The sequence below is a fragment of the Rattus norvegicus genome, chromosome 12 (genome assembly GCF_021556685.1).
Source record: "Rattus norvegicus strain SHRSP/BbbUtx chromosome 12, alternate assembly SHRSP_T2T, whole genome shotgun sequence".
Lineage (NCBI taxonomy): Eukaryota > Metazoa > Chordata > Mammalia > Rodentia > Muridae > Rattus > Rattus norvegicus.
In genome coordinates this window covers 42,683,920-42,823,060 of record NC_141545.1, presented here as the reverse complement: position 1 = coordinate 42,823,060, position 139,141 = coordinate 42,683,920, and the positions used below count along the sequence as shown (strand labels likewise).

At 49.2% G+C, this 139,141-nt stretch overlaps 7 protein-coding genes and 1 long non-coding RNA gene across 20 annotated transcripts; 5 read left to right on the top strand and 3 right to left on the bottom strand.

The window, feature by feature from the left end:
- The first annotated feature begins 7,062 nt into the window (after positions 1-7,062).
- Positions 7,063-16,307, top strand: Oas1k (2 ' -5 ' oligoadenylate synthetase 1K). 3 transcript variants are annotated; one of them, NM_001009489.1, is given in 7 exon segments: positions 7,063-7,306; positions 8,261-8,549; positions 11,173-11,357; positions 13,697-13,929; positions 14,561-14,714; positions 15,821-15,847; positions 15,995-16,304. In NM_001009489.1, coding segments are annotated over 6 exon segments (1,062 nt in total). In that variant the 5' UTR covers positions 7,063-7,129; the 3' UTR covers positions 15,845-15,847; positions 15,995-16,304.
- Positions 16,308-19,563: 3,256 nt separating this feature from the next.
- Positions 19,564-44,225, bottom strand: Oas1e (2'-5' oligoadenylate synthetase 1E). The gene is given in 7 exon segments (NM_001009492.3): positions 19,564-20,173; positions 21,265-21,418; positions 22,062-22,294; positions 25,127-25,323; positions 27,386-27,674; positions 28,569-29,032; positions 44,147-44,225. Coding segments are annotated over 6 exon segments (1,086 nt in total). The 5' UTR covers positions 28,752-29,032; positions 44,147-44,225; the 3' UTR covers positions 19,564-20,143.
- A 151-nt stretch (positions 44,226-44,376) lies between these two features.
- Positions 44,377-55,090, top strand: Oas1b (2-5 oligoadenylate synthetase 1B). Of its 4 annotated transcripts, XM_087577686.1 has the most exons (7): positions 44,377-44,593; positions 46,326-46,614; positions 46,879-46,981; positions 48,501-48,685; positions 51,930-52,162; positions 52,795-52,948; positions 54,306-55,090. In XM_087577686.1, the coding sequence occupies exons 3-7, from the start codon at positions 46,912-46,914 to the stop codon at positions 54,402-54,404; spliced, it is 741 nt and encodes a 246-aa protein (XP_087433812.1). In that variant the 5' UTR covers positions 44,377-44,593; positions 46,326-46,614; positions 46,879-46,911; the 3' UTR covers positions 54,405-55,090.
- Positions 55,091-73,408: 18,318 nt separating this feature from the next.
- On the top strand, positions 73,409-82,850 carry Oas1f (2 ' -5 ' oligoadenylate synthetase 1F). 3 transcript variants are annotated; one of them, NM_001009490.2, is given in 6 exon segments: positions 73,686-73,897; positions 74,507-74,783; positions 77,539-77,735; positions 80,332-80,564; positions 81,214-81,367; positions 82,371-82,850. In NM_001009490.2, coding segments are annotated over 6 exon segments (1,080 nt in total). In that variant the 5' UTR covers positions 73,686-73,717; the 3' UTR covers positions 82,410-82,850.
- A 3,641-nt stretch (positions 82,851-86,491) lies between these two features.
- Positions 86,492-96,147, top strand: Oas1h (2 ' -5 ' oligoadenylate synthetase 1H). 2 transcript variants are annotated; one of them, NM_001009491.2, is given in 6 exon segments: positions 86,496-86,706; positions 87,639-87,927; positions 90,407-90,603; positions 93,437-93,672; positions 94,338-94,491; positions 95,530-96,147. In NM_001009491.2, coding segments are annotated over 6 exon segments (1,089 nt in total). In that variant the 5' UTR covers positions 86,496-86,523; the 3' UTR covers positions 95,560-96,147.
- Positions 96,148-99,365: 3,218 nt separating this feature from the next.
- Oas1a (2'-5' oligoadenylate synthetase 1A) lies at positions 99,366-110,016 on the bottom strand. Of its 2 annotated transcripts, NM_001436428.1 has the most exon segments (7): positions 99,366-99,674; positions 99,829-99,855; positions 100,962-101,115; positions 101,742-101,974; positions 105,297-105,481; positions 108,120-108,408; positions 109,766-110,016. In NM_001436428.1, coding segments are annotated over 7 exon segments (1,104 nt in total). In that variant the 5' UTR covers positions 109,949-110,016; the 3' UTR covers positions 99,366-99,641.
- Oas1d (2'-5' oligoadenylate synthetase 1D) lies at positions 109,708-131,409 on the top strand. Of its 4 annotated transcripts, none has more exons than XM_087578482.1 (6): positions 109,708-110,104; positions 123,198-123,486; positions 125,827-126,023; positions 129,066-129,301; positions 129,968-130,121; positions 130,951-131,409. In XM_087578482.1, exons 1-6 carry the CDS (start codon positions 110,054-110,056, stop codon positions 130,978-130,980), a joined length of 957 nt encoding a protein of 318 aa, XP_087434608.1. In that variant the 5' UTR covers positions 109,708-110,053; the 3' UTR covers positions 130,981-131,409.
- Positions 111,441-117,196, bottom strand: LOC134481189 (uncharacterized). Its single transcript, XR_015634789.1, has 3 exons — positions 116,987-117,196; positions 116,714-116,855; positions 111,441-112,862 (listed from the first exon to the last, which is right to left on the bottom strand). It is a non-coding gene; the product is annotated as an uncharacterized LOC134481189 (long non-coding RNA).
- Positions 131,410-139,141: the final 7,732 nt, after the last annotated feature.

Here is a 139,141-nt window from a genome sequence, read left to right as displayed (position 1 = left end):
AGTCGGCCCCGAGAGGCTGAGAAAAAGAGTATTGAAAGGCAGAGGCTGTGAGCACCAGGGGATGGGGGATGTCAAAGGGGAATGTATCACAAGTTACAAGATTGTTTTATGGCTCCAGGAGATAAGGGGACTCCAGAAGGTTTTATGGCCCCCTGGTTCCTGGAACAGAGCTACTAAATCAGGAGAAGGGTAGGGTCTTCAGGTCAAAATTGATGGAGCATTTGTATTTGAAGCACCTCTGGTTAGGCTTGGGCTGCCCGGTTTCTTGGAGTGCTCTCTGCAGGACACAATGGCTGAAAAGCACAGTAGGGGCTTATCAGGGTCTGGAGGACATCTGGTTAAAATATGACCCTGAGTAAGCTGGGGGGATGTCTTTGGATGGTTTATGGCTCAGTCCTCAATAGCCTGAGCTGGTTTTTGTATTCTTTTTCTTTATCTTTATGGCCTGCCATTCCTGGCAGCAGGGCTTAGCCCTGAGTTTGTGGCTTCTGGGGCTTACTCTTTTAATTTTATATTTCTAAACCTAGAATTCGTATAATTCTCCTTTCACTGGTGTGATTTCTGACCCTTTAGGCAGCCTGGGAACACTGGGGACCAGGCTCACAGGTTCCCTAAGTCTGCTGAGGCTTCCTGACCTCCTATTTGGGGACCCAAGACAGGCTGCCACAGAGTACCTCAGAGCCAGGCCTGAGTTAGCAGAGCCTCTCATTTATTGCCAGCTCTCATTTCTTGTTCTGCGGTGCTGCCTTGTGTTAACCTCTCTGGGCCTCAGTTTTTCCATCTGTAAAATGGGGCTATATTTATCAGCCATCATTAAATGCCTGGTGACAGTCTAAACATAAACGTCCACTCACTCAATTCTCTGAAAAGCTTACAAGGTAGGGTGGGATACAGCTGTCTTCATTGTAGAGACAGGGCGGCAGAAGGATGAAGAGGTTGAATAAGTCACCTAGCACCACACAGCACGACTCAGAGTTAGAATTTGAACCCAGGTCTTCTAGTCCCAGGCACCCTGACTTTTTGCTCCTTGCTTTGCTGAGGCACAAGGTTGCTCCAAGAGGAGACACTGGATTGATGAGTGTGAGGTCCTTGGCCAGGGCTGTACACAGGTAAGAGATGGAAACTGCTGTGCTTAGCATCCTGTTTGTGGGAGGAGATGCTAAAGGCAGAAGCAAGGGCAAATCCAAACTTTCTGTGTGTGTGTGTGTGTGTGTGTGTGTGTGTGTGTGTGTGTGGTGTGTTTGCCAGCCAAAAGTATAAGTGTGGGACAGAGTCATCTTGGTCTGATATTGGGCTCCTGTTTGTGTGTGTTGAGAACCCAGTGTCTTCAAGTACTAATCACAGCTGACAGAAGGTGTGTGTGTGTGTGTGTGTGTGTGTGTGTGTGTGTGTGTGTGTTGAGAGAGAGAGAGAGAGAGAGAGAGAGAGAAAGAGAAAAAGAGAGAGAGAACCCAGATAGCACAGATAGTCTGGGTTTCACCAAGCTGTGCTTGACCCACATTCTGTTTGGGGGGTACAATTTGGGCACTCCAGAACAGAATATGGTTTTAGGAGACGGTTTGATAACGTGGCTGTCTATACCCACCACTACCTCAGGCATCACACAGCTTGGTTCTGTTCACTGGAAGAGGCCGTGGCCCTGGGGATTGATAGAAGCCAAAGGCATCCTTGGTCATCCTGTGGTCACTTTAGCTGGAGAATAAAGTAAGGGGGTTGCAGGCTGTGCAGAAACAATCAGGTCAACGATATGGGGGACAGCAAGTGTCACAGGCACGTCCAGCACCTGGGAACCCTGGGGGATCAGCCACTAGTGCAGGCTGACACCCTGCCCACTCTTAGCATTTCTGCTTCCTGTAGGACTTGTTGGGTCCAGGGTTACTGATCTACACGTGTCTAGAAGGGACCAAGGAGCTGGGATGTCCCCCCGCCTTTCTCCAAGAGGAGGTAACTCTCAGGACCTCCAGGTGCAATCTTACTAGGAAAACAGGGCTCTGCTAAAAGATAATCATTAGTTAGGGTCCTGACCTGAGGCAGCTGGACTCCTCCTGTGATGGAGTCAATGGTCAGAGTGTGCTGGGAAAGTGGAGGCAGAGAGAGGACAGCAGGACCCATCTGGAGGCAGAGCCCCACTTGCAGCATGGGAAGGGATCCGCCTGCTGATGTCTGGACTTGGGCTTTCTAACCCAGAGCCTCTCAGCTCTTTAGCCCCCACCTCCCCCGTCACTTTGCCATAGCCATATTTACACAGTTTGTCCCCACAGCCCTGTGGAATGGACCAAGCCCCTTGCCTTCTCAGTGACTCTGCATCTGTCTCCCACACACAGTGTGCTCCTTCGTTTCTGTTATTGCCTGGAGGTCCTGGGTTTTTCTATCCTTGGCTAAGAGGTCCCTGCCTCAGGCAGCAGCTCAGGAGCCCTTTCCAGGCTCCTCCCTGCCTCCCTGTCTTAAACATTGAACTTCCTGAGAATGGGGAGGAAGAAGAAGAAGGAAGCCACGGGTGTGTGTGTGTGTGTGTGTGTGTGTGTGTGTGTGTGTGTGTGTGTGTGTGTGTGTGTGTGTTAAAGACTCTACAAGGCTGAGTAACTAATTAGAACTCAGGGATGGAGAGTCGGAATGTTGCAGAACCAGAGCCCAATTATCATAGGCTTTTAGCAGTCAGTCAGTGCCCACCATTGGGTCTGGCCTAACATCTTGGAACAATGAGGTCAAACCTGTGGAATGTCGTTCTGGCAGAACTTCATGTTCCAAGCTAAGAATATCTTCAGACAACATTTCTTGTTTGCAGTAACTGGCCTACCTTCATTCTACCCACATCCCCACTGAAGTATTTTGGTAAAATGCCTCAATTTATGACTTCTTTTGTTCTGTAACTGTTTCCAGGTCAGACACCTTTCCAGGAGAAAAGTCCTCATCCATTTCCAGGGCTGTGGTCGCTCATGTTTGACTCTAGGCAAACTTGTTTCCATCAGGATAAGAGCTGGATTTTCATGGACTCCTTCTTCACTTCCTACTTAGGCCTCCAGTAAACAGTCTGTGCCACTTCACGATTAGAAGTGAACCAGCCCTGCTAGAGCACGCCTGTCTCCCAGCACATAGGTCCTGGGCTCTCTGGGGTTTGTCTCCTCAATGCTGAATGTGGGACACGGCCTGTGGGAAGCATTGAGTGTGTGTGTGTGTGTGTGTGTGTGTGTGTGTGTGTGTGTGTGAATCTTTCTGTGTGTGTATCTATGTGTTTCTATGAATCTGTGTCTGTGTGTCTGTGTGACGTATCTGTCTGTCTTGGTGTCTGTGCATCGGCATTCGTAACAGTCTCTGCGTGTGTGTGTGTGTGTGTGTGTGTGTATGTGAGAGACTCTGTGTGTGTGTGTGTGTATCTGTGAATCTGTGTATGTCTGTAGATATGTGTACGTGTGTGTGTGTGAATCTCTATGTATGTGTATATCTCTGTGTGTGTGTATATCCCTATGTGTGTGCGTGTGTGCCCATATATGTGCCCGTATGTGTGTGTGTGTCTGTGTGACTCTCTGTGTATCTTTGTATATGTATATGTGTCTGTGAATCTGTATGTATGTGAATCTTTGTGTATGTCTCTCTCTCTCTCTCTCTCTCTCTCTCTCTCTCTCTCTCTGTATGTGTGTGTGTGTATTTGTCTGTCTGTCTGTGTGCCCATGCATCTGCATTTGTACCAGTCTTTCTGCATGTGTGTCTGTCTGTGTGTGTGGTGTATCTATCTGTCTCTGTGCATCTGCATGTGTACCAGTCTCTCTGCATGTGTGTATGTGCATCTGTCTGTCTGTCTGTCTGTCTGTCTGTCTGTCTGTCTGTCTGTCTGTCTGTGTTCACTTGTCAAGGTCAGAGGCCAATCCTCTCTCATTTTCTCTCTTATTTTTTAAGTCATGCTCTCTCACTGAACCCAGGGGTTAGGTGTGAATAGGTGTCCGGCAGTCCCAATGGCCCTTCGTTCTGTCTCTGTCTTCCTCAGCGCTGGGGCGACGGTACCTTTAGCCACACCCAGCTCACATGGAGGCTGGAATCCAGCGCATGTTCTTACACCTGCGTGGCAAGCATTCCCGTCTCCCCAGAGCAGGAACACTTTATGAATAATCACCAGTTATGGCCCAGCTACTGTCTTTCGGTGTGAATGACCCCGTCGGCTTTCTGAGGACATTGTAATCGGGGCTGGAAGGACACTGTCAAGGGTGAGAATTGCCCCTCAAGAGGAGTTCAGCTCCCAGTCAAGTGGCTTCACCACTACCAGTTCTGGGGATCTGTGTCTCTTTCTTCTGGACTCCTCAGACACTGCATGCACATGCACGAACCCACACACATAGACATACACTCAAATAAAACATTAAAAAAACAAACCTTTTACTTGTTGGTTTTTGTTTGGTCTTTTTTGTTTTGCTTTGAGACAAGGTTTTTCTGTGTAGCCCTGGCTGTCCTGGAACTTGCTCTGTAGATCAGGCTGGCCTCAAACTCAAAGATCCACCTGCCTCTGCCTCCTAGTGTGCGGATGAAAGATGTGTACCACCACTCCCTGGTTATAAAATAAATCTTAAAGAAAGCCATAAGGTCTAGTTCTTTCCAGATAAACTGTGCATTGGGCACCAACATAATCCCAAGCGTTTGCTCATTGGTTCAGTGAGCCATTAAGTCTATCCCCAAGGCTGGGAGGGATAGTGCATACCTTTAGTCTTAGCACTCAGAAGACAGAGGTTGGAGAATCTTTTGTGAGTTTGAGGCCAGCCTAATCTACAAAGAGAACTCCAGGACAGCCAGGGCTACATAGAAAATATCCTGTCTCTAAAACAATAACAACAAAAATCTTTCCCAGAGTCAGGGGGGTTGCAGCCATACCCCCATTTGACAGAGAACTCTTTGCTTCCCTGTGTGGTGGATGGAAAGGGTGTTGTTCAATGTCACAGCCTCTGGGAGGGTTTAGAAGCCTGATCCAGGTCTGACCTACCTAGAGGTAGGCTTGGTGCTGCTGTGCTGAGAATTCAGTGTTTCTCAGCAGAGCTGTGTGTGTGTATGTGCCAGGGTTTGTATGAAGACAGGTCAGATGGAAGAGCCCACCCTAGGTGTCAAAATCAGTAGCAGGACACATTTTGAGCTGGAGTGTGTCAGCATGTGGGGCTCATGAGGTAACTTCCTGTCCAGGCTTCCTGCCCTGAGAAGGTTCCCTATGTTCTAACTCCCTGCAGGAACACCACCCTCTACTCAGTTGTTTGCACAGTTTATAGACCTGCGTTCTGTTTCCTCAGCAGATAGGGGTTCCCAGGGGACTGTGCCTGTGAAATGTCCTGGTATTCACACACCTGCCTCTCTGAGCCAGCAGCTCCTGATCCCCACTACCCCAATGCCTCCAGGAAGCCCCTACACAACAAATGTCTCCTCCTTGGTTGGTTGGTACTGCCAGGCAGTGGGGTGGGAGAAGCTTCTGGAGGCGAAACCTCAAGGAAGGGCTTTAGATCATTGGGGATGTGGCTTCAGGGAAGGCTTACGGCACTCCGTAGCAACAGAACAAATGGCCAGAAATTGATATGAGAGAAGACCCGAGAGATGCCTGCAGGAAGAGGGTTGAACCCCTCTGCAGAACCCTTGGAATCAAGCAACACCAAGATTCAAGTTAACCTTGGGCTGTGCAGATGTCAGCCATGAATTGACGCCTGTAAGGCATGGTGCTGGGGTGGGTTGTTACAATCGGAGTTTAAACATGTGGATAGAGATTCCGTGTGTGTGTGTGTGTGTGTGTGTGTGTGTGTGTGTGTGTGTGATCTAGCCTTGTCCTCACACAGATATCCCCCTGTCTCTGTCTCCCCAGTGCTGGGATTCAAGCATACACCACCACCTCCAGGCTGAGCAGTGACTTCTGATGGTGTTAGAACAGAGCTTCCTTCAAGGCCAGGGTGAGCATGGGGTTCAGCTGTCAGAGTGCTCTCCCAGCGTGCAGTGCCCTGAGTTTAACAGCCAGCATCAAACTCTGGCCTCCGTGCATGTGCTCAAATGCGCATACGCACATGCATACATAGCCAAACGCATTATTGAAAAAGGCAATGGAAGTCCACTCATCCGGATATTAAAGCAGACTCCTCAAGGATGTAGGTTGTGAATAACTTAAGATTCTCAGCTTGATATTAAGAAAAAGAAAAGGAATACTCACCCCAAAACTTAACACACACTTGCACACACACACCACACATGACTTGTATCTATCTATCTATCCATCAATCTATCACCTATCAATAATCTATCTACCTATCATTTATCTATCTACCTACCTATCTATCATCTATCATATATCAAACTATAATCTATCATCTGTCACCTATCAACCTATACTCTATCATCTCTCTGCCTATCTATCTATCTATCTATCTATCTATCTATCTATCTATCTATCTATCTAATTTGGACAGTTTTGCTTTCTGCTTGTGAAAGGCCCCTGGCACCTTTGAATGTTGCAATCTTATGCATCTGATGGGAAAAGATGAACATCTCGTCCTGTGGCTGTGGTTACAGTAAGCATCGTCACTTTCAAAGCAGAACTCAAGAGAGCTACAGAAGCTATCAGAATGCATCTTCATTCCCTGCTTGTGTTGACCCACAAATAGGCAGAATGTGATCCTACAATCATGCCACATCATGAGTGTGCATCTGAGAACCCACAGAACTGTGAGACCCCAAGTCTGACCTTCAAGCTAGCTGTGACCTTGAAGACAATATCCAGTATGGACCAGTCCCCTGTGACAAACCCACCACAGCTGTGCTCGAACTGCTGCCTGCCATCTTCTGGCTTTCTCTCACTGGCTCTCCATGTTTTAGTGGTGTGTGTGTGTGTGTGTGTGTGTGTGTGTGTGTGTGTGTGTGTGTGAGAGAGAGAGAGAGAGAGAGAGAGAGAGAGAGAGAGAGAGAGAGAGAGAGAGAGAAAGAGAGAGACAAGGGTTGGACGATCCAAGGAAATGCCAGCAGGTAAACAAACCCCAGAGTGTCAAGGAGCCCAGGAGGCAGCTCCAGAGGGCTGATATGCACAGCCCCGCCCTTCCTGAGAAAGAGGAACCAGCTATGGATATAAGGGCAGCCAACTCCAGAGGCAAGGCTGCAGTCAGCAAACATTTGTGGCCTCAGGATGGAGAAGGATCTCAAGAGTACTCCAGCCTCGGAGCTGGACAAGTTCATACAGGATCACCTTCTTCCTGACACCACATTCCGTGATGAGGTTAGAGCAGACATTGACTTCATATGTACTTTCCTGAAGGAGAAATGCTTCCACGGTGCCGCCTTGAAGGTCTCTAAGGTTGTGAAGGTGAGCCCTCCTCATCCCTGAGCTGACCAGGATGGGGTGGGAGAGAACTCTCAGAAGGGAGGCTCCAGTCCTTAGTGGGGGCATGAGTTACCTACCTGCTCTGTGCCCGGTGTCCTCATGTACACCCCAGCTATGGCACAGGGCAGAGAACAGAACAGAGACCCCACCATGGATGACTGGTGACTGATGGAATGAAGCTCATTGCCCATGTTTCCATCTGTCAAGTGAGATTTTATGATGACAGTTCCTACCTCACTCACTGTGAAGGCTGCAGAAATGTTGTTGTGTCATGTCCACTCATCTATGACAGGGTTGCAAATGTGTTAGTGATTGTGCTCAGCATTTTATTTAGGGAGGACCTCTGCAGTATCCCTTATTGTTTTCTCAAATTTTTTTTCTCTGTGAATCCATTTTCTTAATTTTAAAACCTGTTCTGTGACTTTGAAATATGATAACGACTATCTTCATGCAAGCATAGTGTACTTTTAGTTTATTCTTCTTAACATTCTGCTAACATTGGGATTAGGACAACAGTTTCAAAAGTGTTAATTTACTCACAGTCTCCTCCTATGCATTACCATCCTACTTCTTTGTATTCCAACATGATCTCCCTGAGAGAGTTCTCTTTCTATCACACACACACACACACACACACACACACACACACACACACACACACAGAGAGAGAGAGAGAGAGAGAGAGAGAGAGAGAGAGAGAGTTCATAAATAAAGCAGGGATGTTCATTATTCCGTACCAGGAGGAGTTCCAGAACTTCTACATATTTTCCTACATAGAGCCTCATATCATTCTTCAGGGCTGACTAGTATTCTACTGCACATGTGACAGCTTGCTCTATCCATCCATCCCCCTCGGTGATGGACTCCTACTCTGTTCAGCATCTGGATTGCCTAACATGGCTCTCCTTGTCCCTTGTCATTCTCCTTGTCTCTCAGGGTGGCTCCTCAGGCAAAGGAACCACGCTACAGGGCAAGTCAGATGCAGACCTGGTGGTGTTCCTTAACAATCTCACCAGCTTTGAGGATCAGTTAAAGCGACGGGGAGAGGTCATTGAGAAAATTCGGAAACACCTGTGCCAGTTGCAGCAAGAGAAACAGTTTAAACTGAAGTTTGAGTTCCAGACCCCAGAGCAGGCCAACTCCAGGTCTCTGAGCTTCAAGCTGAGCTCGCCCCAGCTCCAGCATGTGGTGAAGTTTGATGTGCTACCAGCCTATGATGTCCTGGGTAAGTGTCACACAGCAGCAGAGCCTCAGCCTGCCCTTCCTACCCCTGAATCCTCCCCTCTCTGTCTCAGTCTCTCTCTCTGTCTCTCTGTCTCTGTCTCTGTCTGTGTCTCTGTCTCTCTGTCTCTGTCTGTCTGTCTGTCTGTCTGTCTCTCTCTGTTTGTCCTGGGTTTGCAGTTTTATTATGGAAACATTTATTATGTTAATTAGGGCTGTGGGGGAGGGGTTGCCTAGTCTCCTAGAAGTGTCTGTAGGCTATGAGTCTCCAGCTGTAAACAATTATACTCAGACAAATTCAGGACACACTGTGATGGCTGGTTTGTTTTCAGATAGGTGGGTGGGCCAGCTTCATGTCCACCTATCAGACAGTGAGCCTGAGGAATTCTCCTGTCCCTACCTCCCCAACACTGAGACTTCAGTGCAGACCCTAATGTTCCTCAACCACAGCTTTTAATGGGGTCACTCAGAATCTGATTTTGGGTCCTTGTCCTTCTCTAAGAAGCATTTTACTCACAGAGCCATCTGCCAGGCCCTTGGGATAGCCTACAGAACACACACATGGCGAACAGCCCTCTACATGGCTGAGATTGGGAACTGTGGGTCTCTGAAAGTGGGACAAGAGATAGAGCGAAAAATAAACACTTGTAGCATCTTCTGTCAAAGAATGAGAAACCCCAGACCTGTGCAGAGGCCTGGGTGTCTGTGCATGGGTAACAGGGTGCAGGATGCAAAACTTCCCTGTGGGGCTCTGGGCCCTCCTGGAAAACTGGAAACCCAGCACACACTCACACACACACACACACACACACACACACACACACACACACACACACACACACACACACCAACTTACCATATACACACATGTGTTATATAATTGCACATTAATGATCCTCTACATTAAGATCTCTCATACCAGGCCTGACTGACACTCCATGTGTCTCCAAAATTACACATTGCCCAACTCTACCCAAAGGCAGTCAACCAAGAATACCCTTCCCTCAAAGATCAGCATGGGCTTGGGTTGCTTAGAGAATACTTGAGGGATACTTTTGGGGAAGCATAGCACCCCCTCTTGGCCACTGTGTGAACTGCTACTATTTACTTAGAGACAAGGCCACTAGCCCTTGGCTTAGGACAGCCATGGACACAGTCCAGAGTCTGGGACCAGGACCAGGCCATTAGACTGTGGGAAGCTGCAAGAAGCTTAGAACCCTGCTCAGTGGAGGGGGCTCAGAGGCGTGTGCACCAGAAATGATTTGGTAGGGCCTCTCCAGCAGAAGCCTGTCTTGCTCATGGACTTCCCCATTCTGAGGCAGCTTTCTCATGGGGGAGGGCCCTACCACAGAAGGACCACCTTGGGAATGCTGGTGTGGGTGACAGCCCAAAAGAGGACCCTGACCACAATTCTACCTCAGCTGACTTAGCAGGCAAGACCTACTGTGTACTAGACCCTGAAATAGAAAATAAGTTCTTGAGACCTCCCCGGGTCACTGTGTGAGTGGGCTTGTCTCAGGCTCCATCAGTGAGTGATTTTGCCCTGGGCCAGCACCACAGCCTGATGGTGTGGCCTGTTGCAACCACAGCCATACACTTGGACATACCTAAGACACAGTCTGCTGCCTGACTAGCCTTCTGAAATGTACACACACAGAGCCACACATACATCTATTCCATAGCTGCCCATCCACCCTACAAGTGCTCGCGCGCGCGCGCGCGCGCACACACACACACACACACACACACACACACACACACACACCACAACCACCACCACCACATCCTTAAGCTCTGAGGAACTGGACAATCAACACCATGTGACGTTAAGTTAGGCACTGCAGAGACTCACGCACTGCTGACACACAGTGCCTGGGGAGACACCTCAGCAGATAAGGGCGATGGGCGATTGCTGCACGAGCCTGAGGATCTGAGTTCAAATCCCCAACACCCACCTAATCTCAGGAAATGCCACACATTGACCTGTAATCCAGGCTATACTTGGGGCAGAGACAGGGGAATCTCTGTGGCCTGCTGGATGCCCACTAAACATGAGATTCCCAGGGAGACCCTGCCATGAAGGGCGAAATACAAGTACACAGAGAGACACCTTATGTCCTCCTCTGGCCTTCAAAAATATGTGTGTCCGCCCTCCCTCCCAACCCATACATCATATACACAACAGGGCAGAGACTCTGTAAGCATGAGACATGACATACAAGTTCAGCACACTGCTCCACAGTAAACTTTGACACAAGCAAGAGTGCATACAGTTGACACGCACTGGGCACTCAATCCCGGATACCAGAAAGTGGTCGGCCATTATTAGATGATTGTGTACCTCTCTCCCGTGTGACCACAAAGTCCTGGTTCCTGCCATCACTCTCTCCAGACCTGTGAGGAAGGCACTGCCCTTGGACCAGTTGGTGGTAGGAGTTTTCCAGGGACACACCTTCTATAAAGTCCTGAGGTGTGGCGGGGCACGTGGCTGTACGGGCAGTGATGCTTGCTGTCAACAAATCCTGCCCCATTCGCTGAACCTCATGGCCAGTGATTGTCACCCCAGAGAGACTGAGGAACCTCAGAGAGGGGCTGAGGTGTTCATCTGAATGAAATCTTCTTAACAGGTCATGTTAACATCAACAGCAAGCCTAACGCCCAAATCTATGCCAGTCTCATCAGGAAGTGCACCGACCTGAATAAAGAGGGCGCGTTTTCTACCTGCTTCACGGAGCTCCAGAGGAACTTCCTGAAGCAGCGCCCAACCAAGCTGAAGAGTCTCATCCGCCTGGTCAAGCACTGGTACCAACTGGTAAGGCATCTGGCCCGGTCACTGTGGGCCCATGTGGGAGGAGGGTAATGAGAAAGTTGAGAGCTGAAGGAGGAACATCAAGAGAGGGGGGTGCTGAAGGATAGAGGAGGGATGGGAGGGAGGACTAGGAGGAGGGAGGACTGGAAGGAGGGAGAACTGAGAGGAGGGAGGACTTGGAGGAGGGAGAACTGAGAGGAGGGAGGACTTGGAGGAGGGAGGACTGGGAGGAGGGAGAACTGAGAGGAGGGAGGACTTGGAGGAGGGAGGACTGGGAGGAGGGAGAACTGAGAGGAGGGAGGACTTGGAGGAGGGAGGACTGGGAGGAGGGAGGACTGGGAGGAGGGAGAACTGAGAGGAGGGAGGACTTGGAGGAGGGAGAACTGAGAGGAGGGAGGACTTGGAGGAGGGAGGACTGGGAGGAGGGAGAACTGAGAGGAGGGAGGACTTGGAGGAGGGAGGACTGGGAGGAGGGAGGACTGGGAGGAGGGAGAACTGAGAGGAGGGAGGACTTGGAGGAGGGAGGACTGGGAGGAGGGAGGACTGGGAGGAGGGAGGACTTGGAGGAGGGAGGACTGGGAGGAGGGAGAACTGAGAGGAGGGAGGACTTGGAGGAGGGAGGACTGAGAGGAGGGAGGACTGGGAGGAGGGAGAACTGAGAGGAGGGAGGACTGGGAGGAGGGAGGACTTGGAGGAGGGAGAACTGAGAGGAGGGAGGACTGGGAGGAGGGAGAACTGAGAGGAGGGAGGACTTGGAGGAGGGAGGACTGAGAGGAGGGAGGACTTGGAGGAGGGAGGACTAGGAGGAGGGAGGACTGGGAGGAGGGAGAACTGAGAGGAGGGAGGACTGGGAGGAGGGAGAACTGAGAGGAGGGAGGACTTGGAGGAGGGAGAACTGAGAGGAGGGAGGACTTGGAGGAGGGAGGACTGAGAGGATGGAGGACTTGGAGGAGGGAGGACTGAGAGGAGGGAGAACTGAGAGGAGGGAGGACTTGGAGGAGGGAGGACTGGAAGGAGGGAGGACTGGGAGGAGGAGGTCTGGGAGGAGGGAGTAGTGGGAGGAGGGAGGATTTCCTATGCTTGTTATGAGTGATTTTTTTCTAGCCTCATAGTCAGTCAACTAATTCTCTCTTTACCTGCATCTAACTCGTCATTCACGTGTGTTGTAGAAATTATTTTAAATCCTGGCCAGGGGTTTCTACCTAAACTTTGGTTATTGAGTTCCAGGATGAAAGACTCACTCCCAGGCTTTGTATTTTTAATAAGCTTTCATCGGCACAATAACTGGGCAGCAGGCTACTCTCCATGTTGTTAGAATCTCCTTTCCTATTCGTAACCCAAGCTGTTACTATGTTTCACGTAGGCTGCTCTTAGCTCCAACTGGCCAGCCCTCACGGCCAAGCTCTCTTGACACTTTACCCATGAAGGCTTTCTTTCCCTCCTCAATGTTCTTCCCTCTCCTCCAAGCCCATGAAACCCAAACCCCACCCATGTCCCTTCTGCCCTGCTATTGGCTGGTGGCATCTTTATTGACCAATCACAATTAACTGTTGGGCAGGGTCACATAGCTAGTGTCTAAATGCAGACTCCCTCCTCACCGGGACAACCAGCTTTGGAGACCCGAATTAGCAATAGAGGAAAAACAGAATCAGGCGAACCCATGACACACATGCCATTTTGGTCCTTGCATTTCTCCCCATTTTTCTCCTTGCCTTTCTCTTCTCAGTGTAAGGAGAAGCTGGGGAAGACCCTGCCCCCGTAGTACGCCCTGGAGCTGCTCACAATCTATGCCTGGGAACATGGGAGTAGACACTGTGAATTCAACACAGCCCAGGGCTTCTGGACAGTCTTGAAACTGGTCACTAAGTACCAGCAGCTTCTAATCTACTGTACAAAGTATTATGACTTTCAACACCCAGAGGTCTCCAAATACCTGTGCAGACAGCTCAGAAAACCCAGGTAGTCTGTCCCACTGCTCCCCATCAGTCCAAGGCTGCACTTGTGTGGAAAGGGGAGGTGGGAGCTCATGAGAAAACTTCCATAGTGAGGACTCTCTATGTCCCGCCCCCACCCTTACTCCTAGCTGTCACTCATGGTGTCTTGATTCCTTCTGTGCCTGCTAGTGAATGCTGTCTTTGTGGAGTACACAGGGTCCATCTCAACGACTCAGATCTTGGCTATAGCACAAGAGGGGCCACAGTCTGAATGTAATGACTGGGCATGGCTGTGTGACAATAAACCTGTAAGGACACCATCAGGTGGCAGCTGAATTGAGCCTGAGAGAAGTGGCCCCCCCACAACAGCTGAGAGCCCCGTTTTTCTCTTTGTTTTTCTCTTCTCAGTGTAAGGAGAAGCTGGGGGATTCGCTGCCCCCACAGTATGCCCTGGAGCTGCTCACGGTCCATGCCTGGGAACGTGGAAATGGACTTACTGAGTTCAACACAGCTCAGGGCTTCCGGACAGTCTTGGAACTGGTCACAAAGTACCAGCAGCTTCGAATCTACTGGACTATGTATTATGACTTTCAACACCTAGATGTCTCCAAATACCTATACAGACAGCTCAAAAAACCCAGGTAGTCTGTCCCCACATGGCACTGCTCCCCATCAGTACAAGGCTGCACTTGTGTGGAAAGGGGAGGTGGGAGCTCATGTCTATGAAGCATCTCCTGCACTGGGCACTGTCCTGCTGTCACCTGATTGTCATGAGGCCTTACAGCTCTGGGAGTCAGGGCTAGGCTCTCCTGTGTGCAGGTGAGGAGACCAAGACACTGACATTGTCCAGGTTAAGCAGCAAAGGAAGGGGAGTCCATGGGATGGGATCTGAAATATTCCAGCATTAATCAAAGTCATATGGTTTGGGAAGCTGTAAATAATAGAGTACTATGTCACCCTAGGCAGTGACGTGTCTTGATCCTGTTGTGTTCAGTTTTCCCATGAGACTGGCTGGTCCAACTCTCCCCATCTCAAGATCAGAGAACCTGAGGGACCTGCCCCAGGACACACAGCTACTAAAGGGTAGAGGATTTGAACCCAAGCCTTTCAGGTCATGACCAAGGATCCCTCCAGTCTTGCTGTATGCTGTGGGGCAGGGACAAGGTAGAGGCTTTAGATGAGGGTTCTCTGCTGGGCGACTCTCTTAGCCCTGTGCAGTGTTGCCTGGGGCACTGGAGGCTGAACAATTTCTGTCTAAATGTTGCTCTGCAGGCCTGTGATCCTGGACCCTGCTGACCCAACAGGGAACGTGGCTGGTGGGAACCAAGAAGGCTGGCGGCGGTTGGCCTCAGAGGCGAGGCTGTGGCTGCAGTGCCCATGTTTTATGAACAGGGATGGTTCCCCAGTGAGCTCCTGGGAAGTGCAGGTGAGACCCTGTCATCATCCTGTCCCCTTGCACACAGCTTCGGTCACTCCACATATTGGGAGAACATTCTCAGTGAGGCATGATCTTTTTCTAAAGGTCTCCACACCCCATTGGAGTCCAGCAGCTTGCCTCGTTTTACCGCCATTTAAGCACCATTCACAGATATCATGGAGTGGCAAGATGGCTCAGTGGGTAAAGGCACTGCCAACTCTGAAGACCTGGGTTTGATCCCTAGAAACCCATATGGTAGAAGGAGAAAAACAAATCCCCCAAGTTGTCCTCTGACGTTCCTCTCCGTGCTGTTATACACGTGGGCATGCACACTCACAGTCACAGAAACTCACACAATACACACTCACCCACATGCACCCACATTTACATGAACTCAAACACTCATACATACATACAAACACACTCACACACAACGCTGACACGCACACACACAGCATGTTGACACATGTGGAGACAGTATAGTGGAGATTCAGAAGTGAAGCCCCTGGCTCAGCTAAGGCACAGCAGGGCTGGGATCCTGTGGACTCTGAACACTTCGTGGTCAGGTCCATGAAGCATCCTGCCTTCCCTGTCTCACTGTCATGTGGCCAACGGGACACAGCAGGACTGTGTCACAGCCACAGAGGCACAGAGGGACCTGCTCTTGGTCCTGTCCCCTCCTGGGGCCGAGTCTGCCTGATGCTAGGGAACCGATGGTGTCACATGTGACCTCAGGGTCGGGAAGAACATGGATGCCATGATGTGGGAAAGAAACCTCAGAAGGTCAGGAAGGAAGGGAGAGGGGGCATGGAGGGAGGCAGCTGTGAGAACAGTGGCCTGCAGCGCTGTCCTGCAGCAGAGAGGTGGCAGGGCCACATCCCATTCGGCAGATCTGTTACTGAAGAAGCAGACTGCAGGTGGGGCCATGTGTACCCTCAGAAGGCTAAGCCATAAAGGTGTCCTGATGGCCATCTTTCCAACCTGGGAATGTGCTGGCCCTTTTTCTGAGAGCTCTGGCTGGCCAGTCATGGTGTCCATCCCCCCAGGGCTGAATTGCATCCCCTTGGGTGTCGGAATGCAGGCTCCTGACATGATTGTGTGTCCTTTCATTACAGACGGAGGTTCCTGTATGTTTCTAGCAGGTTAGTTTTTTTCCCCCTTGTTTTGATGTGACTTTCTGCAGTGTAGCCCAGGCTAGACTGGATCTCGCCATTCTCCTGCCACAAAGCAGGGATGACTGGTGTAAACTTGATGTTTCTGACCATGCCCTGCCTTCCCTCCATCCCCAGGTGGATGAGGCCTGGTCATGCATCCTGCTGTGAACCCAGCAGCACCAGCCCAGGAGGCTCCGGAGTCAGGGGCACGTGCTGCTCTGCTGCAGGACCTTGACACAGTGAGGGAGGGCCCCACTCGGGATCACAGTCCATGCTTCTGATGCCCGCCCGCCATGTTTGAATACTGTCCAATCACAGACAGCCTTCCTCAACAGATTCAGAAGGGGCGGAAAGAACTCAAGCTTGACTTCCATCTGACCGTCCACCTGTTGGGAGGTTCTGTCCAACCATGTCTGTCAACAACAATAAAGTACAGCAGGTGCCATAAGGGTGTGTGTGTGTGCGTGTGTGTGTGCGTGTGTGTGTGTGTGTGCGTGTGTGTGTGTGTGTGCGTGTGTGTGTGTGTGCGCTTGTGCCTGTGCATGGTTCAATTAGATGAATTTGTTGAGCAGTTACTAGACTCTACATGGTGCAGGCCCTCAGCAGTGGTTAGAGCCAAACCAAACTGCTACAGTTGTTGAAGGGCTTGGGATCCTTCCAGGCCTCTTATTACACATAAACTGAAGAGAGGAACCCTTGTATCTTCTGTCCATGTCCCCAAGACTAGATGCTAGCCATGCCCTATCTGACACAGAAACTACTCCCTGGCCACACATGGACATGGCACGGTGAGACTGTGGCCTGTGTACTCAGGTTGCCCTTGAGTGGCTACACCATGCAGGCTGGGTTCCATAGGTGTGGGGAGAATAAAAGTGTCCAGAATTATTGACACATGTAACTTTGAAGCATGGTCACTGATGGCGGTGACCAGCTTTGATGCACTGAGTTAAATCACAATGATTGTGGCTTCCTTTCTCTCTATCGAGACATGAATGCAAGATGTGACACATGCTGACCTGGAACTCACAGGAATCCTCCTGCCTCAGTCTCTCACTCAAGGTCTGGAAAGAAGCACACACACATACACACACACACACACACACACACACACACACACACACACACACCCCTCCACACAGAGACCTAATGGTTCCATCCATTAGTGTTGTGAACCATCGTTTCATTTCTCAGACTCAAAGGACTCACATGTGCCCATCCTCACTAAGAATTCAAGGCATTGTGCAGGACCACCAGCTCCCAAAGCCTTCTGTTGCTAACACCCACACTCTGTGTGTGTGTGTGTGTGTGTGTGTGTGTGTGTGTGTTATTCTCCCAGCCCCAGTTCATTCAGTTCCTACTCAAGTGGCCCTGACAAGGAGGAATGCCAGTGTCCCACAGGACACGTCACCCGCTGCCTTGTGCTTTATCTCAGCCCTAGGGGACCAGCGTTGCCGATCTATAACTCCAGTGTTGCCCTTCCTGAAACATCTCCAGATACACACAGAGGGTGTTAGAAACAACGGTCAGGGCTTCCAATGTCTCCTGCCAAGCAGAGGGGGAATCAATATGTCAGCTTTCAAGTCCCCATGGGAAAGCCCACATGTGATGTGTAGTGGCCATATCCCATCTCTCCATGATGAAATGACCCCTCATGTGGACCTCTGAGAGCCTCCCCAATGATAAACAGCATGGAGTATAACAGCAGGGTCCAGAGTTGAGCAATGGGCAGCCAAGGGAGGAGCCTCATGGTGGCTGGGTCGTTTCCATGACAACAGTGATACAGGGTCTCTCAGAGGGAGAAGGATGTCCACAGTTGACACTTCCATATCAGAGCATCTGACTGCCATGTTGTGCAGTACCTGGCTTGCTCCAGCCTGGATCTGCACAAGAGCCCTTTGCCCTAGCCAAGTGGCTCATCCCTGCTCTTCCTGAGGGATGCTGTGCGGTGCTGACAGACCATCCGTCCTGGGAAGGGAAGTGGCAGGGCTCGACACTTTGGGTTTGCAGGCCCTGTCTGCAACTTTGACCTTTTGCCAAGGCCAGAGGCTTCCTTCTCTCCAGGGCCCACCCACACAGTAAGCAGTACATGCCCACTGAGGGAACCATCACTCCGCCCACCATGGTCCCACAGGGTTCTGTTCCCCACGAAGCCTCTTCATCTGCACTCAGGGGTTCCAACTCTGAGGCTGGATTCAGGTAGCTGGGGGAGGGACCTGCTGTGACTGCCACTGCCCTCAGCCCCATTCAACCCTCAGGGATCCTTCCCATAATCCACGATGGTTCATCTTCATGGCCAACTTCTCTAGCCTCAGACCCTAAATGGAAGCACACCTCTGGGTGTGCCTGAGAGCACATTTCCAGAAATGTCTGCAGGTTGCTCCCCAGTGCTCTGTGTCCACCTGTCAGCTCTCCTCATCTGAGGCGATTTGTCTGCATTTACCTGGGCCGCCTGACATTCGGGAAGATCAGATCTCGGGATGGTCAACTGGGGCCTGAGCAGGGTACCGAGCACACAATGGAGGGCAGAGGCCTCTTGGGCACGACTCGGGAAGCTGGTGATCCTCTGACAGGACAGAAAGCCCATCCTCACCTCACACTACATACACACGCCATCCAAAGACAAGCAGATGGCTCCTGAGAGAAGAGAACTGCTTAGCCACGATGGTCTTGGTGGTTTACTCGGCTCTGACATCAAAGCCACAGGCAACTCAGGATGATTCTCTTTAACAGTCCTCATGCATTCTGGGTAAGCACCCTGACATGGACAGACAGACACACACACACACACACACACACACACACACACACACACACACACACACACACACATACACACCCCTCTCCCTCTGTCAGACACTAGGCAAGTCCTTCCCTACTAAGCCATGCCCACAACTGCCATCTTTGATCTTAAAGATCCACACAGAGGGGGATGATACTCCAGCATGGAGAAATGGGAGGCAGCCATTACAGATCATGCATGGAATTTCATTAATGTTGGGTAGTCGAAGGAGGACAGGATGGATCCACAGCTTGGTAGGGAACCACAGGCCATTGTTTCCTAAACCCTTTTTGTATCTGGGTGTGTTTCAGAAGGGCAAGACTGGAATCATAGAGCAGCATCACTGGGTCCCCCGACAGCTCAGATAATGTACAAGGAGAGCGTGGTTTGCCCTATGGTCCAGGCTCAGGCATCCTCTCCCGAAGACACTGGGGCTCCTGGTCCTCAGGGCTGCTAGAGGGAGAACTGAATGAATGGGGGACAGAGAGATCCACCCCTTCCCCTTCACAGAGTTTGAAAGTGGACATTGGGGACAGGAGGAGGGTTTGGGGACAGGAGGAGGGTTTGGGGACAGGAGGAGGGTCTGGGGACAGGAGGAGGGTCTGGGAGCTGGTAGTCCTCAGAAGTTCAGTGCATTCACAGTGAGAAGGGGCCCAAGTGTAGACTGCAAAAGTGGGCATTTTACAGTTAATGTATTTGTGTATCTGTAAGAATGTTGACTCAGCACATTGAACTATGGAACCATTATCCTCTGTACGAAGTGGTGTGTGTGTGTGTGTGTGTGTGTAACTCTAGAACTTAGAAATTCGAGGCAGGTAGAATTTTGTGAGTTTCAGTTTAGGGTAGGACATATAACATACAGTTGCAAGGAAGGAAGGCAGGCAGAAAGAGAAAGAGTTAGGGAGAATAAAGAAATTCACTTTAGTTCTTTGCATTTTACTTTAATTCAGGGCTTCAAATCTCATCCTCACACGCACACACATCTAAGTTTTAAGGTCCTAAGTTTTAAAGTGCATACAATTTTATTTCCCTGCACTGCCGTAACCCCAGCTCACACTTTGCCCAACAGTGCACCTCGATGCACACTGGCCAGATCCCCAGCATTCCCGGGCCACGCTCCTCTGCTGAGCCGTTCCTATGTGGGCTGAGGACTCACCCCTCCGAGTGCACACTCCCTCAGGGATTGCTGTGGTCGATTGTTCATGATCAGACATGTTTGTGGACAGAGCCTCCCCACAGGTGGACAGACAGAAGCCACGTTTGAGCTCTTCTCTTTCCTTCGGAGTCTGACTCCCAGAGAACACTGTGGGGGATAAGGCAGGTGAAGCAGGCTGTGAGGAAGGCTGTCCCATGGGCAGGACGGAATAGAAGCCTGGAGTCTGATCACAGGTTGGATGCCCCTCACTGGACCCTGGTGCGCCAAACTGTTCTCTCCAGGACAAGGTCTTGCAGCAGAGGAGCACATGGCCCTGACTCCAGAGCCTCCTGGGCAAGGGCTGTGGTGCTCATTGGTAGACACATTCTTGTTTCTGTGCCTGCAATGAAAAACATAATCATCTCAGGAGTCTGCATTCCATGGGGGTATATCTGATGTAAACCAGCCCAGAGAGTGGGTACCATGACTGTACATGTGGCGCTCTCAGAAAGGGGGCCCAGCACACACGGAGGTTGGAAAGACGGCCATCAGGACACCTTTACGACTATGCCCTCTGATTGTACACATGGCCCCGCAGGCAGGCACTACATTCATAGATCAGTCAAATGGGAGACATGGCCTAGCCACCTCTCTACTGAAGGACAGCACTGCAAGCCACTGTCCCTACAGCTGCCTCCCTCTATGTCCCCTCTCCCTTCCTTCCTGACCTTCTGAGATTTGTTTCCTACATCACTAAACCTGTCCACGTTCACCCCTACCCTAAGGTCACAAGTGACATCATCAGTTCCCTAGTATTATGCAGACTCTGCCCCAGGAGGGGACAGGTCCGAGTGCAGGTCCCTTTGTGGCTGTGACACAGCCCTGCCGAGTCCCATTGGCCACATGACAGTGAGACAAGGGGAAGACAGGATGCTTCATGGACCTGACGGTGGCTTTGGAGTTGCGGGAATTCCAGCCCTAACACGCTCTAGCCAAGTGTCCCTGAGCCAGTGGCTTCAGCTCTCAGAGTGTATGTATCTGTTTGTCCGGGTGTACCTGTGTACATGTGTGTATACCCACGTGTGTAACAGCATGAAGATGAAGGTCAGAGGACAACTTGGGGGGGGTTGTTTTTCTCCTTCTACTTATGGGTTCTAGGGATCAAAGCTCGGTCTTCATTGCTGGCAGTGCCTTTACCCACTGAGCCATCCTGCCACCCCATAGTATTTGATTGTCACAAAAATGTCTGTAAAAGGGGTTGGGGATTTAGCTCAGTGGTAGAGCGCTTGCCTAGGAAGCGCAAGGCCCTGGGTTCGGTTCCCAGCTCCGAAAAAAAGAACCAAAAAAAAAAAAATGGCTGTAAAAGAAGGAAAGCAACTGGCCGCCACAGGAATGTGGAGACCTTAAGACAAAGACCATGTTCTCAGAGAGAATAATTCTCCAAAGAGATGGAGTGACCCAAGTTTGTGTACAAGGGGACAGGGGTCTCACCGACACTTTCCAGCCATTGACAAAGGTCATATCACTGTTCCTAAAGAAAGACGACCCCGCCCAGACCGCAGCTTCTTTTGCCAGCACGTGCCAGGATTGGATGTTTGAACCAGCCACGTTCCTTGTTGGGTCAGCAGGGTCCAGGATCACGGGCCTGCAGAACAGCATTCAGGGAGGGAATTGAGCATCTGGTCAGGGCCTCAGGTGCCACTTGACAGGGTCAGGGGAGCCTAGTAGAGCATCTTTATCCAAGTTTGTCCTTGTCCCTGCCCCACAGAATACAGCAAGACTGGAGGGATCCTTGGGCATGACCTGAAAGACTTGGGTTCAAATCCTCTACCCGTTAGTAGCTGTGTGTGCTGGGGCAGGTCCCTCAGGTTCTCTGATCTGTGAGATGGGGAGAGTTGGACCAGCCAGTCTCATGGGAAAACTGAACACAACACAGGATCAAGACATGTCACTGCCTAGGGTGACATAGTACTCTATTATTTGCAGGTAATTAGGCCACTACAGGTCTTTGGTGCCTCACAGCCCTTATGAGATGCTGTTACTGTTGGGAGATCTCAGTTCCCAGTCCATGTTCTCCCCTCCCTTTGCCGCTTGAACCTAGACAATGTCAGAGACTGCTCTGCAGACAGCAGACACCTCCCCATACTCCAACTCCCAGGATATTATTAGGACAGGTGACAGCACCCACTGCAGGAGATGCTGCATCCACACAGAGCTCCCACCTCTCCCTTTTCACTGCATTGCAGCCCGACACCCACGGGGAACACAGCCACGTGGGGACGAGCTACCTGTCCTTTTTTATCTGTCTGCTCAGATAGTCAAAGGTCTCTTTTTTGAATTCATAGCACCATGTCCAGTAGATTCGAAGCTTCTTGTACTCTGTGATCAGATCTAAGACACTTCGGAAACAGTGGCCTGTATGTAGTGCAGGGCGGTCTTCCAGTCCACGCTCCCAGGCATAGACCGTGAGCAGCTCCAGGGCGTACTGTGGGGGCAGCGGATACTTCAGCCTCTTCTTACACTGAGAAGAGAAAGGCAATGAAAAAAACGGGGCTCTCAGCTGTTGTGTGGGGGCCACTTCTCTCAGGCTCAATTCAGCTGCCACCTGATGATGTCCTTACAGGTTTATTGTCACACACTATGCCCAGTCATTTACATTCACTCTATGGCCCCTCCTGTGCTATAGCCAAGAGCTGAGTGGTTGAGATGGACCCTGTGTGCTCCACAAAGACAGCATTCACTAGCAGGCACAAGAGGAATCAAGACACCATGAGTGACAGCTAGGAGTGAGGGTGGGGGCAGGACATAAGGAGTGCTCACTATGGAAGTTTTCTCATGGTCTCTGAAGTGAAGGGGAAGGGATTAGAGAGATTGCTCAGGGGTCAAGTGCCTCCCTCCCCATGCACGGGTGAGAACTAGAACTCAGATGCCCAGCATCTACATGAGTGGGAGGCTTTTGATGAAGCTGACTCATAATCCTAGCTTAAAGGGCTGGAGATGGAGTTTCCAGGGGCTGCAGGACTGTCCAGAACTGCTGATCCAGCACACAGTGTGTCACGTCTGAGACACTGACTGATTATATAAGGTATGGAGTGACTGAGGACCAACCCTCACACTCCGGCCTCCACAATCTTATGCACACACAAGCACACACAAATACAGTGCGCTCCCACAAACAGGTATATACACAAACACCACACATACATTGAAAAAGGTAGTCCAGAAAAATATTGAGAAGCCACGCACAGAATGAGGTAATATCTGGAAATGACGGGGAAATAGAAAGCTTAGAAAGTGACATGAAGTGTTCACTGAAGAATAAAGCAGGTATGCAGAGACTCAAATGAATCAGCAGCCATAATACACTGGATTAGACACGGCTGAAGAGAGAGTTAGCAGATTAGAAAGTGGACTAGAAGAAATCACTTAGAACAAGCACGGAAAGCCATCCATCCCCATCCCCTCCCCCTCCTACATCAACACTGCCCCCTGCTGTTCCCCCAAACCCTGGTATCTCTGAACCCCTCTGTTCTGCCTCTCACCACTTTTCCTCCTCCATTTTCTATTTTCCCACCTTGTGCCATTTTTTTTCTCTTTGTGAACATGACTGTCCTGGACAGATGGTCTTGAGTTGTTTTTAAAGCACAGACTGATTCCCAAGGGCATCAGGCAGCTAGCAGTGCTCCTCCATGGCCTGTGCTTCAGTTCCTGCCTCTGCTTCCCTCAGTGATGGGGTGTGGTGCAGGAATGTGAGGCAGACAATCCCTCTCCTCCCCAGTTTACCTTCCAGCACCACCTTTACCACAGCAGTGAGCACAGAGTAGGACAGAAACTGGTCCTAGGGAGGGGGCACTGCTGCTGTGACTGACCCGCCATGTTGTTCTTTGGGAGGATTGAGAAAGGACCTTGGAACTATGGGTAGAAAAGCTGTAGAGAGCCGAGAGCCTAAGGGGTCGTTTGTGGGAACATGGAAGACAGGAGGGCTGAGAGGCAGGCAGGGGGGCAGAGGCTGGAGTGTGAAGTCTCAGAGAAAAGCGAAGACTCATCTGGGCTGTCTGTGTGCTGTGTTTGGATTAAGAATCAGTGATTTCTCATCAGCTGGGGCAGAGAATCAGCTCAAATAGCTTAGAAACAGCAGGATGGGGCCAAGGCTTCTAGGAAGAGTTTCCTCATGGTCAGCAAACAGAAGACTTTGTGCAGGGGCCCCAAGACTGCATCTGCAGGTGTCAGCCACACCTGGAACTGCAGAGGGCTCTGCCTGGCTCCAAGTCCCATGAAACCTGCAGGTTTGGAGCCATCATGGGGAGCAGCTGAGCCCTGGCACTGAGAGAGGCCAGGAGGAGCCATTGGTGAAAGTGCAGCCTCAATGGCAGTGGAGACCCAGAGACACTGGACTTGCCCTGAGCAGGAGACAACTGTCGGGAACAGCGCAATGTGAGGGCAGAGCTGGCCTGAGCGTGAGACCCGCTGTGTGAGCTGTGACCTACTGTGTGAGCTGTGACCTACTGTGTGAGCTGAGACCTACTGTGTGAGCTGTGGATGGCAGAGCCCGAGAAGCTCAGGGAACTGTGAGTCCCAGATATCAGACATGGAGCTTTTTCCTACGATTGTGACAGGGACCTGGTTCTTTCCTCTTGGGGTAAGAAAGACTTTATTAACTAGTGTGTTAAATTTCATATGAGACCTCCCTCGAGAGACTAGTCTTGTTACATGTTAAAATTTAAAAAAATGTATTTTTGTATTTTTTTCTTTTACTGGATATTTTTTATTTACATTTCAAATGTTATTCCCTTAATCTTTGTATTTTTAAATCTAGATTGCTTTTTTAATTGCATGATGTTGACATGACATCTGAGTAAAAAGTCAGAAAAGGAAAGGTTCAATTGATGTGTTTGAGCATCAATTTGAAAGTGGGTTATTTGTGAAAGTGAGCTTTGCCAATTAGACATAAGGTAGGGTTCACTGGGCAGGAGGCAGCCTTAATCGAGACAATCCATCAATCGGTCTGGTTCAGGGTAGTCTGTGCGGACAGGTTCGTGACCAGTAATGGATGTGGTTGGTGCCATGTCTGAGGGTGTGCTCTGTGGATTAGAGCATTCTGACTGAGCCACGGAGATCAAGGCAGTGAGCAGAGTTCCTCCATGGTCTCTGCTTCAGTTACTGTCCTGACTTCCCTCAACGATGGGCTGTGACTGGGATGTGTAACCACGTCAGACCTTTCCTTCCCAAGGCACCCTTGGTCATGTGATAAAGCCTGAATGTCAACAGACAGCAAGCTAGAATAGACCTCATATCTGTCCTGAATCCCACTCTCTACACATCGGGTCCACAGTGTCTGAACCACATGCCTTACCAGTTGATACCAGTGCTTGACCAGACGGATGATATTCCACAGCTTGGGTGCACGATACTTCAGGAAGTTCTGATGAAGGTCCGTGAAGCAGACGGAGAACTCGCCCTCCATCTCCAGGGTGGTGCTCTCACGGATAAGGCGGGCATAGATTTCCCTGTAGTTATCCGGGTTAAAGTCGTCCTTGTCTCTTAGCTCATCTATAAAGAAAGTTTCATTCGTGTTTGGGTTCAACCCTGATATAAGAGTCGTTTGCATTTCTAGGGTCACGATCGCCGTCTGTGGGGCAGCAAGCATCACTCTCCATAGAGCTATGAGCCCACCATACCTCAGAATGGCACACAGGCATCGGTCCTGAAAGCCTGTGCCACTCACTGCTGACAGTGGGATGCCTTTACAGCAGGGTCTCTCTGTAATCATGTTGCTTGGCTGGCATCCGTCAGGCCACAGAGATTCTCCTGTCTCTGTTCCCATAGCACCAGGGGACAAGTTAATGTGTGGAATTTCCTAAGATTAGGCAGGCGTGGGGGATTTGAACTCAGGTCCTGGTGCTTGTGCAGCAGTCACCCTTATTCACTAGCTGTCTCCCTAGGCACTGTGTGTCAGCTGGGCATGAATCTCTGTAGTGTCTAACTTAATGTCATGTGGTTTTGATTGTCCAGGTACTGAGAGCTTCAGGATTCGGTGATGGTGGTGTTTATGGTGGTAGTGTGTGTGTCCTGTGAAGTTTCGCAATGGATCAGGCTATGGAATTGTGTGTGTGTGTGTGTCTATGTGTAGGTGCGTGAACACATTAATAGTCTAGGAGGGTGAAGGCTGTGCCTTGGGTGTCTGCAGGTGTGTGGCCATGGTTGCAGTAGGCTATACAATCAGGCTTTGATGCTGGCATGGACCCAAATCACTCACTGATGGAACTTGGGACAAGTCCAGTCCCTCAGTGTCCCAAGAAGTGCTCAAGACCTTAATTGCGATTTCATGACCCAGAACACAGTAGGTCTCATTTGCTATGTTACCCAGGTTAGGGCTGTGACTGGGGTCCTCTTGGCCATCATCCCCATGAGCATTCCCAAGATAGTCCTTCTGTGAAAGAGTTCCAATCCAACTGAAAAGCTGCCACAGGCTGGGCAAGTCTATGAGCAAGACAGGCCTCTGGGGTAACCCTCTCCCAGCTCATTTCCGGATCACTCCCTCTGAGCCCCCTCCACTGAGCAGGGTTCTAAGCCTCTTGCAGCTTCCCACAGCATGCCCTGGTCCTGGTCCCAGGCTGGCCCTCTCAGTCCCTGCTGCCTGAGACTGCACTGTTTCCAGGGCTCTCCTAAGCCAAGGGCCTTGTCTCAAAGTAAATAGCAGTTCACACAGTGGCCAAGAGAGGGTGCTGTGTCCCCCAAATATAAAACCCCAAGTGTTCTCCAAGGTCCCCAAACCCATCCTGGTCTTTCATGGGTTTTCCTAATAGTCTTTGGGTAGAGGTGGGCAATTTGTAATTTTGGAGACACACTGTGTGTCTCTGAGGCCTGATATGAGAGATGTTAACGGAGAGGAACATTAATGTGCAACTATATAACATATGTGTGTGAATGTGGGAGTTTGAGATGTATGTGCAGGGGGTCTACACCTGAAATCCCTGAACTGGGCTGGTAGAGACAGGAGAATTCCTCAGGCTCACTGTCTGATAGGTGGACATGAAGCTGGCCCACCCACCTATCTGAAAACAAACCAGCCATCACACTTGCCTGTCCCGTATCGGGTGGAGGAAGCCCAAGTGTGTGCTGAATTTGTATAATTGTTTACAGCTGGAGACTCATAGCCTACAGACACTTCTAGGAGACTAGGCAACCCCTCCCCCAGCTTTGTGCTGTCCCTAATAGACATGCTGAGCCTCCAGATGCCAGAGACTCTGGGTTCAGCTCCATCAGAGCACACACCCCACCTGATCCCAGCTCCCTACTGCAAGAGCCATGAGGTGGGGCAGCAAAATCCAGGTCAACCTCTCAACCAAATTATCTTCCTTAGTAACCAACATGCAGGGCTGACCTCTGGTCATTACACACTGGTGCAAACATGTGCACTTATATCATGCTCCCTCCAACACACACACACACACACACACACACACACACACACACACACACACACACACACTGAGAGAGAGAGAGAGAGAGAGAGAGAGAGAGAGAGAGACTGAGACTGAGACTGAGACAGAGAGGGGAGGATTCAGGGGTGAGGAAGGGCAGGCTGAGGCTCTGCTGCTGGCTGACTTACACAGGACATCATAGGCTGGCTGCACATCAAACTCCACCTCCTGCTGGAGCTGGGGCGAGCTCAGCTTGATGCTCAGAGACCTGGAGTCGGGCTGTTCTGTGCTCTGGACCTCAAAATTCAGTTTAAACTGTTTCTCTTGCTGCAACTGGCACAGGTGTTTCCAAATTTCCTCAGTGAACTCTTCCCGTCGCTTTAACTGATCCTCAAAGCAGGTGAGATTGTTAAGGAACACCACCAGGGTGGCCTCTGACCTTCCCTTAAGCATGGTGTATTTATTGAACCAGCCACCCTGAAAGACAAGGATGAGAGTGACAAGGGACAGGGACAGCCATGCTGGGCAGTCCAGATGCTGAACAGAGTAGGAGTCCATCCCTGAGAGTGACCCTTGGGCTGAGAAAGCTGACCCATGTGTAGTGGAATTCTATTCAGCCCTGAAGAGTGAAATTAGGATCTCTGGAGGAGAATAGACAGTCCTGATCTCCTTATGGTAGAGATAAGCCAGACACAGTATGATGAACATCCTTGTTTTCTCTATTTCTATCCAGATTTAAATGTTTGTGTCTATGTGGTAGTGATGGAAGAGGACTTTCTGGGGAGGTCAGGTTCAAGTACAAAGGCCTGGGCTGTAATCAACAGAGAAGACTGAGTAAATACCACAGACATACTAAACTGTTCTCATAATCCTCTTTGTTAACAGAGTATTAAAAGGCATAGACCATGTCTGTACCAATGATAAAGCCCACAGGGCAAAATGTTAAAATTAAGAAAACTGAAATCACAAAAAGAAAAAAATTGAGAAAATAATTAATAAGTGATATGCAGAGGTCCTCCCTAAATAAAATGCTGCACAAGATCACTAACATACTTGCACCCCTGACGTAGATGAGTGGACATTACAGAATCACATTTCTGCAGCCTTCACAGTGACTGAAGTAGGGGCTGCTGTCATAAAGTCCCATTTGACAGATGGAAACGTGGGCAATGAGCTTCCTTCTCTCAGTCCAGTCAGCCAGCAGGTGGGATCTCTGTTCTGTTCTCTGCCCTGTGCCATAGCTGCGGGTGTACATGAGGACACTGGGCACAGAGTAGGTAGGTGGCACTCGCTCCCCACTAAGGACTGCAGTCTGGCTTCTGAGAGTTCTCTCCCACCCCATCCTGGTAAGCTCAGGATAATGAGACTCACCTTCACAATCCTAGAGACCCTCACAGGGTGGGTGGCACCTTGGAAGCATCTCTCAGTCAGGAAAGCACATATAGAGTCAATGTCTGCTCTGACCTCAGTAAGGAAGGTGGTGTCAGGAAGGAGGTGATCCTCTATGAATCTGTCCAGCCTCCAGATTGGGGTTCTGGCGAGTCGCCTCGACATCCTGAGGTCAGGAATGTTTGCTGACTGCAGCCTTGCCTCAGGAGTCAGCTGCCCCTTATATCCATACCTGGTTCCTCTTTCCCAGAAAGGGCGGAGCTATGCAAATCAGACTCTACACCTGCCTCCCCTGGCTCCTGGGCTCCCTGACACTCTGGGGTTTGATTATCTGCTGGCATTTCTTTAGATTGTCAAACCCTCCTCATAGTTGGCTGTGGACCAGGAGGCAAGAAGCATCAAAAAGATAGTTTCTGTTGTTCTTCCTTCTTGATCTTGAATTGTTACTAAAGAAAAGTCCTTTGATACACACACACACACACACACACACACACACACACACACACACCCCACTAAAACATGGAGAGCCAGTGAGAGAAAGCCAGAAGATGGCAGGCGGCAGTTCCAGCACAGCTGTGGTGGGTTTATCACAGGGGACTGGTCCATACTGGATATTGTCTTCAAGGTCACAGCTAGCTTGAAGGTCAGACTTGGGGTCTCACAGTTCTGTGGGTTCTCAGATGCACACCCATGATGTGATCGTCATGCAAGCCACCATCAGAGACAGTCTCTCTGCCTCCTACCCCCACCTCCATCTGTCCTCAATAAAGGACAAAGGTTTCACATCTTTCTTTCAGATGGGATCTCACTCCTTTGCCCAGGATGGATGTGAACTTGGGGGTCTTCCCATTGTCCTTCCAAGTGCTGAGGTCTCAGGGGTGTGCCTCTGTCCCCAGCTGTAGTCACCTGGGTCATCAATTGTCACTCTCCACTCCAGTAGCATAGAGTATTGACTTGTGTCCAGGACACACCCCCATGAGGGTGAGCCTGTCTCCATGCCAACCTCTCTCTGCCCAGCAGGAGTGAATATTCATCATGGCAGGATGGTCTGCACCTGTGATCCCAAGCCCTGGGAGGTGAATACAGAAGGTACAGAGTTCGAGGCCAGCCTTCTCTATGTGATGAGGGTCTATTTCTTTAAACAGGAAAAACAAGGCTCTTCCACACACATATGTATACATGCGTACACACACACACACACACACACACACACACACACACACACACACACCACACAAAGTGCACCATGATCCGCACACCTAAAATCACTGTTGCAATTGGTGCAGACAACAAGGAACAGAAGAGTGAGGAAATTTCGTTGGGAGGTGTGGCCTTGTTGGAGTGGGTGTGGCCTTGTTGGAGTAGATGTGTCACTTGTGGGTGTGGACTTTAATACTCTTGTCCTAGCTGCCTGGAAGCCAGTATTCTGCTAGCAGCCTTCAGATGAAGATGTAGAACTCTCAGTTCTTCCTGTACCATGCCTGCCTGGATGCTGCCATGTTCCTGCCTTGATGATGATGGACTGAACCTGTGAACCTGTAAACCAGCTCCAATTAAATGTCGTCCTTAGAAGAATTGCCTTGGTCATGGTGTCTGTTCACAGCAGTAAAATCCTAACTAAGACAGAAGTTGGTACCAGGGATACTGTGATAGGCCTGACCATGCTTTCGTTTGGAAGAATGTGGATTTGTTGACTTTGAATTTGGAAAGCCATGGAATGCTTTAAGTGGAGCATTAATGAGCCTGTGAGGCCCGAATCAACCCCTATCCGGGACCCCATTGAGTGAGACACACGGAGGCAGCCATCGATGTAACTGCAAGAGGAACCTTTATTCCAACACATTAGGGTTGACTCCCTTTTGGGAGGGGAGGGGAGGCAACCCTGATCAGACGATAGAGGAGTTATATACCTTTCAAACAATTGGGGCAAAATGCAAATAATTGGTAACTTAAACAACTGGTAACTAGGCAGGGAACTTAGGCAGGGTACTAACGGTGGGGCAAAGCAACTCCTAGTCAGCGGACTCTTCTGGACTCTAGGGGGTGGGGTGGGGGCGTTGGGAGTCACAGGTAGTTTTGTTTTGGTTTGCAGTTGCTCCAGGAACTAACTACTGTATTCCTGGAAGGTTCTTTGTGCTTGGAGATTTTCGGTGGAACTTTCCCACTGGCCTTAGATTGACCCCAACTCTGGCTCTTTTGTTCCCCCCTTTTCTTTTAGCATAGCTTCAATCTTGAAGCCTGTGGTCCTCTAGCTCGTCCTCTTGCTTCCCTGCTTCTAGCTGCATGTATGGTTGCCTTAAGATCATTAACTGAACTGCGTTAATTCGTTCCCTTATGAAAGTTACTAAGTGGTTTAAAATGCAGGGGGCCAAAAGTCAGCAGTAGAAGTAAAATAATCAGGGGTCCCAGCAAGGTGGAAATCAAGGTGGTAAACCAGGGAGGGTTACTAAACCAGGACTCAAACCATCCTGGGGCCTGTTCTCTTTCCCTTTTTCTCTTGGCAAGTCCTTCCCTAATTTTGGCCATAGAATCTTTAACCACTCCTGAATGGTCTACGTAAAAACAGCATTGTTCCCAGAGGACTGCACAGAGCCCTCCTTGTTGGAGGGACAAGAGGTCTAGACGGCGTCGGTTCTGTAGGACCACCTCAGAGAGAAATGATTCCTGTAAACGGGAGAGGGAAGTCTCAATTCTTTCAATATCTGCATCTATAGCTATTCTGAATTCTTGATATCTCTGTCCCTGGAGTACTAAGGAGGTGCTCCCAGTGGCGGCACCTGCTGTACCCAGCCCCAGCCCCAGTAGCAAGGACACAGTTATAGCTAAAGGTTCCCTCTTGACTTGGTGGTCTCTGCCCATCTATCTAGTATTTCCTCAAAAGGGTTGATATATTAGCCTCGGGACTGGTGGCACCAGGACACAGAAATCTTTTGTTCAGTTCAGTGCTTGTGTGTGAACGCAGGGTACCAGGCCTGTGGAGCAAGTCCACCTTCCATTGTGGGGCAATATAATGTATGAAACTTGGTAACCTGGGGAATAGGAAGAGTTGCACAAAAACTGGTGGGACAGTGGGACCTCCAGGCCCCCTCACTGCCTGTAAGGTAAGACCTAGTTCTGATTTTTGAGCCCACCTGCAGGAAGATGATGTATTGGGCAGGGTGATATTTGAAGAGATAAAAGCAATGCCCTTATAATAAGGGGGCGCTATATCATAGCAGAGCCAGTAAGAATTAGTGTCCTCAGGGGCTCGAGACCCCAAAAGTACAACAATGCCAAGCAACCAGAGCTTCCAGGGACTAAGCCACTACCTAAAGACTATACATGGACTGACCCTGGACTCTGACCCCATAGGTAGCAATGAATATCCTAGTAAGAGCACCAGTGGAAGGGGAAGCCCTGGGTCCTGCTAAGACTGAACCCACAGTGAACTAGTCTATGGGGGGAGGGCGGCAATGGGGGGAGGGTTGGGAGGGGAACACCCATAAGGAAGGGGAGGGGGGAGGGGGATGTTTGCCCGGAAACCGGGAAAGGGAATAACACTCGAAATGTATATAAGAAATACTCAAGTTAATAAAAAAAAAAAAAAAAGAAAAAAAAAAAAAGAATTAGTGTCCTCAGGATTAGACTCATTCAGCACATGGACTGTCTTCTGGATGAGATCAGTCAAGGGGGCTAGGTTAGGTGGGTATAAAATCGGTCTCTCTAAAGCCCATAGGGGGTTACTGTATGGGCTGACTAAAATGTCAGAAGGGGAGACTCCAGCCATTTTGGTGGCACAATGGCCATTTCTTTGTTGGGTCCCATTGAAGCAGTGGGGACTTCTATCTGGAGCTGAACAGTAAAAAGGAGCCCATCATCATGCCAGTGTTTATAGAGTCTAAGTGCCCAGGTTTTTTCCTTTGAGCCAGTTACTATTAGCTTGCTTTCCCTGTTCGGTGAACTCTGGGGATGAAATGCACATGGAGTTTCCAATTAGTCCCCCAAGACCTTAGCAAGCCACTGACTTACCCAAGATACGAAGGCAGGCCCATTATCTGATCCACTTACCTTAGGAGCTCCAAACCTGGGGAAAATATCCTCTAGTATCTTCTTTGCCACCATGGCGGTGGTCTCCTGTTGGGTGGGGAAGGCCTCCATCCGTCCTGAAAATGTATCTACAAAAACTAGGAAGTATTTGTAGCCATATTTTCCAGGCTTGACCTCGGTAAAGTCCACTTCCCAAAAGACGCCTGGCCTGTTTCCCCTGGGTCTTTTCCCTTTTCCTGGGTCTTTTCCCTTTCCCTACCTTGGTGTGGCAGGCGTATATCTGTTGACAAAACCGGCATTTTTCTACAATGTCTTCTGCCAAGTGCCTCAGGTTTAAGATAAATACTTGAGAACCTTTGACTGCTTGTAATAGGGTTTTTTTGTTTGTTTGTTTTGTTTTGTTTTGTTTTGTTTTGTTTTTGACACCCAGATGAGTCCATTGGTGCATCTGGGCGAGTAGGTCTTTTGCTTGGACCTGAGGCGAGATGACTTTTCCATTATCTTCCATTGTCCATCTTCTTTAAGGTAATAGTTAGTGGGGTAACCAGAGATCTGAGCTATTTCCTCTGGGGAATACTGTAGAAGGGGCCAGTCCTTAGTCCAGTCATTTACCTCCCTTTTCTTTGTCTTTATTAGTTGCACCGTAACTGTGGCAGTGTCTTTATTAGCAACTTTTTTCACTGTTTTATCCACAAAGTTGATTCCCCTAGCTATGAAAGTCTCTCTTTTCTGGTAGCCTGGGCAGTGGATGATTCTCGCCTTCAGTAGTTTAAGGAGAGCCTCAATCTCAGCTCTGTTCTTCTATTCCTTGCTGTTGGATGTCAGGAGCGCCCCCTGCTGGTATATCGCCCAATGTACATGGGCGGTGGCAAAGGCATTCCTGCTATCCCTGTAGATGTTGATTCCCTTTCCAGCTCCCAGATCTAGGAGTGGGCTGATGTTCTGAGACCAATGGTTCTGCCCAGAGCACGTGCTGCCCATCTACCACAGCGGCTTTGGCCTTGTGCTGCCCATCTAGGAGATAGCTGCTGCTGTCAGTGATCCAGGTAACCTCAGCATCAGGCGATGGCTGGTCAGAGAGGTCCTTCTTGAGTCCTCCTCAAATCCAGTGAGAAAGTGTTCAGTTGTTCCCTATAAGATCCCTGCCACCAGTGCACCCATGGGCAGATCGTGCCAGGCCAGTCCTTATTGTCAGGGTTCCCTGCTGGGTAAGACCCAATGGTGGGCACTGAGTGCCTGTTAAAGGTGCTGAAGAGAGCCCATGATGATTGGGCTCTTGTTCTGCAACATTCCAACTCTGCATCCCTGAGTTCTAATTAGCTTTCAGCCTTGTAGAGTCTTTAACACCCCCGTGGCTTCCTCCTTCTTCTTCTTCCTCCTCCCCATTCTCAGGAAGTTCAATGTATAAGACTATGGGAGGCAGGGAGGGCAGCTGGAGAGGGTTCCTGAGTTGCTGCCTGAGGCAGGGACCTCTTAGCCAAGGATAGAAAAACACAGGACCTCCAGGCAATTGCAGACTTGGAACAGGATGCAGGGTGCTGGGGACAGACTCTGCAAAGACCCAGAGGTGGGAATAAAAACCAGAAGAAACAGAAAGGAAGGCGCAGACTGTGTGTGAGAGACAGACACAGAGTCACTGAGTAGGCAAGGAGGCTGTTCCACCCCGTAAGGCTGCAGGGACTGCAGGGACTGTGTGGTTTTGCCTGTGCCAAAGTGACAACAGTGTTCAAAGAGCTGAGAGGCTCTGGGTAAGAAACCCAAAGTGCAGACATCAGTAGGTGGGTCCTTTCCAGTGTTACAATCAAGACTCTGCCTCCACCTGTGCCTTCTGCTGGCTCCAGCTGTCCAGTCTCGGCCTCTACCCTCCCACCACACTCTGTGCATTGAGCCCATCATGAGAGGATGTCAAATGCCTCAGGATAGGACCTTCCTTAGGACCAGTGTGGGACCCAGGTGTGTTGTATGTCCCAGGTTCTGCCTCTCTTTGCCAGTGGTGTCCAGATGTCACCAAACCACAGGCAGTGCCAGGCCGAGGACAGAGACAGTCTGTGTTTTCTCTTGGGTCTTGAGATTACAAGTATAAGCAAGATCAGAAGGGGAGGGCAGGGTCTGGGACAATTGCTGTGGCTCCACGGCTCCTCTGGAGGTACCCCGGTGTCACCAGTGTCCTGCTTGGAGAGGAAGTCAGGAACTGGGGGGAGGGGGCGCTGTTGACTGCATCTTCCTTCTGGGCATGAGGGAGCCACTGCATGGCAGACCTGAAGGGGAGAACCAGGCCCAAGATAAGCAGGGATTGGTCCAATTGGAAGCCAGTGTCCAGTGCTGAGTGCAGAAGGGGCTGGAGAAGAGGGAAGGAGTCTAGTGTGGACATGATGGGTCCCCAGCTTGGCAGGAGACCCATGGCTATGGTTTACTAAAACCCTCTCTGTGGATCTGGCAGTGTTTCAGAAGAGGCAAGACAGGAATCATAGACCAGCATTACCATGTGCACCGAAGGCTCGGATAAAGCACCAGGCAGATGAGTGTGAAGGGCTCTGTGGTCCATGGGATATGCATTTTCTCACTCCTGTGGGCGTTTGGGCTCCTGGTCCTCAGGGATGCTAGAGTGAGAACTGAAGGAACGGGGGCCAGGGAGACTCACTCCTAACTCCTTCACAGAGACTGAGAGTGAACACTGGGGACAGGAGGAGGGTGTGGGGCAGGAGTTGGGAGATGGTGGCTCAGCAGTTTCCTGCCTTCTTAGTAAACAGCGGACAGTCCCAAGTGGACCTAGAACATGTGAAGTCTTTGGGGGTTAATGTATTTATGTAATCACAAGATGTTGGTTCAGCACACCGATCTGTAGAACCATTAGGTCTCTGTATGGATTCTGGGGTGTGTGTGTGTGTGTGTGTGTGTCTAAGTACAGAACTTGGGACCCTGAGATACTTGAACTTCTGTGAATTCCAGGCTAGATGTACAATAAGATCCAGTAAAAGGAAGATTTAAAAAAAAAAGAATTAAAAAATAGAAAGACAGAAATTAAGAAAGGAAAGGAAGAAACGCGAGAGGTCAAACTAGTTTTGAGTTTGAGTCAGTGCACTGTGAATTAATTCAAGTCTCATCCTCACACAGATAAAGTTTCAAAGTCATCGTTGGTCACGGTTTGCACACAATTTTATTTTCCTGCACTGCTGTGGACCCCAGCGTGCATGTTGCACCTTGGCGCACACCGGCCAGATTTCCAGGGCTCCACGGTCATGTGCAGCTGGGAAACGGTTGGGATGGAGAAGGTCTAGAATCTTGTCATGGGAGCATGGAGGGAAAGAGCCAAGGATTCTTGTCTTGGTTTCCTGTCTAAGAGATCAATGCTGGTTTTCAGGAGAGAATTTTGTGGCTCTTGTTACAAGTGCTCAGTAAATGCATGTACAGTCCCCACGTAGAAGAGGTTTATGGAGGACGACGGAGACAAGGGTGGAGGGGATGGAGAAAAAGAGAAGCGGGCAGGAAGGGCCTGCCTTTTATTTAAACTGTGACTTAACTGCTCCCAGGTAAAGGTGGGAGCTGAACCAATGTATGCTGGGAATGTATGGCCATTACCATGGCAACAGATGTGCCTGCCGCCTGCAGGTGACCTCACTGCTCCGTAGGGCAAATACTGACAATGGCCTCTCTAGAGTCTGGCTACTGATGATGTGTCATGGCGTCCCCTTGTTTGTCTGAATAATAAATATGACTGATGTGCCTTTACTTGAAAGGGGGTACACACCATGGCAGAATGACTGAACTCAGGAGAGCAGAGTGTGTATCCTCTGCAGGAAGCAAGCACAAAGGAGTCCCCTTTAATCTCTATACAAGATCTAGATAAAGGGTTTAGTGCCACCAGCGCTTACAAAACCCAAGGATAGCGAATTGTAAGCACGGTCCAGGGAGAGAGACTCCAGGCAAGGGTGAGGAAGAAACGGACCCTTTGGGAAGTGACAGTGAATGCCCAGGATTTGGAGACAAACACAGAAGAGTTCAAGTCAGTGAGGATTTGTAACCGTGAAGTCCTGGCTTGGTGCTGCAGGTGGAAGCCATGGCCTGTTCTACAGGCTCAGAGAGGGACAATAATATTGATGGTCACACAGCATTAGGCCTCTCAGAGAATGGGCAGGGCTGTGGGTGTCACTGCTTGGTGGCAGTCTTTCTCCCAGTTCTACTCTTGGGTCTAGAGACATGACCGGCCACGGTGTCCCTCTCCACTGACCTGCCCCTCCCTCTCTTCTCTGCTCATCCCCAGGAGGCTGCCAGCTGGGGATCTCGGCCAAGGGCGAGCGCTTGAAACATTGATATGAGTGTCTGAAGAACAAAGACAAGAAGATTGAACGTTGGCACCAACTGCAGAACGAGAACCACGTGTCGAACGACTAGGACCTGGCGCCCTGCTGTCATTGTCTCTGCCCCAGCTGCTCTCCCCTCACAGAGCCTCCCTTGCCAACCTCGAACCTTCGATGTCCCCCCCACTTCAGGTCCTTCTACCAAAGACCTTCTTGCTGGCTTGCTCTGACCTTTAACATCTTCGTGTCCCCATGGTGACCCCTCAGGCTGTGAGGACCAGTGGCCAGTGGTGGGGGAAGGGGGCAGAAATTATACATGGAGGCTGCCTCTGTTCCTACAAAACACCCCAGAAAAAAAATCAGATATGTCCCCAACTCTAGACATGCCTGGAACTAGACAAAGAGAATAAATAGGAGGCCTGCACCTCCCTTTCCAGGAAGCTGCCCATCTGTTTCCTAGTAACCTCTCTCTCTCTGCACTTCCCTTCTCCTTGCTCACCTTCTGTCAATACCTCCTCAGCCACCCTCCCACCCCACCCCTCCCCCACCACCTTTCCCCTCCCCTCTGGCCTCTCTTCTACTCCCACCTCCACATTAGGAATGCAAGGCAGAGCCTCACCCCTGTGCCCCTTGCCAGCCTGGCCAGCAACCTCACAAGCTGGATGAAGCTGGGCCCCACACCTCTGACATCGCCACATCTCCCGTTGGCATGGCTGGCTATCTCTGAGCCTGGGGCCCGCAGCCGGCACAGCCTGGGTGCATGGCAGCACTATAGACATCCTGCGGTCCAGGATCTCTCTTTCTCATCCATGGTCCCCACATGGGCACAGGTGGCACAGGGCTAGCTCCTGGACCCCATCTTCTATCCTTCCTCTACTCTTTGCAAAGAACAAAGGACCTTCCCCCCTACCCCACACCCCTGCGAACTCTTACTCAGAGCCACCTCTGTCCTTTCTCTCTCCCCACTCTCTTCCCTCTGGTTCCTGATGGTGATCAAATAACAATATTTAGAGCTTTAATCGGGTCAGAACTCTCTTGATCCACCACAAATCAAGAGGACTGTACCGCTGAGCCTGGAGTCAGGCCATCTTCCTCGCATGAGAGGCAAGTCTGGCTTTTCCCATCTTGATAGTCTTTCCCCATCAGCAACCCAAGCCCCACCATTCCCTATAGAGTCAGAAAGACCCAGACTATATAACCTCCATTCCCAAGTCGCATAGTCTTGCTTGTTCCTTCCAATGTCAGTTGGGATTCCCCACCACACACTCTCAGTAACTCATGCTGTTCCTGAGGGACTCTTGTGTTTCCCTGAAATGACTCTCTTCTAGAATCAGGTTCTGCCTGCCCCAAGGTGGCTGGCCTTCCCACTTCCGTCTTCCCCCTTGCCCATGGCTCCCTGTTTAGTCCCCATAGATCCAATGCTCTGCCCACTTCCCTGTCATGGTCACCTTTAGGAGAAAGCATGCTGACTGAGTCACCCAAGCCTGATGCTGGTTTTGGCTCTGGACTCGGAATGCAGCCTGCTCACAGTGCCCGGATGCCCTCCCTCACACACGCACCCACCCTTCTACATAGAACACAAGTCCCGGGTGCATGCACGATGCCCACTGCCTTTCTTTGCACTGATGTAGCCAGAAATAAAGTAGGAATATCCAAGAATGCTGCTGGCCTGTTTCTCTTCCTTGCTGGTTTCTAGAAGTTTCTTTTGCCTTCCAAACAGGACTTGTAGAGGCTTGGGGACCACACAAGAAATTTATTGGGAAGCAGTGTAGTAACTGAACAGAGGCGCTGTCTGGCTGATTTCATCCTGAGCAGAGACAGATGTGCTAAAGAAACCCAGTAAACCCCTCATCTTCTGAGAAGCCATGTTATGGGAGCCCACAAACAGGAGGCATGTGTTTATCTCCTCCTCCTCCCCATCTTTGGAGACATGACAACAACTGTGGGACCAAGGGATGTGAGATCCTGGGACCTGAGGAGGCATCTCAGTCAGTAGAGAGCCTGGTAACATGAGGACCTGAGTTCCCCAGAACCTATTGAAGACCCAGTTGTGGGTCAGCAAGATGGCTGTGAGTAACTGCTCTTGCCACACAAGCTCAGAGACGAGATTTCAATCCTTGGAACACACATAAAATATGCATAGAGTCCCCTGACCTCCACATGACTGTCACAGCACAATGCTCCACCTATATCATGAACACACACAATAAAGCTGTGTGTGGAGGCGTGGGACTATAATCCTAGTACCAGGAGGCAGGAGGAGGAGGAGGAGGAGGAGGAGGAGGAGGAGGAGGAGGAGGAAGAGGAGGAGGAAGAGGAGGGGGGGGAGGAGGAGGAGGAGGAGGAGGAGGAGGAGGAAGAGGAGGGGGAGGAGGAGGAGGAGGAGGAGGAGGAGGAGGAGGAGGAGGCGGCGGCGGCCTGGTGCTCACTGACCAGAGGGTTGTACCCCAGCCGTGGGCTATAGCTTCACTGAGAGACCCTGCCTCAAAAAATAAGCAGAGTACAATAGAGACAGCATTGTTGACCTTTGACCACAACTTACACACATATACACACTTATGAGCATGTACACACACACACACACACACACACAAAAGAACCCAGAAGACTTGAGTGGGGACCTGTCCAGTTGATCATTTATCAGACAGATGAGGAAATAAAGACCCAAGGAGTCTAGGAATGGGGGGAGCTGGGCCTTAGACTCTAGCCCAGTGCTTACCACAGTCATGGCAACAAGGAATCGCACAGAGCATTCGACACCACACCTGGGTTTCAGAACCTCCCAGCTCAGAAGGAAGCTTCACTGACAGATCCATATCCCACATTCTCAACAACCTGAAAGCCAGATAAATAAATCTAGAAAGCACTCCCCCCACCCAGCTCCTCTCCACAGGTCCCATATAGCCCAGGATTGCCTTGAACTGCATCTGTAGCCTAGGCTAACTTTGAACTCCTGATCCCCCAGACTCCCCCACCGCCACCCCTAGGAGGCTGGGATTGGTTGCAGGTGTGCACGACCCTGCTTGGCTCCACTACAGGATCTCTAACCCCACGGAACCGAGTCCCTGGAAGACATGAGCAATTTGTTGGGAAGGCGAGCCCCTTCCTGCCGAGCTGGTCAGTTCCTCTCAAGGCCAAGTTATCCAGGATAATGTCTCTGGTTCCTGGGATCACCTGGGAACCCCGAGAGTTTCTTTCAAACTCACCTTCCTAAAGACTTGCTACCCGCCTGTGGGGAGTTGAAATTATTTCCCCAATGCTGGCCAAGGCCCACCTCCACAGTGACTGAAGTCAGCTGCCTTCAGGTCAACCCATTTACTGCCTGAAGTAAGCCACTTGCCATCAGGTGACTACGGGGTAAATGTGAGGCAAAGCAAGCCCTCTGAGGCACCCCCTTCCCAGTACTTGCAGCAGACATCACTAATCAATACAGCAGCCACCGAGAAGTCTGTCAAAGACTTCAGAACCCTTCTGTGTACACTGCTCTACTGCCACACAGCCAAGGGAGGCCCATCCTGAAAAAGGCTGACCCCTGATCCCGGCATAGGACATGCCTACCAGGTTGAGCATTTTCAAGAACACTGGAACTCCTGAACAGGCTACCTGTTCTCTCTTGGTTATGACAGAGACGGCATGGGGAGATGGGGTAGGAAACGCTGTCTCCCCCCTGCCCCCAACGCACACAGACTTGTGTCTTTCCCTCACTTTGGCCAGGTGCTCCTCCTCTGACATTAACATTTTGGAACACACCGGGGCTTTGCGAAGACGCCCAACACATGACATGGACTTCAGAAACGTCGTCCCACAAGCCTGCCCTATACTTGGGCCCTGGTGTACAGCGCCCATGGAAGATGGAGTTCCAGAGCTGGGGGGGTACCTCCCCCACAGAAGGCTGGGAGAAAGCAGGAGAGGCAGGCACAAGCCAGGAGGAAGGGGTGAGAATCTTGAGTTAGTGTCCAAGAACTGCCAACCTCCAGCAAGCCATGTTTACTTTACCCTGAGAGGAGGAGGAGGCACAGCTGAGTCTGGGCCCAATCGTGACAGGCAGAGCTAAGTCTGGGCCCAATCAGAACAGGCAGAGCTGAGTCTGGGCCCAATCAGGACAGGCAGAGCTGAGTCTGGGCCCAATCAGGGCAGGCAGAACTGACCGAGAAGGGGCTGGGCCACGGGGCTCCTGAGGGCTGCAGTGTATCTCCAGCAGCATCTGGCCATGTGGCCAAGAGGGTGGTGACTCAGTCTTAAACCTTGTGATCTGGGCACTCCCGGAAACATTCAGGTTTGCCAGAGGCATTGACTTCACTGTACTCAGTGACATTTGTTAAGACGGGCAGGATGGCATGGAAAAGTATAGATGAGCGGAGCATAGGGACACACTATAATCCCAGCACTGAGGGCACGGAGGCAGGAGGATTGCTGTAAGTTGAAGGCTAGCTTAGCCTATGAGACTCTGAGCCTGTCTCCTGAACCAACGACAAAAAGTGTCATTGAAATAGCTCAGAGGGAGCAGGTGTTTGTCCCCAAGCCTGATGGCGTGAGTTTGGTTTCTGGTGCCCACGTGGTGGCAGGAGAGACAGCCGAGTCTTACGATTCGTCCTCTGACTTCACACGCTCACGCACATGAAATAAGTGGAGTAGAATATCTTAGAGCAGAGTTGGCGTGGCCCTCAACCAGATCTGCGCAGGACCCTCAGCTGGCCTCTGGTCCTCCCATCCCCTGCACTTGTGGGAAGGGCCTCCAGGATCCCAGGGCCCTCAGGATCCCCCAGGCCTCCCAGTGAGGAAGAAAGTTGTACCTGTGGGCGAGGAGATGGCACGGAGGAGGTTAAGGCACCGGATGCTCTGGCAGAGGATCTTGGCTCAGTTCCCTGAAACTATTTGGTGGCTCACAGAAACCAACAACAATTTGTGGTTGTTCATTTTTCAAGACAGAGTCTCACCACTGAGCTCTCACTATCATGGAATTCACTCTGTAGACCAGGCTAGCCCAAAAAACTCCACAGAGGTGCAACTTCCTCTGGCTCCCGAGTGCTGAGATCAAAGCCCTGGGCCACACCTGGCTGACCAAAAGAAATTTAAAGAAGCTGACACTTAGTGCGGAGGGCTGACCTCTGACCTGGAATAACACCACCTTAGTCAGCAGAGCTTCCCGGTCCTGTTCCTTTAAGGACAAAGCCATTTTACTGTCCAGAATGTGTTCTCAGCCATAGCCTTGGGCAGGGTCATTTTTTTCCCCATTTATTTCCTCGTCTGTTGTAGGTTTCTTTTCTCATGTTCTGGAGTGAATCCAGCTGTGGTCTAGCCCAGGATGGACCAGCCTCCATTATCTCCCCTCCTGCATCAGCCTCTGCCTGCTGGACTGTCAGGGCCATCCACAATGCTCATGTTCTTTCTTGTTTTCCTGTATGTGAAGGGTTAATGACTGAGAAGCCCCAGGCAGTCTGAGTGACTCCCTGCAGGAGGACACAGGGTGTTGATCTCAGTGTGCACTTAGAATCAGGGAGACCAACGGGGTGAGCACCCCACCAAAATTCACCAGCCTGGGAAAGCAGAAATAGGTCTGCAGACCCCAAAGGCCCCATTCCTACCCTATATAACCTGCAGCTCCTTATTTTGGGAGAATTTTCTCCACCAGCAATCGCTTCCCTCATGGATCTGCATAAAGGACAATTCTGCTCCTGCAAAAGGCCAGCCTCTTATTTCACATCCCAGAAAATCCTGGTTAATGTACATGTGTGCATTGCACATGTGTGAATGAGTACACACATGTTTGTGTATTTGTGTGTGTGTGTGTGTGTGTGTATGTGCTTAGGCCGGCTCTCATGTGTAAGTGTGTGTATGTACATGTGTATGCATGTGTGTGTGTGTGCATGTGTGTGGTGTGTGTGTGTACATGTGTGTGCGTGTGTGTTTGGGCATAGGCCGGCTCACATGTGTATGTGTGTGCATGTACATGTGTTTGCATATATGTGTGTGTGGTATGTATGTGCATATGCGTGTGCATGTGTGTTTGGGAACTGCCATGTCAGTTTGGGAATTGAACAGGGTTTCTCTGGAAGCACAGCCAGACATCTTAAACCCTGAGCCATGTTTGCAGTCCTCTCCACTTGAGACACCGTCTGACCATGCAGTCCTGGCTGGCCTCAAAGTTGCTGTATACATCAGGCTGGCCTCCAATCACAAAGATCCACCAGCCCCAGCCTCTTGAGTGCTGGGATTAAAGGTGTGCACTAGCAAACCTTGTGTCGTTTTTAGTGTTTTGCTAACCTATGTGTGTGTTCCTCAGCATACATCTGTGTACCGTATGTATGCAGCGTCTCCAGTGCTCTTAGGGACGACTCTCCAGCCTCACGGTGTTGGTTTTCTAAGGAACAAATGCTTCACCCTCTTAAGGGTCTTTATGTGTATACTTACAGAAGCACATACACGATAAACCTACAGTCTTGCTGAATGATGACAGTTCAGCATAGCACGGTCTGTCTCAGCTGTCTGAGCCCTGGTGGTGACATTTTGCCTCAGGTATAAGTAAACACATATTGTAGAATATACTCTTAAGCCAGTTAGAAGAAGGACTAGCTAGGCACAGTGGCCACTGTGTAACACCAGCACTGAGGGGACCAGCCTGGAGGGATCGTGAGTTCAAGTCCAGCCTTGGCCTCTAAGTAAGACCACAACAACAATGAAGTGAAAACTCTAAAGAAGAGATGAGGAGACAAGAGGCAGGGGGTTGGACAGCGTCAAACTGTTTCCATGCAGCCTTGGGTAGTGGCCTCATGAGTGTGTATCTGGGACATTCGCCACCCAAATGCTGACTGTCAACCTTGCCTGGCCTTGACAGATAGCTCACTGTAATATCCAATGCTGACCTGTCCTGTCGAAGGCCGGTGGTACAGCCTTTACTTTTTCTTTGCCCTTTGGAATGCCCTGGGCTATACCCTACGCCCACTGCTGCCCGCCACCCAGCACCACAGGGGAAAAGGTAGGATGTGAGTAGGAGAGGAGGCTTCTGGGAAGTCTGAGGATTCTGTTAGAATTTTCTGTTATCCTAGAACCGCATGTCCAGAGATAAAGGAAAAACAAAAACCCGTTCAGGTCCTGTTCTTAAAAGAAAAAAGCATGCTGTCCGCTTAAAACCTTTGCAGGAGCTGAAGCCAAGTTCAGGAGCCACGTACCTTCTTTTGAAGTTTCTGCCTCGGTTACCCCTCTTTTCCTGCGTGTAGAGATTACTCTTATACATGCTTTGTAACAGCTTTTCCCAGAAAAATCCCCCAGAAAGCCTGATCAGGTCTCTTAGGTTTTCTTCCCTTGGAAGGTTGCTAAGAAAGCTAAGGCTTGGGGGTTGCCAGAAGCCCAGCCAGAAGCCCTGCCTCCATTGGCTGCTCGGGCCTGGATGATTTGCATAGCCCCGCCCTTCCCGGGAAATGGAAACTGAAAACCCTATTTATAGTTCTGCCGGGCTGGGAGTACACAGGCCTGCACGCTGCAGAGGCAAAAGCTCCTGGGGTCATGGAGCACGAACTCAGGAGCATCCCGGCCTCGAAGCTCGATCAGTTTATAGAGGTTCATCTTCCGGACATCAGCTTCCGTGATGAACTCAGAGAAGTCATCGATGTCCTGTGTATCCTCCTGAAGAATAGATGCTGCAGGGAGTCTTCCCACCCAGTGAGGACCTCCAAAGTGGGAAAGGTGAGCCCTTCTCAGCTTGAGCTGACTGAGATGGGGTGGGAGAGGACTCTCAGAAGGGAGGCTGCAGCCCTGATCCCTCCTCCTCAACTCTGATCACAGTGGGCTGTGGGTTCTTTCCCCAGGCCCCACATCTGTATTGGAGAAGGAGCCTTAGCTACTCTGTTTGTTTCCCACTCCCAAGCCACATCCATTTCTAGACTAAGTCAAATGTGACACAGAGGACAGAACAGACCCTGCCTGCTGTGTGTCTAGATTGATGGACCTTCTCTGGGCTCAGTTCCCAGTCTGTCAAATTGCATTTCATGAGGATGATACCTAACTCTCAGGTTCTGTGAAGGATGCAGTAATGAAATGTTTTTTTCCTTTCTTTCTTTTCTTCCCTTTTGTTTTTGTTGGTTTTATTTTTATCTTTTTTAGTTGTGAGTGGGGGCTCTGTATGCGTTAATGCAGGTTCCCGCAGGACTAAAGAGTAAGTGTCAGATCCCCCAGAGCTGCAGTTACATAGCTGGTTGTCAGCTGGCCTACTTGGGTGCCGGGAACTAAACTGAGGTCATCTGCAAGAACAGCAGACACCTTTTGCGCCACCATTGGGCGTAGGTCTGCGGGATTGAAATAAACCAAGTACACGGGTCACCCTTTTTTCAGCGAGTGTCACCAAGGCTTTACTGAGCTCTCCTTATATATCAGAGGCAAAAGCCGTGGAAAACAACAAGGCAGGTGAAAATCCCCAACCAGGAAAACAGGAAAAGTATGTGTGGTGAAAGTTCTGGCCCAATCAGGGGTACAAACAACTTCTTTTTTTTTTTCCCCCCCGGAGCTGGGGACCGAACCCAGGGCCTTGCGCTTCCTAGGCAAGCGCTCTACCACTGAGCTAAATCCCCAACCCACAAACAACTTCTTAACAACAACAACCAGGAAGGCTCAGTGGGGAGGAAGGGTGCCATGGAAAATCCCAGCCCCAAATCAGGGGCTAAGAGCAGCTCCCAAGGATGTAAACAATTTCTTGCTATAGCAGGCTAAAAGGCTCCGTGAGGGGGGGGGGGGAACACCAAGGTAGGGCCCAACAACCTTTGACAACTGCTCCACCTCTCTGTCCACAAATGTGACAATTTGTAATGCCCTCTCTCAAATGTGGCTGGTGCTCACATGTGTTAGTGACAGTTCTCAGCATTTTATTTATGAAGGCTCTTCTCAGTACGAACTCCTCTTTTTTAAAATGTTTGACTTGTAGATGTTGATCAGTTTTCTTACTTTTCATCTGCTCTATGAGTTTGTATGATATTCCATATGACACTGTGCTACAGTGTCCCCCGTTACTCTTTCTTACTCTTTTCCTTTAGATCTTTACCCTCCCCCACTCCCACACACACTCCCCCTTCTCTCTTTTTCTTTCTTTCTCTCTCTGTCTCTCTCTCTCTGTTCTCTCTCTCTCTCTCTCACTGGAACACACAGATATAGACTCCACAGATAAACATGGATGTTTGTCTTTCTAAGTCTGGTTTATCTTCTGTACCAGGAGGAGATCCAGAACCCTATATTTTCCTACATAGATCCTGATGTCCCTCTTAAGGGCTGACTAGTATTCCACTACACATGTGGCATCTTGCTTTATCCGTTCATCCTTCCATCCATCCATCCGTCCCCCTCAGGAATGGACTCCTACTCTTTTCAGCATCTGGATTGCCCAGCATGGCTGCCCCTGTCCCTTGTCACTCTCATCCTTGTCTTTCAGGGCGGCTCCTCACGCAAAGGCACCACGCTCAAGGGCTGGTCAGACGCTGACCTGGTGGTGTTCCTTGACAGTTTCACTTGCTTTGGGGATCAGTTAAACCGACGCGGAGAGTTCACCAAGGAAATTAAGAAACTACTGTTTGAGGTTCAGCGTGACAGACATATTGGAGTGAAGATCGAGGTCCACAGTTCATGGAGTCCCAACCATCGGGCTCTGAGCTTCAAGCTGAGTGCCCCTGACCAGCAGAAGGAGGTGAAGTTTGATGTGCTTCCAGCCTATGATTTACTGGGTAAGCCAGCCTGCCCGAGAGCCTCAGCTCAGTCTTTTGCATGCCTCCATCCTCCCTCCCTCCTAGTTCCACCTGTGTGTGTGTGTGTGCGTGTGTGTGCATGTGTGTTGCATAGGTGTTTACTTGTGTGTGCACATGTGTGTATATGTGTGTGCACATGCATGTTTCATAGGTGTTTACTTGTGTGTGCACCTGTGTGTATATGTGTGTGCACATGCATGTTTCATAGGTGTTTACTTGTGTGTGCACATGTGTGTTTCATAGGTATTCACTTATGTGTGGGTCTGATCCTGAACCATGGCTAACACAGCTCAGGAGTCATCCATCTTTTTTGAGACCTTGTCTCTCTCTGGTTCAGAATGCACAGGTGAGCCTGACTGGCTGGGCAGAGCCCAGGGACCCTCTAGTCTCCCCTTCTCAGTGCTGGCATTACATTCCTACCCCACCAACACCGGCCTTTTCCCTGAGCCCTGGGATTCCAACGTGGGTCCTCATGCTTACAAGCCAAGCACATTACTGCCTGAGCCATCTCCCCAGCCTACACCTCCGTCCCTGAACTGAAGATGCTTAGCATCTGAGAAGTTCACCCCAAGACAGCATCTCTCCAAAGCTGCACTGAGAGGATTTTAGAAATTTGATAGCGGGGAGAGAGGATCCATCCCAGAAGGACATTAGGTGGCGAGCTGGCTCAGTGAGGGGAGGAAGTCACACTAGCTGCTCCCTTAGCATACCAGTCCCATTCAGGGCTGGCTGTGGGTCTTGTCTTTGTAAACATGAGACAGTAGTGACCTAAAATTGCTAACTTCTCCCAAAGTCTGCTCTCAAAGAATATGGGACCTCATTGCCGTGCAGAAACCTGGGGTGTCTGCAGGAGAGTTTGTGCAGAACTTCTCAGTGGAGCTCTGTGCCCCCTCAGGAAAACTGCAAATGCAGCCACCATTGTCCCAACCACCAACAAGCACACACATTTATGTCATTATACATTAAAAGATCTTACCTTGTCTTTTGACAAAAAAAAAAACCTCAACTATTCAATTTTACCACCTAAGACTTGCAAGCCAGATGCCTTGGTGAAAGCCTGCTAGCTCAGGGAGGCAGAGGAAGCACCCAGCTGACCTTCCTCCTCAGCCAGTGTTCCTGAATGCATCCCCTCTCTCCTGCCATCTCAAAAAAACCTCTTTCAAACTGAATGCCCCTCCCTTCTACTTCCTGTGGGTCTGTCTATCTCTCCTCCTGACTCCCTCTTATTCTCTATGTTTTTTTTTTGGTTTTGTTTTAATAATCCCATGTTCGCTTCCAGTCAACGGGTTGCTTGCTCTGCTACTTGACCTATGGTTGACCTTATTTAATGCTGTTCACAACGTTCAAGCAGAAAGCTCCTGGATTAAAGGTGTGAGCTAAGGCTGAGACACGCTACAACTAAAACCAGGGTTTTTTTCCAGTAACCAATTCAATCTCCAAATTTCCTGCAATAATCTTTCACCAGTCTTGACACAGTGTGTATCTCCAAAATTACAAATTGCCCAACTTGAGGAACACCTCTGAGGACACATTGGGTTCTTGGGGAGCTTAGAGAATGCTTGAGGCTTTTCATCTGGTGACCATGTAGCTCCCTCGCATGTGACCACAGTGTGCTGGTTCCTGTCTCCAGGCCTGCAAGAGAGGCCCTCAGTAGAACAAATTAGGAGCAGGGACTTTGTAGTGTACTGCATGGGTGCTGTCCTGAGGAGTGGTGGGGCAGATGGGTATATGTGGACAGATGCCTGCTGCAGAAACACTCTGCCCTGTTGGTTGAACCCCTTAGCAACTGTCCTTGTCCCCTCGGCGAGGCTGAAGGACCTCAGAAAGGGGCTGAGGTATTCATCTGAATAAAATCTCCTTTTCAGGTCATGTTTGTATCCCCAGGAAGCCCAACCCACAATTCTACGCCAATCTCATCAGTGAGCGCACCTCTCTGGGGAAGGAGGACGAGTTCTCTACCTGCTTCACGGAGCTCCAGCTGTACTTCCTGAATTGGCGCCCAACCAAGCTCAAGAGTCTCATCCGCCTGGTCAAGCACTGGTACCAACTGGTAAGGCATCTGGCCCGGCCACTGTGGGCTTCATCTGAACAGAGTGTAGACACAGGCCAGAGAAAATGTATATGCTAGTTTGCTTTCTGTTGAGGTCATGGCTTTATCACATGACCAAATGTGTCCTGGGAGGGAAAGATATGATTTGTTTACACATCTAAGGCACAATGCATCATGGGGGAAAGTCAAAGGAATAACTAAAGCAGAGACCATGGAGGAATTCTTATCACTGTTTGCTGTCCAGGGCTCGCTCAGTGTGCATTTCTATACAGCCCAAGGCCACATTCCATTCATGGAATCACCACAGTGGTCTGGTCCCACCCTCATCAATCAGTAATCAGTAACATGCCACCCACAAACTGCCCAAAGCTAGTCAGACGGAGGCACTTTCTTGATTAAGATTGACTCCTACCAGATGAGGCTAGCTAGTGCTTAGTTGACAAAAATTAACCAGCACGATTGACCTCTTTTCAACTTGGCACACAAACAAACCACAATCGAACCATAACCTTTCCTTTCTTGCTTATCCCTAAGAGCGCTTGTTATATGACATCATAAACCACAACATAGGTTTAAAAGTTCCAGAATTAAAAACCAAACCAAAAAACAAAAACAAAATAATTCCAACACAAACACAGATTAGACTCTCAACTGTGGACTCATATACAATTAAAACACAAGTTAAATACTTCTTATCCAAATGGGAAGAACCAGGCTTGTCCCAATCAGATCAAAACACAACCAAATCCCAGCAGAGCAAAGGGCTCGGTATCTGACATTTGGGCAAGTCCAGTGTCTCTGGGTCTCCACTGCCACTGAGGCTGCACTTTCACCAAAGGCTTCTCCTGACCTCTCTCAGTGCCAGGGCTCAGCTGCTCTCCGAGGCCCCTTTAGTTCTGCAGTTTTCATGGGACTAATACATCACCTCCAGGGAGACCTCTACACCTCTATACCTCTAGGTAAGACTGCCTTCTGGAGATGCAGTCTTGGGACCCCTGAACAACCGCTGTTAGGATGCATGATTTGCTGAAGAATGGTGTCCTGCACTCAAATAGTAGGCAAAAAGAGCATTTTATTCTGATTCTGCAGGAGTCTAGCATACTGGGGTCTACCATTTACAGAAATGGAGATGCTCAGGTGAGATCACAGGGCCAATTTAAAATTGGAATTCCAATTAGTGGAATTCCAGGGAAGGGTAGGTGACTTTCTTAATAAGTTGGCTCTGTCTCTAGAAACATTCCAGAACCTTTTTTGGGGTGGGGGGGGCTAGAAACTGTTGCTGGGGCAGGTGGCAGGGCAGCTTCTGATGGTGAGGGCAGTTTCTGATTGGAGGTGCTAGGACTAGTGGTTTGTTTTTTTTTTTCCAATAACTGACCTGACTGGACCTGTCCAATTGTGAGAAACAGCAATTCATGCCTAGTCTCCTGATATGCTACTTTGAAGCTCATCATGGTCAGTTCTCTCACACCTACTCTTTGCTGACCATGAGGAAACTCTTTCCAAGAGACTTGGCCCCATGGTGCAGGTTTCTTCTCAATCAGAGCTGATTCTCTGCCCCTGCTGATGAGAAATCACTGATTCTTAATCCAAACACAGCACACAGACAGCCCACATGAGTCTTCGCTTTTCTCTGAGACTTCACACTCCAGCCTCTGCCCCCTGCCTGCCTCTCAGCCCTCCTGTCTTCCATGTTCCCACAAATGGCCCACTAGGCTCTCGGCTCTCCACACCTTTTCTACCCATAGTTCCAAGGTCCTTTCTCAATCCTCCCAAAGAACAACATGGTGGGTCAGTCACCAGTTTCTGTTCTAGTCTGTGCTCACTGCTGTGGTAAAGATGATTCTGGAAGGTAAACTGGGGAGGAGAGGGATTGTCTGCCTCACATTCCTGCACCACACCCCATCACTGAGGGAAGCAGAGGCAGGAACTGAAGCACAGGCCATGGAGGAGCACTGCTAGCTGCCTGATGCCCTTGGGAGATCAGTCTGATTTTTAAAAACACCTCAGGGCCACCTGCCCAGGACAGACAATGCCCACAGTGGGCTGGGCCCTCCCACACTGATTAAGAAAAACCCCCATAAGCTTCACTCCAGGGCAGGCTGATGGAGACATTTTCTCAGTTGTGGGTCATCTTCTCCAGATGGCACTGTCTGTGTCACTTTGGCAAAAAGGATGAAAATTGACAAAAGCAGTGAGAAAAAAACAGTGTAAAAGAAAAAGTGGGTGGAAGGGAATCAGAGAGGATGGGAGGGAAGCAGGGGAGAGTGGAGATGGGGGGAGGTGATGCTGTAGGAGGGACAAGGAGTGGGGAGGAGGATCTGAGAAGAGGGAGGACTCTCCATGGTTGTTCTAGGTGATTTCTTCTAGTCCACTTTCCAATCAGCTAATTCTCTCTTCAGCTGCATCTAATTCACTCTTCCGTGGCTGCTGCTTCATTTGTGTCTTTGGATTGTCCTTCCACCCCTGGCAAACCCTTCATGTGACTTTTTATACTTTGATTTTCATGACTTGTCATGCTATGTCTTTAAATGTGTGATTTCTAGTTATATTCTGAGTGTGTGTGTGTGTGTGTGTGTGTGTTTATACCCATTCATAGAAGCACACGTTGTGTATGTCTGTGCATGTGTGACCATTAGTGTTTGAGGGCAGATCCTCAGTAATGCCTCCTCACCTTATATAATCAGTCAGGGTTTCACACATGACACTCAGTGTGCTGGATCAGCAGTTCTGGACAGTCAGTCACACAGTCCGGGGGAGCCCCATCTCTAATCCCTTGAACTAGGATTATGAGTCAGCTTCCTCAAGAGCCTCACGTTCATGTAGATGCTGGGGATCTGACTTCTAGTTCTCACTTTTGCACAGAGAGGGAGGGAGGCACTTTACCCCTGAGCCATCTCCCTACCCCCTTCCCAGTTACTTCAGAGACCATGAGAAAACTTCCAGAGAGAGCACTCCTTTTGTCCCGCCCCCACCCTCACTCCTAGCTGTCAATCATGGTGTGGTGATTCCTTCTGTGTCTGCTAGTGAATGCTGTCTTTGTGGAGCACACAGGGCCCATCTCTACCACACAGCTCTTGGCTACAGTACAGGAGGGGCCATAGACTGAATGTAAATGACTGGGCCAGGCTGTGTGACAATAAACCTGTAAGGACATCATCAGGTGGCAGCTGAATTGAGCCTGAGAGAAGTGGCTCCCATGCAACAGCTGAGAGCCCTGTTTTTCTCATTGCCTTTCTCTTCTCAGTGTAAGGAGAAGCTGGGGGATCCACTGCCCCCACAGTATGCCCTGGAGCTGCTCACGATCTATGCCTGGGAGCGTGGGGGTAGATTAACTAAGTTCAACACAGCCCAGGGCTTCCGGACAGTCTTGGAACTGATCACCAAGTACAAGCAACTTCTAATCTACTGGACTGTGTGTTATGACTTTCAACACCCAGAGGTCTCCAAATACCTGCGCAGACAGCTCAAAAAACCCAGGTATTCTGTCCCCACATGGCACTGCTCCCCATCAGTACCAGGCTGTTCTTGTGTGAAAGGGGGAAGTGGGAGCTCTGTGTCTATGGAGTAACTCCTGTATTGGGGACTGTCCCTCTGTCAACTGATTGACATGAGGCTATACAGCTCTGGGAGGAGGGGACAGATGCTCTCTTGTCTGCAGATGAGCCTAGACCCAAACAGCAAAGGAAGGGGAGAACACGGAAAGGGAACTGGGATTTTCTCACAGTAACAGCATCATAAGGGCTGTGAGGCTTCTGTGGAAGAGTGGACCAATTACCTGCAAATCATAGAATGATGTGTGACCCTAGGTAGTGACCCGCACTGATCCTGTGTTTGTTCAACTTTTACACCTCATCCTGTGAGACTGGCTGGTCTAACTCTCCCCATCTCACACACAGATCAGAGAGGCTGAGAGTCCTGCCCCAGGACACACAGCTACTAAAGTTAGAGGATTTGAACCCAGGCTATCCAGGTTTGCTGCATGCTATGGGGCAGGGACAAAGGACAACCTTTAAATAGGAGTTCTCTGGTGGGTCCTCCCCTGCCCCTGTGCAGTGGTACCTGGGTCACTGGAGAGCTGCTCAGTTCCTTCCCTTAATGTCGCTCTGCAGGCCTGTGATCCTGGACCCGGCTGACCCAACAGGAAACATTGCTGGTTTGAACCCAAAAGGCTGGAGGCGACTAGCAGGAGAGGCTGCTGCCTGGCTGCGGTACCCATGCTTTAAGTACAAGGACGGTTTTCCAGTGTGCCCCTGGGATGTGCCGGTGAGATCATGTCACCATCCTATCCTTTCCACACACCCTCGTTCTCTTCATCTACGTGGAGAATATTCTCACAAAGACGTGGTCTCCGCACTCCTGTGCAGGCCAGCGGCTCTCCTCATTTTACAGCCATTTTAGCGCCATTCATAGATTCCATGGGCTCACAAGATGGCTCAGTGGGTAAAGGCACTTGCTGCCAACACAGATGACCTGGGTTTGATCCCAGGAACACCTGTGGGAGAAGGGGAGAACCAAATCCCCAAAGTTATCCTATGACCTTCGTCTCTGCTGTTAGGCACATGTACATGGGTGTTCTCTCTCTCTCCCTCTCCCTCTCGCTCTCGCTCTCTCTCTCTCAACACCCAACCATCCCTACACATAGGTTGCCGACACACACACACACACACACACACACACACACACACACACACAAACAGGTCATCCCCATACACACACACAGAGACACACAGGTCACCCTCCCCACACACACAAGTTGCTCCCCCCCAGACACAGACACACAAAAACACAGTAACACACACACACATATACACACAGGTTGCCAACACAGAGACACACACACAGACATACATACACACAGACACATACACACACACACACACACACACAGGTTGCCAACACAGAGACACACACACACAGACATACATACACACAGACACAGACACACAGACACACAGACACACACACACACACACACACACACACACACACACACATACACATGCACACATACATAGACTTGGAGCCACTGGTTCAGGGACACTCAGATAGACTGTAGTGGGGCTGGGGATCCCGTGGATTCTGAAGCCACTCTCGTGTCTATATAGTAGCCTGTCTTCCCTGTGTCATTGTCTCATGGCCAATGGGACTCAGTGGGGCTGTGTCACAGCCACAGAGGCACAACAGGACCTGCATTTGGACCTGTCCCCTCCTGGGGCAGGGTCTGCTTGACACTAGGGAACCAGTGATGCCTTGTGTGCCCTCCAGATGGAGTTTAGCCTGGCTGCCAGGATGTTGGAACCATAACTCGGGTCAGGAAGGAAGTTTGATGAGATAGGGGGGTGGTGATTGAGGAGGAGAGAGGCAGGTCAGGCTGCAGTGGCCTTTAGGACTGTCCCTCTGGCTATGCCCACTCTTTCATTCAATCAATCTGTCACTGACTGAGAGGCTTCCAGGGAAGAGCTCTGTGTATCCTCAAGGGCCTGTGGCCTACTGTGCACCTTCTCAGCAGCCTGACCAAGGGGCCCGGGTAGCTTTCCAGAGCACTCACCTTCAGGCCCCATTTGTGTCCCCTTCCCAGTGAGAACGTAGGCTCCTAACATGTTTGTGTTGTCTCTTACAGACGGAGGTTGATATACCAAGCCAGAATTACTTTTTTCATATTATCTGCCTAATTTTTTGGTTACTGCTTCGATTGATTTTTGGGAAGCATTCTGTATAGACCAAAGTGGCTTGGATATCGCCATCCTCCTGCCTCAGTGCTGGCATGACTGCAGAGTCGGCCTGATGTGCCCTGGATTCCCTCCATCCTCAAGTGGACAAGAACTGTGCATCTGTCGTCCTGTGAGCCCAGCAGGACCTGCCCAGGAGGCTCCAGAGTCAGTCATGGCTTTCTGTGCTGCAGGCCCTTGACCCAGAGAGGGAAGGAAGGTTCCCAAGACCCCAGTGAGGGAGGGCCCAACCTGTGATCAGACTCCAGGCTTCTGACTCCTGCTCTCAACCCCTGTATGGACAGCCTTCCTTACAACCTGCTTCATCTGCCTTGTCCCCTAACAGTGTTCTCTGGGAGACAAGAGATTCAAAAGGGGAGTGTGATGGTTTGTATGTGTTTGGCCCAGGGAGTGGCGCTGTTGGGAGGTGTGGCCCTGTTGGAGTGGGTGTGGCCTTGTTGGAGGAGGTGTGGCCTTTTTGGAATAGACATGTCACTGTGGGTGTGGGCTTTAAGACCCTCACACTAGCTGTCTGGAAGTCAGTATTCTGCTGGCAACCTTCAGATGAAGATGTAGACCTCTCAGCTCCTCCTGCACCATGACTGCCTGGATGCTGCTATGCTCCCACCTTGATGATAGTGGACTGAACCTCTGAACCTGTGTAAGCCAGCCCCAATTACATGTTGTTTTTATACGAGTTGCCTTGGTTGTAAAATCTGTTCACAGCATAAAACCCTAACTAAGACAGAGGGCAACTGCCCAATAGAAAGGTACCCTGAGGCGTGACAGTCGCCTCCTTAGGGAAATTAATCTGTGGCCATGGGGACTGTGTTATGGAACCAGAAATGGAAAAATGACCAGCGAAATGACAGTCTGACCAAGACTTGTATGACTACGAATATCTTGTCCTTAGAACCAGTTTTACTTTTTTATTTAAACACATTCTTTGTCTCCAAGAAAGATCCAGGACCATTAACCACCTCTATTTATTGTCAATTTTAGCTTTATTATGAACAAAATGAAGTTGAACCAAGTTATCAATTGAGTTTACACGAACATTTGCTAAGAACTGTCAATTTGGTACCGATTACATGATGTAAAAAAACCAAAAAACCAAAATGCCAAGCCATAATCGCCTAACAGCCCCCATACACATAAAATCATACGTAAGATATATTTAATAAGCACAGATTTTGAGCATTACTGTTTGCTCAGATTATGTTTTTGATAATCCCCACTGGGAAGGAGGCTCTTGAAAGAAAACGTATTGGTAAGTGGGTCAGAAACAGAAGCATTCACGTGTAGAACGAAGGGGTGTGGTGGGGCATTTATCTCTGAAGGAAAGGGGCTTGGACAGGCAGGGACTGCAGCACTGAGACTCACAGAGCTTCTGAAGCTGTGTGTGTCCCATGTGGCAGCAGCTGTCATTCTTCCCTTGAGTCTCTCTTGGGACCTGTGACTCTCCGTGTGATAGCTCTCCTGGTTAGCTTGCCCGGGTTGGAGGCAGGTGGCCTGGAAACTTTTAGATCCTCCATGGAAGCCAGTAGTTGTCTCATGAAAACCGTGTTAGCATTATATTAAAACAAGCAAATAAGCCCCTCACTGCTCTGATGTTATCCCCTAAGTCTGATGTAAAAGGGTGCAGTGACCTCCCCTCCCCCTGAGGGCTCAGTGGGACTGGGAGGTGTCTTGGGTGTTCCCGTTTTTTTGGTTGACCACAGTTTCCCAGTAACGATGAAGGAGAGGCTTGAAGTGGTAAATTGGAAGCTATTAAAGGATTTGCTGATAAACTTGCCTAGGAAATAAGTTAGAGAAAACAGAATTTGGCTAGGGAGCCCCACCTGCACTCTGCCAGAGATAAGCTGTACACACCAACCAGGCTCCTTAGAAACTGTGAAAAAGAAAATCTACAACACGAGTGAAGCTGAGGGTCCCAGAGAAAGTTTCTGCTCAAGTTTATTCAAGAAGATTGGCCTCCAATTGGGCGCCATTCCCATCACAAAGGGAGACAAGCCTGACTTGCAACAAGGTCCATCTCCATCAGAGAGCATGCCTCTAAGGGCAGATCATGCCTCAGGGGCAGGGTCACCGCCGCTGGTCTGTCATTAAGTCCCTTGTGCTCTTAACCGGAGAAGCAGGGTCCTGCCAACTGGCAAGAGACCCGGGGCAACAACTATTTTAAAAGAAAACGCTGGCATACATAAAATTTATTCTGGCAATAGTTTTGCTGTGGGATTCTCCCATCTGCCCAAGTGACCAGGCTTGCAGTCTTTTGTCTCTGTTTAAATGGTTCATCAAAGTATAACCTGGGGCTGTGATCTGAAGGACCTTTAAGGATGGTAGCAGGTCTGTTTTATTATCCAGTTAGTGGATAACAAAAGCCTTTTATTAGAGGCTTGGAATGTTTAGAATGGGACTTATATTTCGTTGTGTAAATTACAAGGAGATGAACAACTATGATCTCATTTTGTAATTTAGACGTCCATGTCTTTTAAGGTCGGAAGAGGTCACTCCACGGTAGCCTCTCCCTGTGAACCACAGGCAGTGTCAGTGGAATTTGAGCAGCTAGGAGTCCAGCACCAGTTTTTAAAGGGCTTATTAAGGTTAAGCAAAGGCATGGTCTGATTTTACCTCCTTGGCATATCCAAGATTATAAAACAATGAAACAGATGCTGTACCACATCTTTGAAAACGAGAAATAAGTGTCCACACATGCAAGAATAAAGGCTCCCATAGGTAGCTTCTGTCTGTGCTTAAATCACGAGGACACGGGCTCATCAAGGATTAACCCCCAAGAGGGGCTGACAGCTTCTCAGGCACGCGAGGACTGCCGCTGAGTGCGCCAAGATTTTCTATTGAACGCTAGGTTGCCTCCAATAGAAAAAGCGACACTTTCTGTCAAAGGATTAAATCTTACCCTTACCTTCACACACTGCTCAGGAAGCAGAGCACGAACTTGAACGTGTCCAATAGAGAAAGGGCGATTTCTAAACTGATGCAGGATTTGTAATTCCGGACGTTGGGGTTAGAATCGTGAGAGCTATGGAACAGTGAAGCAATTTTTTTTTTCTTTTTTCTTTTTTTTCCGGAGCTGGGGACCGAAGCCAGGGCCTTGCGCTTTCTAGGCAAGCGCTCTACCACTGAGCTAAATCCCCAACCCCCCCCCCTTTTTTTTTAAACAGGGCTTGTCCCCGGTTTCTGAAGGACAATAACTATTGTTATCAGCTCCACTGGTCATGTATGAGGAAGATTCCTTTATGATCTTTAATAGTTAAAGTAGACCGTTGGAGGAGGGAATCGGGAGTAACTATTTTTTTTTGTGGGGGCTGAACGAAGCCTCGGACCTGGGCTGCCTCGGGTTGCCTGCCGCAGCTGTTGGATAGACCTCCTTGGATAAATGGACTGGTTGTCTGAGGCTGTCGAATTACCTCTATTGTTTGAGGGGCCTGAGGTAGGTCCCTCACCCAGTTTCCCTGGGTTGATAAGATTCCTGTATTCTTGGGGATTGCAGTAGCAGCAGATAAGGGAAGCCATGTTTACGAAAGCAAGATTTGCCTTCTTTTTCCCAGTGAGATCCTCTCTGACCACGAAGTGGGGGAGGGGCGCTCTGTTCTGAGCCGGCTCAGGAGTATTAAAATTTATGGTGCCTCCTGCTTTATTGGGTCACCGTTTGCAGATGTCTACAGGCTCATTTGCGATCCAGGCCTGCTGGATTCAATTTTTTATTTCCTTGAGAAGATTCCGAACAGTACTCTGGCCTCGTGAGGTTGTTGTAATGGGTACCCCTTGAAGATACGAAGCAGTAACCTCAGGGCATGCTTTAATAAGATCAGAAATATCTTCAGATTTTTAAACTGTCTGTAAAGGAGACCGGCAAGCGGGTACAGCATCCTCAAGGGTCAGTTGTTTTAAAACAATCTCTTTTGCTTCAGAGCTAAGCATCCTTGTGAGACTCCTACCTGTGTCCACCTACCTTCTTAGAAGTTCCCGTTTCAGATAATGGAGACCTGCTCCAGTGGCAGTTCTGGTTCTCTCTTGAAGGTAGCCGAGGAGAGGAAGAGCATCAGCGGAGTCAGGGAAAGATTTGGTCTTGGGAGAAGTTTAGGGTTGCCTTTAAATAATAAGACATGTATCTGTCTTCGGTCTAAGTTACTTTGCAGTGGTAGCTGACCTGCTCTTCTGAGTTCCTCTGAAGCCAGAGACTGCAGCCTCTGGGGTTTAGCACCTCATCATAAAACAGCAGGGGCTCGGGTAAAGTAGCCTTTGTTCTATCTCTCCAGGAAATAGGCATCCCTAACTTCCAGCCTGCTGGTTAAAGCTGCAAGAAGAAAAGGGGACATTTTGAAAAGTGGTTTTAATCTTTATGTCTAAGTTCTTCTCCAAAAAGTCACCTCCTCCTCCTGCTCCTCCTCCTTCTTCTTTTCTTCCTCTTCCTCCTCCTCTCCCTCCTCCTCTTCTTCCTCTTCCCCTCCCTCCTCCTCTTTCCCTCTTCCTCCTCCTCTCCCTCCTCCTCTTCTTCCTCTTCCTCTCCCTCCTCCTCTTTTCCCTCTTCCTCCTCCTCTCCCTCCTCCTCTTCTTCCTCTTCCTCTCCCTCCTCCTCTTCTCCCTCTTCCTCCTCTTCTCCCTCCTCCTCCTCTTCTCCTTCTTCCTCTTCTTCCTCTTCCTCTTCTTCCTCCTCTTCTTCCTCTTCCTCCTCCTCTTCTTCCTCTTCCTCCTCCTCTTCTTCTTCTTCTTCATCTTCAGCATGTATATGTCTTTCAGAATACATGATCATATGGTCAAAAGTTCACCACAAGTTTACACATGAATCCAAATTACAATTGAATAAGAAGTTTACAACTGAGATGTTTGTGTGCATATCCATTAAGAGTAATTATCTGGCTAAATGTTCATTATCTGTCACTAACTGTACAGGTTCACGAAGAGCTAAAGACCATAACTAAGTTATCACTGAAGTTTGTCTAGATAAACACAGTCAATACCTTCTGTCCTGGAACCTACAATAAGTCTCTATTTCCTTTTTTTTTTTAATGACCTTTGATTGATTGTTTTTACAACATCTTAGAATGTGTTCTAAGTTGTAAATGCCTGTTTTCTATTTTGGAAACAATTAGCCCATGACACTTGAAAACTGCCAGAGCTCTAATTGCAGTTTTCATATCAGAGAGGGCTTTAATAGCAGTCCTATTATGAGGGGCTTAATGATTACTAGTATAACTTTAGGAGTTCTTACAGGATCATCATTAAGAATCAAGAAGCCGGGGGCTGGGGATTTAGCTCAGTGGTAGAGCGCTTACCTAGGAAGCGCAAGGCCCTGGGTTCGATCCCCAGCTCCGAAAAAAAGAACCAAAAAAAAAAAAAAAAAAAAAAAAGAATCAAGAAGCCATCTGTTTGTCTATCTGCATCACTATAAGACAGTACATCTTCGTTGTTCTGCAGAAATCTGCTCAAAAGGGGTGGGCTAATTCCTACTGATTATTACATATGGGTAATAATAACAGGAAAGGCATATTAATAGTAGGACCCTTTCCTCAAATGTAATCTCTTCCACCTCGCCATGAAGAGCAAATCCACCATAGCTCTATAGTTCATGTCGGAATCACCTCAGGAAGACCACCTGCTGTTTTTAGTTCTCCTAGATGGCTCCCGATGCTTTTGTTTTTGTTGTTATTGTTGTTGGTGGAGGAAGTGGGGTGTGTGTGTGTGTATGTGTATGTATGTGTGTAATGTGTGTATGTAAGTGTATGTGTGTATATGTGTGTATGTGTGCATGTATGTGTGTGTTGTGTGTGTATGTGTGTATATGTGTGTATGTCTGTGTATATGTGTGTATATGTAAGTGTATGTGTGTATATGTGTGTATGTGTGCATGTATGTGTGTGTTGTGTGTGTATGTGTGTATATGTGTGTATGTTTGTGTATATGTGTGTATATGTAAGTGTATGTGTGTGTATGTGTGCATGTATGTGTGTGTATGTGTGCATGTATGTGTGTGTGCATGTATGTGTGTATATGTGTGTATGTGTGTATGTGTGCATGTGTATGTGTGTATATATGTGTGTGTATATGTGTGTATGTGTGTGTATGTGTATGTGTGCATGTATATGTGTGTGTGTTTGTATGTGTGTATGTGTGTATGTGTGTTTGTGTGTATGTGTATATGTATGTGTATATGTGTGTATGTGTGTGTATGTGTATATGTGTGTATGTGTGTGTATGTGTATATGTGTGTATATGTGTGTATGTCTGTGTATATGTGTGTATATGTAAGTGTATGTGTGTCTATATGTGTGTATGTCTGTGTATATGTGTGTATATCTGTGTATATGTGTGTATGTCTGTGTATATGTGTGTATAAGTAAGTGTATGTGTGTCTATATGTGTGTATGTCTGTGTATATGTGTGTATGTCTGTGTATATGTGTGTATATGGAAGTGTATGTGTGTGTATATGTGTGTATGTGTGCATGTATATGTGTATGTGTATATGTGTGTTTATATGTGTGTATGTATGTGTATATGTGTGTGTATGTGTGTATATGTATATGTGTGTATGTGTGTATATGTGTGTATGTGTGTTTGTATGTGTATGTGTGTGTGTGTGTGTGTGTGCATGGTTCATCTAGATGCATTAATGTATACGCCCCACATGGGAGCAGGCATTCAGCAGTGAAGAGAGCAGAGGAAGTGATTTCAGCTTTTGATGTGGGTTGGCTTGGGATCCTTCCAGGCCTCTTATTACACATAAACTCAAGAGAGGAACCTTTGCTATCTTCTGTCCATGTCCCCAAGACAAGATGCTAGCCCTGCCCTGTCCGACACAGAAGCTGTTCCCCAGCCACACATGGAACAGTGAGGTTCACTCAGGTTGCCCTTGAGTGGCTACAACATGCAGGCTGGGGTCCCATAGGTGCAGGGAAAATGAAAAGTGCCTGGAATCTGGAATTTCAGAACTTGGAAACCTAAGGCGGGAGGATTATTGTGAGTTCCAGCCCAGAAAGGTCTTGCAGCAGAAGCCCACAAAACAAACAAAAAATCATACAGAAATCTAAACAGGCAATATAGACAGAGATTATCAAAAGAGTGATCATTCTTCTGGTCTGGTACATCAACCTCCGTCTGTAAATGTAAGCACCTGTCCTTATAGTTATAAAAATCACTTTATGCATGCACAAGGTTTTCCTGATCTTAGAGCGGCACCACTTGCATGCAGTACCCATAGAGGCCAGAAGAGGGCATGATATCCTCTGGAACTGCAGCTCTACTCAGTTGTGAAGCACCAACATGTAGCTGCTGGGGTTGGGGGGGGGGGGCATTAAACTGGTCCTCTGGAAGAGCAGCCAATGCTCTTAACTGCTGAGCCATATCTTCACACTGACCTATAAATGTTTTTAAAGTGGCCGCTAGAAAATGTGAACTTACCCCGTGGTTTACACTGCACCTATGAACTAGTTCTACCCAGTCAGGGCATCCCCTGGTTAAAGATTAGGCCAACAAAGAAGTGGCTCAGTCAGGGAAATAAGTTCCCAACACACAAGCCTCAGGACCAAGTTCAGTCAGTCAGAACAGTGTGCGTGTGCCTTACACATCGCCTGGTGGCTAAGAGCCCTTACTGCTCTTGCAAGGCTCCTGGATTTGATTCACAGCACCTGGATTGGGTGGCTCACAGCCCTCCATAACTCCAGCTTCAGAGCGCCAGGCTCCTCCAGCCTGCACGAACACTAGCACTTGTGTGCCATATCCACAGGCAGACAAAAGCATAAAACACTAATGTAAATATAAGAAACCAATGTGGTGGCATGCAGAGCCTTGTGCTCAAGAAGCATACTGGCCCCACTCAAAGACCACACACACACACACAAATACACACACACACATACACACACATACACACACTCACTCACATATATACACACACTCATACACACATACACACACACTCACACATAAACACACATACACACACTCACACACATACACTCACATACATACACACACATACACACACTCACACACATGCATACACACACTCACACACATACATACACTCACACACATATATACACTCACACACATACATACACTCACACACATACACACACTCACACACATACACACACTCACATACATACACACACTCACACACATACATACATACACACACTCACACACATACATACACTCACACACATACACACACTCACATACATACACACACTCACATACATATATACACTCACACACATACATACACACACTCACATACATATATACACTCACACACATACATACACTCACACACATACACACACTCACATACATACATACATACACTCACACACACTCATACACTCACTCACACACATACACTCACACACACATACATACACTCACACACATACACATACTCACACACATACACACACTCACATACATACACACACACTCATACACACATACACACACTCACACATACACTCACACACATACATACACTCACACACATACACACTCACACATACACACACTCACATGCATACACACACTCACACACATACACACACTCATACACACATACACACACTCACACACACTCATACACTCACTCACACACATACACTCACACACATATACACACACACATACACTCACACACATACACATACTCACACACATACACACACTCACATACATACACACACACTCATACACACATACACACTCACACATACACTCACACACATACATACACTCACACACATACACACTCACACATACACACACTCACATGCATACACACACTCACACACATACACACACTCATACACACATACACACACTCACATACACACACACTCATACACACATACACACACTCACACATACACTCACACACATACATACACTCACACACATATACACATTCACACACATACATACACTCACACACATACACACTCACACACATATACACACTCACACACATACATACACTCACACACATACACACTCACACACATACACACACTCACATACATACACACACTCACACACACTCACATACATACACACACACTCATACACACATACACACACTCACACATACACTCACACACATACATACACTCACACACATACACACTCACACATACACACACTCACATGCATACACACACTCACACACATACACACACTCATACACACATACACACACTCACATACACACACACTCATACACACATACACACACTCACACATACACTCACACACATACATACACTCACACACATATACACATTCACACACATACATACACTCACACACATACACACTCACACATATATACACACTCACACACATACATACACTCACACACATACACACTCACACACATACACACACTCACATACATACACACACTCACACATATACACACACTCACACACACTCACACTCATATACACACACTCACACACACATATACACACACATATACTCACATACACACATATGCTCTCACACACACACTTACACCGCCTCCACCATCCCAACCACCAACAAAAACCACCACCACTATAATAAAAACACCCTCCACATAGAGAACTAAATAGTCCCATAATTCACTGTGGCTAATTTGTCAGACCCACAAATACACACAAACCTTATAAACACAAAAGACCTACATGTGCTTTTGTGAGGTCCCAGTTGAACCTCTTCCAGGACCTCTTGAATGAGACCCACAGAGGCAGTGATTGATGTAATAGCAAGAGGAGTTTAATTCCGACATGTTAGGGCCGTATCACTTCGAGGGGAGATGACCCTGAGCAGACTCTGACAGGGAGTTCTATACATTGCACACAATTGAAGCAGGATTCAAACAATTGGGGCAGAATTTGCACAGTGGTAACTAGGCAGGACACTATGCCCATATGGTGGAGAGAAATAACTTCCAGATTGGACTCAGTATAGCATTCAAGACTTTCCCAAGGGGAGGTCGGATGGGAGCCACGGGTAGCTTTGTGGGACAGTTTGGCTTGTAGCTGTTCTAGGAACTAAACCAGCTTTTTTCTTATAGAAGGTAGAGGTCCTTGTGCTTGGAGGTTTGTGGTGGGAATTTTCCCACTGGCCTCAGACTGGCCCCAACCCTGGCTCTTTCACTCTCACCTCTTGGGCTCCTGCTTTCTAACAGGGCAGGACATTGTTCAGGACCACCAGCTCCAACTTCCTTCTTCAGTCAGGGAACACAAACCTGTCTGCTACAGGACGGGACTGAAGGTCACTGCAGCACAGACTGTGGCACCCTCCTGTCCCCACTCACACCTCCCAGGTCCCTGTTCACCCCTCCCATGTGACCTCTCACCCCTCCCATGTGACCTCTCACCCCTCCCATGTGACCTCTCACCCCTCCAATGAGACCTCTCACCCCTCCCATGTGACCTCTCACCCCTCCCATGTGACCTCTCACTTCCTTCTTAACCTATTGGAGTTTCCTTCCAACATACCCTGAAGACATGGATGACATCACCGCTTCCTTAGCATCAGGGAGAGCCAAGGAGGGGAGAGGTCCAAGTGCAGGTCCCTCTGTACTTCTTCCACTGTGACACAGCCCAGCTGAGTCCCCTTGGCCACATGACACTGAGACAGGCAAGACATGATGCTGCATGGACCTGACAATGGCTTTAGAGTCCATAGGATCCCAGCCACACCAATCACTAGATGAGTGTCCCTGAGTCAGAGACTTTAGCGCTCTGGGTCTCCATAACACACACTCTCTCTCTCTCTCTCTCTCTCTCTCTCTCTCTCTCTCTCTCTCTCTCTCTCTCTCTCTGTGTGTGTGTGGGGGAGGGGCAGAAGGAAGGGGGGAGACAGTGTGCAGGTGCCTGTGCATTGTCTGTCCTGGGCAGGTGGCCCTGAGGTGTTTTTAAAGCACAGACTGATTCCCAAGGGCATCAGGCAGCTAGCAGTGCTCCTCCATGGCCTGTGCTTCAGTTCCTGCCTCTGCTTCCCTCAGTGATGGGGTGTGGCGCAGGAATGTGAGGCAGACAATCCCTCTCCTCCCCAGTTTACCTTCCAGAATTATCTTTACCACAGCAGTGAGCACAGACTAGGACAGAAACAGGTCCTAGGGAGGGGGCACTGCTGCTGTGACTGACCCGCCATGTTGTTCTTTGGGAGGATTGAGGAAGGACCTTGGAACTATGGGTAGAAAAGGTGTGGAGAGCTGAGAGCCTAAGGGGTCGTTTGTGGGAACATGGAAGACAGGAGGGCTGAGAGGCAGGCAGGGGGCAGAGGCTGGAGTGTGAAGTCTCAGAGAAAAGTGAAGGCTCATGTGGGCTGTCTGTGTGCTGTGTTTGGACTAAGAATCAGTGGTTTCTCATCAGCTGGGGCTGAAAATCAGCTCTGATTGAGAAGAAACCTGCACCATGGGGGCCAAGTCTTCCAGAATGAGTTTCAGAAAGGTCAGCAAACAGAATCTGTGGTTGAGACTTCCTCTCTGGTTTGCAGACACATTGGTACTGTAGACAGGCCTCCCTGGTAGTTAAGGATTTAGTCCCAGAAAACCTGCAGGTTTGGAGCCATCATGGGGAGCAGCTGAGCCCTGGCACTGAGAGAGGCCAGGAGGAGCCATTGGTGAAAGTGCAGCTTCAATGGCAGTGGAGACCCAGAGACACTGGACTTGCCCTGAGTAGGAGACAACTGTGAGGAACAGCGCGATGTGAGAGCAGAGCTGACCTGAGCTTGAGACCCGCTGTGTGAGCTGTGACCTACTGTGTGAGCTGAGACCTACTGTGTGAGCTGTGGGTGGCAGAGCCCGAGAAGCTCAGGGAACCAGATATCAGATACTGAGCTTTTTCCTATGATTGAGACAGGGACCTGGTTCTTCCCTTTTGGGGAAAGAAAGAATGTCACTAGTGTTTTAAGTTTTATGTGCGTCCACACCTCAGAGGATACTCTTAAGTGTTGAAATTTTAAGAAATACCGGTATTTTTAGAGATTGTGTTTTATGGCATGATACTGACCTGAGGTCTTAGCAAAAAAGTCAAAGTCAAGGTAAGGTAACGTTATGATTCAATAGAGATGTGCGTGTGTGTGTGTGTGTGTGTGTGTGTGTGTGTGTTTGTATAGGTACAGGTCCACATGTATACCTGCACAGAGATGAAGGTCACAGGACAACTTGGGGGACTTGTTTTTCTCCTTCTACCATATGGGTTCTAGGGATCAAACCCAGGTCTTCAGTGTTGGCAGGGCTTTACCCACTGAGCCATCCTGCCAGCACACGACATCTCTGAATGGCGTCAAAATGGCTGTAAAACAAAATAAGCAGCTGGCATCCACAGGAGTGTGGAGACCTTTAGCAAAAGCCCACTTCTCCCTGAGAATATTCTCCAAATAGATGGAGTGACTGAAGGTGTGTGTGAGGGGACAGGACGGTGACAGGGTTTCACCAGCACATCCCAGGAGTGCATGAGAGACATATCACAGGTCCTAAAGCATGGGCACTGCAGCCAGCTAGCAGCTTCTTTTGCCAACAGCCACCAGCAGAGGGGGTTTGAACCAGCCACATTTCTTGTCGGGTCAGTGGAGTCCAGGATCACAGGCCTGCAGAGCAACATCCAAAAAACAGAATTGAGTAGCTGGCCAGTGCCCCAGCTACAAGTAACTACACAGGGACAAGGGAGAAACCCAGCAGAGCACTGCTATACAAAGTTTGTCCTTTGTCCTTATCCCACAGCATACAGCAAGCCTGGAGGTATCTTTGGGCATGACCTGGAAGGCCTGGTTTCGAATCCTCTACCCTTTAGTAACTGTGTGTCCTTGGGCAGGTCCCTCAGGTTCTCTGATCTGTGAGATGGGGAGAGTTGGACCAGCCAGTCTCATGGGAAAACTGAACACAACACAGGATCAAGACAGGTCACACCCTAGGGTGACATAGTACTCTATTATTTACAGGTAATTGGTCCCCTGCAGGTCTTTGGTGCCTCACAGCCCTGTTACTGTTGGATAATCTCAGTCCCCACTCCATGTTCTCCCCTTTCCTTTGCTGATTTGGTCTGGATAATGTCAGAGCTTTGGCTTCCTCATCTGCAGGCAGGAGAACCCAGCCCTGCCTCCCAGGGCTGTAGCACCTCATGTCAATCAGGTGACAGTGCCCAGTGCAGGAGATGTTCCATAGACACAGAGCTCCCACCTCCCCCTTTCCACACAAGTGCAGCCTGACACTCCATGGGGAGCAGAACCATGTGGGGACAAGCTACCTGTCCTTTTCGAGCTATGTGCTCAGGTAGTTGAAGGAAATGCCATAATATACCCTCCAGTCAATTGGAAGCTTCATGTACTTGGTGACCAGTTCCAAGACTATTTGGAAGCCCTCAGCTCTTTTGTACCTGTTGACATTACACTCAGGGTCCCAGGTATACTGTGAGCAGCTCCACGGCTTACTGTGTGGGCAGCGGCTTCCCCAGCTTCCTCCTACACTGAGAAGAGAAAGGCAATTGTGGTAGATCCAATAAGAATGGCCCCCAGAGACTCAGGTGTTTAGACGCTTGGCTTATAAGGAGTGGCACTATTAGGAGGTGTGGCCTTGCTGGAGTAGGTGTGGCCTTGTTGGAGGAAGTGTGTCACTGTGGGGGCAGGCTTTGTGGTCTCCTATCCTCAAGCTACATCCAGGGTGGTGCACGGTCTCCTGCTGCCTACAGATGAAGATGAACTTTTAGCTCTGTTGCCGACACCAAGGCTGCCTGCATGCTACTATGTTTCCTTCCATGGGGATAATAGACTAAACTTCTGAAAGAGTAAGCCCGCACCAATTCAGTGTTTTCCTTTATAGGATTGATTACCTTGGTCATGGTGTCCCTTCCCCGTAATGAAATCCTAAAACAGGAAAGAAAGCACGTACACACATGAACATACCATGCAGCGCACACACACACCATCCAGCACACACAAACACACCCCCCACATATGTACACACACACATACACACATACCATGTAGCACACGCACACACACTCCCCCTACACAAACTATGGACACCAATACCATGCACAAACACACATGCAGGCACATACACATTCCCCACACACCATGCACACATACACCAGGCACACACACACATGCATGTGCATGTACACACACACACACACACACACACACACACACCCCACAGTCCTAAATCAGTGCAGAGAGAGAGCTAGGGACAGAAAATTGAGGAAATTATCATATAGGCTTTCCCATGGTTATGGCCAAAAGTTATAGGTAGCTTTAAGGGATTTCTTCTCTTTCTTTAAAAAGAAATTTATTTTATGTATATGAGTATACTGTTGCTGTCTTCAGATGTACCAGAAAAGAGCGTCAGACCCCCATTACAGGTGGATGTGAGCTACCATGTGTTTGCTGGGATTTGAACTCAGGACCTCTGGAAGAACAGTCAGTGCTCGCAACCACTGAGCCATTTCTCCAGCCCAAGGGATTTCTTTTGAAGAAGCAGAACCATGGACTTGTCATTCAGGTCAGAGGCTGACCTTTAGCAAAAACTATAGGCCTCACAGCCTGGTTGATAGCAGAGGCTCCTTGGTGGACCCTGACCTTGCCTGAGGGAACTGGGATGTTGAAGGCCCCTCCCACAAGTGCAGGATGGGAGGACAAGAGACCAGCCGAGGGTCCTGAGCAGGACTGGGCGAGGACTAAGCTAATTGTGCTTTAAATATTCTATTCAATTTATTTCAGGTGTGTGAGCATGTGAAGTCAGAGGATGACTCATAGGTGTTGGGTCTCCCTCCCTCCACATGTAGAACCCAGAAAACAAACTCAGGCTATCACGCTTAATAACAAACACCTGCACCGTCTGAGCTATCCTCGTGACCCTTTTTGTTGTTGTTATGAGACAGGATATCAGTCACATAGGCCAGGGTAGACTTGCACTTACAGCAATCCTCCTGCCTCAGCCCCTGTTGCTGGCATTATAGTGTGTCACTGTGCCCAGCTCAACTATACCACTTCTGTGCTCTCCTGGACATCTAAACAAGTGTCACTCATCCCAACGTGGCCAACAACCATGGCAAGTTTGACTGATTCAGGGAGTGTCCAGATCATGAGGTGTAAGACCCCAAGTCACCCTCTGGGCCACATGTCCAGCTGCAGAGCAGAGCCATGAACAGATAATTTCAACAATGCCCCGAGCTTAGGGAAGAGAGGAACTCTGAAAAGAGGAGAAAACAAAAGTGAATGAGCTAGAATGACAGAGGTGACTCAGGGAACACACACCGTTGTCAGCTCAGGAGCACCCCAAGAAGCCTAGGGAGAAACAAAACTCTCCTGAGGGCATGGGTCAACATGGACCTGTACCACACGCCAGCCGGAGCTCTGGACAAGCTGGTGGCCCACAGCCTGCACCCAGCCCCCGAGTTCACAGTGGCTGTGCGGCGTGCTCTGGGGTCCCTGGACAATGTCCTATGGGAGCACAGAGCTGGAGGGTTACAGAGACCAAGGGTGATAACGATCATCAAGGTGAGGGGTGGGGCACCCCAAGGCAGAAATCTTCAAGGTCTTCTTGAGGGAAGGCTCAGGCGTTGTTGTAATGAGCCAGTCTATGGGGAAACTGAGGAATCAAACAGCAAGTTACACATCCAAGGTAAAGGCACAACCAGGGGCACACCGGGTCACCTGATTGCTTCCTATTCTCTCTTAAAGGCTGTCTCGTTGACCCACCTACTCAGCCTCTGGGCCTCACACTGGCTGATCTGAGGCTGGGGGAATCACACCCACTGGGGCTCAGCCTTTGAGAAAAAGAAGATGACCTGGTTAAACCACACAGAGTCCCTCAAAGCTCATGGTTCTGGGGATAGGGATCACTGCCAGCTTTATGCATGGGGAACCTGAGGCTGAGTGCGGCTAAGCTACTGCTCTAAGCCACACCTTGTCACTTGAGCACCCTGCCAGGCTGTCCCTATAACCTTTGGATGCTCAGAGAACAGGAGAGACAAACTGTGAGCTGCCTTAATCCTGGGTAAACCTGCTGATGCAGGGGCATCATGGGGACCTAGGATTGAGACTAGAGATTGTCCTGGGTAGGTCTCAGCTCACTGGCCAGTTCCTGAGGCTGCCTCTGAGCTGGAGATGTGGAAGGAGGCTTGTGGCCTGGGAGACACAGAGCCTGTCTTCTGCATCTCGGGTGTGGCTGAATCCCTTCCAGGCAATGGGGGAATGTGGGCAACGTCTGTCCCTCCTCCTAAGGTCTCAGGGACTAACAGAAAAACAGTCTCACCAAAGGTCACTCTGAGGGAGCAATGAATCTGAAAGGGCTTCCCTATGGAGCCCAGAGATGGGAATGCTTACCTTAAATAGACACACTAGGAAGTCTTCATCTGCAGGGACAAGGCTTCTGGAAGCTGCCTAGGCTTTCCCCTCCCCCTCCCCCACCATCTCCACAGCTGTACAACCCATCCCAGGAGCAGTTAGGGCAGAATTGTACAAGGCAGGCACTAGGGAACAGCAGGTTATCAGGGTGAGGGTCCATGGGGTGTGTAAAGTCATCAAGCCCAGACAGGATGATCTGTTGCACACGGGCACAGCTCAGCTCTGAAGTTGGTGGTTGTGTGTTGGCTACCTAAAGCCATGACCCCCACAGCTCTCTAGAACACTCGGACAGCACTAACTGGTGGCCTCTGGCCACTGTTGCTGTGAAAGAGGAAGGTCAGCTGGGGTTATGTACAGGGCCCATGCTGAGGTTCAGGGCCATCCCTCCCTACAGAACGGGATCCTGGGACACTGGAGCCCTCACCCCAGGTCTACTCCTCCCTCCTCCCCAGCAGCTGCTAGCCAGGGGGGCTTCACAGAGCTCCAAAGGAACTTTTGAACAGTATCTCTTTCAAGCTTAAGAACTTAATCCTGCAGGTCAATCACTGGTACCTTTAAGGGAGGCTGCTTGGTTGGGTCCTGAGGCCTGCAGTCTAAGAGTAGTTGCTTTATTTTTCTTAGTAGCCATTTTGTCCTCATCCTGGGAAGAACATGCTGTGTTTTTGTCTGTGGTTTTCTCTTGTGAGCTGTCTTCTTATTGATTCGTTGTTGCTCTTTACATACTGTGGGTTTTGATCTTTATTTATTCTCAATAATGCAAATGTGTTCTGTCTTTGGATTGAACTTCTGCTGTCTCCAATGGCCCTTGGTCACTAGAAATAGATAAATCGCAACATTAGCAGATATATTAATGTCTTTACCATCTAGGAATCAGTTATCTGCCAGACTTTGAGATTGCAGGGTCCCTGACAACCGGCACCTAATGTGGGCTTGGTCCTCAGGGATGGTAAGAAACATTATTTTTAAAATAGAAATTAGGGGCAAGGAAACTTGGGCCTCTCACTGCTAAGTTTCACAACTTTACGTGAAAAAAAATGGAATTATTGTAGGTTTTTATAGAGCTCGTGAAAGGGAAAATAAAATCAGATAAAAATCCCTGTCAGGTTAATTTTAAAAATGAGAGAGAGAGAGAGAGAGAGAGAGAGAGAGAGAGAGAGAGAGAGACTTTCTGTCAGGCAGGTCCAGGCAGGCCTGGCAGGGCAGGCCCAGCATACCTCACAGCAGTTTGGTTTCCAGCCATCCACTCTGCTCTGCTCTCTTAAGCAAGCTCACTGAACCCCAAGCCCTCAGGCCTCCTCAGGCTCTTTTCCCAGCATTCATGATGCAGAGAAAGAAGCCCCCACACCAACTGAGTTCCAGGGTGCAGCAGGCGGGTTCCACTGCTACAGTGCGAGCCAGCTCAGCCCAGGCCTTAGAGTTTCCTTGTTGCTTGATTTTGGTTTAAATGTGGTTTGCTTTTCCCTCAGAGTGGGAATGACTCAATATCGAAGGTCCCTTCATGGAGAAAGTTAAAACAGGCACAGCTTCTGGAAAGAGTTACTATCAGGACTTAACAGTACATGAGTCAGGCTGATTATACTACCTGAGGTGTTGGCCATTCCTGACATGGAAGGCTTTCTGTTCTCTTGCTCATCTGATCAATACATGAATGGAGCTTAACTTTCATGGTAGGAAAACTGGAAGAGCAAAGCTCAGATTTTGGGTTATGTCATCGGTAACCCTCTACCTGTTTAGCAATATAAGTCGCTCTCTGGAAACTCTTAATCGAATTCTATGGGGAAACGTAGCTCCCAAAGGTGAGCAGGTTGTTGACGTGTCAAATAATGCTGGTCCCAAAGCACGAGTGATAAACCTGAGAGTCGACCAAGAAAGACCAGTTCCATAATTTCCGAGCAGAATTTCACTAGACGCTGGCCATAGCCTTGAAGACAGCTCATTACAATATCCAGCATGTGGAGTGAAATGTATAGAAAAGCCTTTATGTCTGGCTTTGGGTGAAATGTTTCAGCAAAGCCTTTGCTATGATTAGAGGCTGAGAAGTTATAAGACTGTTTGAACCTTGAACAATGTTGTCCCTGTGGAAAGACTATACTTGGAGCTATGTGAGAGCTTGCAGCTGCACCAATCTTGCTCCTAAGACACTCCTGGCAAACCTGGAGTTCTTACTTTTGATTATGGCTAGACATGGCCAAAAGGGACTGAGATTTGTGTGATTTGTCTGCTCTTGCGTGCAGCAAAAGCAAGATAATTTTGGTAGCTGGGACCTATTCCAGCCCCAATTAACCTTGTGTAATGCTTGTGTAAACTAGTGAGCTAGCTGGGTGTCTTCCCCGAGAGGCTGTACCCCTCTGTTCCTTCAGAAAATGAAGGCTTAGCATCTCGGTGAGCTTCCCTCTCTACTGCAGCACCTAGGACCAACACCAATCAATAAGAATGGACCAGTCACCCGTGGACAAACCCACCACAGCTGTGCTGAAACTGGTGCCTGCCAACTTCTGGATTTCCCTCACCTGCTCTTCCTGTTTTATCGATGGGTGTGTGTGTGTGTGTGTGTGTGTGTGTGTGTGTGTGTGTGTGTGTGTGTGTGTGTGTGTGTGGGTGTGGGTGTGTGTGCGCGCGCGCGCGCGCGCACATGGTGTGGGCGGGGCCAAGCCGCCTTTGCTGCTAAAAGACTAGGAGACTGTAAGACCATTTTTCTTTAGTAACAATACAATACTAAGAAGGGAAGAAAAACAGAAACTTTGTTGCTAAGAATCGGTGCCTCCTGGTCCGCTCTCATGAAAATCCAAAGAAATGCCAGCAGGTAAACAAACCCCAGAGTGTCCGGGAGCCCAGGAGCCAGAGATGGCAGATGCAGAGGGCTGATATGCATGGCCCCGCCCTTCCTGGGAAGGAAAACCAGCTATGAAAATGATGGGCAGCTGGCTCCAGAGGCAAGGCTGCAGTCAGCAAACACTCCCGGCCTTAAAATGGTGAACCTCAGCAGCACCCCAGCCTGTGAGCTGGACAGGTTCATAAAGGATCACCTCCCTGCTGACACCAGCTTCCATGCTGAGCTCAGAGCAGACATTGACTTCATATGTGCTTTCCTGAAGGAGAGATGCTTCCAAGGTGCCGCTCACCCTGTGAGGGTCTCCAGGGTTGTGATGGTGAGTCTCATTATCCTGAGCTGACCAGGATGGGGTGGGAGAGGACTCTCAGAAGCCAGACTGTAGTCCTTAGTGGGGAGTGGGTGCCCCCTAAATACTCTGTGCTTAGTGTCCTCATGTATACCCCAGCTATGGCACAGGGCAGAGAACAGAGCAGAGACCCCCCTCCCGCTGGCTGACTGGACTGATGGAAGCTCATTGCCCATGTTTCCGTTTGTCAAATGGTACTTTATGATGACAGTCCCTACCTCAGTCACTCTCAAGACTACAGAAATGTCATTGTGTAATGTCTACTCATCTATGTCTGCTGCAATTGTGTTTGTTAGTGACTGTGCTCAGCATTTTATTTAGGGAGGACCTCTGCAGTGTCACTTGTTACTTTTTTTCTCAAAATGTTTCCTTTTGTGAGTTCAGTTTCCTTAGTTTTAATAGGTACTCTGTGACCTTTGAGTATTGTTACAGAGTTTCTTCATGCAAATGTGGTGTATATATGTGCCAGGTTTCTCTAATTATCTGTCATGCTCAGTGATGGACTCCTACTCTGTTTAGCATCTGGATGGCCCAGCATGGCTCTCCCTGTCTCTTGTCATCCTCATCGTTGTCTTTTAGGGCGAACACACCATGCTTAAGGGTAGGTCAGAGGCCAACCTAGTGGTGTTCCTTAACGATCTCCCCAGCTTTGAGGATCAGTTGAATCTACAGGGAGAGTTCATTGAGGAAATTCGGAAACGACTGTGTCAGCTGCAGCAAGAGAAAACGTTACAAGTGAAGCTTGAGGTCCAGAGCTCAGAGCAGCCCAGCTCCAAGTCTCTGAGCTTCAAGCTGAGCTCGCCCCAGCTCCAGCAGGAGGTGGAGTTTGATGTGCAGCCAGCCTATGATGTCCTGTGTAAGTCAGCCAGCAGCAGAACCTGCTGTTCCTCAACCCTGACTCCTCCCTGCTGTCACTCTCTGTGTGTGCAGCGGGGAGGGGCTGTCCACATGTTTGCATGAGTTCGTAATGGCCAGAGACCAGCCTTGGATGTCGGTTGCTTAGGAACCTATTTTGGTTGAGAGGTTGACCTGGAGTTTGCTGCCCCACCTCATGGCTCTTGCAGTAAGGAGCTGGGATCAGGTGGGGTGTGTGCTCTGATGGAGCTGAACCCACAATCTCAGCTAATGAAACCTCAGCATGTCTATTAGGGACAGCACAGAGCTGGGGGAGGGGTTACCTATTCTCCTAGAAGCTTTTACACCTAGAGACTCATAGCCTACAAACAATGATACTCAGACATATTCAGGGGTACTCTTGGGACCCTCCACTCGCTAGAAACTAAGTGAGTCAGTCTCAGTCTCTCTCTCTCTCTCTCTCTCTCTCTCTCTCTCTCTCTCCCTCTCTCTCCCTCCCTCCCTCCTTTCTTTCTTCTTTCCCTCTCTCTCTCTCTCTCTCTCTCTCTCTCTCTCTCTCTCTTTCTTTCTTTCTTTCTTTCCTGACATGAAGCTGAGTAATCCACACATCTTGCCAGATAATGAGTCTGACAGATTCTCCTGTCTCCACCTCCCCAGCACTGGGATTTCAGATGTGGATCCTGCAGCCCTTGCAAGCCCAGCTTTTTATGTGGGTGCTGGGATTCTGCTCTGGAACCCTTTACCCACAGAGCCATCTGCCCAGCCCCGGGGGCATCATACAGTACACCGGCATGGTGAACAGCTTTCTGCATGCCTGAAGACGGGAATTCTGTGTCTCTAAAAGTGGGACAAGAGATATAGCTAAAAATTAACATCTGTTGCACCTTCTATCAAAGAACGAGAAACCTCAGACCTGTGCAGAGGCCTGGATGTTTGTGCATGGGGAGCAGGGTGAGGGCTGCAGAACTTCCCTGAGGAATTCCACCCCTCTGGAAAACTGGAAAACACACACACACACTCACACACATCAACCTCCCTAATGCACACACCTGTTAATATAATGGCACATTAATATTCCTCTACATTAAGATCTATCACACCAGGCCTGACACAACGGGGGTCCCCAAAATTACAATTGCCCAACTCTTTCCTAAGACAATCAGGGACACCCTTGAAAGCACAGTGGGTTCTTGGGGATACTTGAGGCTTTTCATCTGGGGAAGCACAGCACCTCCTGTTGGCCGCTGTGTGAACTGCTGCTATTAACCTAGACATAAGGCAGGCCACCAGCCCTTGGCTTAGGAGAGCTATGGAAGCTGTCCAGAGTCTCAGGCAGCAGGGACTGAGAGGGCCAGCCTGGGAGTAGGACCAGGGCAGCAGGCTGTGGAAAGCTGCAAGAGGCCTTAGAACCCTGCGCAGTGGAGGAGGCTCAGAGGGAGTGACCCGGAAATTAGCTGGGACAGGGCTACCCCAGAAGCCTGTCTTGCTCATAGACTTGCCCAGCCTGTAGCAGCTTTTCAGTGGGATGGAAACTGTATCACAGAAGGACCACATTGGGAATGCTTGTGTGGGTGACAGCCAAAAGAGAACTCCAGCTACAACCCTACTAAGGGTGACTTGGCAAATCAGGCCTACTATGCGCTGAGTCCTGAAGTAGAGAACAAGTTCTTGAGATCTCCCTGGTCACTGAGTGACTGGGTGTGTCCAAGCTCCATCAGTGAGTGATTTTGCCCTGAGCCAGCATCAAAGCCAGATGGTGTGGCCTGCTGAAACCATGGCCACACCCATGAACACATTTAAGGAAGGCACAGCCTGCTTCCTAACTAGTCTACTCAAATGTGCACAAGCACCCACACATAGCCACATGAACATCAATTCCAAAGCCTGCTGCCCACCCACAGTACAAGTTTACACACATACACACACACACACACACACACACACACACACACCGCCGCCGCCGCCGCCGCCACCACCACCACCACCACCACCACCACCACCACCACCACCACCACCACTACCATCACCACTGCATCCTGAAGCTTTAAGGAACTGGACACTGCTGACACATAGTGCCTAGGGAGATAGAGAGTGGATAAGAGTGATTGCTGCACAAGCATGAGGACCCAAGTTCAAATCCCCAACACCCACCTAATCTTAGGAAATTCCACACATTGACCTGTGTCCCCTGGTGCTATGGGAACAGAGACAGGAGAATCTCTGTGGCCTGATGGATGTCAGCCAAGCAACATGATTACAGAGAGACCCTGCTGTAAAGAGAGAGGGTGACAAACTATAAATGAAGACACCCCATCTCCTCTTCATGGCCTCTGAATATGTGCGTTTCCCGAATCCCTGCACACACGATCCACCCACGATCTGAAAAGACTAAGCACAAGATCTGGTGTACAAATGCAGTGCAGAGCTCCATGCTACACCAGAACATGGTTGGCCATCATCAGATGACCATGCCGCTCTCTGTGAGTGACCACAGTGTGCTATCTCCTCCCACCCCTGTCTCCAGGCCTGTGAGTAAGGCAACCTACCAAGAGCAGGTGGTGGCACAGGCTCTCCAGGACCAATTCATATATGGAGTCCAGAGGTGTGGTGGGCTCATTGCTGTGTGGGGAGTGATGCTTGCTGTGGACAATTTCTGCCCTGTTCATTAAACCACATAGACAGGGATGGTGACCCTGGAAAGAAAGCAGACACTCAGAGCAGGGTTGAGTCTAAATATGAATGGGACTTCCTTATAGTTGCCCTAAGAAACAACCACAAGCCCGACCCCCAAATCTACACCAAAACCTACGCCTACCTCATCAGTGTGTGCACCACTCTGAAGAAGGAGGGCGAGTTCTCCACCTGCTTCATGGAGCTCCGGCAAAACTTCCTGAAGCATCGGGAACCTAAGCTGAAGAGCCTCATCCGTCTGGTCAAGCACTGGTATCAACTGGTAAGGCTTCTGGTCCAGACACTGTGGGCCCTATGTGTATAGAATATTGGTACCGGCGAGAGAAAAAAGGTCTATTCTACTTTGCTTCTCATTGACTTGACAGCTTTACCACTTGACCAATACTCACTGAGGAAGGCAAGGTCTTACTTGGTTACACATCCTGTCTACAGGCCATCACTGAGGGAAGTCAGGAGAGTGAATGAAGCAGAGATTCCGGAGGAATTCTGCTCGCTGCCTGGATCTCCATGGCTTACACAGACTGCTTCCTTTTACAACTTGAATGCTCAGGCATGGCATCTAGTGCTATCCTAACTTATCCCCAGCTATGAGACCCTCTGCTGCTTACAGTTTCTGCTGGCCGAGTGCTTCTGATCTGCTGTGGCTTCTCCTCCTCTTCCTCTATCCTATCTCTCTCCCGCACATTCTTCCTCTCCTTCTCCTGATCCCCACTCTCAGGCCTCCAGTCCCACTGCCCAATCACAGGCTCTCTTTTTGACCAGTTAAAAATGGGGAAAACGTTCACCTGACCTCCCCTGAGTAAGTGATGGCCTGTTCATCCGGGACGACCCCTCTTGAGGAAGCAGCATTAGCATCGGAATGCAAACAGCATCAGGCCAACCGACTGCAGATAACCCTAGCTTATGAGCAGTTGACAAAAGCTAACCTTCTCGAGAAGCCCACTTTCAAGTCGATGCTCACACCCACCTCCATAACCTGTGCCTTCTTGATTGTCCCTAAGATCTCATCTCCATGTCACACCCTAAAACACAATACACCTTAAAGGATCAAGTTCTCTTTAAGTTTCAACACTTAAAAAGGGTTTGTCTCTCAAGTGTGGGATCCATAAAATTAAAAATACAGCTTTAACTATTTTCTCACCAGGGAACTGTCCCAAATCAGATCAAAACACAAACAAAGCCCAGCAGAGCAAGAGGCCCAGGATCTGATATCTGAGGCTCACACTTCCCTGAGCTTCTCAGGCTCTGCCATCCACAGCTCACATAGCGGGTCTCAGGCTCAGGCCAGCTCTGCTCTCACATTGCACTGATCCCGACAGTCGTCTCCTGCTCTGGGCAAGTCCAATATCACGGGATCTCCCCTGCTATTGAGGAATCACACCAATGCCTCTCTCAGTGCCAGGCCTCAGCTGTTCCTCATGACCCCTCTAAACCTGCAATTTTCATGGGACCAAAGCCTTAACACTTGGGACACCTCTCTGCAACTGGGTGTGGCTGCCAACTGGAGATGCAATCTTGGGGCTCCTGGACCCCAGCTATAGCGTGCTGACCAGAGGATACTCTTTCCAGAAGACTTGGCCCCCACGGTGCAAGTCTCTTCTTAATCAGAGCTGATTTTCAGCCCCAGTTGGCAAGAAATTACTGACTCTTAATGCAAAGATATCGCAAAAACAGCCCTTGTGTGGTAGTTTCTTTTCCGAATCTTCACACACCAGCCTCCTTCCTCTGCCTGCCTCTCACCATTCCTATCTTTCCAAGTTCCTCAAACAGCCCAAGGCACAAGGTCAGAAATTAAGAAATGGAGGAGGGACAGTGAGTAGAAGGGGAGCCAGTGCAGAGGGGTTCAGAGAAACGAGGTTTTGGGGGATCAGCAGGGGACGGTGAGGCTGTGGGAAGGAGAGGGAATGGGAAGGGGGGGGACCTGAGAAGAGGGAGGGCTTCCCATGCTTTCTCTAAGTGATTTCTTCTAGTCCACTTTCTAATCAGTTAAGTCTCTTTTCAGCCATGTCTAATTCACCGTTCCATGGTGGCTGCTTCCTTCTTTGGCAAACCCTTCAAGTCACTTTCTATGGTTTCAATTTTCCTGTCCTTTCCGGACATTACATCTTTCAATGGATGATTTCTTAGTATTTTCACGGCCTTTTGAAAAATGGTGGTGTGGTGTGTGTGTGTGTGTGTGTGTGTGTGTGTGTGTGTGTATCTGTTCAGGGGACCACATGTATTTGTGTGTGCTTGTATGTGCATAGGATTGTGGAGGCCACAGTGTGAGGCAGGTCCTTAGTCACTTCCCACCTTGCATAATCAGTCAGGGTTTCACACATGACACACATTATGCTGGATCAACAGTTCTGGAAATTCCTGCAGCCCCTCAGAAGCCCGATCTCCAGTCCTTTAAGCTAGAATTATGATTCAGCTTCCTCAAGAGCCTCATACTCATGTAGATGCTGGGGATCTGACCTCTAGTTCTCAGCCCTGCATGGGGAGGGAGATACTTTACCCCTGAGCCATCTCCCTAGCCCCTTCCCAGTTACTTCAGAGACCATGAGAAAACTTCCATAGTGAGCACTCCTTATGTCCTGCCCCCACCCTCACTCCTAGCTGTCAATCATGGTGTGGTGATTCCTTCTGTGTCTGCTAGTGAATGCTGTCTTTGTGGAGCACACAGGGCCCATCTCAACCACTCAGCTCTTGGCTATAGCACAGGATGGGCCATAGACTGAATGTAAATGACTGGGTGAGGCTGTGTGACAATAAACCTGTAAGGACATCATCAGGTGGCAGCTGAATTGAGCCTGAGAGAAGTGGCCCCCACACAACAGCTGAGAGCCCCGTTTTTCTCATTGCCTTTCTCTTCTCAGTGTAAGGAGAAGCTGGGGAAGCCGCTGCCCCCACAGTACGCCCTGGAGCTGCTCACGGTCTATGCCTGGGAAAGTGGGAGTAGAGACTGTGAATTCAACACAGCCCAGGGCTTCCGAACCGTCTTGGAACTGGTCACCAAGTATCAGTGGCTTCGAATCTACTGGACATTGTATTATGACTTTAGAAACAAGAAGGTCTCTGATTACCTACACAAACAGCTCAAAAAAACCAGGTACATTGTCCCCACGTGGCTCTGCTTCCCATGTGGTACCCGGATGTTCTTGTGTGGAAAGAGAGTTGGGAGCTCTGGGGCAATGAAGCATCTCCTGTACTGGACACACTGTTCTCCTGTCACCAGATTGACATGAGGCTCTACAGCCCCTAGGAGTCAGGAGTGGACTCTCTTGTTTGCAGATGAGGAGACCAAGGCTCTGACACTGTCCAGTTCCAAGCAGCAAAGGAAGGGGAGAACATGGACTGGGAACTGAGATTTCCCAACAGTAACAGCATCTCATAAGGGCTGTGAGGCACCAAAGACTTGCAGGGGACCAATTACCCGTAAATAGTAGAGTACTATGTCACCCTAGGGAGTGACATGTCTTGATCCTGTGTTGTGTTCAGTTTTCCCATGAGACTGGCTGGTCCAACTCTCCCCATCTCACAGATCAGAGAGGCTGAGGGACCTGCCCAAGGACACACAGTTACTAAAGGGTAGAGGATTTGAACCCAGGCCTTGTAGGTCATGCCCAAAGATACCTCCAGGCTTGCTATATGCTGTGGGGAAGGAACAAAGGACAAACTTTGTATAGCAGTGCTCTGCTGGGTTTCTCCCTAGGCACTGGCCAGCTACTCAATTCTGTTCTTTGGATGTTGCTCTGCAGGCCTGTGATCCTGGACCCGGCTGACCCGACAAGAAATGTGGCTGGTTCAAACCCCCTCTGCTGGCGACTGTTGGCAAAAGAAGCTGCTAGCTGGCTGCAGTGCCCATGCTTTAGGACCTGTGATATGTCCCTCGTGCACTCCTGGGAAGTGCTGGTGAGACCCAGTCACCGTCCTGTCCCCTCACACACAGCTTCAGTCACTCCACATATTTGGAGAATATTCTCAGGGAGAAGTGGGCTTTTGCTAAAGGTCTCCACACTCCTGTGGGTGCCAGCTGCTTGTTTTGTTTTACAGCCATTTTGGCGCCATTCAGAGATATCGTGTGCTGGCAGGATGGCTCAGTGGGTAAAGCCCTGCCAACACTGAAGACCTGGGTTTGACCCCTAGAACCCATATGGTAGAAGGAGAAAAACAAGTCCCCCAAGTTGTCCTGTTACCTTCATCTCTGCGCAGTTATACATGTGGACCTGTACACACACACACACACACACACACACACACACACACACACACACACACATATGAGAGCATAAAAAGGAGTCAGAACTGAAGCCCCTGGCTCAGGCACACTTAGCTAGTCCAGGGCTGGGATCCTGTGGACTCTGAAGCCACAATCAGGTCCATGAAGCATCCTGTCTTTCCAGTCTCATTGTCATGTGGCCAATGGGACTCGGCAGGGCTGTGTTACAGCCACAGAGGCACAGAGGACCTGCACTTGGACCTGTACCCTCTTGGGGCAGGGTTTTCCTGATGCTAGAGAACTGATGATGTCACGTGTGACCTGGGGTGGCGGGGATGAACACGGGTGCAGTGATGTGGGAAGCAAATCTTAGGAGGTCAGGAAGGAAGTGTGAGGGGACATGGAGGGGAGGCAGCTGTAGGAACAGTGGCCTGTGGTGCTGTCCTTCACAGAGAAGTGGCTAGGCCATGTCCCACATTTGGCAGATCTAGTAGTGTAATGCCTGCCTGCGGGGCCATATGCACCCTCAATGGGCATAGTCGTAAAGCTATGGCCGTCTTTCCAACCTCCGTGTGTGCTGCCCTTTTTCTGAGAGCTCCAGGTGTCCAGTCATGGTGCCCACCCTCGAGGCTGATTTTCATCCCCTTCCATGGAGGAATGCAGCCTCCTGACCTGATTTTGTGCTTTTCGTTACAGACAAAGGTCGAGTTTCCACAGGAATGTGTCCTTCTATGAGCACCAAAGCACCTGCCCAGGATGCTCAAGAGTCAGGGGCATGACCTCTGCTGCAGGCCCTTGACCTAGAGAGGAGAGGAAGCTCCCCAAAACCCCAACAAGGGAGGGTCCAACCTGTGATCAGACTCTGGTCTTCTGACCCCTGCCTTCCTACTCCTGCATCCTGTCCCATCACAGACAGCCCTCCTCACAGCCTGCTTCATCTGCCTTGTCCTCCAACAGTGCTCTCTTGGGAGACAAGAGATTCAGAAGGGGAGGCAGGAACTCGAGCTTGACTTCCACCTGTCCACCTGTTGGGAGTTCTGTCCAATGTGTGACCAACGACAATAAACCATAGCAAGCCATGAGGATATGTGAACATTCTGAAGGATGTGTGTTCTCCTCCCTCTCCCTCTCCCCTTCCCTCCCTCCCCTCTCCTCCCTCACCTCCCTTTTCTTCCCCCCCTCCCTTCCCCTTCCCCTCCCTTCCTTCCCCTTCCTCTCCATTCCCCATCTCCTCCTCTCCTCTTCCCCTCCCCCCTCCCCACTTTCCTCCCATTCCCCTCCCTCTTTTCCCCTCCCCCTCTTCCCCTTTCCCTCCCCCTTACCCTCCCTTTCTTCTCCCCTCCCTCTCCTCCCCTCCTCCTCCCTCTTTCCCCCTCCTCTTCCCCTCTCCCTTCCCTCTCCCTCTCCCTCCGCCTTACCCTTTCCCTCCCCCTTCGCTTCCCCCTCCCCCTCCTCCTCTCCTTCTCTGGGTGTTTCATTGGACACTAGATTCATTCATTGAGCACTTCTTACCAGCTCCATAAGGATCCAGGGTACTGGGCAACCAGCGATAGACAGTGCAGAACCCAACTGCTACAGTGTATGACGTCAGGTGGCTTGGGATCCTTCCAGGTCTCTTACATGTGAAACCGAGACAAGAATCCTTGGCTCCTTCTGTCCATGCTCCCATGACAAGATTCTAGACCTTCTCCATCCCACACAGAAACTGTTCCCCAGCTGCACATGACCCTGGAGCCCTGGAATCTGGCCGGTGTACATCAAGGTGCAATGATTCTGCCACACGAAGGCTGGGGCACACAGCAGTGCAGGGAAATAAAATTGCATGCACTCTGTGGCCAACAATGACTTTAAAACTTAGCTGTCTGTGTGAGGATGAGATTTGAAGCACTGAATTGAATCACAATGGGCTGACTCAAGCTCGAAATTAATTTATATTCTCTCACTTCCTCCTTTCTTTTCTTTCTTTCCTTCTTTCTTTCTTTCTTTCTTTTTCTTTTTAAGATTTATTTATCAGACACACCAGAAGAGGGCATCAGATCTCATAACAGATGATTGTGAGCCACTGTGCAGTTGCTGGGATTTGAACTCAGGACCTCTGGAAGAGCAATCAGTGCTCTTAACCACCGAGCCATCTTGCCAGCCCTCCTTTCTTTTTTAAATTTCTTTCTTTTATTCTTTTTTTCTTTCTTTCAACTGGATATTATTATATTCATAGAACTACTCAAGCTCCCAAATCACTCACACACACACACACACACACACACACACACACACACACACACACACACACACACATCTTCATACGAAGACCTAATGTTCTATATGTCAGGGTCATGAACCAGCAGCTTGTGAATACATAGGCTAACCACAAAATACCCACATGTGCTCCCTCCCTCCACTCCCCTTCTTCTCCGCTACCCCCTCTCCTCTCCCCATCCCCTCCTCTCCCCTTTACCTTCTCCTCCCCTCCCCCTCCCTCTTTTCTCTTTCCCTCTCCCTCCCCCTTGCTCTCTCCACTTGGGCCACTGCTCACTAACAAGTCAGAGAATTGCTGAGGCCCACCAGGTCCCAAGCCCTGCTCCTATCCCCAGGGTCCACTCTCAACCTCTGTGGAGGGGGAGGGGTGGATCTCCTTGCCACCCCCATGCCTTCAGTTCTCACTCTGCCAGCCCTGAGGACCAGGAGCCCCAGCATCCCAGTTCGTGAGAAGATGCATGTCCTATGACCACAGAACAAACCTTGCTCTGTCTTGTACCTTATCTGCCCTGTCAGTGGACTCAGCAGTGCTGCCCAGTGATTCCAGTCCCTTCTGAGACAGCCCCCAGATATACAGAGAGGATTTTAATAAACAACGGTCAGGGTTCTCTTGCCAAGCTGTGGACCCATCATGACTTGTTAGTCATCCCTCATTGATCTCCCACTAAGTCTCCGTAAGAAGGTCTTCTGCCTTCTGCCCATCCAGAACCAGGCATGGGCTCCTGACTGTTGGGGATCCTGCTCGTCTCTGCCCTGTTCTCCCCTTCAGGTTTGACATTCAGCAAAGCCTTCATGCCCTGAAGGGAGGCAAGGGCAGTAGACCAGACTGCTAGACAGACGGATGGACAGACAGATGGATGGACAGATGGACTGGTGGACACACACATACACACATATGCACAGTTCCCGACTTCCCCTCCAGGCAGTACACTACTGCTTTAGAAAGAGAGCATTTGTTCCAGACCCAGCCCTTCCACTCCAGTCTGGCAAGGGGTGGCATTCTCATGCCCAAGTGGGAAATTCAGACAGGGATGTCCCGGCCTTTGCCCTGCTGCTGTTTTAGCACGGTGCAACGCTGCGGGTCAAGAGACAGAACCCAGAACCCACAAGGAACCAACTCCTACGAGTCGTCCTCTGACTTCACATACTCACCCACATGAAATAAATGGAATAGAACATTTAAAGCAGAATCGGTCTTGCCTTTGCCTCGGCTGACCTCTTGTCCTTCATCCTGGCACTTGTGGGAGGGGCCTTCAGCATCCCAGGTCCCTCAGGCAAGGTCAGTGTCCACCAAGGAGCCTCTGCTATCAACCAGGCCGTGAAGACTAGATTTTGCTAAAGGCCAGCCCCTGACATGAATGACAAGATCATGGCATCTGCTTCTTGAAAAGAACCCCCTTGAAGCCAACTATGACTTGTTGCCATAACCATGGGGAGAGCAATGTTGCTATAATTTAATCAGGTTTCTGTTTCTTGCTCTCAAAGGGGTTCCAACAGTGATTTAGGCATGTGTGTGTGCACGTGTGTGTATGCATGTATGCATGTGCTTGTGTGTTTTTTGTATTTTGAGAGAGAGAGAGAGAGAGAGAGAGAGAGACTCTCATCATATAGCCCAGGCTGGCCTCGAACTCTGTACCTTCTGTATTCACCTCCCAGGACTTGGGATCACAGGTGTGGGCCATCCTGCCATGATGAATATTCACTCCTGCTGGGCAGAGAGAGGTTGGCATGGAGACAGGCTCCCCCTCATGGGGGTGTGTCCTGGACACAAGTCAGTACTCTATGCTACTGAAGTGGAGAGTGACAATTGATGACCCAGGTGACTACAGCTAGGGACAGAGGCACACCCCTGTCACCTCAGCACTTGGAAGGACAATGGGCAGATCCCCAAGTTCACATCCATCCTGGGCAAAGGAGTGAGATCCCATCTGAAAGAAAGATGTGAAACCTTTGTCCTTTATCGAGGACAGATGGAGGTGGGGGTAGGAGGCAGAGAGACTGTCTCTGATGGTGGCTTGCATGACAATCACATCATGGGTGTGCATCTGAGAACCCACAGAACTGTGAGACCCCAAGTCTGACCTTCAAGCTAGCTGTGACCTTGAAGACAATATCCAGTATGGACCAGTCCCCTGTGACAAACCCACCACAGCTGTGCTGGAACTGCTGCCTGCCATCTTCTGGCTTTCTCTCACTGGCTCTCCATGTTTTAGTGAGGTGTGTGTGTGTGTGTGTGTGTGTGTGTGTGTGTGTGTGTGTGTGTGTATTCTGTTGTTAAAAATCTTGGAGACTGTCAAATTATTTTTCTTTAGTAACAATTCAAGATCAAGAAGGAAGAACAACAGAAACTATCTTTTTGATGCTTCTTGCCTCCTGGTCCACAGCCTGCAGTGATGAGGGTTTGACAGTCCAAAGAAATGCCAGCAGGTAATCAAACCCCAGAGTGTCAGGGATCCCAGGAGCCAAAGGAGGCAAGTGTAGAGTCTGATTTGCATAGCCCCGCCCTTCCTGGGAAAGAGGAACCAGCTATGGATATAAGGGGCAGCTGACTCCAGAGGCAAGGCTGCAGTCAGCAAACATTCCTGGCCTCAGGATGGAGAAGGATCTCAAGAGTACTCCAGCTTGGAAGCTGGACAAGTTCATACAGAATCACCTCCTTGCTGACACCACCTTCGTTACTGAGGCCAAGGCAGACATAGAGTTCCTATGTGATTTCCTGACTGAGAGATGCTTCCAAGATGCCTCCCACCCTGTGAGGGTCTCTAGGATTGTGATGGTGAGTCTCATTATGCTGAGTTGACCAGGATGGGGTGGGAGAGAACTATCAGAAGCCAGACTGCAGTCCTTAGTGGGGAGTGAGTTACCTACCTGTTCTGTGCCTGGTGTACCCATGTATGCCCCAGCTATAGCACAGGGCAGAGAACAGAACAGAGACCCCACTTGCTGGCTGACTGGACTGATGGAAGGAAGCTCATTGCCCATGATTACATCTGTCAAATGGGACTTTATGATGACAGTCCCTACCTCAGTCACTGTGTAAGGCTGCAGACATGTTGCTTTGTAATGTTCACTCGTCTGTCAGAGATTCAATGTAGTTGTTAGTGATTGTGCTCAGTGTTTTACTTAGGGAGGATCCCTGCATATCACTTGTTATTTTCTCAAGTATTCTCTTTTTGTAAATTCAGTTTCCTTGATACTAAAAGGTCTCAGAGCAAATGTTAAGATTGTTACAGACTCTCTTCCTGTATGGTGGACATAGTGCATTTCTTTAAATGTTCCGTTATCAAGAGGGATTATGACAACAGTTTCACACATCTGTGGTAATTTACTCAGTCTCCTCTTACCCACTCCCTTGTACTTGAATCTGATCTCTACCAAAGAGTTGCCCTCTCTCTCTCTCTCTCTCTCTCTCTCTCTCTCTCTCTCTCTCTCTCTCTCTCCTCTCTCTCTTCTGGAAATAAATAGATAAAGCAAAGATATTCCTCATTCTGATTCTGGTTTATCTCCTGTACCACAAGGAGATCCAGGACAACCTGTTCTCCAGGGATCCTAATTTCACTCTTCAGGGCTGAATAGAATTCCACTACACATGGGTCAGGTTTCTCAGCCCAAGAGTCACTCTCAGGGATGGACTCCTACTCTGTTCAGCATCTGGACTGCCCAGCATGGCTGTCCCTGTCCCTTGTCATCCTCATCCTTGTCTTTTAGGGCGGCTGCTATGATGAATACTCCATGCTCAAGGGAAGGTCAGAGGCCACCCTGGTGGTGTTCTTTAACAATCTCACCAGATTTGAGGATCAGTTAAAGCGACGGGAAGAGCTCATTGAAGAAATTTGGAAACACCTGTGCCAGTTGCAGCACGAGAAACAGTTTAAACTGAAGTTTGAGGTCCAGAGCTCAGAGCAGGACAACTACAGCTCTCTGAGCATCAAGCTGAGCTCGCCCCAGCTCCAGCAGGAGGTGGAGTTTGATGTGCAGCCAGCCTATGATGTCCTGTGTAAGTCAGCCAGCAGCAGAGCCTCAGCCTGCCCTTCCTCACGCCTGAATCCTCCCTTCTATTTCTCTCTGTCTCTGTCTCTGTCTCTCTGTCTCTGTCTCTCTGTCTGTCTCTCTGACTTTCTGTCTCCGTCTCTCTCTCTGTCTCTCTCTCTCGGTGTGTGTGTGTGTTTGTCCTGGGTTTGCAGTTTTATTATGGAAACATTTATTATATTAATTAGGGCTGTGGGGGAGGGTTGCCTAGTCTCCTAGAAGTGTCTGTAGGCTACGAGTCTCCAGCTGTAAACAATTATACAAATTCAGCACACACTTGGGCTTCCTCCACCCAATACGGGACAGGCAAGTGTGTTTGCTGGTTTGTTTTCAGATAGGTGGATGGGCCAGCTTCATGTCCACCTATCAGACAGTGGGCCTGAGGAGGAATTCTCCTGTCTCTACCTCCCCAACACCGAGACTTCGGTGCAGACCCTAGTGTTCCTCAACCACAGCTTTTAACGGGGTCGCTCAGAATCTGATTTTGGGTCCTTGTCCTTCTCTAAGAAGCCTTTTACTCACAGAGCCATCTGCCAGGCCCTTGGGATATCCTACAGAACACGTGCATGGTGAACAGCCCTCTACATGGCTGAGATTGGGAACTGTGGGTCTCTGAAAGTGGGACAAGAGATAGAGCGAAAAATAAACACTTGTAGCATCTTCTGTCAAAGAATGAGAAACCCCAGACCTGTGCAGAGGCCTGGGTGTGTCTATAGGTTTGGAGGGAGTGGATGCATTATGCAGAAATTCCCAGAAGAGTTCTGTCCCCCTCTGGAAAACCGGAAACCCAGCACTCACAATTCCCACATGTACACACATGTGATTTAATTGACATTAATGATCCTGTAAACTAGTATCTCTCACCCTGTCCCATAGTATCTTTGTGTTGTCACACAAAGTGTGTCCCTAAAGCTACAAATTGCCAAACTCTACCCAAGTACAATCAGGAGCACCCATGAAAGACCAGGTTGGGCTTGGGGAGCTTTTAGGATACTTCAGGTTTTATATTTGGGGGACACAGCATCCCCTCTTGGCCACTGTGTGAACTGCCATTTACTTTGAGACAAGGCCCTTGGCTTAGGAAAGCCCTGGAAACAGTGCAGTCTCAGGCAGCAGGGACTGAGAGGGCCAGCCTGGGAGAAGGACCAGGGCAGCATGCTGTGGGAAGCTAAAAGAGGCTTAGAACCCTGCTCAGTGGAGGGGGCTCAGAGAGTGACCCAAAAAGGAGCTGGGAGAGGGCTGCCCCAGAAGCCTGTCCTGCTCGTGGACTTGCCCAGCCTATGGCAGCTTTCCAGTGGGATGGGAACTCTATCACAGAAGGACTATCTTGGGAATGCTCATGAGGATGACAGTCAAGAGGACCCCAGTCACAGCCCTAACCCGGTGACATAGCAAATGAGACCTACTGTGTGCTGGGTCCTGAAATAGTAATGAAAGTCTTGGGCGCTTCTTGGGACACTGAGGGACTGGACTTGTCCCAAGCTCCATCAGTGAGTGATTTGGGTCTGTGCCAGCATCAAAGCCTGATGGTATAGCCTGCTATAACCATGGCCACACACCTGCAGATACCCAAGGCACAGCCTTCAACCTCCTAGACTATTAACATGCACACACACCTACACATAGCCACACACACACACATACAATTCCATAGCCTGATGCACTGCAAAACTTCACAGGACACACACACTACCACCATGATCACCACATCCTGAAGCTCTCAGTACCTGGACCATCAAATCCCATGGCATTAAGTTAGGCACTACAGAGATTCATGCCCGGCTGACACACAGTGCCTAGGGAGACAGCTAGTGGATAAGGGCGATTGCTGCACAAGCATGAGGACCTGAGTTCAAATTCCCCACACCACCTATTCTTAGGAAATTCCACACATTAACGTATCCCCTGGTGCTATGGGAACAGAGACAGGAGAATCTCTGTGGCCTGATGGATGCCATCCAAGCAACATGATTACAGAGAGACCCTGCTGTAAAGAGAGGGGGTGACAAACTATAAAGGGAGACACCCCATCTCCTCTTTGTGGCCTCTGAATATGTGCGTTTCCCGAATCCCTGCACACACGATCCACCCACGATCTGAAAAGACTAAGCACAAGATCTGGTAGACAAATGCAGTGCAGAGCTCCATGCTACACCAGAACATGGTTGGCCATCATCAGATGACCGTGCCGCTCTCTGTGAGTGACCACAGTGTGCTGTCTCCTCGCACCCCTGTCTCCAGGCCTGTGAATAAGGCATCCTGCTAAGAGCAGTTCATGTGTGCCGTTCTGAGGTGTGGTGGGCTCATCTCTGTATGGGGAGTGATGCTTCCTGTGGATCGTCTCTGCCCTGTTTACTGAACCCCATAGGCAGTGATTGTGACCCTAGAGGGAAGGACTAGTCTGAGAGCAGAGTTGAATCTAAACGTGAATGAAACCTCCCTTCTAGATGAACTGAAAGAAAAACTGGAGCTTGACTGTGAGTTCTACAACAAAATCTATGCCCGGCTCATCCGTGAGTGCATCACCCTGAGGAAGGAGGGCGAGTTCTCCGTCTGCTTCATGGAGCTCCAGCAAAAGTTCCTGTGGAATCGTCCAGAAGACCTGAGGAATCTCCTCGTACTGGTCAAGCACTGGTATCAACTGGTAAGGCATGTGGTCTGGACACTGTGGACCCAATGTATAGAAAGTGGGATTCAGGACAGATATGAGGTCTATTCTAGTTCGCTGTCTGTTGACAATGATAGCTTTATCACATGACCAAGAGGACCTTGGGGAGGGAAGGTCTAGCATGGTTACACATCCCAGTCACAGCCCATGGTTGAGGGAAGTCAGGACAGTAAGTGAAGCAGAGACCATGGAGGAACTCTGCTCACTGCCTTGATCTCCATGGCTCACTCAGAATGCTCTATTACACAGAGCTCAGGCATGGCACCAACCACATCCATCACTGGTCACGAACATGTCCGCACAGACTACCCTGAACCAGACCGATTGAGGGATTGTCTCAATTAAGGCTGCCTCCTGCCCAATGAACCTACCTTATGTCTAATTGGCAAAAACTTTCACAAATGACCCTCTTTCAACCGGATGCACACACACACACACACACACACACACACACACACACACACACATCTCTATTGAACCATAACCTTACCTTCCTTGAATTTTTTGCTAAGACCTCATGTCAGTATCATGCCATAAAACACAATCTTTAAAAATACCGATATTTCTTAAAATTTCAGCACTTAAGAGTATCCTCTGAGGTGTGGACGCATATAAAATTTAAAACACTAGTGACATTCTTTCTTTCCCCCAAGAGGGAAGAACCAGGTCCCTGTCTCAATCATAGGAAAAAGCTCAGTATCTGATATCTGGTTCCCTGAGCTTCTCGGGCTCTGCCACCCACAGCTCACACAGTAGGTCTCAGCTCACACAGTAGGTCTCAGCTCACACAGTAGGTCTCAGCTCACACAGTAGGTCACACCTCACACAGCAGGTCTCAGGCTCAGGCCAGCTCTGCTGTCACATTGTTTCTGACAGTCGTCTCCCGCTCAGGGCAAGTCCAGTGTCTCTGGGTCTCCACTGCCATTGAGGCTGCACTTTCACCAATGGCTCCTCCTGGCCTCTCTCAGTGCCAGGGCTCAGCTGCTCCCCATGAACCCTCCAAAAGAGTTCTGAAACTCTTCCCAGAAGACTTGGCCCCTATGGTGCAGGTTTCTTCTCAATCAGAGCTGGTTCTCTGCCCCTGCTGATGAGAAACCACTGATTCTTAATCCAAACACAGCACACAGACAGCCCACATGAGCCTTCGCTTTTCTCTGAGACTTCACACTCCAGCCTCTGCCCCCTGCCTGCCTCTCAGCCTGCCTGAGTTCCATATTCCCACAAATGGCCCCTTAGGCTCTCAGATCTCCCCATCTTTTCTCCCCATAGTTCTAAGATCCTGTCTCAATTTTCCCAAAGAACAACATGGCGGGTCAGTCACAGCAGCAGTGCCCCCTCCCTAGGACCTGTTTCTGTCCTAGTCTGTGCTCACTGCTGTGGTAAAGATGATTCTGGAAGGTAAACTGGGGAAGAGAGGGATTGTCTGCCTCACATTCCTGCACCACACCCCATCACTGAGGGAAGCAGAGGCAGGAACTGAAGCACAGGCCATGGAGGAGCACTGCTAGCTGCCTGATGCCCTTGAGCTGATTTTTAAAAACAGACCAGTTCCACCTACCCAGGCCTGGTCCCTTCCACACTGATCAAAAAAAAAAAAATGTCCCATAAGCTTCAGTCCAGGGCAGGCTGATGGAGGCATTTTCTTAGTTGTGACTCTATCTTCTCCAGATGGCACTCTCTCTGCCAGGTTCACAAAGAGAAATGAAAATGGCACAAGGTGGGAAAATAGAAAATGGAGGAGGAAAAGTGGTTAGAGGCAGAACAGAGGGGTTCAGAGACACCAGGGTTTTGGGGAACAGCAGGGGGTAGTGTTGATGTAGGAGGGGGAGGGAATGGGGAAGGAGGACTTTCTATGCTTGTTCTAAGTGATTTCTTCTAGTCCACTTTCTAATCTGCTAACTCTCTCTTCAGCTGTGTCTAATTCAACACGCTATGGCTGCTGCTTCATTAGTGTCTCTGTATACCTGCTTCCTTCTCTGGCAAACACTTCACGTCACTTTCTATGGCTTCTATTTCCTGACATTTCAAGCTATTACCTTTTTTTTTTTTTTTTTGGTTCTTTTTTTCGGAGCTGGGGACCGAACCCCGGGCCTTGCGCTTCCTAGGTAAGCGCTCTACCACTGAGCTAAATCCCCAGCCCCAAGCTATTACCTTTTTAAGTGGAGGAGTTCTCAACATTTTTTCCTGGAAAATTTTTTAAATGTATGTGGTGTGTGTGTGTGCGCGTGTGTATGCGTGTGTGTGCGTGTGTGCGTGTGTGTGTACCTGTTAGCAGGAGTGCATGCATTCCTGCGTGTTTACCTGTGCATAAGATTGTGGAGGATCAGCTACTCCCCACCTTATAGGTCAGGGTCTCACATGTGATACACCATGTATTAGATCAGCAGTTCTGAACAGTCCTGCAGGTCCTGGAAGTCCATCTCTACCCCCCTTGAACTAGGATTATGAGTCAGCTACCTCAAGAGGCTCACACTTCCCAGTTACTTCAGAGACCGTGAGAAAACTTCCATAGTGAGCACTCCTTATGTCCCGCCCCCACCCTCACTCCTAGCTGTCAATCATGGTGTCTTGATTCCTCCTGTGCCTGCTAGTGAATGCTGTCTTTGTGGAGCACACAGGGTCCATCTCAATGACTCAGCTCTTGGCTATAGCACAGGAGGGGCCATAGACTGAATGTAAATGACTGGGTGAGGCTGTGTGACAATAAACCTGTAAGGACATCATCAGGTGGCAGCTGAATTGAGCCTGAGAAGTGGCTCCCACACAACAGCTGAGAGCCCCGTTTTTCTCACTGCCTTTCTCTTCTCAGTGTAAGGAGAAGCTGGGGGATTCGCTGCCCCCACAGTACGCCCTGGAGCTGCTCACGGTCCATGCCTGGGAAAACGAGATTCCAGCCAAATATGGAGCACAGACAGCTCGGGGTTTCCAGAGTGTCTTAGAACTGATCATTAAGTACACCTGTCTTCGCGTCTACTGGACATTTTATTACGACATTCTACACCAGGATGTCTCCAGCTACCTGCACAAACAGCTCCGTAAAGAAAGGTAGCTCGTTCCCACATGGCTGTGCTCACCGTGGGTGTCAGGCTGCAATGCTGTGAAAGGGAGAGGTGGGAGCTCTCTGTCAATGCAGCATCTCCTGCCCTGGCCACTGTCCCCTGACTGACATGAGGTCCTAACTAATGCCCTGGGAGCTGGGGGTTGGGGAGGGCACTGCTGTCTGCAGATGAGGAAACCAAGGCTCTGACATTGTCCAGACCCAAGCAGCAAAGGAAGGGCGGTGAACACATGGAGTGGGAACTGAGATTTCCCAACAGTAACAGCATCTTGAGGGCCATGAGGCACCAAAGACCAGTGGTGGACTAATTACCTGTAAATAATAGAGTACCATGTCACCCTAGGCAGTGACATGTCTTGATACTGTGTTGTGTTCAGTTTTCCCATGAGACTGGCTGGTCCAACTCTCCCCATCTTACAGATCAGAGAGGCTGAGGGACCTGCCCCAGGACACACAGCTACCAAAGGGTAGAGGATTCGAACCCAGGCCTTGTAGGTCATGCCCAAGGAACCCTCCAGTTTTGCTGTATGCTATGGCTGGGGATCTGGGCAAATTTGGATAGGGTTGCTCTACGAGGCTCCCCTGCCCCTGTGAAATGGTACCTGAGGCACTGACCAGATGTTCAATTCCCTCCCTGAATGCCGTTCTGCAGGCCTGTGATCCTGGACCCTGCTGACCCAACAAGGAACGTGGCTGGTTTGAACGTAGATGGCTGGCGTGAGCTGGCAAAAGAGGCAGAAGCCTGGCTGAAGTACCCGTGCTTTAGGCACATTGATGAGACCTTTGTGGGCTCCTGGGAAGTGCCGGTGAGACCCTGTCATCATCCTGTCCCCTTGTACACAGCTTCGGTCACTCCAACACTTTGGAGAATATTCTCAGGGAGCCATTTTGTTTTTTTCTAAAGGTCTCAACATTCCTCTGGAGGCCAACTGTGTGCTTTGTCTTCCAGCCATTTTAGAACCATTCAGAAATATCATGGGCTGGCAAGGTGGCTCAGTGGGTAAAGGCACAGCCAACACTGAAGACCTAGGTGTGATTCCCTAGAACTCAGTTGGTAGAGAGAGAAAAAAACAACCCCCCAAAATAGTCCTCTGATGTTCATTTCTGTGCTGTTACACAAGTGGTCACACACACACACACACACACACACACACACACACACAGGTGCACCCAGATAAAGAAACAGATACATAGACTCTGAGAGCTGAAGCCACTGGCTCAGGGACACTCGTCTAGTCATTGGCAGGGCTAGAATCCTGTGGACTCTGAAGCCACTGTCAGGTCCATCAAGCTTCCTGTCTTCCCTATCTCACTGTCATGTGGCCAATGGGACTCAGCAGGACTGTGTCACAGCCATAGAGGCACAGAGGGACCTGCACTTGGACCTGTCCCCTCCTGGAGCAGAGTCTGTCTGATGCTAGGGAACCGATGATGTAATTTGTGACCTCAGAGTGGGAGAGAACATGGGTGCAGTGATGTGGGAAAGAAATCTCAGAAGGTCAGGGAGGAAGGGAGAGGGGACATGGATTTGGCAGATCTATTAATGTAGTGTCTACCTGTGAGCCCAATAAATACACTCAGAGGGCATAGTCATAAGGGTACCCTGATGGCCTGCTTCCCACCTCTGTATGTGCTGGCCCCCTTTCTGAGGAGCTCCAGGTACACAGCCATGGTACCCCCATCAGGACTGGTTTAAATCCCCCTCCTGGAAGCCTTGCAGACGTCTCACGTGGTTGTACGGTTTTTTTGGATTTCTTTTTGTTTAATTTTTTTGCTTGTTTTTGCTTTTTGTTTGTTTTTGTTTTATTTATTTATTTATTTATTTATTTATTTATTTATTTCAGCCAGAGAAACAAGGAGGTGTCTTCCTGTGAGCACCACAGCCCTTGCCCAGGAGGCTCTGGAGTCAGGGGCATTCACTCCTCTGCTGCAAGACCTTGTCCTGCAGAGAACAGTTTGGTACACCAGGCTCCAGTGAGGGGCATCCAACCTGTGATCAGACTCTAGGCTTCTGATCCCGTCCTGCCCATGGGACAGCCTTCCTCACAGCCTGCTTCACCTGCCTTATCCTCCACAGTGCTCTCTGGGAGTCAGACTCCGAAGGAAAGAGAAGAGCTCAAACTTGGCTTCTGTCTGTCCACCTGTGGGGAGGCTCTGTCCACAAACATGTCTGATCATGAACAATTGACCACAGCAATCCCTGAGGGAGTGTGCACTCGGAGGGGTGAGTCCTCAGCCCACATAGGAACGGCTCAGCAGAGGAGCGTGGCCCGGAACGCTGGGGATCTGGCCAGTGTGCATCAAGGTGCACTGTTGGGCAAAGTGTGAGCTGGGGTTACGGCAGTGCAGGGAAATAAGATTATGTACACTTTAAAACTTAGGACCTTAAAACGTATGTGTGTGCATGTGAGGATGAGATTTGAAGCCCTGAATTAAAGTAAAATGCAAAGGACTAAACTAAAGTGAATTTCTTTATTTTCCCTAACTCCTCTTTTTCTCTTTCTGCCTTCCTTCCTTCCTTGCAACTGTATGTTATATGTCCCACCCTAAACTGAAACTCACAAAATTCCACCTGCCTCGAATTTCTAAGTTCCGGGGTTACACACACACACACACACACACACACACACACACACACACACACACCCCACTTCGTACAGAGGATAATGTTCCCACAGTTCAATGTGCTGAGCCAACAGTCTTACAGATACACAAATACATTAACTGTAAAATGTCCACTTTTGCAGTCTACACTTGGGCCCCTTCTCACTGTGAATGCACTGAACTTCTGAGGACTACCAGCTCCCACACCCTCCTCCTGTCCCCAGACCCTCCTCCTGTCCCCAATGTCCACTTTCAAACTCTGTGAAAGGGAAGGGGTGGATCTCCCTGTCCCCCATTCATTCAGTTCTCCCTCTAGCAGCCCTGAGGACCAGGAGCCCCAGTGTCTTCGGGAGAGGATGCCTGAGCCCAGACCATAGAACAAACCACGCTCTGCCTTGTTCTTTATCTGAGCTGTTGGGGGACCAAGTGATGCTGCTCTATGATTCCAGTCTTGCCCTTCTGAAACACCCACAGATACAAAAGGGGTTTAGTAAACAATGGTTTGTGGTCCCCTGCCAAGCCGTGGACCCATCCTGTCCTCCCTCGACTACCCCACATTAATGAAATTCCATGCATGATCTGTAATGGCTGCCTCCCATTTCTCCATGCTGGAATATCTTCCCCCTACATATGGATCTTTAAGATCAAAGATGGCAGTTGTGGGCATGGCTTAGTAGGGAAGGACTTGCCTAGTGTCTGACAGAGGGAGAGGGGTGTGTGTGTGTGTGTGTGTGTGTGTGTGTGTGTGTGTGTGTGTGTGTGTGTCTGTCTGTCTGTCTGTCTGTCTGTCTGTCTGTCTGTCCATGTCCGGGTGCTTACCCAGAATGCATGAGGACTGTTAAAGAGAATCATCCTGAGTTGCCTGTGGCTTTGATGTCAGAGCTGAGTAAACCACCAAGACCATCGTGGCTAAGCAGTTCTCTTCTCTCAGGAGCCGTCTGCTTGCCTTTGGATGGCGTGTGTATGTAGTGTGAGGTGAGGATGGGCTTTCTGTCCTGTCAGAGGATCACCAGCTTCCCGAGTCGTGCCCAAGAGGCCTCTGCCCTCCACTGTGTGCTCCGTACCCTGCTCAGGCCCCAGTTGACCATCCCGAGATCTGATCTTCCCGAATGTCAGGCGGCCCAGGTGAATGCAGACAAATCGCCTCAGATGAGGAGAGCTGACAGGTGGACACAGAGCACTGGGGAGCAACCTGCAGACATTTCTGGAAATGTGCTCTCAGGCACACCCAGAGGTGTGCTTCCATTTAGGGTCTGAGGCTAGAGAAGTTGGCCATGAAGATGAACCATCGTGGATTATGGGAAGGATCCCTGAGGGTTGAATGGGGCTGAGGGCAGTGGCAGTCACAGCAGGTCCCTCCCCCAGCTACCTGAATCCAGCCTCAGAGTTGGAACCCCTGAGTGCAGATGAAGAGGCTTCGTGGGGAACAGAACCCTGTGGGACCATGGTGGGCGGAGTATGGTTCCCTCAGTGGGCATGTACTGCTTACTGAGTGGGTGGGCCCTGGAGAGAAGGAAGCCTCTGGCCTTGGCAAAAGGTCAAAGTTGCAGACAGGGCCTGCAAGCCCAAAGTGTCGAGCCCTGCCACTTCCCTTCCCAGGATGGATGGTCTGTCAGCACCGCACAGCATCCCTCAGGAAGAGCAGGGATGAGCCACTTGGCTAGGGCAAAGGGCTCTTGTGCAGATCCAGGCTGGAGCAAGCCAGGTACTGCACAACATGGCAGTCAGATGCTCTGATATGGAAGTGTCAACTGTGGACATCCTTCTCCCTCTGAGAGACCCTGTATCACTGTTGTCATGGAAACGAACCAGCCACCATGAGGCTCCTCCCTTGGCTGCCCATTGCTCAACTCTGGACCCTGCTGTTATACTCCATGCTGTTTATCATTGGGGAGGCTCTCAGAGGTCCACATGAGGGGTCATTTCATCATGGAGAGATGGGATATGGCCACTACACATCACATGTGGGCTTTCCCATGGGGACTTGAAAGCTGACATATTGATTCCCCCTCTGCTTGGCAGGAGACATTGGAAGCCCTGACCATTGTTTCTAACACCCTCTGTGTGTATCTGGAGATGTTTCAGGAAGGGCAACACTGGGATCATAGATCGGCAACGCTGGTCCCCTGAGGGCTCAGATAAAGCACAAGGCAGCGGGTGACATGTCCTGTGGGACAGAAACATTCCTTCTTGTCAGGGCCACTTGAGTAAGAACTGAATGAACTGGGGCAGAAAGGATACACACACACACACACACACACACACACACACACACACAGGGTTATTCAGAGTGTGGGTGTTAGCAACAGAAGGCTCTGGGAGCTGGTGGTCCTGCACAATGCCTTGAATTCTTAGTGAGGATGGGCACATGTGAGTCCTTTGAGTCTGAGAAATGAAATGATGGTTCACAACACTAATGGATGGAACCATTAGGTCTCTGTGTGGAGGGGTGTGTGTGTGTATACGTGTGGTGTGTGTGCATGTGGTATGTGTGTGCGTGTGTTTCCAGAGCTTGAGTGAGAGACTGAGCCAGGAGGATTCCTGTGAGTTCCAGGTCAGCATGTGTCACATCTTGCATTCATGTCTCGATAGAGAGAAAGGAAGCCACAATCATTGTGATTTAACTCAGTGCATCAAAGCTGGTCACCGCCATCAGTGACCATGCTTCAAAGTTACATGTGTCAAAAATTCTGGACACTTTTACTCTCCCCACACCTATGGAACCCAGCCTGCATGGTGTAGCCACTCAAGGGCAACCTGAGTACACAGGCCACAGTCTCACCGTGCCATGTCCATGTGCGGCCAGGGAGTAGTTTCTGTGTCAGATAGGGCATGGCTAGCATCTAGTCTTGGGGACATGGACAGAAGATACAAGGGTTCCTCTCTTGAGTTTATGTGTAATAAGAGGCCTGGAAGGATCCCAAGCCCTTCAACAACTGTAGCAGTTTGGTTTGGCTCTAACCACTGCTGAAGGCCTGGACCATGTAGAGTCTAGTAACTGCTCAATAAATTCATCTAATTGAACCATGCACAGGCACAAGCGCACACACACACGCACACACACACACACCCTTATGGCACCTGCTGTACTTTATTGTTGTTGACAGACATGGTTGGACAGAACCTCCCAACAGGTGGACGGTCAGATGGAAGTCAAGCTTGAGTTCTTTCCGCCCCTTCTGAATCTGTTGAGGAAGGCTGTCTGTGATTGGACAGTATTCAAACATGGCGGGCGGGCATCAGAAGCATGGACTGTGATCCCGAGTGGGGCCCTCCCTCACTGTGTCAAGGTCCTGCAGGAGAGCAGCACGTGCCCCTGACTCCGGAGCCTCCTGGGCTGGTGCTGCTGGGTTCACAGCAGGATGCATGACCAGGCCTCATCCACCTGGGGATGGAGGGAAGGCAGGGCATGGTCAGAAACATCAAGTTTACACCAGTCATCCCTGCTTTGTGGCAGGAGAATGGCGAGATCCAGTCTAGCCTGGGCTACACTGCAGAAAGCCACATCAAACCAACCACAACAAAGAACAAAAACTAACCTGCTCTGAAGGCACGGGAACCTCCGTCTGTAATGAAAGGACACACAATCATGTCAGGAGCCTGCATTCCGACACGCAAGGGGATGCAATTCAGCCCTGGGGGGATGGACACCACGACTGGCCAGCCAGAGCTCTCAGAAAAAGGGCCAGCACATTCCCAGGTTGGAAAGATGGCCATCAGGACACCTTTATGGCTTAGCCTTCTGAGGGTACACATGGCCCCACCTGCAGTCTGCTTCTTCAGTAACAGATCTGCCGAATGGGATGTGGCCCTGCCACCTCTCTGCTGCAGGACAGCGCTGCAGGCCACTGTTCTCACAGCTGCCTCCCTCCATGCCCCCTCTCCCTTCCTTCCTGACCTTCTGAGGTTTCTTTTCCACATCATGGCATCCATGTTCTTCCCCATCCTGAGGTCACATGTGACATCATCAGTTCCCTAGCATCAGGCAGACTCGGCCCCAGGAGGGGACAGGACCAAGAGCAGGTCCCTCTGTGCCTCTGTGGCTGTGACACAGTCCTGCTGTGTCCCGTTGGCCACATGACAGTGAGACAGGGAAGGCAGGATGCTTCATGGACCTGACCACGAAGGGTTCAGAGTCCACAGGATCCCAGCCCTGCTGCGCCTTAGCTGAGCCAGGGGCTTCACTTCTGAATCTCCACTATACTGTCTCCACGTGTGTCAGCATGTTGTGTGTGTGTGTGCGTGTCAGCGTTGTGTGTGTGTTTGTATGTATGTATGAGTGTTTGAGTTAGTGTAAATGTGGGTGCATGTGGGTGAGTGTGTATTGTGTGAGTTTCTGTGACTGTGAGTGTGCATGCCCACGTTTGTAGCAGCACGGAGAGGAACGTCAGGGGACAACTTGGGGGATTTGTTTTTCTCCTTCTACCATATGGGTTTCTAGGGATCAAACCCAGGTCTTCAGAGTTGGCAGTGCCTTTACCCACTGAGCCATCCTGCCAGGCCATGATATCTCTAAATGGTGCTTAAATGGCGGTAAAACCAGGCAAGCTGCTGGACTCCAGTGGGGTGTGGAGACCTTTAGAAAAAGATCATGCCTCACTGAGAATATTCTCCAAATATATGGAGTGACGGAAGCTGTGTGCAAGGGGACAGGATGATGACAGGGTCTCACCGGCACTTCCCAGGAGCTCACTGGGGAACCACCCCTGTTCATAAAACATGGGCACTGCAGCCACAGCCTCGCCTCTGAGGCCAACCGCCGCCAGCCTTCTTGGTTCCCACCAGCCACGTTCCCTGTTGGGTCAGCAGGGTCCAGGATCACAGGCCTGCAGAGCAACATTTAGACAGAAATTGTTCAGCCTCCAGTGCCCCCAGGAAACACTGCACAGGGCTAAGAGAGTCGCCCAGTAGAGAACCCCTATCTAAAGCCTCTACCTTGTCCCTGCCCCACAGCATACAGCAAGACTGGAGGGATCCTTGGTCATGACCTGAAAGGCTTGGGTTCGAATCCTCTACCCTTTAGTAGCTGTGTGTCCTGGGGCAGGTCCCTCAGGTTCTCTGACCTGTGAGATGGGGAGAGTTGGACCAGCCAGTCTCATGGGAAAACTGAACACAACACAGGATCAAGACACGTCACTGCCTAGGGTGACATAGTACTCTACTATTTACAGATTCCCAACCCATATGACTTTGATTAATGCTGGAATATTTCAGATCCCATCCCATGGACTCCCCTTCCTTTGCTGCTTAATCTGGACAATGTCAGTGTCTTGGTCTCCTCACCTGCAGACAGGAGAGCCTAGCCCTGACTCCCAGAGCTGTAAGGCCTCATGACAATCAGGTGACAGCAGGACAGTGCCCAGTGCAGGAGATGCTTCATAGACATGAGCTCCCACCTCCCTTTCCACATAAGTGCAGCCTTGTACTGATGGGGAGCAGTGGGACAGGCTACCTGGATTTTCTGAGCTGTCTGTGTAGGTATTTGGAGACATCTGGGTGTTGAAAGTCATAATACTTTGTCCAGTAGATTCGAAGCTGCTGGTACTTTGTGACCAGTTCCAAGACTGTCCGGAAGCCCTGAGCTGTGTTGAACTCAGTAATTCCATTTCCACGTTCCCAGGCATAGACCGTGAGCAGCTCCAGGGCGTACTGTGGGGGCAGCGGCTTCCCCAGCTTCTCCTTACACTGAGAAGAGAAAGGCAATGAGAAAAACGGGGCTCTCAGCTGTTGTGTGGGAGCCACTTCTCACACGCTCAATTCAGCTGCCACCTGATGGTGTCCTTACAGGTTTATTGTCACACAATCACACCCAATCAATTAGATTCAGTCTATGGCCCCTCCTGTGCTATAGCCAAGATCTGAGTCGTTGAGATGGATACCCTGAACTCCACAAAGACAGCATTCACTAGCAGGCACAGGAGAAATCAAGACACCATGTGTGACAGCTAGGAGTGAGGGTGGGGGCGGGACATAGAGAGTCCTCACTATGGAAGTTTTCTCATGGTCTCTGAAGTAACTGGGAGGGGGGTAGGGAGATGGCTCAGAGGTAAAGGGTCTCCTTCCCTGTGCAGGGCTGAGAACTAGAGGTCAGATCCCCAGCATCTACATGAGTGTCAGCCTTTAGAGGAAACTGACTCATAATCCCAGTTCTAGCAGGTAGAGATGAGGCTCCCATCTGACTGTCTAGAACTGCTGATCGATCCAGCTCAGTGAGTCACATATGTGAGACCCTGACTGGTTAGAAAAGGTGGGAAGTTACTGAGAGCCTGCCCTCAGAATCTGCACTCAAATGCTAACAGTCACACATGCACACACATACACAACATATGCTCCCATGAATAGGTATAAATACACACACACACACACACACAGGGGGGGTTGGGAAAGAGAGAGAGAGAGAGAGAGAGAGAGAGAGAGAGAGAGAGAGAGAGAGAAACACTCAGAATATAACTAGAAATCATACATTTAAAGACATAATGTGGGGCTGGAGAGATGGCTCAGCCATTAAAGGCTGGGCTCACAACCACAAATATAAAGACATAGCTTAACAAGTCATGGAAATCAAAGTATACAAAAGTGACATGAAGAGTTTGCCATGGATGCAAAGAAAATCCAAAGACACAAATGAAGTAGCAGCCATGAAGAGTGAATTAGACACAGCTGAAGAGAGAGTTAGCTGATTGGAAAGTGGACTAGAAGAAATCATCTAGAAGAACCATGGAAAGGCCTCCCTCTTCTCAGATCCTCCTCCCCAATCCTTTTCCCTCTTATAGCATCACCCCCCCCCATCTCCACTCTCCCCTGCTTCCCTCTCATCCTCTCTGATTCCCTTCCACCCACTTTTTCTTCTACATTTTTTTCTCACTGCTTTTGCCAATTTTTATTATTTTTGTCAACCTGAGACAATAGAATCATCTGGAGAAGGTAGACGCACAAGTGAGGAAATGCCTCTACAATGTTTCTTCTTGGGTCGATTGTGAGAAAGGATTTTGCAACTTTGGGTTAAAAAACACTGTTGAGAGCTGAGAGCCTAACAGGTCTTTTGAGGGAACTTGAAAGACAGGAGGGCTGAGAGGCAGGCAGAGTGTGAAGTTTCAGAGAAGCCCGCATCTAGGCTGTCTGGGTGTCTGGCCTTGTTTGAATGAAGAATCAGTAATTTCTCATCATCTGGGGCTGAAAATCAACTCTAATTAAGAAGAACCTAGCACCATAAGGGCCAAGTCTTCTGGAAAGTGTTTCCTCGTGGTCAGCAAACAGAAGCTGTTGCCCAGGGGTCCCAAGACTGCTCCTGCAGGTGTCAGCTACACCTGGAAACCGCAGAGAGGTCTCTCAGGTTGTAAGTCCCACGAAACCTGCAGGTTTAGAGGGGTCTTGGAGAGCAGCTGTGTGGCCTGGCACTGACAGAGACTAAGAGAAGCCATTGGTGAAAATGCAGCCTCAATGGCAGTGGAGACCCAGAGACACTGGACTTGCCCTGAGCAGGAAATGACGGTCAGGAACACAGCAATGTGAGAACAGAACTGGCCTTGTTGTAAGATCCTGAAGTGGCCTTACCTCAGGAGGGCAACCCACATATCACAAATCGAAAAAGTGACCGCTGCAATGGCAAGAGGTTTAATGATCCATGTATGTGGGGTTGCTCATCCATGCAGGGAGAGGCAACCCCGAACCCAAAAAGCACACAACTTTTATTCCTTACAGAGGGCAGACTTCAGCAACAGGGTTAGCTGGCTCATTCTCATTGGTGGTACAAAGGACAAAGGATCTGGTCAGGTATTGGCTGGCCTGGTAAAGGGGCTGTTCTTGGCTCAGTTGGTCACTTTCCTCATCTAGCCCTGCACCTGGCCTTGGAAAATCACTGGGAAAGGGCTAAGTTGTCATGTCCCTCAGAAGTGGGGGGGAAGAACTGGGTGGTTGAGCAGGGTCAGGATGACACCTTGTGGTTGTTCTTGGGATTTACCATAGGGAGTGGTGGTGGGGGTCTTTCTGAGAACAGTTATTTTTGTTTTGTCTTAGCTTTAGCTTGGTCAGAATAGCCTGGTCAATATGTTGATCACCAAAATTTTGTCATAACATTAGGCAACCTGGCGTCAGATTTATTTCTCAACCTTGTTTTTACAACTTTGTTTCTCATATCTATGAAACTGTGAAACTATTTCTTCAGCCTGAGCCTGAGACCAGCTTTGTGAGCTGTCAATGGCAGAACCTGAGAAGCTCAGGGAAGTGTGAATCTCAGATATCAGATACGGAACCTCCTGTTCTTTTGGTCTTTGGTTGTGTTTTGATCTGATTGGGACAGAAACATGGTTCTTCCCTTTTGTAGTAAGAAAGTATTTAACTTGTGTTTTTAATATTATATGAGCCCACCGTTGAGAGACTAATCTTTGTAAGTGTTGGTGTTTCTTTAGGTTTGGTTTTTAATTTTGGAACTTCTAAACCTATGTTGTGGTTTATGATGTCAAATGACATGAGCTCTTAGGGATAAGCAAGAAAGGAAAGGTTATGGTTCAATCACGGCTTTTTTGTGTGCCATGTTGAAAAGGGGTCAATTGTGCTGGTTAATTTTTTCAACTAAACACCAACTAGCCTTATCTGGTAGGAGCCAATCTTAATCAAGAAAATGCCTCCCTCTGACTAACTTTGGGCAGTTTGTGGGTGGCATGTTACTGATTACTGACTGATGTAGGTGGGACCAGACCACTGTGGTGATTCCATGAATGGAATGTGGCCTTGGGCTTTATAGAAATGCACACTGAGCAAGCCCTGGACAGCAAACAGTGATCAGAATTCCTCCATGGTCTCTGCTTCAGTTATTCCTCTGACTTTCCCCCATGATGCAGTGTGCCTTAGATGTGTAAACAAATCATATCTTTCCCTCCCAGGACACATTTGGTCATGTGATAAAGCCATGACGTCAACAGAAAGCAAACTAGCATATACATTTTCTCTGGCCTGTGTCTACACTCTGTTCAGATGAAGCCCACAGTGGCCGGGCCAGATGCCTTACCAGTTGGTACCAGTGCTTGACCAGGCGGATGAGACTCTTCAGCTTGGTTGGGCGCTGCTTCAGGAAGTTCCTCTGGAGCTCCGTGAAGCAGGTAGAGAACTCGCCCTCCTTCCCCAGGGAGATACATTCGGAGATGAGGATGGTGTAGATCTTGGGATCAGGATTGCTGTAGAGGCTAACATGACCTGTAAAGGATATTTCATTCATGTCAACACCTCAGCCCTTCTATGACGTACTTCAGTGTCCACAGCTCCAGAATCATTAGCTTTTGAGGTTCAGTGAACAGGGTGGAATTTTCCTAGTGTAGGCATCACTCACTCCGCATACACCCATTTGCCTCATCACTCCTCAGGACGGCTTACATGGTGGGCACTACAAAATCTGTGCCCCCAACTGGCCCTAGTGCAGTGCCTTCCTCACAGACCTGGAGACAGTAGTGCCAGAAACCAGCACACAAGGGAGGTACATGGTCATCAGATAATGGCCAGCCACCTCTGGTTCCAGTACCTTCTGTAAGGTTCTCGTCAACTGTGTACACTCCTGCTTGTGTCAAAGTTTGCTGTGGAGCCGTCTGCTGCATTTGCATGTCACGTCTTATGCTTACAGAGTCTCTGCACTGACACTGAGGTGTCTCCCCAGACACTGTGCTTTCACCGTGCGTTTCTCTGTAGTCTGTGACTTCATATCATGTGGGTTTTGTTTGTTCAGGTCCTGACAGGAGCAAGATATGTCAGTGTTCATGCATACCTGTGTGTGTGTGTGTGTGTGTGTGTGTGTGTGTGTGTGTGTCTTGTACAGTGGATGGGCAGCTGGCTATGGAATAGATGTGTCTGTAGGTGTGTGTGAACATTTGAGTAGACCAGGCTGTGCCTTAAGTGTGTGCAGGTGTGTGGCCAAGTTTGCAGTAGGCTACACCATCAGGCTTTGATGCTGGCACAGGGCAAAGTCACTCACTGATGGAGCTTGAGGGTCTCTCCCTCATGGGCTCATTTCCAGTTTCAGGGTCTACAATACAATACAACTCATCGGCTATGTCATCTTGCGTAGGGTTGTGGCTATGGCGTCCACACTACCATTCCTAAGGCAGTAGTTCTGGGGTGGAGCTCCTCCCCACCGGAAAGCTGCTGAGGTTGGGGAAGTCCATGACCCAAACAGGCTTCAGGAGTTACCCCACTCACAACTCATTTGTGGTTTACCCCTCTTAGATTCCTCCACTGAGCAGGGTCCCAGCCTCTTGAAGCTTCGTATAACATACTGCCCTGGTACTACTCCCAGTCTGGCCATGTCAGTCCCTGCTGCTAAGACTGCACTGTTTCCAGGGCTCTCCTAAGACAAAGCCTTGTTGTTTGCAGCAGTTCACACAGTGGCTAACAGGGAGTGCTGTGGTTCCCCAAATGAAGAGCCTGAAGTATTCGCTAAGACCCAAGACCCACTGTGCTCAAGCCTGGAAAAAGGCTGTTGCAGGATGTTTGATCACTCTGAACCCTGAGATTGAGCTGTTTACTGAGAACAACCTGGTTTTAGTTGTAGCGTGACTCAGCCTTAGCTCACACCTTTAATCCAGGAGATTTCTGCTTGAACGTTGTGAACAGGATTAAATAAAGTCAACCATAGGTCAAGGGGCAGAGCAAGCAGCCAGTTGACCGGAAGTGAAAATGGGATTATTAAGAAAACAACCACAGAGAGTAAGAGGGAGTCAGGAGGGGGGCGGATAGAAAAACCCACAGGAAGTAGAAGGGAGGGACATTCAGTTTGAAAGAGTTTTTTTTTTTGAGATGGCAGGAGAGAGGGGATGCATTATGGAACACTGGCTGAGGAGGAAGGTCAGCTGGGTGCTTCCTCTGCCTCCCTGAGCTAGCAGGCTTTCACCACAGCATCTGGCTTGCAAGTCTTCAGTGGTAAAATTGAATAATTGAGAGGTTGTTTTGTTTTGTTTTGTTTTGTCAAAAGACAAGATAAGATCTTTTAATGTGTAATGACACAACATGTGTGTGCTCGTTGGTGGTTGGGACAGTGGTGGCTACATTTGCAGTTTTCCTGAGGGGGCACAGAGCTCCACTGAGAAGTTCTGCACAAACTCTCCTGCAGACACCCCAGGTCTCTACACGGCAATGAGGTCCCATATTCTTTGAGAGCAGACTTTGGGAGAAGTTAGCAATTTTAGGTCACTACTGTCTCATGTTTACAAAGACAAAACCCACAGCCAGCCCTGAATGGGACTGGTATGCTAAGGGAGCAGCTAGTGTGACTTCCTCCCCTCACTGAGCCAGCTCGCCACCTAATGTCCTTCTGGGATGGATCCTCTCTCCCTGCTATCAAATTTCTAAAATCCTCTCAGTGCAGCTTTGAAGAGATGCTGTCTTGGGGTGAACTTCTCAGATGCTAAGCATCTTCAGTTCAGGGACAGAAGGTGTGGGCTGGGGAGATGGCTCAGGCAGTACTGTGCTTGGCTTGCAAGCATGAGGACCCACGTTGGAATCCCAGGGTTCAGGGAAAAGGCCAGTGTTGGTGGGGTAGGAATGTAATGCCAGCACTGAGAAGGGGAGACTCGAGGGTCCCTGAGCTCTGCCCAGCCAGTCAGGCTCACCTGTGCATTCTGAAACAGAGAGAGACAAGGTCTCAAAAAAGATGGATGACTCCTGAGCTGTGTTAGCCATGGTTCAGGATCACACACACACACAAGTAAACACCTATTCAACATACACTCAATTACACACACACACACACACACACACACACACACACACACACACACACGGAACTAGAAGTGAGGAAGGAGGCGTGCACAAGGCTGAGCTGAGGCTCTCTGGCAGGCTGGCTTACCTAGGACATCATAGGCTGGAAGCACATCAAACTCCACCTCCTGTTGGAGGTGTGGTGCACTCAGCTTGAAGCTCAGAGCCCGGGGGTTGGGCCACCATGAACTCTGGACCTCAAACTTCACTCTAAAATGTTTTTCACGCTGAACCTCATACAGCTGTTTCTTAATTTCCTTGATGAACTCTCCCCGTCTGTTTAACTGATCCTCAAAGCTGGTGAAATTGTTAAGGAACACCACCAGGTCAGCGTCTGACTTGCCCTTGAGTGTGGTGCCTTTGCCTGAGGAGCCACCCTGAAAGACAAGGACGAGAATGACAATGGGCAGGGGCAGCCATGCTGGGCAGTCCAGATGCTGAACAGAGTAGGAGTCCAACACTGAGGGGGATGGACAGATGGATAGAGCAAGCTGGTACATGTGCAGTGGAATACTAATCAGCCCTCAAGAATGACACGGTATAGAAGATACCACCAGAAGTCAGAAAGACAAACATTCATGTTTATCTGTGGAGTCTATATCTGTGTGTTCGAGTGTGTGTGTGTATGTGTGTGTGTGTGTGTGTGTGTGTGTGTGTGAGAGAGAGAGAAACAGAGACAGAGACAGAGAGACAGAGAGAGAAAGAAAGAAAAGGAGAGAAGGGGGAGTGTGTGTGGGAGTGGGGGAGGATAGGGATCTAAAGGAAAAGAGTAAGAAAGAGTAACGGGGGACACTTTAGCACAGTGTCATGTGGAATATCATACAAACTCATAGAGCAGATGAAAAGTAAGAAAACTGATCAACATCTACAAGTCAAACATTTTAAAAAGAGGAGTTCGTACTGAGAAGAGCCTCCCTAAATAAAATGCTGAGAATCGTCACTAACACACATGAGCACCAGCCAATGTTGAGAGAGGACATTGCAAATTGTCACATCTGAGGATGGAGAGGTGAATCGGTTGTTAAAGGTGCCTGCTGTTCTTGCAGATGACCTCAGTTTAGTTCCCAGCACCCAAGTAGGCCAGCTGACAGCCAGCTATGTAACTGCAGCTCTCACGGATCTAACACCCCCTCTTCAGTCCTGTGAGAACCTGCACTAACACATAGAGAGCACCCACTCACAACTAAAAAAGATAAAAATAAAACCAACTAAAAACAAGAAAAAACTTCATTTCTGCAGCCTTTACAGAGCCTGAGAGTTAGGTACTGTTGTCATGAAATGCGATTCGAAGGACCAGTACCAAGCCCAGAGAGGGTCCATCAATCCAGTCGAGCAGCAGGCAGGTCCTGTTCTGTCCTCTGTGTCACATTGGAATTAGTCTATGTGACCTTGCCATCCCAGGGCGTGGACTGGGAACTTTGGGCATGGAGAAGGTAGTTAAATTACCCTATGTCACACAGCAGTGCAAAGGTAGGATCCCCTGACCTCCCACTCTCCAGCAAACTATTTAACTGAGATGGGCCTCAGTTTCCCTGACTCTGAAATGGATGTGGCCTAGGAGTGAGGAACATAAACCGTAGCTGAGGCTCCTTCTCCAATACAGATGTGGTGCCTGGGGAAAAAACCCACAGCCCGCTCTGATCAGAGTTGAGGAGGAGGAGTCAGGGCCGTAGCCTCCCTTCTGAGAGTTCTCTCCCACCCCATCTCAGTCAGCTCAGGCTGAGGAGGGCTCACCTTCACCACCTTGGAGACCCTCACTGGGTGGACAGTATCTCGGAAGCATCTCTCCTTCAGGAAATCACACAGGACATTGATAGCTGATTTGACATCATCACGGAAGCTGGTGTTTGGAAGGAGGTAAACCTCTATGAACTTGTCCAGCTTCCAGGACGGGGTGCTCCTGAGTTCCTGCTCCATGACCTCCGGAGCTTTTGCCTCTGCAGCCTGCAGGTCCTGTGTCTCGCAGCCTGGTTGAACTTGGAACAAGATTTTCAGTTTCCATTTCCCGAGAGGGGCGGGGATATGCAAATTATCCAGGCCCGGGCAGCCAATGACTTCAGAGCTTCTGACCAGGTACCTCCTAGCCAAAGCTTTCTTAGGATCCCACCCAAGGAAGAAGGCATAGGGAAACTGATCTGGCTTTCTCAGAGATTCTTCTGGGAAAAGCTGTTACAAAGCATGTATAAGAGTAATCTTTGGGGTTGGGGATTTGGCTCAGTGGCAGAGCGCTTGCCTAGGAAGCGCACGGCCCTGGGTTCGGTCCCCAGCTCCGAAAAAAAGAACCAAAAAAAAAAAAAAAAAAAAAAGAGTAATCTTTAAACTCAGGAGAAGAGGGGAGACCGATTCAGGAAACTGCAGAAGGTGGCTGGAGGCTCCTGAGCTCGGCTTCCAGCTCCTGCAAACGTTTTAGGCGGACAACATGTTTGTTTGTTTTTTCCTTTAAAGAACAGCACTTGAACAGGTTTTGTTTTTCCTTTATCTCTGGGCTTTCAGTTCTACGATTACAGAAAATTCTAACAGAATGTTCAGACTTTCCAGAAGCCTCCTCTCCTACTCGCATCCTACCTTTTCCCCTGTGGTGCTGGGAGGCGGGCTGTGGGCGTGGGGGCTAGCCGAGGGCTATCCCAAGAGCTAAGTAAAGGTTATACCATCAGCCTGCGACAGGACAGGTCAGCATTGGATATTGCAGTGAACTATCTGTCAAGGCCACGGCAAGCTTGACAGCATTTGAGTGGCGCATATCCTGAATGCACACTCATGGGACCACCACCCAAGGCCGCATCAAAACAGTCAAAACAGTGTGACGCCCCCCCAACCCCCTGCCTCTGTCTTCTCCTCTCTTGTTTAGAGTTTTTTCACTTCGTTGTTGTGGTCTTACTTTGAGGCCAAGGCTGGACTTGAACTCATGATTCCTCTGGGCTGGTCCCCTCAGCGCTGGTGTTACACGGTGGCCACTGTGTGTCCTTCTTCTAACTGGCTTAATAGTGTGTTATGGATTGCCTTGGTGCTGTTTATTTTCTCATACTAATCCTGCCCTAGATGAGGAGTAGATCTTGCACTCAACCTGCTCCCCGCTTTAACAGGTCAAAGGCTAGAGCCTGTGATTGGGCAGTGGAAGGTAAAGTTGGGGCTGGAAGTTAGAGAGAGAGAGAGAGAGAGAGAGAGAGAGAGAGAGAGAGAGAGAGAGAGAGAGAGGAGAAAAGGTGAAGGGGAAGACAAGAGGGACAAGAGGGAGGGACTGAGAGAACAAATGGAGGAAGATGGAGCAAAACCACGAGACTAGTCCCAGAGCCAGCTGGACCAAGCTTGGGGATTTTAAAATTACATGCAACATTTGTAAGACTCTCAGAGAGAATCTTCCCTCAGGAGGGAGATCTTCTAGCCCAATGACCAGTCTGAGTCCACAGGCTGTAATCTGTAAGAGGATTTTTATTGATCAAGATACACAGGTATCTGTGGGCGTCCCAGTCAATTCGGAAGACTGGCGCGCCTAACAGAACCAGGGACGGGTTTTTATAGGGTATTGGGGAGCAGAAGCAGGCTTACAGAAGCAGATGCATGGTTGGTGTATTCAAGTGAGGCGCAGATGTATGGTTACACCCAATTGACTATTCAAATGAGGTTGTCACACAGCAAGAGAATACGTGTAGGTTGGGGCGTCCGGAATGTCAGGGGCTAGGGGCTTATCTCTTGTGAGGTGGCCCATAAAGCAATACCAATAATTTAGACTGGTTTCTGTATTTTGTCTTCTTTTATGGTCTGTTTCGTCTAAATGATGGGTCAGCTTGTACCACAAAGCTTGGACACATCTGAACTTTCCCAGGCTTATTTTAGTTCTGAGTCTGTGTATCTAAAAACTTATTTTTTACTTCTACAGTTGAGGGCCTTGGGCTTGTACAATTCCCTTTCTGGGAGGGGGTCTTTCATTCCCCCATTTTCTTTTTGTCCTTGAGTGGAATCTTCCACTCAACTTGGTTAAGGTACCTCTGTTTTTTTGTTGTTTCACCATCTGATACTGTTGTCTCAGCACAAAAGTTTGAATGACTGAAAGTCTGTATCTCTTACTATTCTTGTCTGATCTGTATAGAAGCAACATTCTTCTTTTAGTGTAGCACACAGACTCTTTCTTTAAGGAATACCAGGTCTAATCTTCTCCTATTTTGAAGGACTACCTCTGAGAGGGAGGTTAGGTATTCTTGGAGGTCAGCTAAAAAATCTTTTTTACTCTTTTTTTATATTTGAGTCAATGGCAGTTCTGAATTCCCTATAAGCCTTGTGTTGTAGGGCAACAGCAGATGTCCTTGTGCTGCCCTTGTAGCACCTAGATAGCCTTAAATAATTTTCAACTCTCTTTTGTGTCTTGTTAAGTCTTTAGCATCAGGATTTTAATCTGGACACGATCTGAACCTATACACCAAGGTCTTTTAGAACTTTTAAACTTATATAGGTTGTGATCCCTGAGGCACAGTCCCAAGAAGTGTTAGGAGTACTAATATATGTAATGTTATATCATTTGCAATAAAAATCAAGCCTATCCTTACACCTATTCTGAGGGAACCCAGGGCAAACATCCTGAGTGTCCCTCTAGGTCCCGGCTCTCAGCCCCAACAGCTAGTACTCGACTGGTGAAGGCTGAGACTTGACGGCTGTCAGGGTGGTCAGCAGCACCAGGTACGGTCCTTTCTAGTGAGGCTCGAGTGTCTGGGCTCAGTGTAGCTGTAGTCTCTGACCTGGAACTGATGACTGATGAGATGTCTCAGGGGTCTCCGGGGCATAGGCTGCTGCCAGCTGTGACCAGACTTCTTTCCGTATCACCTGTAGGTCTTTTAGCCTGGCACATAAATCATTATTACTATGACATGTTGGTTCAGTAACATCATCTAATACAGTCAGGGGAGCTGAGGCCTCATATAAGATCTCAAAGGGGGTAAGGCTGAATTTGGAAGGGGTATTTCTTGCTCTGAAGAGAACAAGAGGGAAGGAGTGTCACCCAGTCTGTGCCAGTCTCCATGGTCAATTTGGTCAGGGTCTCTTTTAGAGTCTTATTTATTTACTTTACCTGTCCTGAACTTTGAGGTCTGTAAATATAATGTAATTTTCAATCAACCTCTAAATACTTGGCCACACCCTGGCTTACCTTGGCAACGAAAGTAGGGCTGTTGTCTGACCAGATTACCTTGGGCATTCCAGACCTGTGGAAGATTTCTTCCAGTATCTTCTTGATGATTGTAGAGGCTGTCTCTTGCTTGGTGGGGAAAGCTTCTATCTATTCCTGAAGAGATATCTATAAACACTAGGAGACATTTGAAATCATATTTTCCTGGTTTTATCTCTGTGAAGTCCACTTCTTAGTAGTATCCAGGCCGTTCCCCACGGAGCCTCCTACCACAGTCAACTTTCTTGAAAACAGTTACCTGTTGGCATGGTATATATCAGTGCACTATCTGTTCCACGAGATACTTGAGACCTGTGACATAATATTTAGTTTTTGAAAACGTCTGGATGAGTTTGCTTACCCCTAAGTGAGTCTATTGATGCATTTGTTTTATCATGTCTCTGCCTGTAAAAATTGTAGCAGGATCTTCTTTCCCGTTGAGGTGTACCAGAGTCTCTTCCTCGGTCTGGCTGGGTCATGGAGGGCCCTTAACAGAGCCAGAATCTCTTTTTTTCTTGCCCTCAGATGTCAGCAGGCCCCTCTGCTGATGGGCTGTAGCAAAGGCATACGTGCTGTCCACATAGATGTTAAGTCTCTTTCTCAGCTCAAGGGCTTTGGTGAGGGGAGCAAGTTCTCTGAGTAGAGGTGCCTTTTGGTAGGGCCTGAGCCCATATGACTCTGTTTTTATCTACCACTGTTGTCCCAGCCCATCTTTTTTCTTCTCTAAGAAGCTATTCCCATCTATGAACCAGATGACATCTACCCCCTCTGGTGGCTGGTCAGTCAGATCTTTTGCCATTCCTGTGCTTTAGTGAGCTCCTGCTGACAGTCATGAAGGGGGGTGCTAGGTCGGTGTCCGGGAGCAGGGTTTAGACTCGTAGGGGCAGTCTGGAATCACAAGGAACAAGTGGGATACCCGGCCCACGCCAAGGTCCACCGTTCTTCGGGTAGTCCATGAGTATCATTTGTTGTCGGTAGTCCCCTGTACTCAAGGTCTTTTGCTGGACACTAGCCCATTTGGGCGTAGGAGCACAGAGTGTTGGGCCCCCGTATTCACAAAACAACTGGGCAGGCTTTCCTTCTATCTTAGCACATAGCCAGCACTCTAGGACCAAGAGGCTTGCCTTCCGGGCTGCTGGAGAGGCCCTTCTTGTTCTTCCTGGGGCAGTCCCTGACCCAGTGTCCTTTTTCTTGCGATAGGCACACTGATCTTTAGCTAGGAATTCTCTTCTGTTGCCAGGTACTGTCTTCCTAGGTTCTCTAACTACTGTGGCCAGTATATGTTCCTCTCCTGTCTTTTATCCCTCTTTGGCTCTCTAGCTTCTTTTTCTTTTTGTCTCTTTTCTTCCCTAGCTTCCTGTTCTTTTTACCTTCTTTCTTCTTTCTCTTCCTCAGTCGCTCTCATATCTTCTGTATCTTCCTCTATAGCTATTAGATGCTGTCCACTTATGTAACTACACTTTAACTTTACTTTCTCTGTAACTTACACTAACTCTCAGCAACTTAGCTTAACCCTTCAAATTTCTGTAACTTTCTCTCTTTATATCTTTTCCTTATCTTAGCCAGATTGGTGGGGCATTTTCCAGCCCCTCGGAGACCCACCCTTGGAGCCTGGTGGCAGACCCGGAGCACTCCCTACCTTCAGGGGTATTCAAGTCAACAGTCAGGAGTGAGGGCCTTCCATCCATGTCTGGATTTATCTTTCTGGCCTCTAGTAGGATTCCGTCTTTCCTCAGTGGTAAAGAAGACCTGTAACAATTACTAACAAGCACCTCAAATGGGATGGTGAGAAAACAAGAGAATCTTGAGAATAGAGGTCCACTGAAGAGGGCAAATAGCATTTAGTCACACAGCTAAACCAGGAGGACTTTCTTGGACAAAAAGGCCATTGTACAAATAAGCACAAGCTTTGTGTCTGTGAAATAGAACGGCAAGCAGAGAGGGAGCTGATCTGTTACCGACTATCTGGACTTAAGAACTAATAACAAAAGGATGGAGAGATGGTTAGGACCTGGATGCTAGATGCCAAGTGGCTGACAAAAGAATTGTAACCAGTTCACCTGGGGCTATCAGGACCTCAGTAGCAGCCCTTTACCAAACTGTCTCACTGGGTTAAAGGCCCATGGAAAAGAAAACATTAATCCTGACCTTGGCCACAGCCAAAGCCTGAATTCTAAAGTTTGGCTGGCAAAACAAAGTTCTTCACAGTTTGTTGTAGATTCTTTTCGAAACTATTTTAGGGGCTTCTCTGCCCCCCAACCTGGGGCATTTTGACCATAGGGGCAAGAACTGGCTGCTGTGGGGATAGGATCAAAGGCACTCTCCATGTCAATGATGACTAACAGAGAAGGTTATTTAATGTCGGAGATCAACTCCTCTCTTGGAATAGGGCCAGCAGATAAGGCAGGCTCCCTTAAAGAACTTCTCTTAATGAACACTCTCTTTCTGTGAGCAAGTGTTGAAGGTCTGGCCACTGAAGGCAGCAACTGGAATTATTTTTTTTTTCAGGGCCAAAAGTCTCATAAAACAACCACTAACTTTATATTATCTTTTTGTGGTCAAAGTGTCAACCCCGGCCGGCCTCATTACCTTGAAACTCCTCTTACACTGACTTGGCCTGAGCTGCGCCACTGCCCACGCGCAGCCTGCAGCTTGCTAGCAGGCCTGCATGCTTGTCACCCTCAGCCCCTATATTTCTCTACTCTGTGCTGTCCCTTCCTTAGAAGCTGTGAATGTTTAAGCAACAGGGAGAAATTTTCTTCAGGATCCAAGGTAAAGCTTTCAGGTTCTTGTTAATGCCTGCTTCAGACAGGGTCACGTGCTAATCTGGAGTCCTTCATACACAACTGTTAATAGCAACTAGACTGGACAAGGGGAGCAAAGGGAGGGGCATCTCTCCTTGGGGAGGAGGCTCAAGAGAGAAAGATAAAACTCCCCGGCAGAAAACAATTTTTCTCAAGCAAATTATTTCCAAGTTAAGCACCAAGAGGACCAAGTAAAACTCCTTGACAAACAAAGCAGTTTCATGATTTCAAACACAGTCGTCAGTCCAAATTCAAAAACGAAACAAAAGCCAAAAAGACACTCGACAATACCACAGAAAACAAACCAGACAAACAAGACCAAGACAAAGCATCCTATAACCAATTTCCACAGATGTTCAAAGAAAATTAGGACACAAAGAAGACAAACAATTCTAACAGTCAAACAAGCAACAGACAGACGCTCCACGCAGCTTCGGTGTCAAACTGAAACCAGAAATTCAGTGGATCCGGCTCTCTCCTCTCTCCTCTAACCCAAAACCATGTATCCTACCGATATGGGCTGAGCCCCGAAAAAAAAAAAACTGGGCTCCAAACACCCTTGGAACGTCTTCCAGGGCTGCGGGGGAGAAGTCCGAGCTCGTCAGCTCCTTCTCTGGCCCGCCCAAATACAAACGGTCTAGATCCAAGCCAAGTAACTAAGCATTTACAGAACAAGTCACAAAGCAAGACAAGACAGGACAAGACAAACACTGGCCAGCTTACCTCCCGGTGGGTGGTTGGCGGTCTCTAGGCAGAGGATCTCCGATCCCGGACGAGCCCCCATATGTAAGACTCTCAGAGAGAATCTTCCCTCAGGAGGGAGATCTTCTAGCCCAATGACCAGTCTGAGTCCACAGGCTGTAATCTGTAAGAGGATTTTTATTGATCAAGATACACAGGTATCTGTGGGCGTCCCAGTCAATTCGGAAGACTGGCGCACCTAACAGAACCAGGGACGGGTTTTTATAGGGTATTGGGGAGCAGAAGCAGGCTTACAGAAGCAGATGCATGGTTGGTGTATTCAAGTGAGGCGCAGATGTATGGTTACACCCAATTGACTATTCAAATGAGGTTGTCACACAGCAAGAGAATACGTGTAGGTTGGGGCGTCCGGAATGTCAGGGGCTAGGGGCTTATCTCTTGTGAGGTGGCCCATAAAGCAATACCAATAATTTAGACTGGTTTCTGTATTTTGTTTTCTTTTATGGTCTGTTTCGTCTAAATGATGGGTCAGCTTGTACCACAAAGCTTGGACACATCTGAACTTTCCCAGGCTTATTTTAGTTCTGAGTCTGTGTATCTAAAAACTTATTTTTTACTTCTATAGTTGAGGGCCTTGGGCTTGTACAATTCCCTTTCTGGGAGGGGGTCTTTCACATTAGTATCTTGTGCAGTGTGTGTTAACTTATACCTAAGGCAAAATGTCCCCACCAGGGCTCAGACAGCTGAGATATCAAGTGCTATGTGCTTCTGTAAGTATACAGATAAAGACCCTTAAGAGGGTGAAACATTTGTTCCTTAGAAAATCAACACCGTGGGGTTGGAGAGTCAGTACTAAGAGCACTAGAGACACCGAGGTCCACTGACTGCAGGAAAATAGAATTACAGGCAATCTGTGACCCACAATGACTTTAAAATTTCGTTGTCTGTGTGAGGATGAGATCTGAAGCCCTGAATTTATTCACAATGCACTGACTCAAACTCAAACCTAATTTATTCTCTCTCCTTACTTTCTTAATTTCCTTTTTTTACATATTTCATCCTTTTTTTCCCTATTAAGTAGATCTCATTATATGTCTAACCATAATTCACAGAACTTTGAATATCTTGGGGGTCCCACCATCTGGAATTATACACACACGCACACACGCACACACTTACTTCACACAGAGACCTAATGGTTCTATAGGTCAGCATGGTGAACCAGCATCTTATGAATACACAAATACAAAAACCACAAAAGACCCACCACGTGTGCTCTCTCCCCTTGAGCCATTGCTCACTAAAGAAGGTAGGAAACTGCTTAGGGCCACCAGCTCCCAACCCCTGCTCCTGTCCCCACACCCTACTCCTGTCCCCAGTGTTCACTCTCAATCTCTGTGAAGGAGTTAGGAGTGAGTCTCCCTGGCCCCCGTTCCTTCAGTTCTCACTCTGCATCCCTGAGGACCAGGAGCCCAAACGCCCACAGGAGTGAGAAAATGCATATCCCATGGACCACAGAGCCCTTCACACTCATCTGCCTGGTGCTTTATCCGAGCCTTCGGTGCACATGGTAATGCTGGTCTATGATTCCTGTCTTGCCTCTTCTGAAACACTGCCAGATCCACAGAGAGGGTTTTAGTAAACCATAGCCATGGGTCTCCTGCCAAGCTGGGGACCCATCATGTCCACACTAGACTCCTTCCCTCTTCTCCAGCCCCTTCTGCGCTCAGCACTGGACACTGGCTTCCAATTGGACCAATCCCTGCTTATCTTGGGCCTGGTTCTCCCCTTCAGGTTTGCCATGCAGTGGCTCCCTCATGCCCAGAAGGAAGATGCAGACAACAGCGCCCCATCCCCCAGTTCCTGACTTCCTCTCCAAGCAGGACACTGGTGACACCGGGGTACCTCCAGAGGAGCCGTGGAGCCACAGCAATTGTCCCAGACCCTGCCCTCCCCTTCTGATCTTGCTTATACTTGTAATCTCAAGACCCAAGAGAAAACACAGACTGTCTCTGTCCTCGGCCTGGCACTGCCTGTGGTTTGGTGACATCTGGACACCACTGGCAAAGAGAGGCAGAACCTGGGACATACAACACACCTGGGTCCCACACTGGTCCTAAGGAAGGTCCTATCCTGAGGCATTTGACATCCTCTCATGACGGGCTCAACGCACAGAGTGTGGTGGGAGGGTAGAGGCCGAGACTGGACAGCTGGAGCCAGCAGAAGGCACAGGTGGAGGCAGAGTCTTGATTGTAACACTGGAAAGGACCACCTACTGATGTCTGCACTTTGGGTTTCTGACCCAGAGCCTCTCAGCTCTTTGAACACTGTTGTCACTTTGGCACAGGCAAAACCACACAGTTTGTCCCTGCAGCCTTACGGGGTGGAGCAGCCCCCTTCCTTGCGTACTCAGTGACTCTGTGTCTGTCTCTCACACACAGTCTGCGCCTTCCTTTCTGTTTCTTCTGGTTTTTATTCCCACCTCTGGGTCTTTGCAGAGTCTGTCCCCAGCACCCTGCATCCTGTTCCAAGTCTGCAATTGCCTGGAAGTCCTGTGTTTTTCTATCCTTGGTTAAGAGGTCCCTGCCTCAGACAGCAACTCAGGAGCCCTTTCCAGGGTCCCAGGCAGAGTCGGCTTCCTTCCCTGCCTCCCACAGAGTCTTTAACACTGAACTTCCAAGAATGGGGAGGAAGAAGAAGAAGGAAACCACGAGGGTGTTAAAGACTCTACAAGGCTGAGTAACTAATCAGAACTCAGGGATGGAGAGTCGGAATGTTGCAGAACAAGAGCCCAATTATCATGGGCTTCTCTTCAGCACCTTTAACAGGCACTCAGTGCCCACCATTGGGTCTTACCCAGCAGGGGAACCCTGCCAATAAGGACTGGCCTGGCACAATCTGCCCATGGGTGCACTGGTGGCAGGGATCTTATAGGGAACAACTGGACACTTTCTCAATGGATTTGAGGAGGACTCCACAGGAGGCCACTCCAGCCTGGTACTGCACATCTGGTGGGGAGTCCACAGATAGGCCGTCACAGGCCCCAGGGAGGAGCCTACCACAGCTCTTTTGATAAGCAGACAGAACGTCAGGCTGCACCTTATGTCTTTATATCCGATATTATGTAGGCATCTCTCATCCAAAGTTCCTGCTTCTCACATGACTCTAGCTTGACTCGAGCTGGCGTTAAACCCAGCCAGGACAGAGTCAGTTTTCCTTAGGGCTGCGGTCCCTGGCAGGTTACTCAGATCCCAGTAGTTTGTCCTCACACCTGTGTGACTATGAGACGCACTGACTGGATCCAGTGTTTCATTCATTAAAAGAGTCACGGGAGCGTTACATGGGAGGAATGGGGAGGGTGAATGTGATCACAATACATTGAATGTATATTAAGATAATTTCAAAGAATATTTTACAAAATGTCTAGGAGGATACTTAATTCCACTCTATTTTGCCTTTCAAGAGGCACAAACCACTTCTCCAGAGCTGGTCAGGTCCCTCCAGGTGACTTATAAGGATATCATGTCTCCAGCAGCAGATGGACAAGTGGCCAAGAGGGCAAATCACGGTCTTAAAAACACCTTGTGACCCAGACACACCCTGTCTCAGTCAGACTTGACAAGGGTTGGCTTCGTTGGGATGAATGAACCTTATTAAGATGCACGGGAGAACACGGAAGGGTTATAGATCAGCTGGGCACAGTGAAACACTAGAATGCCAGCAACGAGGGGCTGAGGCAGGAGGATCGCTGTAAGAAGACTGGCAGACAGTATATAACAGAGATCCAGCCTCATAAACAAAACCAAAAAGGGTCACTGAGATAGCTCAGAAGGCACAGGTGTTTGTCACCAAGCCTGATGACCTGAGTTTGGTCCCCAGCAGAGCCTTGTTGGAAGGTGAGACAGCTGACACCTACAGGCTGTCCTCTTACTTCACATGCTCACACACATGAAATAAATGGCATAGAATAATTAAAATAAAATTAGCTTTGTCCTTGCCCAGATCTGCTCAGGACCCTCAGCTGGCCTCTTGTCCTCCCATCCTGCACTTGTGGGAGGGGCCTCCAGTATTTCAGGTCCCTCAGGCAAGGTCAGGATCCACCAAAGATCCTCTGCTATCAACCAGGCCGTGAAGACGAGTGTTGGCTAAAGGCCAGCCCCTGACCTGAATGATGAGGCCATGGCTTCTGCTTCTTCAAAAGAAATCCCTTAAAGCCACCTAACCACGGGAGAGCCTATGCAATAATAATTTCCTCAGTCTTCTGTTCCTTGTGTCTGCAGCAATTGCAACAGAAATTTAGGTGTGTGGGTGCAGTGCATGTGTGTGCGCGCATGTATACATATGTGTGTGGAAGAGCCTTGTTATTCCTGTTCAATGAAACAGAGCCTCATTACATAGCCCAGGCTGGCCTCGAACTCTGTACCGTCTGCATTCACCTCCCAGGGGTTGGGATCACAGGTGTGGACCATCCTGCCATGATGAATATTCACTCCTGCTGGGCAGAGAGAGGTTGGCATGGAGACAGGCTCCCCCTCATGGGGGTGTGTCCTGGACACAAGTCAGTACTCTATGCTACTGGAGTGGAGAGTGACAATTGATGACCCAGGTGACTACAGCTGGGGACAGAGGCACACCCCTGTCACCTCAGCACTTGGAAGGACAATGGGAAGATCCCCAAGTTCACATCCATCCTGGGCAAAGGAGTGAGATCCCATCTGAAAGAAAGATGTGAAACCTTTGGCCTTTATCGAGGACAGATGGAGGTGGGGGTAGGAGGCAGAGAGACTGTCTCTGATGGTGGCTTGCATGACGATCACATCATGGGTGTGCATCTGAGAACCCACAGAACTGTGAGACCCCAAGTCTGACCTTCAAGCTAGCTGTGACCTTGAAGACAATATCCAGTATGGACCAGTCCCCTGTGACAAACCCACCACAGCTGTGCTGGAACTGCCGCCTGCCATCTTCTGGCTTTCTCTCACTGGCTCTCCATGTTTTAGTGAGGTGTGTGTGTGTGTGTGTGTGTGTGTGTGTGTGTGTGTGTGTATTCTGTTGTTAAAAATCTTGGAGACTGTCAAATTATTTTTCTTTAGTAACAATTCAAGATCAAGAAGGAAGAACAACAGAAACTATCTTTTTGATGCTTCTTGCCTCCTGGTCCACAGCCTGCAGTGATGAGGGTTTGACAGTCCAAAGAAATGCCAGCAGGTAATCAAACCCCAGAGTGTCAGGGATCCCAGGAGCCAAAGGAGGCAAGTGTAGAGTCTGATTTGCATAGCCCCGCCCTTCCTGGGAAAGAGGAACCAGCTATGGATATAAGGGGCAGCTGAAGCCAGAGGCAAGGCTGCAGTCAGCGTACAATCCTAGCTTCAGGATGCCGTGGAAACTTGCCAATACCCCCATCTGGAGGCTGGACAGATTCATACAGGATCACCTCCTTCCTGACACCACCTTCCTTACTGAGGTCAGAGCAGACATTGACTTTATATGTGCTTTCCTGACTGAGAGATGCTTCCAAGGTGCCACCCACCCTGTGAGGGTCTCTAGGATTGTGATGGTGAGTCTCATTATCCTGAGCTTACCAGGATGGGGTGGGAGAGGACTCTGAGAAGCCAGACTGCAGTCCTTAGTGGGGAGCGAGTGCCACCTACCTACTCTGTGCCCAGTGTCCTCATGTAAGCCCCAGCTATGGCACAGGGCAGAGAACAGAACAGAGACCCCACCATGGACAACTGGTGACTGATGGAAGGAAGCTCATTGCCCATGTTTCCATCTGTCAAATGGGACTTTATGATGACAGTCCCTACCGCAGTCACTGTGAAAGGCTGCAGAAACGTTGTTGTGTCATGTCCACTCATCTATGTCAGGGATGCAAATGTGTTAGTGATTGAGCTCAGCATTTTATTTAGGGAGGATCTCTGCGGTATCCCTTATTGTTTTCTCATTTTTTTTCTTTTTGTGAATTTTCAAATTTTCTTAATTTTGACATTTGCTCTGTGACCTTCTAGTATTGTTAGAGACTTCCTTCTGGAATGGTGTTTATGGTCTATGTCTTTAAATGTGCTCCTCGACAGCGGGGGATCGTGACAACAGTTTCGTACACCTGTGGTAATTTCCTCAGTCTTCTCTCACCTACTACCATCCCCACCACTTGTACTTGGAAACTAACCTGCCTCAGAGAGTTCTCTTCTATTACACACACACACACACACACACACACACACACACACACACACACACAATTAATTCTGGAAATAAATAGATAAAGCAAAGATGTTCCTCATTCTGATTCTGGTTTATCTCCTGTACCACAAGGAGATCCAGGACCATCTATTCTCCTCCAGAGATAATTTCACTCTTCAGGGCTGAATAGAATTCCACTACACATGGGTCAGCTTTCTCAGCCCAAGGGTCACTCTCAGGGATGGACTCCTACTCTGTTCAGCATCTGGACTGCCCAGCATGGCTGTCCCATTCCCTTGTCACTCTCATCCTTGTCTTTTAGGGCGGCTGCTACGATGAATACTCCATGCTCAAGGGAAGGTCAGAGGCCACCCTGGTGGTGTTCCTTAACAATCTCACCTGCTTTGAGGATCAGTTAAAGCGACGAGAAGAGTTCATTGAGGAAATTTGGAAACACCTGTGCCAGTTGCAGCAAGAGAAACAGTTTAAACTGAATTTTGAGTTCCAGAGCTCAGAGCAGGACAACTCCAGGTCTCTGAGCATCAAGCTGAGCTCGCCCCAGCTCCAGCAGGAGGTGGAGTTTGATGTGCAGCCAGCCTATGATGTCCTGTGTAAGTCAGCCAGCAGCAGAGCCTCAGCCTGCCCTTCCTCACCCCTGAATCCTCCCTTCTATTTCTCTCTGTCTCTCTCTGTGTCTCTGTTGTCTCTGTCTCTGGTGTGTGTGTGTATGCGTGTGTGTGTGTGTGTGTGTGTGTGTGTGTGTGTGTGTTGGAGGGAGCATGATATAAGTGCACATGTTTGCACCAGTGTGTAATGACCAGAGGTCAGCCCTGCATGTTGGTTACTAAGGAAGATAATTTGGTTGAGAGGTTGACCTGGAGTTTGCTGCCCCACCTCATGGCTCTTGCAGTAAGGAGCTGGGATCAGGTGGGGTGTGTGCTCTGATGGAGCTGAACCCAGAGTCTCTGGCATCTGGAGGCTCAGCATGTCTATTAGGGACAGCACAGAGCTGGGGGAGGGGTTGCCTAGTCTCCTAGAAGTGTCTGTAGGCTATGAGTCTCCAGCTATAAACAATTATACAAATTCAGCACACACTTGGGCTTCCTCCACCCGCTACGGGACAGGCAAGTGTGATGGCTGGTTTGTTTTCAGATAGGTGGGTGGGCCAGCTTCATGTCCACCTATCAGACAGTGAGCCTGAGGAATTCTCCTGTCTCTACCAGCCCAGTTCAGGGATTTCAGGTGTAGACTCCCTGCACACCTACACCAAACTTCCACTTTCACACATATGTGTTCTATAATTGCACATTAATATTCCTCTATATTCAGATCTTTTTGTATCAGGACTCAGAGACACAGTGTGTCCCCAAAATTACAAATTGATCAACTCTACTCAAAGACTATCAGGAACACCCATGAAACAGGAGGATGGGTTTCGGGACCTTGGAGAACACTTGGGGTTTTATATTTGGGGGACACAGCACCCTCTCTTGGCCACTGTGTGAGCTGCTATTTACTTTGAGACAAGGCCCTTGGCTTAGGAGAGCCCTGGAAACAGTGCAGTCTCAGGCAGCAGGGACTGAGAGGGCCAGCCTGGGGACCAGGACCAGGGCAGCATGCTGTGGGAAGCTAAAAGAGGCTTAGAACCCTGCTCAGTGGAGGGGGCTCAGAGGGAGTGACCCAGAAATGAGCTGGGAGAGGGCTACCCCAGAGGCCTGTCTTGCTCATAGACTTGCCCAGCCTGTGGCAGCTTTCCAGTGGGATGGGAACTCTATCACAGAAGGATCACCTTGGGAATGCTCATGGGGATGATGGCCAAGAGGACCCCAGTCACAGCCCTAACCCGGGTGACATAGCAAATGAGACCTACTGTGTGCTGTGTCCTGAAATAGTAATTAAGATCTTGAGCACTTTTTGGGACACTGAGGGACTGAACTTGTCCAAAGCTCCATCAGTGAGTGATTTGGGTCTGTGCCAGCATCAAAGCCTGATAGTATAGCCTGCTATAACCAGGCCACACACGTGGAGACACCCAAGGCACAGCCTTCAACCTCCTAGACTATTAACATACACACACCTACACATAGCCACACACACACACACACACACACACACACACACACAAACAATTCCATAGCCTGGTCCACTGTAAAACTTCACAGGACACACCCACAACCACCACATCCCCAAACTCTCAGTAACTGGGCAATCAACACCACATGGCATTAAGTTAGGCACTACAGAGATTCATGCCCGGCTGACACACAGTACCTAGGGAGACAGCTAGTGGATAAGGGTAATTGCTGCACACTCATGAGGATCTGAGTTCAAATACCCAATGCCCACCTATTCTTAGGAAGTTCCACACATTAACGTATCCCCTGGTGCTATTGGAACAGAGACAGGAGAATCTCTGTGGCCTGATGGATGTCAGCCAAGCAACATGATTACAGAGAGACCCTGCTGTAAAGGGAGGGGGTGATAAACTGTAAATGAAGAAACCCCATCTCCTCTTCATGGCCTCTGAATATGTGCGTTTCCCACATCCCTGCACACACGATCCACCCACGATCTGAAAAGACTGAGCACAAGATCTGGTGTACAAATGCAGTGCAGAGCTCCATGCTACACCAGAACATGGTTGGCCATCATCAGATGACCGTGCCGCTCTCTGTGAGTGACCACAGTGTGCTATCTCCTCCCACCCCTGTCTCCAGGCCTGTGAGTAAGGCAACCTACCAAGAGCAGGTGGTGGCACAGGCTCTCCAGGACCAGTTCATGTATGGAGTCCAGAGGCGTGGTGGGGGATCGTGTCTGTATGGGGAGTGATGTTTGCTGTGGTCCAATGCTGCAGTGTTCACTGAAGCCCATAGAGAGTGATTGTGACCCTAGAAGTACAGAAGACTCTTAGATCAGGGTTGAGTCTTAACATGAATGAAACTTCTTTATAGATGCTTGGAGATACAACAAGTACCTTGATCCCAGAATCTACAACAAAATCTACGCCAGCCTCATCCGTGAGAGCACCAACCTGGATAAGGAGGGCGAGTTCTCCGTCTGCTTCACAGAGCTCCAACAACACTTCCTGAAGCATCCTGGACATAAGATGTGGAATCTCATCCGCCTGGTCAAGTACTGGTATCAACTGGTAAGGCATGTGGTTCAGACACTGTGGACCTGATGTGTAGAGAGTGGGATTCAGGACAGATAGGAGGTCTATTCTAGTTCGCTGTCTGTTGACAATGATAGCTTTATCACATGACCAAGAGGACCTTGGGGAAGGAAAGGTCTGACGTGGTTTCACATCCCAGTCACAGCCCATGGTTGAGGGAAGTCAGGACAGTAACTGAAGCAGAGACCATGGAGGAACTCTGCTCACTGCCTTGATCTCCATGGCTCACTCAGAATGCTCTATTCCACAGAGCACACGCTCAGGCATGGCACCAACCACATCCATCACTGGTCACGAACATGTCCGCACAGACTACCCTGAACCAGACCGATTGAGGGATTGTCTCGATTAAGGCTGCCTCCTGCCCAGTGAACCCTACCTTATGTCTAATTGGCAAAACTCACTTTCACAAATGACCCACTTTCAAATTGATGCTCAAACACATCAATTGAACCTTTCCTTTTCTGACTTTTTACTCAGATGTCATGTCAACATCATGCAATTAAAAAAGCAATCTAGGTTTAAAAAGACAAAGCTTAAGGGAATAACATTTGAAATGTAAATAAAAAATATCCAGTAAAAGAAAAAAATACAAAAATACATTTTTTAAAATTTTAACATGTAACAAGACTAGTATTCTCGAGGGAGGTCTCATATGAAATTTAACAACACTAGTTAAAAAAGTCTTTCTTACTCCAAGAGGAAAGAACCAGGTCCCTGTCACAATCGTAAGAAAAAGCTCAGTATCTGATATCTGGGACTCACAGTTCACTGAGCTTCTCGGGCTCTGGCATCCACAGCTCACACAGTAGGTCTCAGCTCACACAGTAGGTCTCAGCTCACACAGTAGGTCACAGCTCACACAGTAGGTCTCAGCTCACACAGTAGGTCTCAGCTCACACAGTAGGTCACAGCTCACACAGTAGGTCACAGCTCACACAGCGGGTCTCACGCTCAGGCCAGCTCTGCTCTCACATTGCGCTGTTCCCGACAGTTGTCTCCTGCTCAGGGCAGGTCCAGTGTCTCAGGGTCTCCACTGCCATTGAGGCTGCACTTTCACCAATGGCTCCTCCTGGCCTCTCTCAGTGCCAGGGCTCAGCTGCTCCCCATGATGGCTCCAAACCTGCAGGTTTCATGGGACTTGGAGCCAGGCAGAGCCCTCTGCAGTTCCAGGTGTGGCTGACACCTGCAGATGCAGTCTTGGGGCCCCTGCACAAAGTCTTCTGTTTGCTGACCATGAGGAAACTCTTCCTAGAAGCCTTGGCCCCATCCTGCTGTTTCTAAGCTATTTGAGCTGATTCTCTGCCCCAGCTGATGAGAAACCACTGATTCTTAATCCAAACACAGCACACAGACAGCCCAGATGAGTCTTCGCTTTTCTCTGAGACTTCACACTCCAGCCTCTGCCCCCCTGCCTGCCTCTCAGCCCTCCTGTCTTCCATGTTCCCACAAACGACCGACCCCTTAGGCTCTCAGCTCTCCACAGCTTTTCTACCCATAGTTCCAAGGTCCTTTCTCAATCCTCCCAAAGAACAACATGGCGGGTCAGTCACAGCAGCGCCCCCTCCCTAGGACTAGTTTCTAGTCTGTGCTCACTGCTGTGGTAAAGATGATTCTGGAAGGTAAACTGGGGAGGAAAGGGATAGTCTGGTTCACATTCCTGCACCACACCCCATCACTGAGGGAAGCAGAGGCAGGAACTGAAGCACAGGCCATGGAGGAGCACTGCTAGCTGCCTGATGCCCTTGGGAGATCAGTCTGTGCTTTAAAAACACCTCAGGGCCACCTGCCCAGGACAGGCAATGCACACAATTTGCTGGGCCCTCCACACTGATCAAGAAAAGGCCCCGCAAGCTTCAGTCCAGGGCACGCTGATGGAGGCACTTTCTCAGTTGTGGCTCCATCTTCTCCAGATGGCACTCTCTGTGTCAGGTTCACAAAGAGAAATAAAAATGGCACAAAGTGGGAAAATAAAAAATGAAGGAGGAAAAGTGGTAAGAAGCAGAACAGAGGGGTTCAGAGATACCAGGGTTTGGGGGAACAGCAGGGGGCAGTGTTGATGTAGGAGGGGGAGGGGATGGGGATGGATGGCTTTCCGTGCTTGTTCTAAGTGATTTCTTCTAGTCCACTTTCTAATCTGCTAACTCTCTCTTCAGCCGTGTCTAATTCAGTGTATTATGGCTGCTGATTCATTTGAGTCTCTGCATACCTGCTTTATTCTTCAGTGAATCCTTCATGTCACTTTATAAGCTTTCTATTTCCCCGTCATTTCCAGATATTATCTCATTCTGTGCGTGGCTTCTCAATATTTTTCTTGACTACCTTTTTCAATGTATGTGTGGTGTTTGTATATATACCTGTTTGTGGGAGCGCACTGTATTTGTGTGTGCTTGTGTGTGCATAAGATTGTGGAGGCTGGAGTGTGAGGGTTGGTCCTCGGTCACTCCATACCTTATATAATCAGTCAGTGTCTCATATGTGACACACTGTGTGCTGGATCAGCAGTTCTGGACAGTCCTGCAGCCCCTGGAAACTCCATCTCCAGCCCTTTAAGCTAGGATTATGAATCAGCTTCATCAAAAGCCTCCCACTCATGTAGATGCTGGGCATCTGAGTTCTAGTTCTCACCCGTGCATGGGGAGGGAGGCACTTGACCCCTGAGCAATCTCTCTAATCCCTTCCCCTTCACTTCAGAGAGACCATGAGAAAACTTCCATAGTGAGCACTCCTTATGTCCTGCCCCCACCCTCACTTCTAGCTGTCACTCATGGTGTCTTGATTCCTCTTGTGCCTGCTAGTGAATGCTGTCTTTGTGGAGCACACAGGGTCCATCTCAACCACTCAGCTCTTGGCTATAGCACAGGAGGGGCCATAGAGTGAATGTAAATGACTGGGTGAGGCTGTGTGACAATAAACCTGTAAGGACATCATCGGGTGGCAGCTGAATTGAGCCTGAGAGAAGCAGCCCCCACACAACAGCTAAGAGCCCAGTTTTTCTCTTTGTTTTTCTCTTCTCAGTGTAAGGAGAAGCTGGGGGATTTGCTGCCCCCACAGTACGCCCTGGAGCTGCTCACGGTCCATGCCTGGGAACTGGGGATTGAAAACACCTGTGAGCTATACATAGCCCGGGGCTTCCGAAGTGTCTTAGAACTGATCATCAAATATCGGTGTCTCCTAATCTTCTGGACATTGTGTTATGACTTTAATCACAATGAGGTCTCTGAGTACCTGAACAAACAACTCCAAAAAGACAGGTAGCTTGTCCCCACATGGCTCTGATCCCCATGGGTGTCAGGCGGCAATGCTGTGAAAAGGGAGAGGTGGGAATCTCTGTGTCCGTGCAGCATCTCCTGCAGTGGGCGCTGTCACCTGATTGACACCCAATCAGAGTGAGGTACTAGTGACCTGGAATGCAGGGAGGGTGGCTATGTTGCCTGTGATAAGGGACAAAGTCTTTGACATTGTCCAGTCCCAGACAGCAACGTAAAGAGAGTACATTGGGTGGAAACAGAGATTATCCAACAGTAACCGTGTCATAAGGGCTGTCAGGCACCAAAGACCTGCAGTGGACCAATTACCTGTAAATAATAGGGTACTATGTCACCCTAGGCAGTGACGTGTCTTGATCCTGTGTTGTGTTCAGTTTTCCCATGAGACTGGCTGGTCCAACTCTCCCCATCTTACAGATCAGAGAACCTGAGGGACCTGCCCCAGCACACACAGCTACTAACGGGTAGAGGATTTGAATCCAAGCCTTTCAGGTCATGCCCAAGGATCCCTCCAGTCTTGCTGTATTCTGTGGGGCAGGGACAAAGGACAAACTTGGATAGGATTACTCTACAAGGTTCCCCTGACCCTGTCAAGTGGCACCTGAGGCACTGACCAGATGCTCAATTCCCTCCCTGAATGCTGTTCTGCAGGCCCGTGATCCTGGACCCTGCTGACCCAACAAGGAACGTGGCTGGTTCAAACCTCCAGGCCTGGCACCTGCTGGCAGAAGAGGCTGGGGCCTGGGTGCAGTCGTCTTTCTTTAGGAACAGCGATATGTCCCTTGTTCACAGTTGGAAAGTGCCGGTGAGACCCTCGTCCCCTTGTGCACAGCTCCGGTCACTCCATCTGTTCAGAGAATATTTTCATAGAAACCATATGGTAGGAGAAACAGATATCTCCCAAGATGACCTCTGACTTTAATCTCTGTGCTGTTACACATGTGGGTATACACACATGTGTACAGGTGCACCCAGACAAACAAGATATGTAGGCTCTGAGAGCTGAAGCCACTGGCTCAGGGACACTCATCTAGTGATTGGCTGGGCTAGAATGCTGTGGACTCTGACGCCACTGTCAGGTCCACGAAGTATTTTGTCTTTCCTGTCTCATTTCATGTGGCCAGACTCAGGGCCATCCCACAACCACAGCCACACAGAGGTACCTACACTTGGACCTTTCCCCTCCTGGGGCAGGGTCTGCCGGATGCTAGGGACCTGGTGATGTCACTTGTGACCTCAGGGTGGGGGGGATGAACATGGGTGCAGTGATGTGGGAAAGAAACCTCAGAAGGTCAGGAAGGAAGGGAGAGGGGACACGGAGGGAGGCAGCTGTGGGAACAGTGGCCTACAGGGCTGTCCTGCAGCAGAGAGGTGGCAGGGCCACGCCTCCCGTTTGGCAGATCTATTAATGTAGTGCCTGCCTGCGGGGCCATGTGTACACTCAATGGGTATAGTCCTAAGGGTGTCCTGATGGCTGTCTTCCCACTTCTGTATGTGCTGGCCCCCTTTCTGAGGAGCTCCAGGTGTACAGTCGTGGTACCCCCCTCAGGTCATGGCACCCCCCTCAGAGCTGGTTTAAACCCCCCTCCTGGAAGCAGTGCAGACTCCTGACATGATTGTGTTTTTCACTGTAGCCAGAGAAACAAACATGTGTCATCCTGTGAGCCCAGCAGGACCTGCCCAAGAGGCTTTGGAGTCAGGGCCATGTGCTCTTCTGCTGTAAGACCTTGCCCTGGAGAGAACAGTTCGGTGCACCAGGCTCCAGTGAGGGGCATCCAACCTGTGATCAGACTCCAGGCTTCTGATCCCGTCCTGCCCTGCCCAGGGACAGCCTTCCTCACAGCCTGCTTCACCCGCCTTATCCCCCACAGTGTTCTCTGGGAGTCGGACTCTGAAGGAAAGGGACAAACTTAACCTTGACTTCCACCTTTTCACCTGTTGTGAAGCTCAGTCCAACAATGTCTGATTATCTATGATAAGCCACAGCAAGCCATTGCGGGGGGGGGGGTGTGCACTCTGAGGGATGGGGCCTTAGAAGTACGTGTATGACTTTTCATGCTCTACTAGAAACATTGAGTACTTGTTGCAAGCTCCACATGTGTTCAGTTTCTGGGCAACCAGCCATAGACCGTGCAGAACCAAACTTCTACAGCGTCTGATGTTGGGTGGCTTGGGATCCTTCCAGATCTCTCATACGTGAAACTGAGACACGAATGCTTGGCTCCTTCTGTCCATGCTCCCATGACACAAGATTCTAGACCTCCCTCATCGCACACAGAAACTGTCTGCCAGCATCAAATGTGGAGTCCTGGAAATCTGGCCACTGTGCACTGAGGTGTGCACTGCTTTTACAGCAGGCAGGCTAGGGTTCACAGAAGTGCAGAAATATAAAATTGCGAGAAATCTCTGACCACTGATGACCTGAAGCACGGACTTTAATCATGACGCACTGACTTAAACCAACGTGAATTTATCCTCCCTCCATTCTATTCTCTTCTGGCTGGCTTGCTTCCTTTTACTTCCGACTGGTTCTAACGTCCCCACCTTAGCCTAAAATTCGCAGAATTCCATCTGCCTCATGCTCCTAAGTTCTCGAGTAACAGACATACCGCCCTTCATGCAGAGACTTAACAGTCCCATAGTTCATTGTGGAGAACAAGCTCTTTGTAAATAACATAAACACACAAATACATTAGCCACAAAAGGCCCACTTGTGCTGTCTGCACTTGAGCCCCTGCTAACCAAGAATGCAGAGAATTGATGAGGGCTCCCAGCTTCCAACCCCTGCTCATGTTCCAGAACATCAAACCTGTCCCTATTGTCCACTGTCAATCTTTGACAGGGGAGGGGAAGGGGTGGATCTCCCTGTCTCCCCATTCATTCAGTTCTCCCTCTAGCAGCCCTGAGGACCAGGAGCCCCAGTGTCCTCGGGAGAGGATGCCTGAGCCTGGACCATAGGGCAAACCATGCTCTGCCTTGTACATTGTCTGAGCTGTCGGGGGACCCAGTGATGCTGCTCTATGATTCCAGTCTTGCCCTTCCGAAACACCCCCAGATACAAAAAGGGTTCAGTAAACAATGGCCTGTGGTCCCCTGCCAAGCCGTGGATGCATCCTGTCCTCCCTCGACTACCCCACATTAATGAAATTCCATGCATGATCTGTAATGGCTGCCTCCCATTTCTCCATGGTGGAATGGAAAGATGAGGAACCTTTAAAATCAAAGATGGCAGCTGTGGGTGTGGCTTAGCAGGGTACCTGCCCAAGGTCGGGCTCTCTCTTGTATTAGCTGTGGTTTTCCAGAGTAGCAGGACTTATAAAGTGAATCTGTATTGTCAGGGAGGATATTTATTACAGCGACTTCCAGGATGTGATCCCACTAATACAACAAGGGCTGGCTATGCATAAAAAAAATCTAAGAATCCAGAAGTTGCTCCATTCTTGACTATCAGGCTTCCTGCTTCAGATTGGTAAGCGTGGTACAACCAGCGGACTCCACAGTCGTGGGCCGGCTGTCACTCTTCTTTGCCGTGAAGTGAATCCTTTGGTTAGAAGCAAAACTGTGTGGGGATCCCATGTCAGTGGAGAAGGCATTCTGTAAGTCCACGGACTTCCTGCCTGGGTACGCATGAGGACATAACTGAAGTGTCTTTTAAACAAAAAGGTGTAACAATCCACATCTAGTCTGTGAGATGTGAGGATCCTCTAGGGACGTGACTTGAGCGGGGAATGGGCTTGTTTTACTATTAAGATATGGGGGGTTGGGGATTTAGCTCAGTGGTAGAGCGCTTGCCTAGCAAGCGCAAGGCCCTGGGTTCGGTCCCCAGCTCCGAAAAAAAGAAAAGAAAAAAAAAAAAGATATGGGCTGGAGAGATGGCTCCATGATTAAGAACACTGACTGCTCTTCCAGAGGTTCTGAGTTCAAATCTCAGCAATTACCTGGTGACTCAAAGCCATTCGTAATGAGATCTGAATGCCCTCTTCTGGTTTGTCTGAAGACAGCTACAATGTGCTTATATATAATAAATCTTTAAAAAAAGAATTAATATGTCTTCAGGAGACAAACTACTCCAGACAATGGTGCTATACAGTTACATGCATGGTTATATGACACAAGCTAAAGTCATCAGAGAAGACAGGAAGCTCACTTTTAAACATGGGGTTGTAGGGCATTTTCTTTTATTTTTTATTTTTTTTTTTTGGTTCTTTTTTTCGGAGCTGGGGACCGAACCCAGGGCCTTGCGCTTCCTAGGTAAGCGCTCTACCACTGAGCTAAATCCCCAGCCCCATAGGGCATTTTCTTAATTGGTGATTGATGGGAGAGTGCCCAGCTCACTGTGGGTAGAGCCATCTCTGGGCTGATGGTCCTAGGTTCTATAAGAAAGCAGGTTGAATAAGCCATGGGGAGCAAGCCAGTAAGCAGCACCCCTCCATGGCCTCTGCATCAGCTCCTGCCTTCAGGTTCCTGCCCTGCTTGAGTTCATATCCTGACTTCCTTTAATGACGAACAGTGACACGGAAGTGTAAGCCAAATAGTCTCTTTCCTCCACAACTTGCTTTGGTCCTGGTGTTTATCACAGCAATAGTAACCCTGACCAAGACTAATATACAGGAGGGGTGGCTGTTAATAATAGCCATGTCCTTTATCCTGGCTCATGCTCAAAGAAGAGCAAGTCTGGAATAGAATATTCTATTGACTTATATACACCTTAGGTGTAGATGGTCCACACACATATCATCCTTAAAGGTCCTTCAGATGTCAGCCCCAGATTACACTTTGAACAATTAAAACAAAGACAAAAGACTGCAAACCTGGTCACTTTGGCAGATGGGAGACTCCCACAGCAAAAATATTGCCAGAATAAATTTTATGTATGCTAGTGTTGTTGTTTTAAAATAGTTGTTGTCCCAGGTCTCTTGCCCTGCTGGTGGAACCTTGCTTCTCCTGTTAAGAGCACAAGGGATGGGGTTGGGGATTTAGCTCAGTGGTAGAGCGCTTGCCTAGTAAGCGCAAGGCCCTGGGTTCGGTTCTCAGCTCCGGAAAAAAAAAGCACAAGGGACTTAATGCCAGACCAGCGGCTGTGACCCTACCCCTGAGGCATGATCTGTCCTTAGAGGCATGCTCTCTGATGTGGAGATGGACCTTGTGGCCAGTTGCAAGTCGGGCTTGTCTCCGTTAGTGATGGGAATGGCGCCTAATTGGGGGCCAATCTTCATGAATAAACTTTAGCAGAAATTTTCTCAGCCACCATAAATGGTATAAATTTTCTTTCTCACAGTTTCTAACGAGCCTGGTTATGTGAGGTTCGAATTGGACCTCTACTGGGACCCCTTGAATGAGACTCACAGAAGCAGTGATCATTGCAAAAACAAGAGGAGTTTTATTGTTCCAGCGCGTTAGGGCTGCCCTGCTTCAAGAAAGAGACTGCCCTGAGCAGACTCTAACAGGGAATTATATACATTTGATATGGGCGGAATTGAAACAATTAGGGCAGAATTCAAACAATAGTAACTGGGCAGGGTGCTAATGGTGGAGTGAAGCGACCTTCAAACTGACTCGTGGTCAGTGGCTGGGTCAGGACTTTCCAAGGAGTGTCGCTTGGGAGTCACAGGTGGCTTGTAGCTGTTCCAGGAACTAAATAAAACTACCTCTATCCTTCCTGGAAGGGAGGGCTCTTTGTGCTTGGATATTTGTGGTGGAATTTTCCTACTGGCCTTAGACTGACCCCAACTCTGGATCTTTCAGTTAGTGTGCCACTTATTTCTGCCAAAGTGCAGGTGGGGCTCCCTAGCCAAATTCTGTTTTCTCTAACTTATTTCCTAAGCAAGTTTATCAGCAAATCCTTTAGTAGCACCCAATTTACCACTTCAAGTCTCTCTTCCATCATTACTGGGAAACTGTGATCAGCCACACGGGAACACCCAAGACACCTCCCAGTCCCACTGAGCCCTCGGGGGGAGGGGAGGTCATGCACCCTTTTATATCAGACTAAGGGGATAACATCAGAACAGCAAGGGACTTATTTGGACGTTTTAATATAATGCTGACATGGTTTTACATGAGACAGCTACTGGCTTCCACAGAGGATCTAAAAGTTTCCAGGCCACCTGCCTCCATCCCGGGCGAGCTAACCGGGAGAGCTTCAGAAAGATCCAGGACCGTTAACCACCTCTATTTGTTGTCATTATCACCTGTTAATTTTAGCTTTAGTGTGAGCAAAATGAAGCTGAACCAAGTTATCAATTGAGTTTACACGGACGTTTGCTAAGAAGCCAATTTGGTACCGATTACACAATGTAAGAAAACCAAAAATCCCAAAATGCCAAGCCATAGTTGCCTAACAGCCCTCACGCACATAATTATATGTAAGATATATTGAATAAACTCAGATTTTTGATCATTACAGTTTTCTCAGATTATGTTTTTGATAACCCTCATTGTGAAGGAGGCTCTTAAAAGAAAACGTATTGACAAGTGGGTCGGAAGCAGAAAACTTCTCTCAACAGAGAGTAAACTCATTTGTAAATGCTCTTGTGTCTCATGGTATTCAAGTTTCTTTTTTCTTTTCTCTCTCTTTTTTTAAAGAATTGTTTATTTTAGGTATATAAGTACACCGTGGCTGTCTTCAGACACACCAGAAGAGGGCATCAGATCTCATTACAGATGGTTGTGAGCCACCATGTGGTTGCTGGGAATTGAACTCAGGACCTCTGGAAGAGCAGTCAGCGCTCTTAACCACTGAGCCATCTCTCCAGCCCAGTATTCAAGTTCCTTAATGCTGAAAGGATGTAGTGATTAAAATGGTCTAGTATAGGAGGGTGTGGTCGTTTGAATATGCTTAGCTAATAAGGAGCAGCACTGTTAGGAGGTGTGGCCTTGTTGAAGGAAGTGTGTCGGCATGGGCGTGGCCCTGGAGGTCTCCTCCTACGCTCAGGCTCCACCCACTGCAGAAGAGTTAGTCTCCTTGTGGATGCAAGATGCAGAACTCGCAGCTTCTTCTCCAGCACCGTGCCTGCTGGGACACTGCCAAGCTTCTCACCATGACGATAATGGACTGAACCTCTGCAACTGTAAGTCAGCCCCAGTTAAGTTTTTTTTTTCTTTATAATAGTTGCCTTTGTCATGGTTTCTCTTCACAGCAATAAAACCCAAACTAAGACAGAGGATGTCTGTGTGAAGATTAAGGTAGATGGAAAAGAAATCTAGAAAGTGTATGGACATGATGAATGTCTGGGTTGGTTATTTAAGGAGATAAAGAAGAAACTTCGAGATCATACAAATGGTATCGGGCTTCTATGGTCCAATATCAACAATCACAAGAACTCAATAAAACACATGCCTAACCAACTTTGTTTAGAATTGCCTGGTTTTTGGGATATTATACAGTAGTTAAAAGTACCACACTGGGGGTTGGGGATTTAGCTCAGTGGTAGAGCACTTGCCTAGCAAGCGCAAGGCCCTGGGTTCGGTCCTCAGCTCCGAAAAAAAGAAAAAAGAAAAAAAAAGTACCACACTGGTGTTACTGATGTTCTGGGGGTTGAATTGTTATGCTTGTAGGCTGTCCTTCTAATGTGGTCAGAGGGACTAAAGAATGATGTCCCCTCCTCACTCTCCAAGGTCAATGGGGTCCCAGAGTGCTTGGATCTTCTAGAGGAATGCCCTGCAGCTGTGAAAACAGCCTCCTGTTCTTTTCCTCAGGGAGGCTAGCCATGGAGACCACACCCCATGGATTTCAGCCAGCACCCAGTCTACAAAGAGGAGGTCAGCACACTGAAAGTATTTCCTCAGAGTTCATAGGAGACGCAATACCCAGGCCAAGCAGGCTTGACTTATCCTCACCGACCGACAACTGGTAAAGGCTCCAGGAGCCTGAGATTCTCACAAGACTAGTGACCCCCTGAGGACCGGATGGCTCCTCCATCAGGAACCAAACAAGTATTAATGGTGGCTACTCAGATGATGTTAAACACAGAGCAGGAAAGTCTGACCCACATAGAAATGGCCAGCGTGTGTCCTTGACGGGTCAAGGCCCCGAAGTCCTCCAATATTGTAATTAACCCTATGAAAGCCATTTGGACAGAATTTCTCACTAATGGTTCTCATGTATGTTTGTGTATGTCTGTGTATGTGTCTGTGTGTGCATCTGTGTCTGTGGTCTGTGTGTCTGTGCGTCTAACTGTTCTCAGAGGTTTTGGCAGGAGCTCAGGATAGCAATCACAGGACCTACCACAGCTCAAGTTAAAACTCCTCCCCTGCTACGTGAAGTCAACCTGACTTATGCCCCCTTTGATGGTAAGCACAGAACCCAGCCACATCCCTGTTGCAGGCTGTTTGATCACAACATGAGCCCTGAGATTGTGTATTCACTGGAAAAAAAAAAAAACCTTTCCAGTTGTAGTGTGACTCAGCTCTTAGCAAACATTTTTAATCCCAAGCCATTAATGCACAACTTTAATCTCAAACAATGGAGGTTAGGTTAGTTTGTAGAAGGAGGTTGGGGATTTAGCTCAGTGGTAGAGCACTTGCCTAGCAAGCGTAAGGCCCTGGGTTCGGTCCCCAGCTCCAAAAAAAAAAAAAAAAAAAGTTTGTAGAAGGAAGCACCCATGTTGAAAAGGGAAGTCTAGTTGAGTGGCATTCAGTGACAAACCAGAGAATGGTTTGACAGAATAGGATACGCCCAATTCTGATGAGAAGAGAGCGAGGAAAGGGAAGCTACTTGAGGGGCAGTGCAGAGAGAGAAGAAGGCAGTTTTACCAGGACAGTTGAACAGAGGCAGGTTTCAGAGAGAGAGAGAGAGAGAGAGAGAGAGAGAGAGAGAGAGAGAGAGAGAGAACAAGCTAGACAGAGCCAGAGGATGAGAAGGGCCCAGAAGATTAGCGCTGATTGCCAAAGTTAGTATGAGGCCAACCAGAGCAATTCGGTAAGAAACTAAGAGACACAAATTTGAATCAGTCAGCTTGGAGGGGAGTTTTGAGCTGAGAACAGCTGAGTTGAGTCAGCCAGCCAGAGTTCAGAGAGAACTAGGAAGAGGTAAATTTATTCAGCAGTAAGTCTCAGTGGCTGAAAACATTCTAGGCCTAGAAAAGATTATACAGGGTTGGGGATTTAGCTCAGCGGTAGAGCGCTTGCCTAGCAAGCACAAGGCCCTGGGTTCGGTCCCCAGCTCCGGAAAAAAAAAAAAAGAGAAAAGATTATACAGACATTAGACGCTTCCAGGACTAGGCCTAGGTTAGCAGACCGGCGTGGTAAGCCTTCTCAGAAATGACAATTACATCATGAGAATAAAAGCTACTTTTACACCCACCCCTCATTATCCCTCTCCTGCAAGAAGTAAGCAATGAGAGAATATGCTGACCTCCTTCACTTCATCTGTTGTTCCGATGGCCTGGAATTCATGGAACTAATTAATTAATTAGTTAATAACCTGAAGTTTCAGGTGGCCTTGAGACTCCTTGCAGAAAGAGTTAACATATATCAGTGGACAGTTAGGAACAAGAAGGTGCTGGACAAGGGGTCATCATGTGAGGAAGACTCATGGCCAAGACGCTAACATAAAGACCTTCACCAAAACTCACCAGTGGGAGAGCCTACAATAAGTCTGCAGATGAAAATCTTCCCACTCAAAAGTCCCATTTCTGTCCCATAAAAGCCCAATCTCCCTGTGCCTCTGTGCATGGTCTCCACTCCCTAGAGAGACTATTTCCTTCACTGTTCTGATTTTAAGGACAATTCTGCTCTTGCAAGAAGCCACTCTCTTATTTCCACATCAACTCAGTTGATCTGGTTAACATGTGTGTGTGTGTGTGTGTGTGTGTGTGTGTGTGT

Excerpts from the sequence above, each read along its gene's own strand:
- Oas1d (XM_087578481.1), top strand. The coding sequence starts at position 122,067 with ATGCCGTGGAAACTTGCCAATACCCCCATCTGGAGGCTGGACAGATTC. Across the intron at positions 122,157-123,197 it reads ACACCACCTTCCTTACTGAG|GGCGGCTGCTACGATGAATA; the intron begins GTCAGAGCAGAC and ends CTTGTCTTTTAG. Across the intron at positions 123,487-125,826 it reads GCCAGCCTATGATGTCCTGT|ATGCTTGGAGATACAACAAG; the intron begins GTAAGTCAGCCA and ends ACTTCTTTATAG.
- Oas1k (XM_087579078.1), top strand. The coding sequence starts at position 7,130 with ATGGAGAAGGATCTCAAGAGTACTCCAGCCTCGGAGCTGGACAAGTTC. Across the intron at positions 11,358-13,696 it reads TCAAGCACTGGTACCAACTG|TGTAAGGAGAAGCTGGGGGA; the intron begins GTAAGGCATCTG and ends TTCTCTTCTCAG. Across the intron at positions 13,930-14,560 it reads AGACAGCTCAAAAAACCCAG|GCCTGTGATCCTGGACCCTG; the intron begins GTAGTCTGTCCC and ends GTTGCTCTGCAG.
- Oas1b (XM_087577686.1), top strand. The coding sequence starts at position 46,912 with ATGGCTAACACAGCTCAGGAGTCATCCATCTTTTTTGAGACCTTGTCT. Across the intron at positions 46,982-48,500 it reads CTCTGGTTCAGAATGCACAG|GTCATGTTTGTATCCCCAGG; the intron begins GTGAGCCTGACT and ends TCTCCTTTTCAG. Across the intron at positions 52,949-54,305 it reads TGTGCCCCTGGGATGTGCCG|ACGGAGGTTGATATACCAAG; the intron begins GTGAGATCATGT and ends TGTCTCTTACAG.
- Oas1f (XM_087579080.1), top strand. The coding sequence starts at position 73,619 with ATGGCCCCGCCCTTCCTGGGAAGGAAAACCAGCTATGAAAATGATGGG. Across the intron at positions 73,898-80,331 it reads GGGTCTCCAGGGTTGTGATG|TGTAAGGAGAAGCTGGGGAA; the intron begins GTGAGTCTCATT and ends TTCTCTTCTCAG. Across the intron at positions 80,565-81,213 it reads AAACAGCTCAAAAAAACCAG|GCCTGTGATCCTGGACCCGG; the intron begins GTACATTGTCCC and ends GTTGCTCTGCAG.
- Oas1h (XM_087579082.1), top strand. The coding sequence starts at position 86,524 with ATGGAGAAGGATCTCAAGAGTACTCCAGCTTGGAAGCTGGACAAGTTC. Across the intron at positions 86,707-87,638 it reads GGGTCTCTAGGATTGTGATG|GGCGGCTGCTATGATGAATA; the intron begins GTGAGTCTCATT and ends CTTGTCTTTTAG. Across the intron at positions 87,928-90,406 it reads GCCAGCCTATGATGTCCTGT|ATGAACTGAAAGAAAAACTG; the intron begins GTAAGTCAGCCA and ends CCTCCCTTCTAG.